This window comes from Miniopterus schreibersii (assembly GCF_964146895.1).
Source record: "Miniopterus schreibersii genome assembly, chromosome: 5".
Lineage (NCBI taxonomy): Eukaryota > Metazoa > Chordata > Mammalia > Chiroptera > Miniopteridae > Miniopterus > Miniopterus schreibersii.
Genome location: NC_138106.1, coordinates 50291622 through 50407059, shown reverse-complemented (window position 1 = coordinate 50407059; position 115438 = coordinate 50291622). Strand labels below are relative to the sequence as shown.

The following is a 115438-nucleotide window of genomic DNA, read 5'->3' as shown; positions in this document are numbered from 1 at the left end:
ACAGTCAGACAAGCCCAAATTAAGGGATATTCTACAAAATGTCAATGTCATGAAAGACAAGGAAAGATGAGGAACTGTTTCAGATTAAAGGGCACTAAGGAGTTTTGACATCTAAATCCCTGCTTTGGGAAGAAAAAAAAATGCTCCAAAGTTTTGAGACAACTGGCAATGAATATGTACAGTGTGGTAGATTAAAAATAGCCCTGAATTCTTTGACATTCCTCTCACTGAAAAATGGGGATATATTCCCCTTCTGTTTAAATCTGAGCTGGCCTGTGACTGCTGCGATGAATGAAGTCAAGTGGAAGTGAAGCTATGCCAGTTCTGAGCCTGACCTTTAAAAAGCCGCTTCTGCTTCCTCTTTCACTCTATTCTGTCAAAGCTGTCACAGGACAGGCCGGATTTAAAGGGGAAATATGTCCCCATTTCTTAGACAAGTGCCAAAGAATTCAAGGCTATTTTTAATCTACCACACTGTACATTCTCAATTCCAGTTGTCTCAATGGCATACTTTATAGCAATTCTTTTCCAATGTAAGACCACACATAAAGGAATGTCCTTAATCTCTATTATGGGCTGAATTGTATCTCCCAACCACCCGCATTCATATGTTGAGGTCCTAACTCCCAGTACTTCGGAATGTGACTCTAGTTGAAAATTGGGCCTTTAAAGAGGTATATGAGTTAAAAGAGTAGACCCTAATCCAAAAATGGCTGGTGTCTTTATAAAGAAAAGGAGATTAGGACACAGACAACACAGACAGAGGATGACCATGGGGGACGTAAAGAGAAGGTGGCCACTTGCAAACCAAGAATGGCCCCATAAGAAATCAAATCTGCTGACAACTTCATCTTGGACTTCTAGCCTCCAGAATCATGAAGGGCGGAAATCCCTCTGTTGTTTAAGCCACCCAGTCTGTGGTATTTTGTTATGTCGGCCTTAGCAAACTAATGCAGTCTCTTTTAATCTGAAATAGCTTATCTTCTCTTTTCTTTCATGACACTAACATTTTTGAAGTGTACAGGCCAGTTCTATAGAATATTTCTTACTTTGGGCTTGTCTGATTGTTTCCTCGTGATTAAATTCCAATTATGCATTTTGGGCAGAAATATGATAAAGGTGGTATTAAGGTCTCAGGATGTCATCTTATGTGGGATGTCAATTTGTATTATTGGTGATCTCAAGAATCACTTGTTCTTGGAACCCTGAGCCACCATGTAAGAAGCCCAGCTACCCTGACTGCCACGCTATGAGAAAGTCCATGCTAGTCATGTGGAAAAGCCAAGAGATGCCCAGCCACCTCCCAAATGTTCCAGTTCCCAATCACTCAGAGTCACCCCCAGCTGAGGCTTCAGATATCAGAGAAGAGACACCATGAGCCCTCCCCGCTGTGCCATACTTAATTCCTGGCCCACAGAATCATGAGACTTATTGTATTCAGTCTCTCAGTTTGGGGTCATTTGCTACATAGCAATAGATAAAGCAGACTGTATATTATATGATAATATTCTATCAATGTTAAATTTTTTGAATTTGATTGTTGTATTGCAGTTAATAGAAAAGTGATTTATTATTAAGAATTATTTAATGAAGTATTATGATGTTTGCAGTTTCTCCCAAAAGGTTAATTTAAAATGTGTGTGTGTGTGTGTGTGTGTGTGTGAGAGAGAGAGAGAGAGAGAGAGAGAGAGAGAGAGAGAGAGAGAGAGAGAGGGAAAATGTAGCAAAATGTTTACATTTGATGAATCTAGACAAAGTATATACAGGGGTTCCTTGAATAATTTTTACATGTTTTCTAAGCCTTGATATTTTTTTTAAGTTGAAATAAAAAAGAGAGAAAGGATTAAATCTCAAAGAGGAAAAATCAAGATGAAGTAACAAAGACCAAATGTACCATCCCATCTAAGGCATCTGAAAAAAAAAAAAGACAAAATATATAAAACAACAGTTTTCAAGATGTTCTATATCAGGCAACTAAGAACAGTGATCTCCAAGGAACAGGAGAAAAAGTAGGTGAGTCCTACAATTGCCCCAGCTTACTACTTGAGAGAGTTTCCAAGCCATGGCAGAGAGAGAGAGGAAATCCTGAGACAGAGCCTGGCTGACTCCCTAAGTTGAGAAGGCCAAGCCTAGATTCCAGGGAGACTAAAGCAGCTAGAGTTTACAGGACAGAATAACAGAAAGAAGACAGATGCACAGACACAGAATACTAGAGATCTGCAAAGAGTCCTCTCTCAGGTATTCATGGTCAATGCATGCATGTAAGGAAATTGTTCTAGACCAGGGAAAGAACCATCTATAAGGATTAGAGGGGAAGTTCCTGTCACTCATGCTGAACTTGTAATAGTGCTTATTTCCACCAACCAGACTGGAAAAAGTCATGATTCGCAAGGCATTGGGTAGAGTATTCAGGAAAGGCTTTCCTCGCTAGTAGAGAAAAATTAGCCCTCCAAGGAGTACTCCTCCATCTCTGCCTACCATATTGTAAAAACAAGACCCAAGAGAACTTAAGTGCCTCCCAGAATCAGTTCAAGAAGATTTATAGAGCTACAAAAATATCCAGCACCCAACAAGGTAAAGTTCACAATGTCTGGCATCCAAACAAAGGTTACCAGGTGTACAAAGAAGCAGGAAAACACAACTGACAAATAATCAGTCGAAAGTGGCCAGGAACTGACATAGATGTTACAAATAACAGAGAAGAACATTAAGACAGTTACTATAGTGGTATTACATATATTAAAATGTTAGAGACATGAAAGATGTAAAGAAAGACCCAAATTGAACTTTTAGAGATGAAAAATAAAATACATGATAGCAATAGCATATAGGTGAGAAGGGGATAAATGAAAGTATTCTATTATAAGGTTCTTACACTACACATGAAGTGGTATGATATCACTTTAAGGTAGACTGTGATAGATAAATATGTATACCATAAACTCTTAGCAATCGCTAAAACAAAATAAAAAATTATAGCTAGAAGCAAAAGAGATAAAATCAAATCAAAAAAGAAATTCAAGCCTTGGCTGCTATGGCTCAGTGGTTAGAACGTCAGCCCACACACCAAAGAGTCAAGGGTTTCATTCCCAGTCAAGGACACATACCTGGGTTGCAGGTTTGATCCCAGACTCTGGTTGGGGTATATTCAGGAGGCAACCAATCCATGTGTCTCTCTCACATTGAAGTTTCTGTCTCTCTCCCCCTCCCTCCATCCTTTCTGCTCTCTCTAAATCAATGGAAAAAATATCCTTGGGTGAAGATTAACAAACAAAAAGAAATTCATTTAGTCCAAAAGAACGTATAAAAGCAGGAAGTGGGGAAGCTAGAAAACAAATGGAAAACAAATAACAAGATTGGTCAAACCTAACCACGTTAATAATCACATTAAATGTAAGTGGTATAAACACCCTGATTACAAGGCAGAGATTGTCAGATTGCATAAAAAGCAAGACCCAACTATATGCTGCCTATAAAAAGTGCATTTTAAATATAAAATGATATAACAAATAGGTTAAAAGTGAAAAATGAAAATAGATATACCATATGAATACTAGTTTAAAAACAAAACAAAACAAGATTAGCTACTTTAAAATCAGAGTAACCTTGTCTGGCAGGCGTAGCTCAGTGGTTGAGCATCAACCCATGAACCTGGAGGTCACAGTTCAATTACCGGTCAGGGCACATGCCCGGGTTTCCGGCTCAGTCCCCAGTAGGGGGCTTGCAGGAGGCAACTGATAGTTGATGACTCTATTTCATCATTGATGTTTCTATCTCTCTCTCCCTCTCCCTTCCTCTCTCTAAAATCAAAAAAACGTATTTCTTAAAAAATCAGAGTAGCCTTGGCCAATGTGGCTGAGTTGGTTGGGCGTCATCCTGTGCACCAGGAGGCTGCTGGCTTGATTTCCAGGCAAGGGCACATGCCTGGGTTGCAGGCTCTTGATCCCTGAGGTGGGAGTGGGGGTGGGGAGTTGAAGGCAGCCGATTGATGTTGTGCTCTCACATAGGTATTTCTCTCTCTCTCTCTTCCCCCTTTCCCTTCCTCTCTCTCTAACAATCAATAAACTATTATTTTTTTTAAATTTGAGTAAATAATATGATTAGGAATAAAGAAGGTCATTTTAACATTATAAGGATAAAGGGGTCAATTCATCAAGAGGAAATAACAATCCTAACATTTATGAACCTAATAACAATATTTCAAAATACATAAAGGGAAAACTGGTAGAACTGCACAAGAAATAGATAAATTCACAATTATAGTCAGAGATTCCAACACTCCTCTCTCAATAATTGCTAGACCAAATATGAAAAAAAAAGCCAATAAGGATATATGATTTGAACAACACTGTTAACTATCTGACCTGATTGACGCTTATAGAACTCTCTACCCAATAACACATTTGTCTCTAGTGCACAGAGAAGTATTCTGGGTTATAGGACAAGACTCAATATAATTCAAAGGTGTCAAGTCACAACAAAGCATGTTCTCTGACCACAGAGGAATCAAATTAGAAATTAATAAACAAAAGATCCTTGGGAAATCCCCAAGTATTTGAAAACTAAACAACACTATTCTAAATAACTGGGAAATCGAAGAAGAAATCAAAAGAGAAATTGGAAAGTATTTTGAACTGCATAAAAATGAAAACATATCAGAATTTACAGTTCCAACTGCCTAGTGACGTTGCAGCCCAAGGCTTTACTCAGGTTTGTGGTGATGCTGGTGTAAACAAATCTACTGTGCTCCCAATCATAAAAGTACAGCGCAGCCCTGGTCTGTGTGGCTCTGTTGGTTGTAGCATCGACCCCTGTGCCGCAAGGTTTCTGGCTTGATTCCCGGTCAGGGCACATACCTAGTTGCAGATTCAATCCCCGGTTGGGGCACTTAAAGGAGGTGACCGATCGTGTTTCTCTCTTACATTGATGGTTCGCTTTCCCCTCCCTCACCCCCTCCCCTCTTCCCTCCTCTCTGAAAGCAATGAGCATATCCTCAGGTGAAGATTTAAAAAAAAATACAGCACATACAAGTATGTATGGTGCTTAATACTTGGTAATGATAATAAACGACTATGCTACCGGTTTATGTATTTACTATACTATGCTATACTATTTATTGTTATTTTAGAATGTACACTTTCTACTGATTAAACATGTTCACTGTAAAACAGTATCCATGTTACACTGGCGGCAACCTCATACATCTCTTGTTTACCATATCTCTTGATTGCAGCACTTCCTCTTGAGCGAGATTTAATCTCGTGTTTAGAAATTTAGTGTAGCCTAAGTGTACAATGTTTATAAAGCCTATAGTAGCGTACAGTGATATCCTAGGCCTTCACATTCATTCTGCACTCAGTCACCGACTCACCCAGAGCCACTCCCAGTCCTGCAAGCTCCGTTCGTGGTGGTACATAAACAGGTACTTGTACAAGTGTACCGTTTTTTATCTTTTTTTTATACCATATTTTACTGTACCTTTTTTTTGTTTAGATACACAGATACTTACTGTGTTATAACTGCCTTCAGTATTCAGTACAGTAACATGCTGTGCGGGCTCGTAGCCAAGGAGCAATAGGCTATACCACACGGCCGAGGTGCGCAGTGAGCTGCACCGTCTAGGCCGGTGTAAGTGCACTTCACAACGTCTGCACGGCGATGCTTCCTCAGAACACGTCCCCGCTGCCAACTGACGCATGACTTTAGATAAATCAAGAAACAGTGGCATATGCACAGCGTTTACAATTACAGCACTAACACCAAAAGAATTAAAGACAAACTCAGAAGGTGATTACCTTTGGGTGGTAAGACATGAGGGTGAGGGAGAAGTTTAAGGAATAAAGCGGGAATCTTTTTCCACTTAATTCCATTCTATACCTTTTGAATTTTTTAACCAAGTGCAGGTATTACTTTCGTAATAGGTATTCCTTATACAGTTTTATCCTTTGGTTTTGTTTAACTTTAGGTGTAAGGCATATGAGGAAAATATATCTATTTTTAAAGTTTTATGGTCTACACATTTATGTTTTCCAGATAAAGCTAAGCCACTTCCCACAGCCGGTCTCTGTACAGTCTTATTTTCCAAGGAAACACTAACCCACATCCAAAAATAACAGAGAGGCAATTTAAATCTTTACTGCAGTGCCATGAAAACATCAAAGGGGGATTCCACTCATAATACGTAGCAAAACCTCTTAAAATCTTCTGTCCCTGACCCTCTCTCAATATCTCACACATGACAGCAGCTCCCAGATGGCTGTCCTCCTTCTCTCCAAACTTCCACAAAGCACACCCCGCTCCACTCTCACTCCCCTTCCTGGGCCTATTGGCTTCTAAGTCTCTACCTGTCCAAATATAAATCAAGCCTCCCCTGATGTCCGTTTCATCCCTTCCCACAGGGGCTGTCTGCTTAGTCTGGGGAACTAGCATTATTGTCATGTTATTCCTAAAAGAAAATCAAATTCTAATTTCCAAAAACTCCACCCCAAACAAACGCTTGAGACATAACCTGCTGCAATTTAGTTACAAAGCTGGAAGTTTCTCTACTGCAAGCATCGTAACATAGAAGCCAAGTTTATTCATCATTGTATTTGCTGAGCCAAGGGCTTCACACATAGAATGATGTTTCACACACCAAATGCACATTGAACTGTTGAACTGTAATTTGGAATGCGGCTTTTATGGGAGAGACTGGGGAGAAGACAAGGAAAGAAACAATGGTTTGTTAAGTATCTGCTAGGGACACTATGCCTCTATGGTGGCGATATGTCTTTCTACCTTCTTTTCCCGATCAGTAATTCCCTGATGGGAGCAAGACAGCAGGTGTGCAGGAGTTCACGCAGTTTGAAAGAACCCTTCATGGGGTCCTATTATCCCTCGCTGTGTGTGAAAGCACACACATCACAAAGCATTCTAATACTCCTGAGACATATAAACTAGGACACTTTTACAAGCAGCGATGTGTCCAAGATATCGATGGGCCTTTAGGTGCTGAGGATGGGGGAGAAAGATTAAGAGCCATTGATGGAAACTGTGCATGCGTATGTGCATTGTATGTGCGTCTGTAATGCATACACATTCAAAGATGCCCACTAGATGGCAAACCCGCATCTCAAATGTTGATGATTACTGGGATACCCCTGCTGGGCATTTTAATAATTGAAGCCAAATTCCTGTCAGGCCAAGATATTATATACAGTTTAAGGAGTATGCAAATTAACTCTGTGATGATCATCTTACAAATAATTTCTAGGGATACAGGCTAAGCTTAGAGCTCCACAGTTTCTAAAATCGACTGTGACTTATTTTCCATGCAAGGCATAGTATTCATGCAGAAAAATTAAATTCTCTTACTAGCCCAATAGATTTTATACTCAGGCTTCAAATCAAATTCATTGTGGAACTAAAGAAGTGACAGGCCAGGATTTGACCCCAAGTAGTTTAACTCCAGAAGTTAGGCATTAAACAGGATGCATTTCTACCTCTCGCCTAGGGCGAGAAGGAGCGAGGGGAGATGCTAGTGTCCTTTCCCCTATTTTTGCAGCCTCCCCCCGACCCCACATCACTGCCAGACTTAGCTGACACTGCCCTGCTAAAAATTCTCCAGTGGCTCCCCACAAGAGGGTCAAGACTAGCACAAGCTAGATATGCCATCTATCTCTTCCACATCCAACACTTTCTCTTGCTTTCCATTCCTTGAACAAGTGCTGGGCTCACACAGCTCTGTGTCTCTAGAAATGCTCTCCTTTCTATTCTGAAAGTCTTCTCTCTTATTATCTGCAGGAGCAACTAGTTACTCTTCAAGTCTCCAGCATGGCCACCTCTCTAAGATGCCGTCTCTGACTTTGCCAGGCAATTGGGCACTCCGACTTCAATGCTCCCACCATGCTGTTTATCTCATGATATGGCAGTTGCCAGTGTTCCTGGCTCTCTTGCCACTAGAGGGAGCACTCCATGAGGGCATGGGGTGTGTCTTTCCAACTTAGTGTGTGTCTTTCCAACTTAGTGTCCTCAGCACCAAACCCAGTGTCTGACATGTTAGAGGTAAATCTGATTGACAGAATCAACGGATAAATGCTGAGTACAAATAGCCAGACTTTGCAGACTCTTAAAAATTCTAGCCTTCAGGTCCTGGGATATAGAAGGGATATAACTTCTACACTGAAGCCCTTGCAGAGGTGTGGGGAGAGATGGAGGAACAAGGGACCAGAGCCAGAGGACTCCTCTCAGAGCTGCTGCTGCAGTGACCCCACAGAGCTTCCTTTTTCTGGTGTTTCAAAACATTGAAGTATGTGAGAAGGAGTCCCCCCAACATCGCATAGCCCACCATCCTCTACAATCAGGCGAATCCCTAGCTGTTTTTATAATTTGACCTCCACTGGAGCTCTCTACTGAAATGAACATTCATTGTATAAAACTGCTTAATGCCAGTGGCAGCTACAGATACAGATATTTTCTAGGGGCTCTACCCAGAGACGACTTCTGAGATCGCTTAGACTGTTACTAATTTGATCATTAGACTAATAGGTTCCAGTGCAGCACTGAGGGCTAGCTCTGCTCCTTAAATATATTGGCTACTTCGTTGCCTAGGGCTGCCATAACAAAGTACCACAAACTGGGTGGCTTAACCAACAGAAATAAATTCTCTGGCAATCTTGGATCCTAGAAGTCAAGATCGAGGTGTTGACAGGGTTGGTTCCTTCTAAGGGTTGTGAGGAAGAATTTGTCCCATGCCTCTCTCCTAGCTTCTGGTGGTTTCCTGGAAATCCTTGGCATTCCTTCATTTATAGAAGCATCACTCCATCCTCTGCCTTCTCTTCTCACGGCATTCTCCCTGTGTGCAAATCTACTGAATTTCTGCCTTTTATAAGGACACTAGTATTATTGGATCAGGGACTTGACCTACTCCAGTTTGACCACATCTTAATCACATCACAACCAACCTATTTCCAAAGAAAGGTCACACTCAGAAGTGCTGGGCGGTTAAAACTTCCACAGTGAATTTAGGGGAAACACATTAAACTCATAACATTGGCCATATTTTCTAAAGCGAAAATCAGGACACATACTTGGCATCTGGTTTAACAATGGAGTAGAATGTTGAAATCAGGATCGTCTGGGAAATGTGGGGGTTTGGGGAGGATCATTTTTGAGAGTAAATCCAGGCATATACATGTTAATCTGAAAGGTTTTAAAACATCCCTAGGCAGATACCCAACTGAAGAGGTACTTCTAAATACCAAGAATTAGAGCAGAAACCTATGGCTGCTCTAAATACTCAGGTCCCAAGAAATCAGAGAGGACTTCCCATGAAATCAAATCAGTGTGAGGTGGATAGATATACCCACCTACACACACACACACACACATACACACACTCCTTATTTTGAAAAACTGAGCAAGTAAATGGGATTTGTATGCATTTGACTAGCTTCTTTAAGGATCAGTATGAAGAATTAAATATGTGTGTATTGAAAATTTTATAAAGCAGAATGATTCCTGAAGTAGGCATAAGATTTTTCAAAGGTAATTTTTATTACATCTGGTACCATGTCTTTATCGCCACCAACCCCCACAAACTTGAAACATATATCCAAAAGTGTGGCAGGAAAGTAAAAAGCTAAGAAAATTCCTGGGCCAGTGAAAATGGGAAACTGAGACAAAAAAATTAAACAAGGCAAAAGAGCTTGGGCAGCTTGTAGCCAGCTTGTGAATTGCAAGATCTTATCTACCCCAACCAAAGACACTTGAGAACAAATGGTTAATACCTGTTTCCCCTAACCAGAGTATACATATCTTAAATCACCCTGGCCTGGGAAAATAGAGAGCAAAAACCCAATTATTGCCATTTATGCCAGCTAAACCCAAAGACAAATATCACTTGGGGGATGTTAGAGCAGGAAAGGGGGAAAGGTGGAAAGAAGGGTGAGTTTTATCTCACCCACTAAATAAAGAAGTCAACCCTCTTAGGACTTGCCAAACAAGACGACCAAAGTATATATAAGCTGCAACAATGTAGAAGCGCACTTTGAAACCTAGTCTGCTACTTAAGAAATTCAGCAGGGAAACTTTGAAACTTATAGGGAGAAGGGTATAAAATTCCTTGAGCCCCACTAGGCAGTGTGCTCAGACTAGCTGAGTTGCCTGCTTGTACTTAATGCCAAGTGTATTTTAAATAAAATTGTTTGCTTTGCTTCAAGACACTGCCGCCTGTCACTCATCTGAAATCTTTGTGAGATTAACAAGAGTTGAGAAGGAGACAGCCCCACCCTCAGACTCAGGGGCTGTCTGGTAACAAAAGGTATAATGAAAAGCAACAGGAATATATTATCCAACTTAAAAATATTCACAATTTTAGGGGTATAATTATATATTAAGGGGCACATATCTACAACCTATTATAACTCTTGTTCTCAAACTAATTTCTGCATACTGAGTTTTTAAGATAAGAATAAAAATAGGTCTCAGGGAAACCAGAGATGTAAGAAAAGTGTGAACCCCAATCAGAACCGCTCGCCAAATAGCCCACCAAAGACAATGTAACTTCCCTGTTAAAAAACTGTTTTGCAAGAGGCAATCTTAGCCTGGCTGGCGTGGCTCAGTAGTTGAGCATTGACCTGTGATCCAGGAGATCGTGGTTTGATTCCAGGTTAGGGCACATGCCTGGGTTTTGGGCTTGATCTCCAACGGGGAGTGTGCAGGAGGCAGCCGATCAATGACTCTCTCATCATTGATGTTTCTATCTCTCCCTCTCCCGTCCTCTCTCTGAAATCAATTTTTTTTTTTTTTTTTTTTTGGAAAAAGAGGCAATCTTACCCTTTCTGAAAAGTTTCCTAAGTTCTAAGCACTTAAATATAAAGTAAATCATTCCAAACCAAGTCAGAACTAGGAATGATATAAATAAATAAATGAAAATAAAATAAGCTTAAAGTCTTATAAATGTGTTTTATATAGAACAAGGGACCAGGATGGGGAAATGGGTAAAAGACCCCCCAAAATTGAATAATGATGGAGGAAACAAAAGCATTGGTCAGTGAGAAAATTAAAATCATTCTCTTTTATGTACTGAGCTGGGATCTAGGTTCAGGTAAAGTGTAACACAGTGAAATGCTTGACCTTTCTGACTCTATCTTAAATCTAGCCTTCATTTCTCCAGTGGCCTTCAGGCCAGTAACTCCTGCTATAGATATACTAATTACTAGAATTCTGCTTGAGGCTTGAGATTTTGGCCAAGATTTATAGGCGCCTCAAGACTGGACTCAAATGAAGGGGGTTGGAGGGTGGGGACACAAAGAGATTTAGAGATTTCCTACTTTTGGGCTCTCCTATTGGTGCCTAGATGTCTACAGTTAGTTATCACACACCTCTTGCTCTGCCCATTCTCTCTTCCCTGGACATAAAAGAAGCCTGAATTCTGGTCTCTCTTAAGATGGATTTGAGGAAGCTCTAAGGTCCCCCCAATTTTCTCCAGTTTGCACCTTCTCTGTCAATAAACTTTTCCTTACCCCAAAATGACCTTTTGAATATTGGCTTCTTTTGAAATGTTGGGTGCACAAAACTTGAATTGGTAACAGAAGTGCGGGGCATTTTCCCTATCTTATTTAATCTTCACAACAACCCTACAAAGTAGGTATTTGCACTTTGATTTTACCAGGGTAAGTGAGGCTCAGAGAGGCTAAGTAATTTCTCCAACTAAGTCCATGGGGCAAGTAAATGGTAGAAGCAAACATTGAACCCAGGTCACCCTAAATCCAGTGTGTCCAAAGCTGGTGAGGGGTCTGTGGGGATATGAAGCTTTTCCATCTCAGGGCAGACTGAGTAGGAACAGCAGGCATGTTGAGGAAGGCTGGAGTGGGCGGAGAGGAGAGTGCGGAGGTAGATTACGGGGCATCAAGGCCTAACAACAACTGTGTATTGGGAAAACAATTTTGTTCAAGAGGGCTATTTATAGGGATGTTTTTCCTCAGTACTTCCCTCATCTCCTCCCTTTTGTGTTAAAAGGCGCCTGGCAGATTGGTAAAGGGTTACAGGCAATGCACAGGAAACCCTGGAACACAATGAACGGGGCGGGGACAGATCCCCACCCACCCAAGAAAGTCACTTGCTGCAGCATTCGGAGACCACGGGGCAGACAGCTGGAGCTCAGAACTGCCTCTCTGCTTCTTTTTAAAAAGGCAACATGCCCAAAGGGGTGATGAACAGAGTAAAGGCGGGAAGCAGAGGAGTAAGAAGCAGTGAAACAGAATAAACAAAACAACAAGATAATGGAAGTCAGTCAGCATCCAAGTCATCCCCTATCTGGAGGACTCCCGAATTCTATGAGGAATTCCAGTTTTTCTCCCCAAAGTCTCTGTTCAGCTTGGCAACACCAAAGACAGAGCAGGGAGTAAGAGGAGTGATACTAAGCCCAGCTGCTGAGAGGGCCCCAGGACCTGCTTCTAGGTCCTCAGGGCAGACTCAGCCAGGCCTCTGGGGGCTGCCACCTACAGGAACAGCCCTGGCATCCTTCCCCAGAGCCACTGAATAGAGGCCTCCAGACAATGGATCCAAGTTCAGACTTGAAGGCTTGGGCAGATTTGGATGTCAGTACAATAATGATTCAGAGGGCACTTGGCTCTCCCTCTGGCCTTGTGAAGTGTCTTCTCCGCATGTGACTCTAGGAAGGAAGCTCCCCGCTGCTATTTGGCAGCATCCAGGGCCCGAGGTGGATTGGGACAAGGGGGTCTTGTGCTGCCTGGTTCCTGTGCCGTTTCTGAAACACTGAAGACTCATTTAATGCTACCCTGTGCTATATGGGTCAAATGTCATCACATTTTTTAAAACGCTCTGCGGAACACAAACCATCTCCAAACCTCTTGTTTTTAAACAACATTCGGTGCAAAGGAATTAGAGTAAAACTAAAATATAAGCGAAGAGAGTGTATTTGTCAAATAATTTCAAACACTGTGGGGAGATGTTTTATCAAATCTCTAATCCCAACCTCTCAACTTCTCTCCAGTTCTGCATTTTACACCATCAAAGGGCATTTCCTCCTAAAAGCTCTGATACAGCCCTTGAAGTATAGAAAAGTATGTTTTACCTTTAAAAAATAGTGTTTACCCTTCCCAGCCCCAATCTTATAAACTCGGAGTGAACTTGGACTCTACTGTCTCTATATTAGTATTTAAATGAAAGTCTGAGTTAGCAGGAAGGGGCACTGATAAAGAAAGTTACTAAGACTTCGTTTTTTGTAACCAAGTCTTTTTCTTTCTTCCTACTCCTTCGCCTTCTGCCCTTTCTACTCCCAAATGCCCAGTTGATGTTGAAGCAACCGGGCCACATTCTCAGCTGGGGATATGAGGCTATAAATTCGTGTTTCCCAATGTTCCTTCCCCTCCCCTGAGTAATGCAGTTTTGCAACCCAAGGAACTGAACAGAAACTAAAATACACACCGCTTAAGAGAGAGAGAGACAGAAAAAGAGAGAATGTAATTTATAATAATAACTATGTCTGTTCTTCAATTTTTACGCTGGCAGTGAGACCCTCTAAGGCCCCCCTCCTCCTCCCGCATTCCTATCACGGCACCTGCTTGCTCTCAGATGCATATTTGGAAGCAAAACTGGCTTTCATGGTTGCAGAGGTGGTGGAGCAATGAAGGGTCCGCTGGCACGTTTCGGGATGCCCTGCTGGCACGTTTCGGGATGCCCCGCCAGCAGGCTGACCATTTTCCCGGCTTCTAGGACTGGGAGGCTGATTCTGGTTCTTGTTCCTTCTCTCCCATCAAGTTCACCTCTTCTCTACTCTGTTCTGTTTGATTAGAGGTTGGTAATGTGAACCTCTCCCAACCCCACCAAGAACGCTTATTCAACCTCATTTAGACACTTAGAGGCAACAATTTGCAGCATAACCTAAATCTGGGAAATGTGATAATGGAGTGTGCGATGAGCGACTTTCTAGAAGCCCTTTCACGCAAGCCATTCTCATTCCCTATTGGCTTAAGACCCTCATGGTGCTGGTGCTGGGTTGGGGGGACAGGGACAAAAGGCCTCGTTCATAGAGGAGTCTCACCCAGTATATTAGTCTGCTAGAGCTGCCATAACAAAATACCATAGACAGGGTGGCTTAAACAATAGAACTTTATTTTCTCACAGTTTTGGAGGCTGGAAGTCCAAGATCCAGGTGTCGGGAGGTTTGGTTGCTCCTGAGGCTTCTCTCCTGGCCTGGATGGTGGCCACCTTCTTGCTGTGTCTTGCCAGGGTCTTTTCTCTGTGGGACACATCCCTGGTGTTCCTCAGTGTCCTAATCTCCTCACCTGGGCACCAGATTGGATTAGGGCCCATTCTAATAGCCTCATTTTAACTCAGTCGCCTCTTTAAGGGTCTTATCTCAAAATACAGTCAGATTCTGAGGTACTGGGGGTTAGGGCTTCAACATATGAATGGGGAGGCAGAATTCATCCCATAACACTCAACAATCAGTGACAAACTAGCATCTTTAAACTGGAAGAAGGGGGAGAGGAAAGGGGGAGAGAAAATGTGCCCAGCAGGGAGATGAGCTAAATTCAGAACAGATTAATCACAGTCCATGGACAAGGAACTATATGCATATTTAATTAGGCACTAGAAGAGGAGACTACTCTAAAATTTCTGATTACTAACCTTATGGACAAACCGGGTAAAAGAAAAGGCTAGATCACAGGTGACATTAAAATCTCCCAATACTCACTCTGTTTTCTGTATCTATTTATTTAGTGCAGAGAAGATTGCGACCATCCTCTGTGAGTGAAGGAAGCAGAGGACACACTACGATAGGCCTTAAACAGCTGCAGGTAGGATAAATCACAGGCAATGACAGAACTCATTTGCATGAGCTCCACATGAGAGAAGTGCTTTTTAAACCATGATAATCTGACAGACCAGGCATGGCTCAGGGGTTGAACATGGATCCAGGAGATCGCGGTTCGATACCTGGTAAGGGCAGGTGCCCGGATTGTGGGCTCAATCCCCAGTGGGGAGCATGCAGGAGGCAGCCGATCAATGACTCTCTCATCATTGATGTTTCTGTCTCTCTCTCCTTCCCCCTTCCTCTCTCTGAAATCAATAAAAACACATTTTTTGAAAAGAAAAGAGAAAGGTTTGTTCAGTGGGCCCAGGCGTAATGGGTGCCTTGCCCAGTGCTCAGTGTTACCTCAACCCTGAACCCTAAATAACTTGAATCCAACTGATCGTGAAGCAGGGACCTAAAGGTCTCAGGCTGTTCCGGATTGAAAATTCCATGGTTGTCCTTTTGGGGACTCCTCAATAAAGCATAGAAGAATCTTGGGGCTGCGTCCAGGTTACTAGACTGCCCTGTTTTGTGACAACCTCCATCTGCTGGGTTTTTATGGCGATTAAGGGGATCTGGTACATAGCTAATGCTATACTGGGAAATGTTTTGAGAATTTCTTGTAAATGATTGTTTCCATACTTAACTGGTGAAAGACCAGTTTATTTACTGTGAGAAAGACCATTATTTAGTAAAAATTGTATGTAATTAAAAATTAATTCATATTTGAATAAAGTCTGTTGATTAGTTAATATTACTGTGGCAATATGAATTACCTAATTTTGATAATTGTAGTCTTGTTATTTATGATAATAATATTTGGGAATGCTGAGTGAAGGGTATATGAGAATTCTTAGAGTATTTTTTGCAAAATTTTTATAAGCTAAAATTACTTCAAAATAAAAAGTTAAAAGAATGTTTTTAAAGATTTTAAAAGGTAATTCACGAGGCTTGACAATTTATCCATAATTTGTGCCTTGGGGGCCTGGACCCAGAAAAAAGTACCCCTTCAGCCTCTCTCTTTTGCTGCCATAGTAATAAAATTCACTGTCAGTCAGATAAAATAACAAATATGAAAGCTTTTGCTACAGTAAACTCCTAAACAAATGTTAATGGTAATAATTATAGTCTCATGTGGAGATGTTTTTCTATAAATAAAGGGAGAAACAAGCCATTATCCTAAATACGCTACCAATGTTCTCCAAGTGGCTTACAAAATGCTTAGAAATTGCTATGCTGGCAGCAGGGAATCATCAAGAGTTTTGAGCAAAACAGGCACATAACAGCAGCAATACTGCAGGAAGCTTCCTCAGGCCTCTGGTACACAGGGTGGGTAAAGTGGGAAGAGACCAGACTCAGCGAACCCCATTAGGAGCTATTCTGACAACCGAGGAGTAAACAATCTCTCAGACTGGGCCTTGAAAGGAAGAAATCCAGAGAAGAAGCATTTTGAAGGACATGGATCTGGGAAGGACTAGCCTGGAGGTGGGGGCGGAAAGAGAGAAATGAGTCAGTGGTTACTTGAAGATGTCTCACCAAGATTGGGGTAATGTGGTGATGTCACCGAGAGACAGATGGAAAATGGAAGGAAGGAGACACCATACACAGAGTCTGGGCTTAAAACTCAAGTGGCTCCCGAGGCCAGGCAGGTGCAACAGGGGGCTGAGAGACTGGAAGACTCATCTCTCTGAAGAGGGTGCCTCCAAGGTGCTGACACGGCTTGGCATCAGCCGTCCTTGCCATGTGGGAATGCCCTTCCGGTGTTACCAGGTCTTGCATTTTTGCAAGAGAATCCAGAAATCCAGCTCTTCTGTGTGGAACCTCTTAACTCTTTAATGTTGGCAATTAATTTTTTTAAAAATTTAAAGCATGACGTGTGCCAAACCAAGCACGTCTGTGGGCCAGATTCTGCAGGCAGGCATCAACCGTGACCTCTGACAAAGATGTAAGGTCAAGGGTCGACGTTCATAAGCTCTCTTGGTGATACGCAGGGAGATAAGTGACTGTAAAGGTATCCAGTAACTAAAATACTACACACAAGGCTTTTTCCAGGAATCTGAGCTGTATGAATGTCCCTACCCTTCAAGTCTATATATGGATTTGACTTTATACAGGAAGTTTCATCGAAACCACAGATGGTTAAATCACAAGAATCTGAGTGCTTGCTGTGTGCTGAGTACACAGAAGTCAAGGAATTTCAAATCTAACCGGGGAAGAAAACAACATGAAAACTTGAGACAACTTACGAAACAACCTGGGAGACTGTTCTCCACGTGGTGCTACAATATCAGTCACCTTAAATCTTGGATACCCACCCCTGCCCCCATCATACCGCCTCCGGGCGGCCAGAAAGGCCGAAAGCCAAGCAGTAGTGCCTGTGTGTGAGTGAGTGAGTGTGAGTGTGTGTGTCTGTGTGAGTGTGTGAGTGAGTGAGTGTGAGTGTGTGTGTCTGTGTGAGTGTGAGTGTGTGTGTCTGTGTGAGTGTGTGAGTGTGTGTGTCTGTGTGAGTGTGTGAGTGTGTGTCTGTGAGTGTGTGAGGTGTGTGTGAGTGTGTGAGGAGCTGTGTGTGTGGGTGTGTGAGTGTGTGAGGTGTGTGTGAGTGTGTAAGGAGCTGTGTGTGTGAGGAGTTGTGTCTGTGTGAGTGTGAGTGTGTGTGTGTGAGCGTGTGAGTGAGTGTGAGTGTGTGTGTCTGTGTGAGTGTGAGTGTGTGTGTCTGTGAGTGTGTGAGGAGCTGTGTGTGTGTGTGTGTGTGTGTGTGTGAGGAGCTGTGTGTGTGTGTGAGGAGCTGTGTGTGTGTGTGAGGAGCTGTGTGTGTGTGAGGAGGTGTGTGTGTGTGTGTGAGTGTGTGAGGTGTGTGTGTGTGAGGAGCTGTGTGTGTGTGTGAGGTGTGTGTGTGTGTGTGAGGAGCTGTGTGTGTGTGTGTGTGTGAGGTGTGTGTGAGTGTGTGAGGAGCTGTGTGTGTGTGAGTGTGTGAGGTGTGTGTGAGTGTGTGAGGTGTGTGTGTGTGAGGAGGTGTGTGTGTGTGTGTGTGAGTGTGTGAGGTGTGTGTGAGTGTGTGAGGAGCTGTGTGTGTGTGTGTGAGAGGAGCTGTGTGTGTGTGTGTGTGTGTGTGTGTGTGTGTGTGTGTGAGTGAGTGTGTGAGGAGCTGTGCGCGTGTGCGCGCGCTTGAGTCTGTGACCCGATTTCTAATTTCCTGGGCAGCGGTCACCACGCCACAGCCGCTACCCCCGCCACGGGGCAGGGGCGCTGGCCGGGGTGGGGGTACCGGGCGCCCGGAGGGGAGTGAGAGTGGCCGGGGAACGGCGCCCCGTCCAGCTCCTCGGCTGCGTCTGCCGCGACTCCCTGAGGGTTTGTGTAGAAGGCGGCGCCGAGACAGGGGTGTCCGAGAGACGCGGCCAGGGCGGGTACACAAGGCAGGGCTTCCTCCAGTCCCACCTCGCCCCCTCCGTCCAGATGCCCGCGCCTCCCCCGCCCCTGCCCAGCGCCGCGGGGGCCTCCGGGGGCCGCGGCGGGGCGGCGGGTCCCCCTCGGAGCGCGGCGGTGCCCCCGAGCCGCCCGGCCGCCTCGGGAGTCGCGGCGCAGCCCCGCGAGCGGCGCGTCCTCTCCCCCCCGCGCGCTCCCCAACCCACCCACCTACTTCCTCCGCGCGGCGCTCGCACGGGCACGGAGCTGCCAAAAATTTCCACCCTCCGCCCCCCTCCCTCGCTAACTTCCTTCCAGCGTTTCCTGAGCTGGATGATCCTAGGATTTGTAAGACAGGAAAAGAAGGAAGGCGCGAGGGCGGGCGAGAGAGACAGGATGCTCGCCTCTCGTCCTACCGCAGCCGTCTGAGGGCGAGGCAGCGGGCGCCGCGCACGGGACCCCGCAGCCCGCGCCGTCTGCTCGGCCCCCGCGCCCCCCGCGCCCCCCGCGCTCGGGTCCGGCCCGGGGAGTCCGGAAAGGCGGAAAGCCGAGCTCGCCCTTCCTCCCCGCCGGAGGAAAACGCCCGAAGACACCGCGGGAGCCTGTGAAAGTCCCGGGGACTCCGAGCGAGGAAGTGACACTCCCAGAGCGCGCCGGCCCGCAGCCGCCAGCTCCGCACGGCCTCCGGCACCGCGGCCCTGGAGGAGCGCGCCCCGGACTGCAGGCTCCGCGCCGCGCCGCGGGGTCCGTGCGCGCTGCCCCGGGCCCGCGCTCCCCCGGACGCCCATGCGGCGCCCCCGAGCCGCGCTGCAGCCGCGGATCTAACCCCGGAGACCACCTTCGGCGCGCTGCCAGGCAGAGGGGAGGGGGGCACGGAGGGGCAACCTCTTTGGGACTAACTCATGAAGAACAAGGGTGCCAAGCAGAAGCTGAAACGAAAGGGAGCCACCAGTGCCTTTGGCTGTGACCTGACCGAGTATCTGGAAAGCTCAGGACAAGATGGTAATGTGCCTTCGCCTCTTTCCCGTCTTCTTTTTGTTTGAGGGAGAGATGGACTCTCCTGGGGGGTGTGAGATTCAGTTCACAAGTTAATGTATTCCAGGCCTGTGTGCTCACTTCACTTTTTTTTTTTTTTTTTTTTAAGAACAATATGATTCTTAAGGTGCCAGCGCTGCCACCCCCGACGGGCAGAGGTGGTGTCAGTCCTTCCGTTTGTCTCGCACAGCCGTTAATGGGCGGTGCTGCTCCTGTTTAACTGGGTGCTTTTGGGGTGGGGGTGGGAGCTGGGGCGGTCTTGATCGCAAACTTTGGCTGTCAGAGAGGAGGAATGCGGGCTGGGTGTGTGGGACGGTGATCAGTGGGCTTCTCTGAATGCACAGTTATGACCACCTTGGGTGTCCCTCCCGGGCTCTCCAATTTCATCGCTCACATCTTTTTTTATTAATGTGCTAGAAGGCAGGGGGTGCGGTGGATCCTGGCTGGGGGAGTGGTTGCACAAACATTTTCTGAATTTCTGAACTGATGCCAAATGTATAGTACCTCCCTCCCTCCCTTTCCCAGCCCCCCCGGACCCTTTACCTCCTCTTGGCTTTCAGATCAGCATTTGGTTTGTCAGACAAGGAGGGTGTGGTAAAAAAAGGTCAGAGGGCCTCAATTTTAGAATAGTTTAGGGCATGTTAAAGAAAAGCAGAGGGTCTCTGTTTTCAAGGTCAGATTGGGGGGCAAAAATAGAGGGTTATCTTGCAGAGTAGAGACAATTTAAACATTTGGTGGGGGAGGGGGAAAGAAAACAGTCTAAAACACAATAACAGCATTTGAGGTTAGAAGTTTTTAATCATAGGAAAGTTGGGGAAATTGAGCATTAAATGACTCCTTTTGTAAGGCTGACTGGCCCTGCATTTACCCGTGACAAAAAGGCCTTGTCTTCAGAAACTTCAGTGAGAGAGAAAATCGTCCACTACATGGGCTGTGTGTTTATCCACAGATACAACAAAAGTGGTAACTGAAGGGCTGCTTAACTGTGTGGAATAATTTTGCCTCCAGGAAAATAATCTCAAAAAACGATGTGATTAGCTCATATCAAATGTGCATCTCAAAAACAGTGCAAGGCTTTTGTTTCAGTTCCGTTTTCTTAGAGCCCGAGCACCACCTAGTAATTTGTAGTGATGTGATATTCCTGCGGTATTCTCGGCATTCTCGAGTTCAGAGCCTGCTTGTGTCACTGGGACAGATGGCTTAGTATTTTAGAGCTGGAGGGGGGACCATGGGTTTCAAAACTTCCTCTTTTGAAAGTGAGATGTAACTGAGTCAGTTCGTTTCATCCTTTCCAACAATCTGGAGAGGTGCATTGGACATCAAGCGGCTTGGACTGAGGTTTTTTTGAAGGTGTGAGAGTTCAAGTATACATCTTAACCACTACCCTCAGAAATTCAGGTTGAATGTTCCCTCCACCTGATTTTGCAGGGGGCTTCAGGTTACTGTCCAGGTACTCTGTCTGTGCTCCCAAGATGCCACCTTTCACAACATGGGTGGTATTTTGGGCACCTCCCTCCAAACTGTGAGAGTTGCAAGGGGATACTTGGCAGTCTTGCCCCCAGGGACCCCAGGGTTCTGTGAAGACGCCTCAAAGGCAGCTTTTCTTTCACTTGTTTTATATTCTGGAGTTCCATATATGTTTCATTTGGGGAAAAGGAAGAGCTTACTGCTTAAAGAAAAAGAAAAATTGAAAACCAGTCCCCAGTGTTCCCTGCCCTGGGAAAGGGGCGGGGGAGGGGGGAGAGAAAACCCAGAGAGGTAAACTGACCTGCCTAAGGTCACATAGTTAATCATGAAGGATGCAGAAGGCCCTGGCCTATCAGGCTCCTCTCCTCTCCCTGGCTTCCATGTCTAAGCTAACATTCTCCTCTAATGATTTTCCCCTCTCCCTAAATTGAAAACAGACAGCCATGCCACGGGATCAGCAAGCTTTTAAGACTGACTGACATACCTGAATAGAGAGCAGCTTTGAAATGAAAGGCAACTAACCTACTTCATGATCTACGCATCATTACTGCACCACATGGGAATTAGGCACACATAATAAATTACTTATGCAAATAAAAGTAATTAGGATTTCTTTTTTTCCCACATCTAAAACTAGTTAGGTACTTGTCTCGTATTTTTGTTACAGTGTAGCATCAAAGTCAATGCTAATGTTTTATCTAAAGCAATGTATCCTGCTTATGTGTTTTCTGAAACATGTATTGGTTGACAAACAATTAAATCCAAGGCCTGGACTCTGCCTCCAGGGAGGAAAAGCTGACCTGGGCACTGCCCCTTTGCCCACGACCTTGGAAGTTCAGCCCAGAATCCTGAGGATGACAAGTCCCCATGGGAACCAGGAGCCCAAAGGCTGGGGAAGACCTCAGAAAACTGACGTCATGGTTACTTAACCTTGGAGGGCAAGGGTACAGTGATGGACCTGGGTAGACACAGAGAAAAATGGATTCAGGTCTGGGTGTACAAGGCAGAAGGGAAGAATGGAGATGGAGGGAAACCAAGGGAGCCCCTGTGCTTGGACAGGAGGGAAAGCCCCGAGTTGGGACAGAGAACAAAGCTGGTGACAGCTAGCTGGGCTCAGGCCGTCTGAACATGGGGAAGCTGTACCCTTGAGGCTGAGCAGAGAGGATGAATGTCAACTACTTCCGTAATTTGCTGTTGGCTCAGCCCTGCTCCCTCCAGTTGGACAAATGTGACAGGGCAGGGTGTGTGGGTGACAAATAGGTGTTCGGCTTACAGCGGATGTTGCTCAGGGCCAGTTGTCATCCTTAATCTTTAGGAAGCTGATGAAAAACAGAAACCCTTTTCCTTAGAAAAACACACACACTCGAACTGTGTATACAGTTTCTGTGGGCATTCACATAGATGCCAAGTTCAGACCCTGCGGCTGATCGTCCGTAGCTGCACACAGGCCCAGTGTGAAGGACAGTGTCCCCCTTTTGCTTATTTAACCGCTTTTCTCCAGCCTGGTGAGAACACCCGAGAATGGCATGAAGTTGCTGCTGGCCAACTTGGCAGGAGCTTCCTTCACTTCCCCTCCAGCACAGTGGCTGCTGCCCCAACTGCCAGCGCTCCCCTGGGAACCAGATAACTTTCTCTTCCTGTCTGGGATAGAGGGAGAAGATCACCCCTTCCTCACCCGCTAATGCTGAAAAGAGTAGTTTTCCTTTTCATCTTCTTGACCATTGTATACGAAGGCCCTTGCTCACAGCTATGTAATGAAACCCACATCATTTTGTCTTCTGTGGTTGGGAGGCTGTGGGTGAAGTCTTGTGAGGCCACAAGCATCTCCTACCTCTGCCCTCTGACCCCAGTGCGCCGGGTCCTCCCGCAGTGCAGTGCCCGGAGATGCCAGGCCCAGTGAGCACGCATTGTCAGGAAAGCTCTCCTGCCTCCATGCTGACCCCACTCGGAGGGCTGAGGACTTCCTCAGCCTTGCAAACAATCTGTGTCATTTTACTCACACCCTGGTACCAAGTGATATTGCTCTGGCCCAGCGGTTCACCACGGTGGTGGCACATTAGAATCATGTGGGAATCCTAAAAAAATGTCCCCCTCTCAGACCAATTAACTCAGAATCTCTTGGTGCCCAGGCACCGGTATGTTTTACAAGCTAGATATTCTGAAATGCAGGCAGAGTTAAGAACTGCTGCTTGCAGTGCGGGGGGTTTACAGACCATTTTTGAAATGCACCCTCTGAATGTTTGATAAGAACTGTGAGCCTTTTTACTCCTGAAGATGTTTTTCTAGTTGTTATCAGATTGAAAAAGGGAAAAAAAGAAAAAATATGTATTTGTTTTGAGGGATGACAAAAAGTTCATAACAAATACATAAATACCCATTATAAGTATAATTTTAAGTTTGATGAACGATATCCCCTTTATTTCAGAGAGCAAGGATAAGGCAATGGGCACTTTGAGATGTAGATGTTCCTGAGGTTAACTCACTCTCTCACCTGGTTTATTCATTCATTTAAGGAATATGTACTAAGGCACCGTGCTAGGTACTGTGAGACAGAAAGAAACGTGCACCCCAGACGCAAATTTACAGCCTAAGGGATAGGAACAAACTTTCAGAGGCCAATTAAGCTTTGAAATTGGCTGTTGTGACTGAAGGAGAAAAATGTGAAAGCTTTTATCCACAATTAAACAGACGAGATACCCAAACATAAACAGTAGCAAAGTCTTAGCAAGGAAGGTAAATATTTTTCTGTTCAAGATAAGATTTAACAAATGCAGAACCAGGGCTGGGCATTCTCTCTGGCTTAGTTGTTTCCCTCCCAGAGTCTTGCTTGGCACATCATTATCACACCTTCCTGGCCAATGCTACATCTTTGAGTCCCAGCTGCTTTGGGGAACCTTCCCCGATCCTCCCAAGTCAGGTGCCCCCCACTAGGCGCTCCTGTGAGGAGTTCCAGAACCTCACTGCCTGGGATAGAATCCCAGCTGTGCCTGTCCTCAGCGGAGTGACCTTGGAGCAAATTAGTTACCCCCTCTGGGCCTCAGTTTCTCCATTTCTGAAATGGGGATAGGAAGTCTGATGTGACGATAAAATGAGTTAATATGGGCAGAGCACTAAGCAGAAGGCATGCATATAATAAGCTATGAAGGCAGCTTTTATTATCCTAACACCCTGGGCTTGCCGTAGCATAACCACTTACTACCCCTGCCTGACTGAATAGGAAAGGAGTAAATGATACCATCGGATGGGTTAATCAATCACCAAGAGGAAGCTGAATGGCTGCCCTTCTGAATGGAGAGGCCAGTTCCTGCAGAGCTTCCCCAGGGCCACTGGGAGTAGACGTTCAGTGTAAAATAGTGGAACAAAAAAATGTCAACCTGAAACTAAAGATCTGAGAAAGATATCCAGCCACTGCTGGACCCACAGAGATCTCAGCAAGAAGGCAAGGCCTAGGGGTGGAATTTGTGGAAACAGCACAGCAACCTTGTGGGCTTGAATTTAGAGGAGCATCCCCAAATCTGAGCTCCCAGGGTGAAGCCGGAAGAACCAGAAGAGGAGAATTAAGACTTTAAAGCCGAACTGTTACTTACTCTGTATAGTCTGGATATGACAAACAGCCCACACAGAGAACAGAAACAGCTACTTCCCCCGACCCACATCCCTCCCTCTTGCCCACTCTCTAGACCTCTGCCAAGAGCCCCTTGACCACAGGCACAGCCTCCCCCTTCCTCCACCCCTGCCCACCACCACTGGCAGCCACCCAAAAGCCTTCCCCTCAGGAGGCCCGGACGTTGGGGCTGCTAAGGAGCCCTACTCTCCTGTTGCCCCAGACCTGCCCTGGAGTCAAGGAGACTGTCTGCTGGGGCAGGAGAGAGCTGGAGGCCTGGCCTTCTGCTGGGGCAGAGGGACACATGTTGAGACTAGGAGGACATTCTCCCATAGACAGTGCTATAAGTGGTGGCTAGGCTGCCCGGTGCCACTAGAGCTGTAGTTTTTCATGCATTCTTTTTATTTTCCCCCCCTTTTCCATTCGACATCTTGGCAGAGGTCTGGAGAGTGGGAAACCTGCTCTGTGGGAGTGGAGAGGAGGGGAGAACACTTTCTGAATTTGAAAGCTGATTGACCAAGGAAGTTCTGAGGGACTTTCTGAGAACTGTTTGTCCCAGGGAATCACCTCGCTGCAGAAAGTTTCCTGGGACTTTGCAGCAGTGGGTGGGAGAAGGAGTCAGGGCCGAAAGATCCAGGACTCAGTTTGGGGATAAAAAGCGCCCCCCACCTGTTTTCCATTAGACATTGTAGCTAACTATTTTTGGAACAAGGTAGTGAAAGGCCCTCTGGTTGGCGCTACCTGGTGCTCATGCCCTCCAGATTGGCCAAGCTGAGCTGCCCGACAGCCCGGCCTCTGGGTCTCAGGACTCCACTTCCCTCTGCGTGGTGCCTTCTCACTGGCCCTGAGGCCTGGGAACATGGAGCTACTTGCTTTTTCTGTTTTGTTTTGTTTTGTTTTGTACTTCGTTTTGGTTTTGACTCATTGCCTCCCATGTATTTAAAAGCCAATGTGGCATTTTCCCACTTATCCCCACCCTTCAGATTAATTTCCTTTTTGCTAATAGGTGCCTGTCCCACCCAATTTTCTGAGCTATTTCTCTCTAAGCCCCAACACAAATGCCACGCTTGAGTTTAACTGGTCTTGATATTCCTCCCTCGAAGAGCTGGCCTCAAGTCTTTACTGAGGTGGGGCCACAGCCTGATGGGACTTCAGGAGTCCACATAGCACCCTGTGTTCCTCATATCTCCCCCCAGGATGCAATTTTAGCTGAGGCTACAATAAAGGACTCCTGGGTGAAACACTTTGACTGCAGTTCAGAGGAGAATAGACACTGGTACTAGATGTTTTTTCTAAGAGTAACTTTTAATAGCGAAAGGTAAGAACCTTAGGCTGCTGGATGGCTCAAGCGACAGGGAAGAAGAGACCCAAAGCCGAAGGCTGAGTTCCAAATCAGACCTGCTTGGTATTTTTATTAGCAGAGTTACTCTCTGCATTGATGGCTAACTATGTGCCACTTTATATACAAAAGTAGTACCTTTGAACATTGTAAAATTGGGCTATTTGTCAGCAGTTTACAAAGGAGGAAACTGAGATGGAAAAGATTAAATCACTTGCCAAGATTGTAGAGATAGGAAAGGCAGGATTTGAATCCGCATCTGTCTGACTCCCAAGGCCATGGTCTCAGGCATGAGCACAGTCTCCCAGAATAGCATGCTTCATAATTAGGCATTTACAGTTCTGTAGAAGAAGAAAAATCCTGCAAAAATAGCTTTTCCTCCCTTTGTTTTGTTCATCCCTGAGCTTAAATCATTAATAGAAATAATCACAACTCATATTTGCGTAGCATTCTACCCTCTGCAAGGTGCTTTTCATGCACGCACACCTACTCTCAACCTAGGAGCTTTCAAGTCCTGCCAGGCCCCACCTTTTCCTCCCAGGCCCCTCCCTGCCTGCCCACTGTCGCCACAACCCTCTTTCCCGCTTGGAGCACCTGCTGCTTTAGAGTCAGAGGCACCCGATTTGGTCTTCACTCTGCCCATTCTGTTTTCTAACTGGCTTTGCCTGTGCAAGTCGATGGTGAGCTCCGCTGAAGGCAGGCGGCATTCGGCAGCTCACACAGATTTGGTAGCTCACTGCGCCTCTCAGGGTGAGCCCCGTGGCCAGCAGCACGCAACAGTCGATTGATTGACCTAATTCCTGCTCAGGAAGCCACTGTTCAACCCCTTCTTGGAAGCTGGAGCCCAGAGACACCGCTGATGTGCTGAAATGTCAGAAACCTGAGATTGTTTAAGGTTCCCCTCAAAGTCGCACAGCTACTCCCTGATAGAAACTGAGTTCGACTTTGCACAGGATGCCCCAGAAACACTCCTTTTCCTAGTGCTTCACCAATCACTCCTTGGTATGAGCCACATTTTTGGCTAGTCCCCAGAACCAGCTGAGTTTCTGTGATTGTGTCTCAGGCACTCTTTGTTCTAGTGCAAGCTGGGCTGATGCATACCAGGCCCTAGAACCACACCTGTGGCCTGATGCTGGCCCAGGATGCCTTTGGGGACCCTCTCGCCACCAGCCCCAGAGAGAGGGGTGAATGCCACCTCCCAAAAGCAACATATACCAGCTCTTACTGTTACAGACACCAGAAAACAGTTTGACATATAAAGTAGGACTCTGGCAAACTATAAATAAATCTATAGCCTTCATGAAAGGCAGTTGAGCTAATGTGTGTAATTATGCATATTTCTTTTCCTAGCTCTTTTTATGTTTTATTCAGAAACCATCTTGTGTAGGCTTTCAATTCAATGGGACTCTAATGTGCTAGACACTGTTGCGTTACAAAGATGCTCTCAGCTTGCTCTCAGCCTGCTGGGCTCAGGGTTGTCAGATGGAAAAAGAACTGAAAGAAGAACAGGGAAGAATGAAATGAGGGTTCTGGCGGGTGTGCAAGCAGGGGATGTTGCCATGTGAGGCAGCGGGGGGGGGGGGGACCAGCAGACAGAGTGGGCTGTTTGTAAGGGGGGGGAATAAATAAAATGATAAACATCATCTGGCCATGAGGAATGACAGAGATATGGGAAGACAGGGTGGTTGGTTTCTGCAGACAGGAAACCACATGGTTTTGCCTGACACTTGTAATTGGTCACACCCTCATGCACAGGGGTGAGGGAAAGGGTGGAGATTTGACTTATAGTGGCCAGGGCTTGGTTAGGGGGACCCTGGTTGGGGTGACAAAAGCTGTCTTCAGTGGCAGAAGAGTGAACCTACCTTCAGGAAAAGGCAGAACAGCTGATCATAAGAGTGGCAATTGGCTTACCTGTCTGTGCCCTGCACAGGGGCAGGAGAATTGGGGATTCTGTTAATAAGATAAACCTTTAAAAAATGATGTTACGGGTGACCCTAATTATGTTTCTTGATTAAATCTAGCTGTATGGCATGAATGTGAAACCTTGGCCTCTCCCCACTGTCTAAGGAAAGTTCTGTCTTGTACCCCATTTTATACATGTAGACCAACTCAGGGAGTAAGGTAACTTGCCTAATGTCATCCAGCCAAGAAATGGGAGAAGCAGGACTCCAACAGTGTCTGTCTGACATTCAGTTTCCCTCCCGTGGCTTTGTCTCCTCTGGACGCAAGCCGCTGCAGCTCTGCTGGCAGTAAATCAGGGTCTGATAAGCACAGCTCTGCTTCACCATGCACTGCCAAGGTGATAAGTTCAGTAGGACTTAGTTAGACTTGATAAAACCTCTGGCAGGGGAGTTCCCATCCCATCCCCAGTTTTTCAAAGTAAAGCATTTAGGTTCCAAATGGCGGGATTCTAAACAGAGAGCGTGCCCTGTTGCCATAAGTAGGCCCTTCCACCACTTCTTTCCCATCTGTTTCCTGCATGCTGAGTATTATTGGGAAACAATGATGTCAACTCTTCCACATAAATCTACACCTCCCTGCTTACCCCTCCCATACAGTGCACATTTTTGTTCCTCTTTCTGGCTTTTGTCTTGCTGTTGTTCTGTTCTTTAAGGACTCATGCTCTTGGCGTCAATTGTTGGCTTTCTTTTTAATGAGCTTTAGCTATTTAAGCTGCATTGTGGCCTTCAAAGTGCACATGCTCTTTTGGGTCCATATTTGGAAAATCCTTTGTTGGCCTGGTGTTAATGGAGAGGGGCCATTTTGCTTTCAGAAAAAGCAAAGCGAGATGCAGGACTCTGAGTCAGGCTCAGAGCTGAGGACACAACCTGTTGGGGGCCCTGGGGGGCTGCTTTACAGCTATTTAGACCCTGGGCACAGATCCTGTAGCTGAAGGTCATGAAAATATACCCATCGAGCAATCTGGTTTCCCTCACCCCAAGCCTGACTTTCAAATGATACATGATTTTCTCAGTTCTTCTTTCTTTACTGTCCCTAAAGACAATTTGGTTTCCAAAAGGAAAGGATGGGGGCTGGGGGGTAACTCGTTGTGGGGAGAGTATGAACTTTAAATTCTGGACAGACCTTTCTCAGCCTCAGGCAGTGGTACTCAAACTTTAGTGGGCATAGAACAACTAAAAATGTAGTTCTTTTAAAATTTAATTTTAAAAATAGTAGTTACATTTAGTAAAGTGTACTCCTTAAATTCCATTTTAGACTCCTTGAAACAAAATAGATATCTAATAAAAGTTTCAGATGGGCATTTGCATAGGTCCTGTAGTACCTGGGTCTGTGGAGAACATGCGTGTGATTCCCCTGAGTGAGTTCTGCAGCTGCTGGGGCTGTGGGCTGCAGAGTGCATCTGCATATCCACATTCTGAGGTCTGTCCCTCCAAGATTCTGCTCTTGTAGTTATGGGGTGGGGCCCAGGAGCCCACATTTTTTAAGAGGAACTCCAGGAGTTTCTGATATCTTTGGCCTACTTTGAAAATCATTGAGTTAGCCCTTAGAAAGAAGCAATTGAGACCTCGTGATTTTAATTTTCTTCATTGTACTTTTTACATATATTGCCCAGATTTTCAACAGTGAGCATGTTTTTCTACTATTTAAATTGGGGGGAAAAATCTGTTAAAAGTATTAATGGGAGTGGGGTGTCTTGATTTATTGAATTTTCATAAAGCCCTTTTGTTTCAATCCCTATTTTTTAAAATCTTCATAAAGTCTGTTAGTTTGCTTTTCTTCCTTAATAGATGACTTTAGTGAAATCAATTTCCTCTCCTGTGAGAAACAGTGTAACAACATAGTTAGCATGGGGCTTTTCTGCTGATAGTCTTCCTTGGGTAAAGTCCTAGCTCTACCACATGCTGGCTTTGTGATCATGGACAAGCTACCAGACCTCTCTGTGCCTCAGTTTCCTCATCTATAAAGCAGGGGTTGTGATAATAATAATACCTATCGAACAGGGTCATTATGAGGATTAAATAAACTAGCACACTGCCTGGAATTTAGCAAACCTTCCATAAGTGTTAATTCCAGTTATTATTTCTTTAGTGACTGGAAATCTTATCCTGTTTCAGCTTCGTTACTCAGAATGTGGTTCCTGAGTTAATGCTAGAGATGTGAAGTGGAGAGAGCTGTGAACAAATATTCCAAGTTTCCCATATATCCCTAGGGGCTTCTTCTCATTTAAAAAATTCTTTTATATACACACAATTATTTATTTTCATTGGTTGAATGCATAAAATGCTAGTTTTAAGATTCTTATCCAAAAAAAAAAAGATTCTTATCGATTGGTAAATATTTCTGGGATGGGACTGTGGCAAACTTTCTAAATTTTACATTTTTTTTTTTAGTTATCAGAAAAAGAAAATAACCTAAAGACAAAACTGAAGGGAGAAAAAAAGGGTTATGGCAAAAGACTAGGATTATAGTGACAGCCATCCAAACTTGTAGTTTCCATCTGTATTTCAGGAGAGTTATAAATCTGTAAAACAAGCCTGTTTCCATCATTGATGGAACAATGCAGAGCCTGGGTTTTCTCTGGCCCATATGACAGTTCACATATGCCTCTTTCCATGCTCCACAACTGCATTTTGATGGTTGAATGAGGTAGATCTGGCTCAATCTTGGGCTGTATGAACAGAATCTTAGGTGGTAGAGCATAGGGATCGACGGGGTCACACTGCACTTCTCACGGGTTGAATCTGTTCCTTTCTCAGAGCTCCGTTTGAAGATGGAAGCTTGTACACAGACATATATTTAGGAAGATGATTGGGATGGTGAAGTTTAGAACATCATTACCCCTCGCCTCCAGCCACTATTACAGTTTCCTAAATTGTCTCCTTTTTTGAGTAGAAAGAAAATGAGCTCATTGAAATCTGAGACCATTCTCTGATCATATGTGTGTTAGGTGTCTGTAGGACAGGTTCCTTTCTGGAGGGTCTCAGGGAGAATCCATCTCCTTGCCTTTTCCAGCTTCTAAAGGCTGCCTCATTCCTTGGCTCACATCTCCTCATAACATCACTTTTGCTCCCTCTGCTCCATCCTCACCTGGTCTTTTCTCTGATCTCCTACCTCTCTCTTATAAAGACCCTGTGATTATATCAGATAATCCAACCGAATCTGCTCATCTCAAGATCCTTAGCTTGATTGCTAAGGATCTGCAAGAATCCTTTTAGCTTCTTAAGGCAACATTCACAAATTCCAGGAATAAGACATGGACCTCTTTGTGATGCTGTTACTCAGCATAACCACAATCTGTTCCCCGCACGGTGCACGGTTGGCTCAGTGGATATTAATAAGGTGAAGGGAGTAGGATGGTGATTTGGGGAGGGTAGAAAGAGATGGACATCAGCACTTTCCAAGCACTTACCATGTCCCAGGCGCGGGTCAGTTGAGACCCAGGGGTGCACAGGCAGGCCTGCCTGTCCCTGTGGGGGCTCACTCTCCCATGCAGGAGATGAACACATCCTCAACTGATTCTCACACAAACCGTGATAGGAAGTAGATGACATTAATTCTGACTCAGACGAGCTGGATCTTCTAAGAGGAAAGGAATCTGAGCCACCTCTGCCTGAAGGGAAGATATTCCAGACAGAGGAAATAATACGTAAGCAAAGGTGTTGAGTTGTAAAACAGGATGGCAGGACCAGAATTCTCGAAAGAACAACAAAGAAAACAAGGGTGAAGCATGAGCCACCTGCTTGCCCGGACTAGGTCTGTAGGGACGAATGCCTTATTCAATGACCATTTTAGGTTTTCAGGGGGAAAAAAGAGTGATGAAGACAAATGTGCCAGTTTAAATAACAGACTGATAAAAGAAGAAGAATCTCAAACCACATTTAAAGCTACTGTGTCCTTTCTGCTGTTTTTGCTGTAGCTGTGGAGAAAAAAATGTTACCCAGTCTAGGAATAAACTTCCTCCAGGTGGAGGGAGCATGAGGTGCCCCAAGCAGCTACAGACCAGAGTTTCCGAGTTTATTCCATCTATTTATAATCGTAGGACATTTCATTTCTCTCTGTCTTGTGGATGATAACCAGAGCGATGTTTAACATTTCATATCCAAGTTTTACTTGAGGTGAAAAATTTTGCAATATTTTTTCCCACCTGTCTGCGGGTCACACCGCTACTCTAGCCCCTCTCTTTCTCCCAGCTTTCTCTTCACCCTTGTCATTCCTCCAGTTTAAGAAACCACGAAGCACGTATCAGATCCATCGTTCATACTAATTCTACTCCCACGTGCTATGTCCCCTCAGACCAGCATCCTCCGGGAACCTCCTAGGTCCCCGTCTAGGAGGAGACCTCGGGGTCCCTTGGAAGTGGGCCTCCCAGTCCAGCGCCCGCCTCACCCCTGCCAGACTCCAGAACTCCAGAAACTAAAAATACTTCAGCCTCTGCTTCTCCTCTGGCAGGTGCTCAAACTGATTTTGTTTGTTGTGACTGAGAAGCCGAGGCCCAGGAGGGAGGAGACTAGCACAATGGTCAGCTGCTGCCCGAGGGGCTCCCCAGACTTGTGTTCCCTCTGGACAGTGGTCCTCTGCATTACCGTCACCAGAACAGCTCCTTTGGCCACGCTCTGCCACCCCTGGACTCCTGAGTGAGTGAGAGGAGTCATGACAAAATGCAGGACGAGATTTTAATGAGTAAACACCCACCACCATGAAAGTAAAGTTATAAAAGTAATTGTAAAAAAAAAAAAAATCAAACAATACAGAGATTTACAAAGTACAGAGGCCCTTCTCCGTCCTTGCGGCCCCATCCAGCAGAGAACAGTCCCATGGGCAGAACTCTATGGTGAGGGGACGTGCTCCACCCGCACTGTCCACCCGGGCCTCTGGCCACCCGCGGCTGTCAGCACCGGAATGTGGCCACGGCTACTGAGGCACTGAACTTGGAGTTTTAATGGACTTAACTTGACATATCCACATGTGGCTAATGGCTACGGTATTGAACAGCAGAGACCTTTTTTGTGTAGATACTAAAACCACTCACATCGAATGCTTTTCTTTGTTTTGTTCCCACAAAGATAAAGTTACAACATACATAGTTTCTGAAATGTGCTCTTTTAAATAACACGATATCTTGGAGAACGATTCTGTTTTGTAATTATCACTTGATCTCATTCTTTTTAATCACTGTATTGGGATTCTGCTGAATTTTATTTTTTAAATTAGGTATCACATCACCATGGTTCAAAATGTAAAAGATTCTAAAGGATATAACAGAAAGATCTCCCTTCTACCCCTATGTTTAACCTCCTGTTCCTCACCCCAGAAGCAACTAGTGTTAATTTTCTAAGCTTTTTGTAGAGAGTCTGTGCATATACAAGCAAATATATATATAACATCCCTTTATATAGAAATCTTACCCTTTTTACAAGTTCCTATAAGGAAGGCTTCTCTTCTCATCTAAATACTGATCAACTCTAGTATTTATTCAATATGTCATATGAGCCATGTATCATTTTCATTACCAACTTCTGTTATCTTTATTGAATATTAATACTGCTTCCCTTTGCTTATGATGAGGGTGGGCTTTGCTAGCCCACATGCTTCTAATTATACTTTAAACTGTTTTCCAGCTTTTCTGAGGGATGTTGGCTGGTCAGTCCATATTCTGTCAGCTGGAATCTAAGACCCAGGTTAAGGCTGAGGCTGGGCGCAGGGAACATTTAGAAGCTATTTGGTCCACACGCTGGCATATCCATGGCATCTTGATCACAATGCTCTGGTCATCTGAGCTCACAGATCTGGCACAGATCACAGAGACCCAGGATAAGTGGCAAAAGTTGATGAAACAGAGGTGGCAGTCTAAACAGGAAAAGTATCCTGAAGTTGAACATCTATATTGTTGTAGAAACTGTAGCCTGAATATATCTTAAAGTAGGATCAGAAATCAATTATGACCATAGATTTTTACAGTGGGCAGAGGAGAATGACTTAAAGAGATTTGTTACCAATGTCTCTTACTAAACCCTTCAATGGCTTCCCAAAACACTCAAGACAAAATCAACTCCATAAGTACCAACAAGGTTCACCAGCTTGTCACACTCAGACACCACCTCCCACCTGGTCATTTCCCGAGCCACACTATACTTCATCGTTCCTCAAAAGCACTGTGTTCTCTTGCGACCAAGTGTTTGTACATACTCCTCCCTCTGTGTATCTCTCTTTTTAGCTCCACTTCAGGTCTTGCCAACTCCAACCCATCTTTCAGGCCTCAGCTTGGATGTCTCATCCTCCAGGATACCTCCCTTGAGCCCTGTGAGGAAGGGCTAGGTACCCCTCCTATATGTTCCCATTCTACCCTGTACCTCCTCACTACTGCTTTTTTCACACTGAATTCACCAGTCTCACCCCCACCCTATTGCTGCCTCATTCTAGACTCTAGGTGACCCTGGGTCAACTCTGTGAGATGGGGAGCTGTGTCTCCTGCTTCATCATTTTATCACTGGTGCCTAGCATAATGCTCTTACATTGTGTGTTGAATAAATAGATGGATCCAGGGAAGGGCAATGCTGGTGGTGGAGTGAGGACAGAGGGGTGTATTCTGCATGAATAGTTGGCACATGTGTGCATCTGTCATGTGTCTGTGTGTATACTGTGGAGACTGTGGAGGCAAAGGAAGGATCCACTGGTGGAGCTTAGGGTTCAGTCTTCATTCAGCAAATAATTGTCATCTGGTGTTAGACAAATCATCCCACTCTCTAAATCTGTTTCCTCATCGAAAAGACAGGAATGAGAATTGGATAATATATGCAAAAGGACTTTTTAAATGGAAAACAATTACATAAATTATCCTGCAGTTCAGATACTTATGCTCAAGGAGGGCAGAATGGCCCCAAAGGCTGTGTTTACTGATTTGCTGTGAATTTAATGCCTACTTGTAGACATCACCAACCACCATACTGGAAGGAAATCAGGAGAGCTGTTCAGGAGAGTTGTTTCCCTAAGGTAACCCTACCACACACCCTGGTGCTTCCCCCAGCCCTGCCAGCCTCAACCACCCTCTACCAGCAAAGGTTCTTCAGGGCCTTTAAGAATGTCACGCAGGGGACTACCTGTTCGGGACCCTTCTTGCTGTGGCAGGAGCTTTTGTCTCTCCTTCAATAAACTTTTGCTTTCACTTAACAACAAAAAAAAGAATGTCATGCAGGTCCACAGCTGGGGCTCCCAAGGCCTCCCGTTTCACTCAGTGTCAGGAACATCCTGTGCCAAGGTAAACACAGTGATAAATGCATTAGAAGCTAATATGTCATGTTAGAGCTGAAAGAATCTTAGAAAATTGCTACCCAAATCTCTCATCTAACACACAGAGAACCCAGGGCCCTGGAGAGTAGAATAGTTTGCCTGAGAAGATGCAGTTGGCCAGGTGAGGTTTCTGGCTGCTTATTGGTGTTGGCCAGAAGCAATAGTTTCTCAGAACCATGCAGCAGCAGGGATCCTGAGAGGGGAGAAGAGGCTCAGATGATGGTGCCTTTAGGGCAGAAGGGAGATTCATAAGATGATGTCACAGCTTGAGAAAAATACCCTTTCTTGTACAGCTGCTTAAAAGGATGACATATTTATTGGCATAGAAAGATGTCCAACAATATTTAAGTTAAAAGTTACAAAACAGCATATACAGTATAAATCGAGTTTCATAACTAAATATGTAAGAAAAAGTCTGGAGGAATATACTCAAAACATTAACAGTGGCTTTCTCTGAATTATGCGTTTCTTTCTTCTGCATACTTTGCTGTGTTGCTGTGTCATCTGAAATTTTTTTAATGATGAACGTGTATAATGTTTACACTTTGAAAAGACGATAAGGCGTTTTCATTTTGTAAAAGCACACATATTCTCTAAACTATTCCAACTTTCTTTGCTCTGATTTTGTTTTCCTCTAACAACTTTCGTCATCTGCAACTTGGTGTCCTGAATGAAGCCCTCATCTGTACCGAGCTTAGACCCAATTGTGAATTCCTATTTTAAAAAAAGATGAAATTGCCACTTGACTTTACAAAGTTGTCCCCTCGGAACTTGATTGCAGAGAACAGATCACTCTCAGTTGAATGTGCCAAATTCAGGCTCTGATGCTGCCAAGGAAATGACAGAGAACCTGGCCTGTGATGTCTTCACAGAGGCCCAGCTTCCCCATGCACACACCCCTGAGGCCCTCTCTAACACATCAGCTGGACCCACAGTCTCTGTGGCCACTGCTTGGGGCTTGGGACAAAGCAGTCTCGGAAATCTTTGGCAGTGCATCCATGAACCTCTGAAATGGGCAGAGAAAGAGAGAGAGTGTGGGAGCTTGGGTTGGAATTTGTGCAAAAGCATGTCTGGCTGGCTGCTCTCTCCACCAGCTGACATTTGTAAGAGGCTTACACAATACCAACAGAGTGTGAGACAGATTTTATTTTGGTTTGTGAAAGTGAGGTCCAAGTTAATAGAAGGACAGAGATCCTGCCAAGATTGGGGGACGGGAAGGGGGAGTAACTAACCCTTAGGTGACGCTTTCACCGACTCCTTTCACCAAATCATCTCAATTGTCCTTCACAATCCTGTGAGTTAGATGAAGCAGGTAATTATTTCACCTGCTGTATAATGAGGACACTGATGTTCCCCAAGGACACAGAACTGGTAACACCAAATCTGTGGCCTTTACTTACTACTCACTAGGATGCACAATTTATGTACATAGCCTGCATGTTTACAGCTCTGGATTAGGGAACGAGAAGACCTATGTGCTTGTCATGTGACCGAGTGGGATTCCTTTTGCCTTTCTGAGCCTTAACTCCCTCATCTGTAAAATGGGGATAATATCATACCTGTCCAGCTTGCCTCATGGGGTGGAGGTCAGACAAGATAATGGACACAAAAATAGAGTGCTTTGAAAATACTGAAGTGGTAAAGGAATATCAAGTGTGATTAATTCCCTAGTGCGGTGCTGGGGAATATGTTTTTGAGAATACCTTTCTCTGAACAGAACTGTTATTTTAGGACTGGATAAGCTTAATACCCCCCACAACAATCCAGCAACCCCAGCCAGTTTCCTACAAACCAAGACCTTCTATTTTCACACTCCCTGGCCTGCTTTGGGTAGATTCTCAGCTTTCAAGATAAGTAATCGGGTCTACTGGAAGGAGAGGTGTCCAGACCAGCTGCCTCTTCTCATTGAAACCCCTGGATTGGAGCGGGCTTGAGTTAGGGGCTCTTCCTGAAATAGTTGTTTGGGGGCACATACTTTAATCCTGAGAAGTTGGGCGTGCCTGCTTAATTTGAACCATTCACATAACCTTACATCTGCACTCTGCTCTTCCCGTGGCAGGGACCACTAGAGAAGCCTAGACGGGGAGCTGGGCCCTACCCTGCTTAAACCAGAGCATTCTGCTTTCTTCACACCTATTTGTGTTATGTTTCAGGGTAAAATTTATCTGAACACAACACTTACTGCTTAAAAAAATAAGTTTGAAAACCACTGCTGCTTAAATCTGCAAATCAGCAAAACTTTTTGTCTGAGGGTCATGCACCCAGCCTGCCATTTCTCTCCCATCCCCTCCTGACCTCCTAATACCTTCCTGAGACCAGTTGCCTTAGGTCTGCCCTGGAACCTTTCCTCAGAACATTTCGGGCATTGTGTTGTGTTGTCTTGTGTTGTGTTGTGTTTGAAGATAAGACATTTCACAAAGAACCTGAAGACTATACATGCAAAGTCAGTTCCTTACCTCCCAAAAAGGTCAGCACCCATATGCAATGCAGTTTTATGTTTTATATGATATGTGAAGTTTCCCTTTTCAATGGAAGCAGTAAAGAAATAAGGCAGAGATGCAGGGCTGCCATTAATGCCACTTCCCTGATTTCTGTGACTAGCTTTTTGCCATTGTGGATAGAAATGGTTCTTATGTGAATATTAGCAACATAGAATAATTTCTGGCACTACCGATGCATCCCAATTAATGTGGGAGAAAAGGGAAGAAAGAAGAAAAGAGGGGGGGAAAGAAAGGAAGGAGGAGAGGAAGAAAGAATGCAATTGGAAGCTGGTGCCAAAAAGTACTTTACAGCTTTTGAAGCCAACAACCTAGGCAGAAGGACCGCCTTTGCGAAGGATGTTTTGTGTGGCATGGAGCAGGGAGCCTCGGTTTCCCTATCTGTAATGTAAGGATAAAAATATTTGCTTTATAGACTTCACAGGGGTGTTGTGAGGACCTGTTGAAATGGTGAATAGCAAAGGGTCTTACAGATTTAAGGCCACTGTTGTGCCTCCGGCTGAAGACTGTCCTCATTTTTCTCTCTCTTCTCTGAACAGATGGTTTGAGGGATTAGAGTCTTTCCCTCTTTCAATTTAATTTTGGAGCATTGAAACTAAACCCAGCTGTTTCTACAGAGTTTTCAGATGCTCGGTCTCAGTGGTTTTTCACTGGGTAAGATTGAGAACGTATATAAATTATGTCCATTGGAAGGAACTCTTGAATAACTCTTGTAATAAGAACAACTTAAAAACAGCACCAGTAACAGAGGGCTTGTACTCTAATCACTTTTTAAAAATATCTTCTAATAATATGAATTTTGCCTTAAATGTAACTGCCTCTCTGCGGATGCAGGGCAGCTTGATTTTTCTTGAACCTCCCATTATAAAAAATGAGGAGATACTTCACTTACTGATCAACTAATTTAGTCCAATTTTACAGAGCCTAAAGAAATGATAGTTTCCTCTTTTCTTGGTTAAGTTAGTAAATTTCCAAATGATAGAAACTATTTACATATTTTACTTGGACTTCCTAAGACAGCTAGAACCTTTTTTTCTTGCATACCCCTGATCGAATACTGCAGAATCACTCTCGCTTATCATTATTTTGACTTAAACATTCAAGTCTCTGTCTAAAAATTCAAACACTAAACTCAGCTAGTGTGGAATGTAGTAATAACTCAATAAACAAGTATTTCTGAGGAGACAAAATTGAGAAGTGGTGAAAACAAGCTAAACTACATTCCAGGACTAGATGGGCATCCCTCTCTTGGTCCAACGACCTGCCCCCCCCCCCCTTTTTTTTATATATACAGGTCACATTGCACCAAAAAAATGTCTTTTCAAAATAAGCAATGCTGCTGATCTAGTCTATCTTGGGACTCATTGTTAAAAATTCTTCCCTTCTACAGCCTTCTTTTGGGCAATACCAAACAAACATTAACAACTGTGGAACAGATGTTCTAACTGGAGGAGATTCCAAAGCCAGGCTCAAACATATCCCCCACCAGAACAAGACACCGACCACAGAGATTAATCTTCTGGTATGGGTGTTAGGAGATAAAAGCACCTTCTGGATTTCATCACATATTTTTATAAAACAGTCTCCAGAGGGTTGTGGGGTTTTTTTCCTTTTAAGGGTAGGGTCAGAAAGTTCTTCCCTTTTGTGAGCCCAAGTGTCATACAAATGCTTATGTTTGGTGTTTGGATTTTAGTCAAAGTAAACAGATATGCTTTCTGTTCTGCTATTGTAATTCTTTTTTGTTAATCCTCACCGAAAAATATTTTTTCCATTGATTTTTTAGAGAGAGTGGGGGGGAAAGAGAGAGAGAGAAACATCTGTGTAAGAGGGACACATCGATTGGTTGCTTCCCAAACCCACCCCGACCAGGGCCAGGGATCGAGCCTGCAACCAAGGTACGTGCCCTTGACTGGGAATTGAACCCACAACCCTTCAGTCCAAGGGCCTGTACTCTAACCACTGAGCCAAACCAGCTGGGGCTGCTATTGTAATTTTTAAATAAGTTGATTGCTCTGCCACCTTCTTTGATTTTGATGGAAGATATTAAGAAATCACTTCACACTGTAGCATACAACACTTTAAGAACATAGCATGCTGCATTCCATGACTGGCAGGAAACATCTGTGTAAGATGGCAAGCAAGACATTTCACACCTTCCATCTCAGCACCAGTACAGTCATACGCAACCCAAACATCATGCTCCCTGTCTTTTTTTAACCAATAAGTATTTGTAGAAATCCTAACATTGTCCTAGTGTCCAAACATCCTATCTCCTGGCTCCAGTAGTCTTGAAATTTACAAATCTGAAAAGAACCTTGAGTGGTTCTTCCTGCCCATCCCCCCTATAATCTATTCCAGTGATTGCAAAACAGAATGATGAGGTTGGGGAGACTGGAAGGTGATGATGTTGGGGAAACTAGAGTGTTGTTAGAAGAAGGCAGTGCATCCACAAAGGTCCAAGATCTAGCCCTCAACCTAGTGGATCCTCCACCTCATTTCCAGAGAAAGGTGTACAGCTTTCAATAGGTCGGGGAGGGAAAGGGGGAAAAAGTCCACACATGGTGAGACCAGCAAGAGAGGTGAGATCACCAAGGGATCTCCCAGTAAGGGGAAGAATCAGGAAGGGGAACTGGAACCACTCAAGAAATCCTTAAGCCCAGACAGAGGGCTTTCTGTGTGTGGTTTGGTAAATTCCACACCCACCACCCAGAGAATCTAGATTTTGATCCCAGAACAAGAGCTTTGCTTTCTACCATAACATAGGTTCTCAACATAGTTTATGTTCCACCAGTTATTTTCATACAATACCTAGTGTTAGAATTACCTGAAGGACGATGCTGTGTTCTTTATCCTACCAGACCCTCATGTAAGACTGGACAGTTCTCAAAGCAAAGGAAATCTGCTTTGTGTGTGTATTTTCTGCTGCTATGTAAGGGTCACCAGGAACGCACAGCACATAGACATGAAGCTTCCTTGATTTTCTCCCTTCCCTCCCTATAGAAGAGGAATGGGCCGAAGTAAGGGGCCACTTCATTCTTAGGCATTTTCCAAACCAAAATGAACATAATTGTGATCTGCTTGGGTTGAGATGCAAAATACTGGTATCAACAACCTTGGGCCAAACATAAACATGGTACGTAATTATGTTTATGAGCATAGTCTTTCGTTTGCCATTAAAAGTTTCATTCCAATATTCTTCCCTTCCACCTGTGAATCAGCATGTCCTTGCCAGTCAAGAATCAGCTACAATCTCACTATTTCCTTTTCGTGTATTCTAAGACTCAGTATTTATCCCTCCTTTGGCCCACTGAGACATGTCCTCCCCTTTCATTAATAATTTAGAGATATAAAAATTGCCTCATTTCCTTTAACTTCCACATACACTTTTAAATTATGAAAAATATTTCAGTTAATGGAAAAATTGCTCAAGTACATCTTACCTTCTTTCACCCAGGCCTGGTGACTTCCTGACCAATTTCATATATACATAATATATAAAATCATATATATAATATATAAAATCATAAAGTATAAATTATATGTAAAGTTTTTGAAACTTTGTTTTGAATAAATGTTTTAATATTTTAATTAATAATGCATGTTTATCCCTATTGTAGAGAAATTGGAAAATATATAAAAGTTTTAGAAAGAAAAAAGTGCTTTTGTTAATTCTACCACAAAAAGAGGTAATTTACTTCCAGGGTTTTTTATATTTCTACTTTCCACATAATTGTGACTATATATATGTATATATAATGTTGGATCTTGTTTTCTCACTTAACATTATAACCTAAGTCTTTACTCTAGATATCAACTCCTACATTTAATGTTATTTTAAGGCCCTGTAATAATTTATCATATAAATATACCAGTTTATTTACTCCTTACCATTATTGGACATTTAGATTGTAATTTTAATAGTATAAAGAAGGCCACCATGAATATTTTGAGGTATATGACTCTTTTGTATGTTATAATATTTCTCTGGAATAGATTCCTGGAATTAAAATTACGGGATTAAAAGGACGTGTTTTTTGGGGGGAGGGTGGTTGGGAGTGAAGGAACTCAAACTACACAAGAAAAACGGGGGGGTGGGGGGAAGGATAGTGGTTATTGATTCATTAACTAAACCTTGGCAAAGGCAAAGGGGTGGAAGTTGGCTTTAGGGAGCTGGGACCTGAGACTGGAATTTAACTTTCTGATTTGTCTTTGTCTCTGGAATGGGGTAAGAGCATTTATCTTACAGAGATAAATGCAAATAGAGAGAACGCAATTCAAGCGCCTTACCCACAGTGACAACCCTGCACCATTTCACGCCTTTTTTTTACAGCCAACATTTTGTTTCTGAACTTGCCTTGTCTGGTGGTTGAGCTTTTTACCCCTTTACTCGCCCTGGACCGTTTCTCAGTGTGTCCAGCTTGTGTTCCAAATGGGTCCGCCTGGGACCGCCCCCTGTGGCGTCCCGCAGACCCCCCCCCCCCGCATCCACCCGCACCCCCAGCCTTGATTCCACTCCCCCCTGCCTGCCCAGCCTCCCCCCGCGGTGCGGGAAGGCCAGCGTTGAAAACAAAGGCACCTGAGACGGGGAAACCCTGGTCCGGGAAGGACACGCTGCTCAGGGGGTGCTAGACCGGCTCCGCTGTCCTTTGCCCGGGGACCTGGGTTTGGGCGGCCGCTGCGTCAGTCTCCCCGTCGGGGATGGACCGGAGGCCGGGGCTCAGGCCAAACCCCGTCACTCTGCCCCCCCCCCGCCGTCCCCGCTCCCTCCCGCGGCCTCCCTCCCCGCAGGGCCGCGGAGTCCCCTCGGCCCGTGCGCTCCGGCCCCATCCCCTCGGGACGGCGGCCTCGGCTGCAGTAACGCCGGCCACGTCCTGTGTTCCCTCCCAAGGAAACCGCGGCGGCTCCTCCGAGCGCCTGGGCTCCCTCTCCCTCCTCCCTGCCCCCGGTTTCTGCTCCCCACCCCCACCGCACCCCCACCCCCACCCCACCGTCCGGAGGCCTCCGGAACCCGACACCCTGCGGCTGCGGGAAAGCCCTGCGCCCCCGCGCGCTCCCGCCGCTTCCCGGAACGGCTCGGGTGGGTGTGAGTCACCCACGGTCACCACAGGGCTCAGGTCACGCAACTTTCCCGGGAGCGGGGAAGCCCCGGGGGAGACCAGCGGTCCCCCCCCCGCCCCCGCAGTTGGAGTCGGTCAGCGACCTGGAGAGGGTGGGGGCCTCGCGCCCAGCAGGAACCCCAGGAGGGGGGCCCCTGGGCATCCGACCAGGGTTCTGTTTGTTTGTTTGTTAACCGCATCCAGGAAGAGGGAAAACCTGTCTGATAACAGGAAAGGAAGAAAGAGGGGATACATCAGAACTTATGGACATTGTTGCAATTGCCTGACGTGACATCTGTCAGTTGAAAGGGGGAAGCTTCTGGAAACACGGGCGGGGCTGGCACGAGGCCTGGCCTTGCCTCTGGGGTCGGGCCAGGCCCTCCTCTCAACAGCTGGATGGTCTTGGGCAGGTCCTCTGACCTGCAGGTTCTCAGGCAAAATGAGATTGTCTTTAGCAGAAAATGTTTGTGTATCAGTTTTGTGGCTCACATTCTAGCTTTCAAAGGAAAGGATTTCTTTCATCATAATGGTTTCCAACTATCCTGGCCGGAGTTCTTTTTTTTTTGTTCTCCCTCCTTGTAGCTTAGTCACATCCTAGTTTGTTCAGGCCATTGGTACTGTTTCCACTTTGCTCTTCGTTTTTTACCCTTCCCTCCAGGGACTGGGGAGGCGGGTCCCTAAGGAGACAAAGAGGTACACTCCTGAATGAAAAAGAAAATTTAGCACTAGGGACCCGTTGCCATTGTGAGCGGCCTTTCTCCAGATGTGTGTGGGGCTCCTGTCATTCCTGCTTTATAACCAGGGGATGAAGTTCCCTTCAGGTCCAACATGGGAGGACTCACATGTAATCCTTGGCAAAATTGTTGCCGTAGAGCTTGCCTCTCTTCTCCACCACCACCCCCTTTTAGAATATATCATCTTCCTTAGCACCCACCCACCTCTGGGACACTAAGCATTCCCAATTCCTTCAAGTCCTCCTACCTGTCTAGAACAGTGGCTCACAAATGCAGAGCCATAGGAAAAGTAGGGGTCATGTAATATATTTATCTGTATTATATAATCACAATTTTAAGATTCCAGCTGGCCTTTCTTGAAAAGAACAGTCTTTTATTCTGAGATTACGTTCTTTATAACTTTATTTATCTTGAACTGCCCGTTCTGTTATGAAATGATAATAGTTCTTGTTTGATTTTTCTCAAAAAAATAAAATTAGTAATCCTATGTGAATCTCCCAAAATCTTGTAAAATTGACTTATGAATTCCAAAAATCCTAGATATCATTGCTCTTTTCAACATCTGGTCCACATCAAGGTGCTAGAGCCTTCTTGTTGCCCCTCGCAGGGGCATTTGTATCTATTCAAAGAAATTGCCAGAAGGAGAAGTTGCAAAAATTCCTAAGGAGAGATGTGGGGAAAGTATATTTGGGCAGAGGCACCTTTCTACACTCTCTCAACATCTAGCACTTAGTCTAGGTAAAAGCAACGCAGTATCTGTTCTGACTTCCACTGGCATTTAGCATTTACCATGACGGACTTCTTTTAGTAAAACAGAGAACCTATTTTGAATAGCCAGAGTCTCTTGGTCTTTCAGTTTGCAGATCAGCAGAATGGCTAATGCAATCCTTTCCCTTAAAGGGTGAAAATTAGGTCATGTGGGTAAGCAATAAGTAGTACTCATTTTAATAGTGGCATAGTGTGGTCTTATATGGTACCATCTTAAGTTAAGCCTCATTGGTTAAAATTTATTGGACACTCCCAGGGTGTTTGGTGCTAATCAAAATACCTTCACATCAGAATCACTGCCTTCTGGGAACCATGGCGCATGGAGTTTGAGTTGTATCTACCTCGCAGCTATATAGACATTGCACAGACATATTCATCCCTTTCAGATGCTAAAATAAAATCTTGCTTGAAATTCTTGTTTAAATTTGGGACGTAGGGGAAAGGGATATTTTTCAGTTTGAAACAAATATCCCTGCCCGCTTTCATGCACATGAATGGCCCAGTATTTAAAAAAACACCTTCACATACGACCTCTGTTGACCTTCCCTAAGACCTTGTGATTCCATGAGGCTCACTGGACAGATGTTTGCTGTCCCCACTTTAAAGAGAAGGAATTTAAGTGGTTTGCCCAAGGCCACGCACCACAAGGCCACACTTCAGGGTGGGGAGCCTGCTCCCGGTCTGCTTGCTCGCTACTGTCGGTCTTCACTCCGTGACTGCCTCCAGGATGAGGCCAACTGCAGGATCCTAGGTCAGAGGACAAGGGTGCGGGGAAGCTCTTCTCTTGCTGCCATGTGCCTAAGAAAAAAATTATCTCAGGGGAAAAAGATGACTGGGCCTGAGGGCAGGCTGTCAGCTAGGGTAAAACGTGGGGAGGGGAATTTGAAGGAAGCAAGAGGAGATACCAGTAATTCTCAAACTTTGCTGCATATTAGAATCAAATGGGAAATTTCAAAAAGTCTGAATAGCCAGATCTCACTTCCTATTGATTAAATCAGAATCATTGAAGGTAGAACCAGGCACTGTATTGTTAAAGGCTTCCCAGGGTTTTACAGTGAACAGCACACTTGAAAACGTGTGGCTTAGAGCTCCACAAACTTCAGTGTGCTCATGACTCACCTGTGGCTCTTGTGCAGATGTGGGTTCTGATTCAGTACGTCAACAAGGGTGAGGCCTGCTCCTGTTTAGCTTCAGACGTAGGAATGACTGGATGGTCATGAAGAGCTCCATGAAGGAACACAAGTTTGGGCTGGGCTTGGAAGGTTGCCTAAGATCTAATGCTGAAGAAATATGGGAAGAGCACTCTGGCCTGCGTGGTGGACAGTCAGAGGCCTGGAGGTGGGAACATGCAAAGTGTATTTTGGTGGACAGTGGCTGGTCAATATAACTAAAGAAGAGAAGTTTTTATTGATCTGAGCTACACAATTTAGCACTTGGCGGTTGACTGCCTATTGTTTTGGGTGCAGATGTGTTCTTTCCTCTTCAAGATCCTATGTGCAGAGACCTGTGTTTTACTTCCTTTTGTCACACAGGATGCTGGCACTGGCAGGTGTTCAGAGCATGGCTGGAAGGATGCATTTGCACCTGCTGTTCCCTGGGCCTGGGATGTTCTTCTGATACTGACCCTGCTTACTTGCTTCCTTCTTTTAAGACTTTAACCTCAACTGTCACCTTCTTAGTGGTGCTCCCACTATTTAAATAAAATGTAAGGGGACTTGACCACCCTATTCAAATAGAAACATCCTCTTTCCCCCACCCCTCCTACTTCTTCCTGCTTTATTCTTCTCTTTCCTAAAAGTCACCATCTAATGTATATTTAGTTTATCTTGTATATACAGGGTGGGGCAAAAGTAGGTTTACAGTCATTCGTATGGAAAATAATACAATAATTAATAAACAAGAACACAAGGATAAACTCTGTGTTTTGCATACTCACAACTGCAAGGGTACTTTTGCCACACCCCGTTTTTACTTTTTTATCTTGCTTACAGTCTGTCTCCTCCATTAAAAGGTGGCACAAGAGCAGAGAATTTTGTGTTACTCACTGCTGTTTTCCAGTTCCTAGAGCAATATTGAACACTCCACAGATAGTTATCAAATGAATGAATGAACTGAATTGAATGTATATACATTGCTGCTGCCAACACAAGTAAATTCAACATTCAGGGGCAGGAGCAACCAAAAGAATCCACCTTGCTCCTGTTCCATTTTAGATGAGGAAATGATGACGGTATTTGGTCATTAGGTAGGAAAATTTGGAATAACATGTTCATAGACATAGATTGCCTTCCCCAATAGACAAGGGATTTGCTTTAAATGTCCTGTATTTGAAATCTAGGACAAATGTTTGGCTGATTAAAATGATCAAGTATCTAAAAAAAAAAAATTTCTTCAAGGAAACTTTATAAAACCATCAATGATTAACTTAATTTTGGAGTATTTTAAAATAGAATTGATTCAAGTGAAGGGAAAATGTAAAGTCCACCAGGTATAGCAGATTAAATGCAAGTGAGATATTAGGAAGGAGACAGAATCAGAGAGGACATTTAGGATGGTAAATTTTTACTAGTGAATCTTAAGATTTGGAGGTTGGAAGGGACTTAAAAGGTTGTGGAGTCCTGATGCTTGACTCTCCTCTATCACATGAACACCAGGTCCTGTTTCTATTTGTGTATCTCCAGTGATGGGAAACTCACTACCTCACAAAGCAGGCTATTCTATCTGTGAGCAGTTCCACATATTGGAAAGCCCTTCCTTCTGTTAAGCAGTTAGCTATATCTTTATACTCATTTTATAAGTATATAGAACTGTTCGTTACCGTCATAGTGGAGAATTTCATTCTTCTTCTGGACAACATTTCAAACTTTAAAGGTACCTATTCTATCCCTTCTCCTCCCCATCTACCCCAACTCGTACAAGTCTCTAGATACTCCAGCTCTTCTCAAGCCAAATGACCTCAGTTCCTCAGTTTTTCTGCATAGGACATTGTTTAGAGTCCACTTGCCCTCAAGGTCAGACTCTCCTGAGCATGGCCCAGTTTGCTTGTGCCCCTCTTACATTGTGTTCCCAAGAACGGGACATGATATTCCAGGTGTTGACTGAGGAGTTCAGAGTGGTATTCTCCCTCTTTCTGGACACTGTGCACCTGGTAATGCAACCAGAGATGTTTCAGTGTCCTTGTCAACCGCATTGTACTGTGAACGCAGTGTGATTCCTGTCGGTGTAACCAGCAGGACAACGAGCAGTGTCCTTGGAGATGAAAACTGATACTCAAAATTAAATGGATATTGCAGTAAAAAATTATAAAATATTTAAAAGTTGAATGCAGTGTTTGTTTACTACTTTTTCCTCTGTATTTATTATTATAAAAATACAAGCTTTGGGGTCAGACCGACCTAGGTTTGAAAGCTACCTCTGCCCCTTCCTACTTGTGTAGCCTTAACCACTGAACCTCTGTGTTCTCATTTGTGAAAGCAGTTTATAATACCTTTTTCAGGATTGTTGGGAAGAGGAAATGAAATCATGTAAGTAGGCGTCTGGCATATAACAGATGCTTTAAATGATAGTTTCTGGAAAAATAATAATTATTATTATTCCAAGAAACATCTACTGGACAATTAAATTGTCCAGTGATGGGACGTCACGGCATGATCATGTAGCCACCTCATGTACCTCAGAAAGAATCTAAAAATCCTAAGAACCATATGATTTCACTCATATATGGGATATAAAACTGAAACTCGTGGACATAAACAGCAGTGTGGTGGTTGCCAGAGGAAAGGGGCTGAGGAGAAGCCACCTAATATATGGTGACAGGAGAAGATTTGACTTTGGATGGTAGACATACACTGTAATATACAGATCTTGTAACATAGAAACCCACACCTGAAACCTATATGATCATATTATCCAATGTCACCCCAAAACATTTAATTTAAAAAAAAATAAAAATTAAATTAATAATAAACCAGTACCTTAAAAAATGAATAAAGTAAAAATCCTATAGGAAGGAAGTCTGTCTGAGAATATAAGTGAGTCCAGTGTGCAGAGCCCCAAAGGCTACCCTGAGCTAGAGACTTTGGAGATCCCTGCCATTTCATTGCCTTTTACATCATGGTGGCAGATGGCCACCAAGCTCATCTTTCTCTACTACTTATGCTATGGAGCACACAATCTGCATCGAGTCACCTGGGGTGATCTGATGGTATCATTGCAGGACCAGAAACACATGCACATGCCAAGTACAGGCCCCTGTCTTCCTGTGTGAAATCTTTGTAGTCTGTGTGAGTGAGAGCCACTAAAAGGAATCATTCAAGAGGCATGAAAGGGGAGCTAGAAAACCTGGAGAGCTTATTACAGTGGATCTGGCCTGGCTTGCCTCCTTTCCTTACAGGCCTGCAGCAGCTCTGTTCCCTCTTTCCAGTTCTTTTCCCTGCTTCATTGCCAGGCCCAGAACCCAGCAATCCACACCCTCCTTCTAAAGAGTCTCCAGTGACAAACAAAGGCCCCTCACAGACCTTCCCACTCCATCCAGCCGTAGCCAAGGTTACGGTGGGGAACTTGGAAACAAGACTTGGCCCTCAGACAGAGGATGCCCTGCGCGCCGGCTCACAGAGCTCGCGCTCATTCCACAGTGGCCAGTGAAAGGACGGACTGTTCTGTGACTGAACCAGAGAGTATTGAGAGGCCACGTCTGTAGCATCCCCACCGCAGTGTTAGCCAAGCAAGCTTCATTGTGTAGGTCCTCACTGGTCCTAAGAAAACGGTAAATGGAGATCCTGTCTGGGTAGACAGAGGCGCTGATGAAGTTGCAGTGAAGAGAAATGAGGCTGTGTCTGAGCAAAGCGGCATTTCCACTATCATCGGCAGCTCAGCCAGTTGCTTCATAAAACCAACTGATGTGGTAGATATTTCCAGTCAATTGACTGATTGTTTGCACCCATCTCATCGCCCCAGTTAGTATGTGGTCAGAGCCTCCAGGAAAAGGGCAGACCGGGCTCAAAAGGCAAGAGCTACGGGGAAATAGAGGAGATGGGGTTTGTGTATTTTCCCATTTGCCTCTCCGTTTCCTTAGTGGATTGAAACAGCAGTTACAGAGACCCAGGGCTGACTGGGGTAAGGCGTGGCATGGCTATTTCTGCTTTTCGCAAGCAGGGCGATGGCAGCGCTCAGCCTGCTGGTTCACAGGCATGACCCGTCATCTTGCATTCCATGCCAGCGGCATGACTGTGCTGGGACCCAGTGTGAGCATCCCATGTCCGTGTTGTGGCTGCCAAAAAAATGGGGCAGGGTGTGCCTTCCTTTGCTGGGATAAAAACCAAGCTCCTGGCCCCCAGGGGCTTCACCAGGCTTTAGAACTGTTTGGTGGTTTACAGTATGGCTATTTTCTTTCCACCATCACCTAGTAAACTCCAGTCTTAGAATCGGGAAACCTGGGTTCTAGGCCTAACTTTCTGACATCCTTAAAGCAATTCACCACCCCTCTTGGAATCCCGGCTTCCTGATCTGTCCAGCGAGGAAGGAGATGGTCTAGATGTGTCGGTCAGAAAGGGCATCTCAGGTTCTGTGGAGAGAGGCCTTGCCTCTTTCTCTTTATCTTTAACCCCGAAGCACTCAGCAGAAGCCATTACTAAAGGAGCTTTGACGTGCTTTTAAATAGACGCTTGTGTATACATGCCAAGTATAGAAACAGACCTATGCTCTCTGTGTGCAATATATTTATAAAGTGCACGCCTTTGAAAGCCTCGAAAATAATCCCTGCTGTCAGGCTCTTGCCTCATATGGCACTTTAAGGCTGCTCCGCTTATCAATGGCTCCTTCAGATTCGCCACACTGCACATTCCTCAGGAGGTGGCAGGGCTGGTGGTGGGAGTGAGGTTGTTTATAATTTTTCAGATTAAAATGTCATTGGGTGCTCCTCTGAAACTGCTGACATGTTTCAAATGTCCGCTTCTGATGGTCTGCCCTTGGTCAAATGAGTACACAGGGTGCTTGGCTGGGACCTTAGGATCCCCAAATCTCCTTTAGCCCCAGGGCCCCCGGGCTGAAAAATTGACCATTGTTTGAGCACTGAATCACATTTCTGTTGTGCTCTATGATTGAGAAGAGAGAAATAATGTAATTTCCACGGTTGTATTTGGAGGGGAAAGTGGATTAAATCGGCCTTTTAACCAGTTTCCTTCTGTGTGTGTGCATGGTATGTCTGCACAGATATGTTCTAAACTTCAGAACAATTTGAGACAAAAGCATACAAATGGAAGGGGTTAAGGAAAGTCATCTTTAGACTTAAAAATATACTTTAACTTTCGAAGAGCTAACAAATAGGACTCTGATTACAGGTTGGATTTTGAGGATGGGAGCAGGAGTCAGGGAAGGTATGTATACAATGCCTGGCAACTTTAGTAAATATTCATTAATTCTAGACTGGAGTGAAACTGGTCAACAGCATTCTGAATCTGATGAAAGGAAAACCGCTTTAACAGCCACTATTTCCTCCGACTTTTAATACGTCTTCAGGCATAATCACCTTGACCAACCATTTTTAAGAAATTGAGATTTATAAAATGTGGTTTAATAAGAAACAGAAAAATTATACCAGGTTTTTAAAACAGGGCTCTGTTAAGGGTCAGTTGACTCAGAAGGGATCTTACAGGGCAGCTAATCTCAGCCCAGCCCAGGGCAGGAATCTGGCCCCAGGTTGCCTGAGGGTGACATTCCTGTCTGAGAAGAGCACCACCTGATTCAGAGTCCTTCCTGTGGCGCCAAGTGGCTCTGTCATTTCTATCTGATTTGCTTTCTAGAGCTGCAAGGAATATGTCTTCACCCACATCTGCATGAAACCATTCAACCTTTTGGAAACAGTTCTGCTTTTGCCCTGAAACTTCTCTTTTCCGGGCTAACCCCCCAGCTCCTTCAAACAGTCTCCAAAGGAGGTAGTGTTCCGGCCCTCTCGCTGCTTCTTCAGCCTCCTCTGGATTCCCTGTATTTTAAGATGAGTTTCCACAAGCTGCACCCAGAGCTCCAAATGAGGTCTAACGAAAGCAGAATGCACAGGGAACACACACACACACACACACACACACTCTCTCTCTCTCTCTCTCTCTCTCTCTCTCTCACATAATGCCAGACCCTCTGCCTCTATTCACGAGGCCTGGGCTGGGTTAGCTTTTTGTCAGCCCTGTCTCAAGGTTCACTCACATTCCTTAGTTGTAACAATTGCCATCGTGTCTGTCCCCAGCTTCCTGGCAGTGGGAGGCAGAGGCCAAGGTGCTTTCCTAGCGACAATGAGAAACCCCATGTACTAGTCCCCTGCTCTGGGCCGAGCACTGTACCTGAAGTGTGGCAGATGTTAATTCAATCATTATAGCAACTTGACCTTCCTTTCGTAGGTGAGAGCCCAGAGGCTCGGTGAGGCTGAATCACCAGCCGAAAGTCCTAGAGAAGCAGTAAGGGCCGGCTTGGACAGGAGCCCGAGCTCGGCAGATTCCAGAGCCCACGCTCTCTCTGTAACACTGTGCTGCCTTGAGCCAAGGTGCTGCTTGTTCCATCTGGTGGAAACACAGCCCACCTCAACATTCTGGTTCGAATCAGGAGATTCGAAAATCGTTGGAAAAAATGATTGTCCTTCCTTCTTCAAAGGGGAACTCTGAGTTTCCGTTCTTATTGATATTCTGGTATGGGGCTATCACCCAACCTTTTGGGGAGGTATTTATGTTTTTTAACTGTCAGATGTTTCTGGAAGGAGGTGAGGTTAGCAGCTCCACTAACATATTCAAGGAGTGTGTCAAGGAGTGTTTCTTTAGTGTTTAAAGTTGTCTTGATTTTAAAATATTAGAATTTGTTTGTTACATTTACCCCAGCTATATTATTTTTTAAGTATAATGTTCTTTGTTATTTTTCTGAGTTTCTCTCTTAATACAAATGATCAATGTTTGTTTTAGAAAATACTGCCACTTTATTATTTTCTTGGAACTTTCTGTCACCTAGCTTATATTTGTATAGCTCTCCACAGTCTGTGACGCTGGCATATTTGTCCTTTGTTCACCTTCGCAACAATTATTATCATCATTGACATTGAGGATGAGCTCAGGGAGGTGAAGGCACTTATCTCAAGATTCAGAGTTACATCACTTGTCTTTCTCCGGAAGGCCTGGGGCAAAGGAGGTGGTGGTGGGGGCGGTAGAAAGGGTCAATGGGGGAAAAAAAAGGACATCTGCAATACTTTCAAAAATAAAGATACATTTTTTAAAGAAAGATTCAGAGTTACAAAGAAGCAGACTAGGAGAGAACCTGGTTCTGACTCCCACTCCATTATTCCATTCCTGTCCCCAGTGTGCCTCTTTATTAATAGGCCTTTCCATCATTACACCTCATTTATGAGAAGCGTTTTACGATAGTCACTTCGTGAGAGGTTAAGTAAGCACTCAGGTAAAACTGAAATAAGCTGCCGAGTCTGGTATAGAACGTGACAAATCGACACGGCAGATAGAGGAAACATTGCCTTGGGAGGTTTCAGTGGCACTGCCCACATTATGCTTGGTCCTTGTTATCACCAGCGGTCTTCTCAGAGTCACTGATCAACCCCGGCACACGTGCAGCATCATGGAGGGTACAACCCGGGTGTGTCCTAGACAGTGCCCCAGCCCCTTTGAAGACGAGGAAGGATGGAGCCAGATACCTTGGGCGACTGCTCCCCGGCACCTCCTCCTATGCAAAGAAGCCCATCGCCCTTCTGGCACCTTGCTGGCCTCCCTCACTGGTGCCCCTGACAGGAGGCTCACCCTCACCTGCTCTTTGGCTTGCCATCTAGGCCCCCTCTCCAGCCCGTGGCCTGGCTCCTGCCCTGTGGCCTGGCTCTTTGGCAGGGCTCCTGGATGACCAGACACTTGCTTGACTGTTGGTTCCTGTGGCTGGGCTCCCTAATCCCAGCAAGCTCTCTTCCTGGCTTCAGACCCTCAACAGAACCCAGACTCTGCCTCTGGAAACATGCAAACAGTAGCTCTAAGCTCCCTGGTGAGATGTTTTTGACAAAGGATGACTTTCCTATAATTAGAGAGCTTCGTCCTTGGGGCTGTGCAATCCCCTAAGTTACAATTCGTGGGCCCTGCCAGCCAACCATCTGCAGGTTGGGTGATCATATAATTTATCGTCCATATTGAGGCACCTTAAAAGTGGAAGGGGGTGCTATTAATAATTTCACCTGTACAATAGGATAAACAAGGGCCATCCCTAGCCAATGGGGATACAGTGGTACCTCGGTTTTCAAATGTAATCCGTTCCAGAAGATTGCTCGTGTTCTGAAACGTTCGAAACCCGAGGGATCAACAGCCTCAGGGTCTTGCACTCAGCATAAGCCGTGTGGAATGTTCTACTTCTGAGGCATGTTCGAAAACCGAAGCATTTCCGTCCGGGTTTACGGCGCTCATAACCCAAAATGCTCGTCATCGGAGACGTTGGAAACCCGAGGTCCCGCTGCATATTCCAAGTTGTAGTCAGCCTGACTCTGCACTTGGAACAGCATCGCTCATTGCTCCAGACGGACTGTGCGCCAGGCACCGCGCCACGCACCTTGCAAGCCGGCCTTGTTCCTTTCCTCTTACAAAGTTCCTATACGTATAATGGTGCCCTTGTTTTGCAGAGGAGGAAACTGAAGCTCAAACAAGTTAGATAATTTGCTTAAGGTTACATTTAATAGTGGCAGGCCCAAAGCAGACTCCAAAACCACGGTTTTAATTCTCTTGGGTCCTGACCAGTATAATAATGGAATTAAGCGCGGCCGGGTGTGGCTCAGCGGTTGAGCGTCGACCTAGGATCCAGGCGATCCGGGTTCGATTCCCGGTCAGGGCACATGCCCGGTTTGCGGGCTCGATCAGTGACTCTCTCATCATTGATGTTTCTCTCTCTCTCTCTCCCTCTCCTTTCCTCTCTCTGAAATCAATAAAGATATATTAAAATAATAATAATAATAATGGAATTAATAAGAATAAAATCTTTGGTGGAGAGACGATGGAGACAGCCCCCAAACTAAAAATGAGTTACATTCCAGAGGAGCACTTGTACATTGGTGACTTGGAATTTGAAATGCATTTTCCCACGGCAAAAAAAAGTCTAAAATGGTGGTTAGGTTCTAAGGCCAACCAACGAAAGTCTATGCAGACTGTAATTTCTTTGTGGTCTATTCCTCTGTGTAATACTGAACTGGGATAGGAAGCAGGAACCGTAGGTTTATAGCATAGTTCTTTCATTTATTGGCTGTGTGACTTGGGGAAAGTTACTTAACTTGTCTGTGCTCAGTTTTGTCATCAAAATTGTGAAAATGTTTAGCTTCTAAAAAATTATAAGAATCATCGGAGATAATATACATAAAAGTTCTTTAGAAACAGCACTTGTAATACTGTAGGTACTGACCACCATTGATGATATTGGCAGAAGGCAACTCAGGTTTCCAAGAACCCTAGCCCTGACCCTCAAAGTGGAGATAAAAACCTCCCCAGGCCATTTGGGGTGGTGGGAGGATGGGTAACCAGACCAGGGCAGGACTGGGAACCCCAAAATGTGCCCTCCTCAGGTGGAGCTGGTGGCAGTGGAAGTGAGGAGAAGAGGGATATAAGAGGAGAAACGTGGAGGGAGGAGAGCACACAGAGGATAAGGAATGGTCCAGAGTCATGAATACCTGGATATATCAAGAATGATTGAGAAGGGGAAGTTTGGGAAGTTGGAAGAAGAAGATACACCTGGGCCTGGGTCTGGAGTAGAAAGCCATTGAGACTCCCAAACAAGAGCTTTATGGAGGAGGGCTTGCCATACATTATCTCGGGAGTATTATGCAGGATGAATGGGGACAACAGAAGACCATAATCCAAAGGTGTGTTATGCCCTGGCCAGTGTGGCTCAGTTGGTTGAGCATCACCCATGCACTGAGAGGTCGCTGGTTCAATTCCCAGTCAAGGCATGACCCGGTGTGGGCTTGGTCCCCAGTGTGGGGGAGGAGGTGCAGGAGGCAGTGGATCAATGTTTCTCTCTCATCAATGTCTCTCTCTCTCTCTCCCGTCCACTCTCTCTAAAAACCAATTTAAAAAAAAAAAAAAACGTTAAAAAAAAGTGTGTTATAAGGTTGGTCAAGTAATTCAGACACGAGTTATTGACATTCTGATTTGGGTGGTAGTTACAGGAAAGAAGGAACAAATAAAAAAGATCTTATTAACTCAACATAGGAAAGATGTCACTTTCCCCTAAATTTACCTATAGGGTTAATGCAATTCCTATCAAAATCCCAGCCAGGTTTTTCTGTAGACATAGCTTATTCCAAAATTTAGATGGAAAGGTGCAAGCCCTTAAATAGCTAGAGCAATCCTGAGAAAGAAGAAGAAAATGTAGCAGGCCTTAATAGTGCATTTTAAATGTAAAATGCACTATTAAGGCCTGCTGCAGTATGAACTCAGCCTGGCGTTGGCAAAGGAATAGGCACAGTCCAATGGGACAGAAGAGAGAGCACAGTAATAGCCCACACGAATATACCCAAGTGATTTTTGACAAAGGTGTAAAAGCACTGCCATGGAAGGATAGCCTTTTCAAAAATGGTGCTGGAACAGTTGCATATCCACAGGCCAAAACCTGAACCTCCACCTAAACCTTCTCAAAAGTGAACTCAATAGATCATGGACTTAAATGTAAAATGCAAAATTATAAACCTTTTTGAAAAAAATTTAAAGAAAATCTTTGGGATCTGGTCCTAGGCACTGAGTTCTAAGACTTGACACCAAAAGTATGATTTGTAAAAGCAAAAAATAATAAATTGGACCTCATCAAAATTAAAACCTTTTCTCTGCCAAAGACCCTGGTTAAGAAATTAAAAGATAAGCTACAGAGGGGGAGAAAATGTTTGCTAACCATATCTGACAAAGGGCTAGTATATAGAATGTTTAAAGAACTTTTAAACCTTAGCAGTAAAAAAACTCAAACAATCCAATTAGGAAATGGGCCAAAAACATGAGCAGATATTTCACTGCAGAGGACATATAGATAGATAAACACAAGAAAAGATGTTCACCGTCATTAGCCACTAGGGAAATGCATATTAAAGTTGCAATGAGATGCATGTCATGAAGTCATTTCTAATTTTGCTGAGCCACACATTTATGGCACACATTGAGGCTCTGTAGAAATTAAATAATTTAGCCAGCAAATGAGCTTAGTCCACTCCAGGGGCCATCTCGTAAGGAGACTTGTTCTCATTTTATCGTATAAATTAAGTTCTCTAATGATATTTCCAAAATTGAAGATCCACATAGGTCTCCAGAGGCATCACTCACAAATGCCATATATAATTCCAGAAGGAATTAGTGACTTTAGATAGTAATTAGGTAGAGGAGTAGCTCTAGTGTCTATGAAAATTGACACTGTTTGACCCCATCAGCAGTCGAATAGCAGCAGCTATGTGGGGTGGACAGAGCCTGGGCTACTTATCAGCTGTGTGATGTGACAAGGAACCTCTTTCTTTGAGACTTAGTTTCCCCCTCTGGAAATGAGAATGATAATTCTTACCTTGCAGGGTGTCGTGAGGATCAGATCAAAACCCACAGATGTGAGGTACCCAGCCTCGTTCTCACTGTGGGTGTGGATGTTGTTTCTGCACACAGGCCAAGGCTGCATTCTCTAGGAGGAATTCAAGTGGCTTTTTTTCTAGAGCAGTTTAATTTTGTTAGCCATACGGCCAAGGATATCTGAGATAATCCCACGTGTATTATTCTGCCTTGCTTTCTTCTTAAGTATGCTAATGCTTGTCCAAGTATGTATCTCGATTGAAAAACCCATCACTTTAACAACCAGAAATATGAACACAAGGCATTCCTGCTACCTCTCAGGGGTCTCCCAGATGTCCTCTCACTTTCTGACTCGAGACTTAGGAGTTCTGGGCACTCCTGGAATGTTGATCTAAACCATGCCAGACCCTGCATAGCACAGCTTGTACCCAGCCTGGTCCTCACCACGTCTTTCTTAAGATGGTGATTATTTTACTTTTTCATATTTATTGTCACATTCCTGAGAGTAAATCCCGCTATGTTTCACAGCCTGATGTCCTGTGACCCAGTGTGTGTGTGTGTGTGTGTGTGTGTGTGTAACAGAATGTGTACTATGACTGTATGTTTTAAAAAAGCATTTCTAGTCTAGGCCAGCAGCTTCAAGGATTTTTCTGTTAATAAGCCCTCATCTTTACCTAGCTCTAGCAGTGCTCTGCTAAAAACAGACTGAGGTCATTCATGTGTAAATGGAAACACACCAAAAAAAAATTAGTACCAAATGTACATCAAGATCAAAAGAAAAACAAATTTCTCAATGGAATACTCAGAGCTATGCAGAGACCATTGGTTACTGATGGTTTACATAAAATTGAAGGTCAGAGCATGTTTCAGTCAAGTTCTTAAAAAAGCAGGGACCAGCCATAGGCTATGATTTGAGAATCCCACAAGAATAATTTCCCAAAAAGCCAGCTGAATCCTGAATTACACAGGGAATATGCCCCCCCAAACACCATATTAAATGCAAATTATAACTGGGAGCATCGAGACCTATGGAAGACCTCAGGGTCTTCAACCAAAACAATTTCATTGAAAACAAAATACACAAAATATTGTAATGAAATTAGTAGCCGTGAAATATTTGATCACAAATTATTCTTGAATGAATTTTCAAAATAAAAAATATATAGATACCTCATGACAAATCATTCTGTTGATGAACATTGTCCAGTGAGTCTAGAAAGGTAAATGTGGCTCCTCGGGTCTAGAAACATCCATCTATACATCCAATCATGCATTCGTTCAGGAAATTGTTATGGAGCACCTAGAAGGTGCCAGGGAGAATTCTGAAAAAGGAGCAGAGTAGTAGGCCAGTTAAGGGTGGGATATGGAGTCAGAGAGACTCCCCTGAAATACTGGCTCCACCACTTGCAAAGTGAATTATGTTCAGCAAGGGAGTAAACCTCTCTCACCCCAGTTTCTCATCTCTAAAATGAGAATAGTTACACTTGGCTTGCAGAGATGAATGGATTGAATGCAGTATTATGTATGAGATACTTAACCCAATGCCTGGCAGGCAATAAATGTTCTAAGGAAAGTGGAGGAGCAGGAGGAGGTGGTACTCCAAAAACTTAGACCCCCTAAACTGAAAGATTGCCTGGTCTTGCTCCATCATTTTTTAAAAGAGACCTACAAAAGGACCCCCACCCATCCACACACTCATACAACCAAAAATGTACTCGGTAGCCAAGGAGAAGGGCCACCAGGAGGTGGGAATGTGCAGAGCCAGGCTTAGAAGACAAATCCATGAGAAAAGAAACCTTGATTAGATATCAAGACTGAGTTCATCCTGCCCTCCCTTTTCTCCCAGAGGGGAGAAATAGCTTCCCCTTATCTCTGCAGGGAGAGGAGTTCATGGACGCTTCTGGAAATCCACATGCCTCGGACCCGATGAGGACTCTGGCTCCCGACACATTCACACCTTCTGCTGCCCCACCCCTTTCTCAGCTCCTTCTCCTGTTGGGGGCAGCTAACTCCTGAGAGGTGTCCCATGGATAGGCCTAGAGTTGGCCAATAGGGCAAACAGGAGTCAGGGGAGACTTTGGCTGTGGCTTTGTATGAGGCCTAAAGGGGACACTGCTGTGGAGCATGGGGCAGCAAAGAATGGGAGTGGACTCAGAACTAAAGTTGCCATATCTAGCAAGTGAAAATACAAGACACCCTACTAAATTTGAATTTCAGGTAAACAACAAATCATGTTTTAATATATGTTCTGTGCAATATTGAGAACACGCTTACGCTAATAATTATTTGTCGTTTATCTGAAATTCACATTTAACTGGGTGTTCTGTATTTTCCCTGGCAAGTCTACTCAGAAAGGAAGTAAGGACATCTTTGTTTCCCAGGGCTTCTGTCTGGGACCAGGTAGGAAGCAGCACCTCTGGGGAGTCCACCGTCTGCCATTCTGCACGTTCATGCTACTGTGGCCCAGTGCCCTTGAGTAGACATCAAGTCAGAATCTCCATTGCACAGGGCATGGTGCTGGGTGCTAGGAATTCAGAGAGGAGTAAAATAGTCCTGACATAGGGACCCACTTACTCTACAGGGGCAAAGTCCAATGGGACAGTAATCACAATAAAATAACAATAGCAATGGTCAGTGCTTATGGGGAGTTTATTGAGACATTGTTCCAAGTACTTCGTGGATTATTTTATTTAAATCTCACAACTACCCTATGAGGTAGATTTTATTATTAACTCAAGTTTATAAATAAAGAAACTGAACATTATAAGTAAGGCAACCATATAATTTTTTATCCAAATTGGGAAACATTTTTAAGTGAAAGGGATTACTATCCATAATTATACAGAATAACAGGCGTAACTGGAAGTGACCCAGGGCAACAGGACTATGGCATCAACTTGTAGGAGACATGACCAGGTCTCGCAGATAGGAAGTGGCAGTGGGAGGATTTGAACCCGGGCAGAATGGCTCCAGAACTTGTCCCCTTAACCAGGAACAGTAGAGGAGGAGTTTAATTTAGGTGAATTCCCTCCCAGTAAACTCAGATCCCTCAAGATCGGGCCTCTTATTTTCTTTCCATTCTGGCCTTGGCACTTACCACCCGGCACCCATGCATATAGTGGGTGCCCAAAAGAATCCTTAATGGACAAATGAACCTGGGAAGCCTTTATGGAGAGGGTGGGACACGAGCACCGTGTGAGTAACGGGGAGGACTAGGGCAGGGGCCCCCTCTGCTCGTTCCTTGATCTGTCTCTCTTCCCAGATGTTTGAGGAAAGGTCAGTGAGAGAAGGCCATCAAGGGAGCTAAACAAGCAGTTCCAAACCAGAATGTTGGGACATGAACAAGGTGAAGTCTGCACTCAAGGTGAAGTCATGAAGGCTCTGTCAGCCCTTGCCCACCTCTCTTATGTGAACACCTAGGTACCACTTGCCTATGCTCAGTCTGTCTCAGATCCCCTGGGTTGAGCATGGGTCACTTCACCTGGGCCCTGACAGGTCAGCTGCCCTCCACTGGGTTCTGTGTCATCAGGGCTGCTTGGTCCCCTGTGTAGAGCTGATAGTCCCACTAAGTCCTCGGATCTCCTAGGCCAGCTCAGGCCTGCTTTCCTCTGTGTTCCCACCCCCTCCCCCAGGCACTCTGAGAGCACCCTCGGAGCCTCCACTTCTCTCTCTCTTAGGGAATTTAAGCCTGGAACAATCCATTGCAAGCCTACACCCTCTTTAAACAGGAATCATGAGGTCTTTAAAACAATAAACAAACCCCTCCTCCTTGCTGAGGATCAGCTACTCGCTTTTTAAGAAGAGAAAGCAAATTTGTAGAGGTGGGGAGATGGCCTCTGGCAGCTGACTCCTTTTCCTTTCCCTCCAGAGGGATATCATTAAACCCAACTGACTCCTGCCTGACAGCTGTAGAGTGAACAAGAAAGGGCTCTTCCTGACATTTTTGTTCTACCCACAATTTAACTGCATGTAATTGAACTAACTAAACTGTAAGCTGAGGTCATGGGCAGTGTCTTCTAAGTATAAGATACTTCTTTGAAGCCCAAAAGTCTGGCACTGGATTTTACATGTGGAGAGCCAATAAACATACTTAATTCAGTTTGACTGCTCAGGGTGCACCTAAATTTAAATACCCTAAATTACTTCTGACATCAAAGGGTTAGCTAATCTGGGAGCAGAGAGAGGCCTAGCAGTCATTTATACCGTGATCCTCAAAATTGGGAAGAAAAGAAATCCTAATCAATTTCAACAGCCCTGTCCCCTCTCCTCAGTCTCCCTCCAACTCCAGGGCTTTACCACTGGTTGCTGGTGACCTTGGTTAAGTCCCAAAACTTCCTGCAGCCTCAGTTTTCTGGCACTGAATCAAGCAGGTTCAACAGGTAATCTTAAGGCCTCTTCTAACCCTGACAGTTCCGAAATTCCAGGATTCTGGTTGACCAGCCAGTGGAGAGGAGGAATAGAGTATAGAGGAGATGCTTGGGAGTGAGGGTGACGTGGCTGGGAAGAAGAAAATAAATATGAAGTGGGGAAGGCAAAAAGCACTGGAGACAAAGGTGTCCTGTGAGTCTAATCTGGTCCTTGCCAAGAAAGACAATGTCATCTTGCCGTGTCCTACATGGGTCCAGTTGATGTCCATGCATCTGGCCCCACCTTTCCTTTCTCACATTTGTCCATGTGTACGCTCTGCCTTGCTCCAGGTGCTGTTGGAGGCACAGGATGGTTCCTAGACTACAAGCTGAGGCCACGGGAGGTATCTTATAAACTAAGACAGATATAGCTCCACATGGAGTTTGCAGTATAATATGTTTAAAAACACAAAAACAAAACCCACTCAGTTAAATATGAATTGTGTGCCAGTTGTTCTAAGACTGTAGAACAAGTACTCCCTCCTTTCGGGGGTCAGGGATGGCTTTCCAGAGGAAGTGACTGGAGGTGAGTCACACAGTGCCTGAAGGTCTCTGCCTTTAGTCTCTCCCAACTATAATTGATCCTGGCAGACCTTTGAAAACACTGATTTCTTGTCATCATTTCCTTCATGGAAACCTTGCAGTGGCCTCTTTATGTGCAAGCTTGAGTAGAGACTCAGTGTTCATTTGGAGCCTCCTCTAGACTGTTGCTCACAGGGTGGACTGTTGGCCTCTGGTGTCCAGAGCTCCCCAGAGGCATCCCTGTCCCTTCCATGTACCCAAGAAAAGAGCTCAGAACCTGGGCCTTACCATTAAAAAGCTGCCCATTCCTGCCCTACCCTTGGGTCGGATCTGACTGCTGATATTTTCTTTTTAATTTTATTTTTCAATGACAGTTTACATTCAGTGTCATGTTGTATTAGTTTCAGGTATACAGCGTAGTGGTTAGACAGTCATATACATTGCAAAGTTTCCGCCATGATATTTCTAGTACCCAACCGACACCTTAAGACTGCTGACATTTTCTTTTGCAAACAGCAGAAAATTCCAATTCTGAAGCTGTTTAGGAAAGGGCGAGGAGAATAAAAGTTAGAAATTAAAGAGATCTGTTCGATATCTAGCTCCTCTAACTCTAGAATTCAATATGTCTGAGTGATAAACAAGCATTTTCTTTACCAGTTTTCTACATCCTTTATATAGTTATTTATGACTTTATCATCCCCTAGGGAGGTGCCCGGAAATTTGACAGTAACCCTTTGTGCCATCCCTATCACTGAGCCTTAATCCTAAGTGTATCCACTGAAATTGCTTGTGAAGATGGCACTGAGAGCAAGGGTGTAACAGCGTTGTGAACTATGGAGCGAGCAGGTTCCGGTGACTGCAGTGGCTGCCTCTGAATGAATGCTGGCTCTTTGTAGGAGATATTTCAGAGAATACTAAGTAATTTTTGAGCTGCAACACCTCAGGATAAAAACTTGAATATTATCATCCTTTGCTGCTTTAACAAACCACAGATTGCTACTAAGTTTTGCCTGATTTTACCGAAGGATAAATACATCAATTACCTGCAAAGGTAAAGGAGCATATCTTTTTGTTGGGATGTGTCCCAGATTCCGAGAGAAAGTTGGGGATGGGAGTGTAGGGGGGTATTAGTCTCCAAATACACAACATTATAACCCATAACTATGTTCCCTGGGGATGCAAAACCGAAACTCATAAAAATTAGGCTATCTTGATTTGCATCATAAAATAGTGTCCAGAATTCTCAACAACACAGCAGAGCTTTGTGTCCTGTTTTTGGCGATTTATCTTACTTGAGGTTACAGGAAAGGCTTTAGAGAGGACTGACTTCTCGTGGCTGGGTTCTGAAGGCCAAAGAAGGGGTGGTGGGATGCATTTCAGTCAGAAGAAGGGGAGTGCATATGGTGGGGGGGTGGTCTTCAGGGAACAGTGAGGGATCTGATGGGACTAGAGAGGTAGTGTTGGGGGAGAATCACAGAGAACCCAGCCTGCTCTGCTATGGACTGTGGTCTTCACTGGAGACACAGATCTGCATTTTTGAAAGCTCACTTGGCAGCCATCGGGGAGACAGATCGAGGGGGCTCCTAGTCCTAAACGTCCCAGCAATGTCACTGCTCTGCCACCTCCCTGACTCCTTCATGTTCAACTCCTCCATGTTCAGCTCCTTCCAAATTCTTTCAACAAACTTTTTAGAGAAGATCACTTTCAGAGTTTCTCCAGGGGTAGCCCTAGAATTTACAGGGAAATCTCCTGGTGTCTGCACTTTTCTTAAGCCTATTGAGAGCCTATTTCACCCACCAAGGTATGAGAACCTGAAGGAGGCTGGTTTCCAGGCATGCCTCCCGCCTCCATTTCACCCATGGGGAAGGGTCATCTCTCTAAGCCCTGGGACCCATTGCTAACTTCTGTGGATGTAGACGCATTGCCATAATGCATAAACACCGAAGGGGTCGCAAGTGCTAACAGAGGGGGATGGGATTTGGTGGGGTTTTTTTCTTTTGCACATCTGTATCTTAAGATTTTTGTATTTGCAGTACTTGTATAAGAAAAAAGTTACGTAAAATAAAGTTAATGAGCATCCAGTATTTGCAAGCGCTGAACAAGCTCATGGAAGAAATGAGGTGCCCCAAAAGGGTTACATGCAGCAGGGAAGTGCCGTTGTTTTCGGCAGGAAAGAGAGGCCTTGTAACAACAGGAAGCTCCGGGAGGCCGGGTACCCAGGCTTCCAAGCAAAGCGGCCTGGAAACAATGGCTGCCTGTGGCTCGGGAATATTGGGCAGGAAATGAAAGGGTGCTGGGAGGGGGTGTGCAGGGAGGAGCTGATAAGCACTACCTGGCCCTGCCTCACATAGACTTGGTGAGCCACCGATGGGTGTTTTTTCTAAATGCTCATCTTTCATCAGCAAAATTGATTTTTAAAAACAAAACAAAACAGAAATGAAAAAGACCCCATGGTGCCACAGGTCTGGAACTCGTTAGGAAGCGGAGCCTCCTGGGAAGCCAGAAGGTACAGTAAGCACGAGGAGGTAGTTCTCGCTCTCGGGGCACAGACCTATCAGTCAGGAGGACCTTCAGATGAACTCGGCACCATTTAAAGCCAAGTCCCTGGAGGACTCCAGCTGCCATAATAATAAAAATAGCGTGGAGGTTAGCAGGAGTCCAGCCATACCAAAGGAGATGTGTATAAACTTTCTGAGATTGAGGTCTGTACTTATTTAACACAAATTTCCATTCAGATGGGTGGAGCGAGTTGGGGAGTCATTAATAGTACAAGTGAGCAAAACAAAACTAACAAACAAAAAATAATGCTACTGTTTTGCTCTAGAGAACCGAGATCTAAACCAGAACCAGTCGGAGTGAGGACCTGAGCATTGCAGGAGGAAGTCAGGCCCACTCTCCTCATTTCTAGCCCAGCCTCTCTTCCCCACTTTCATCCGGGTGGTTCACCAGTCATTGGATGTTAGATCTGAAGGAACATTAGCCAGCACCTGTCCCAGCACCCGCTCCTAGGAGAGAGGAAGCTCTGAGGCTGGGAGGGGGCTAGTTCGTGCTGGAAGACGCACAGCTGGTGCTTGTTGCTTTAACGGACATGTACACAGTACCTCGTACCTGTGAGATGCCTGGGAGATTTGAGAACAGTTACTCTCCCCAAAGGTCTGAAATCTAGTACTTTGGCGGTCAGGACCAGAACCCAGGTTCCTTAATTTTTTTGTCTGAAGGTCTTCTCCCTCATCAGGCTGCTCTTAGACTTGAAATCACCTCTGCTTTCTGCTGCTTGCTGGTCTTCGCCAGGCCTGGTGTGCACCTGTTTCCCTAGTGTGGAGGTTATGCTTATAAAATGTACTGGAAAGTGCGTGAACTTGGGGTTCAGACAGACTCGGAATTGCACCCCAGTGAGGCCTTGGACAAGTCATCCAACCGCACCAAATCTTAGTTTTCCATCTACAAAATAGGAATAGTCATTCCCACATGTCAGAGTCATGAGAATTAAATGAAATGATTGTTAAGCTTGGGACATCACATAGCATTTGGTTAGTACGTCCCATGGCCACCCACTAGGCATGCAAAAAAAAAAAAAAATGTGGCCGGGATACCTCAGACGAGGAAAAACTTACATTGTCCTCATTCTTAAGATGATTGGTGTTAGTGAAGCATAGAATTTAAGAAGCAGGTTTATTTTCCCTGTCAGTCTCTCATTAACCTACTCAGCTCCCGCCCCGTCTCCAGAGGCACTGTCTCTGGGGGCATAGTGGTCATCCTCTCTGCCCATCAGCGAGGAAGAGCCTCCGCCCATGCCATCCCACAGAGCAGTTGGCAAGGAAGAGAGGGGCTGCTATCCAGGAAATAAAATCTGGATCTAGTGCTTCAAGCTGACTGTGGTCTTCACACAGTTAAATTGAGGACGTAAATGATTTGTTGGCAATGAAAAGGAAATCGCTGCTCGAAAATGGGGCCTGGGAGTCTGCTGCGGGATGACTGAGAGATCTTCCCATCATTCATGAGCAGCCCCAAGGAGTGAGTGATGTCTGCCTCACAAATCCCCTGAGGACAAGGCCAGACGGTAGGAAGGATGAGCCCAGAAAAGTCTTTATACAATGATGCAAAGCCTAGCAGCCTACGCTTTCAGCAACGGGACTAGGTCCTTCTGCGCGGCTCCAGTGTACAAAGTGAACAGGGCGGCTCTAAGCCCAAGGCCACGTGGGGCTCCCGGGAGGTTTGTTTTCTAAGTTTGGAGTTTCATCACACCCCACCCTTCTTCTCTACTCAGCACCGCCCTTCCTCGAGGCCACAATCGCCTCCCTCCCCGGAGTGCCTGTGACAATGCCCCCTAGGCTGTTTCCAATAGCTCATTAACTCGCTGATGACTTGTGGTCCCACATATTTCTCCACCCTCAGCCAGCCTCTTGGCGTCAGAAAGGCACTACTTTTCTGCACCTTACTTTTTCTTTTTGCAGTGATAAGTTTGTGGTAAGACTTTTCCTTTATATTATCCCCTCTTCCCTGCCCACCTTTCCCAAAGGACTATTCCATTAAAGGGAAGAACCCGGGGTTAGCCTTGATGGGCAGCTAAAGGTCTAGCCCTAGAACTGCCTGGATCGGACATGATTCTACAGGCAATGGGGAGCCACTGACTGTTTTGGAGTAAGGGGGCTTTTTCATCAAAGTAGTGTTTTAGAAAGATTTGTCTGGCATTGGAGATCAAGATAAAATGAAATCTTCTTAGAACAAACTCTTCCCTTCCCCCAGACTGGTTCAGTCAGCATTCCTAGAATTCGCCGCATTATTTCTTGCTTTCTCTCCTTGTTTACACCGTTCCCTGCGTTGTGTCCACCAGAATGTGGGTGACATTTACTAAGTGCTTTATTATATGCCAGGTGCTTAACCAAGAGTTGTGCATGTATTGTAGTATGTATTGCACCTCCCTGGAGCATAGCATATCACATCATAGCATCTCAAATCACCCCCAGGAACCCCTGTTGGAGTTCCTATTGCATCACCTTGATTCGTCCCTTTTCCCCCCTTTATCTCACAGCATTGTGAGCCCTTCGGGGTGAGGGTCCTGCCTCAGCACTGTCTACTGGGACCCCTGTACAGTTGACTCTATAAATGCACAGTTTCCTGTTCTTGTTCAACACCAAAAAGTCCTGCCTGACCTCCCCTACCATATGTAGTCTTTCTGGAAGAACTTCTATCACATTTTTAGTGCCTCTCCAGGGCCCTTCACATATTTTACTTGATATTTTCATACTGGACCAGTTACTTAATACCACTGAGCTTCACTTTCCTCCTTTATAGAGACGGGGTAAATACTTCCCTCATAAGGTGGTGTGAGGATCACATTAGGTACAAATAGTGGATGAAAGTGTGGCACTTGGGGATCAGCACGTAACAGGGGCACAGTAATTGTCTTTCCCTTCTATGCTTTTGAGGACAAAGATCTTATTTGCCTTTTTGTTCCTTGGGCTAGATAGGCCTTCAGTGCATCTGCTTTGGTAGAAGGAGAATCTTTGTCATTGGGAAGGAGTGGGGGCATTGATAGCAGAGACCTAGGGGCAGAGCTAGGATGAGTCAGGGTATGGACCAAAGGGAGGACCTGGTCACTTCTACAAGAAAGAGCTGATGAACTTGGCATCTGAGACCCTGAATGTGAGGAGAGCAGGGGACTCCAGGACACAATCTGCCATCAGAAGCCTTGCCCAGCAGCAAAACAGAGCTAGTCCTTGTCCACACCAGGCCAGCAGGTTAGGCAAATACTTCTATTTAACAAGGACTAATTACTTCAACAGGGTCATTGGAAAGGACTTAAACAAACATTAAAAAATTGTGTCACTGACTTCAGAAAGCCCTTTAGCTTTTTAAATGAAACTTGTTTCTCAAAAACCTATCTATTTCTCAAAAAAAATGATTTGTACCACATCTCATTACCAAAAATAAATAAATAAATCAGAAAAGCAAAATTAAAAATATAGAAAAGCAAAAATCATGTATTTTCTACCACCTAGAGGTAGCTCTATTAATATTTCACTGGGTATCATTTTTTATCATTCAAGATATTGGAAAGGGTGGAGTAAAACAAAGACAATGACTATGTACTTTTATATTTTTGTATCTTTTTCATTTTTTAATCTAAATTTTTTTCTAGTTTTATTGAGATATAATTGACATACATCTGTGTAAGTTTAAGGTGTACAGAATAATGGTTTGACTTATATATATTGTGAAATGATTACCACGATAAGTTTAGTTAGCACCCATCATCTCATTTAGATACAATAAAAAGAGAAAACAAAATAATTTTTAAAAATCTGTTTTCCTTGTGATGAGACTCTTAGACTTAACAACTTTCACATATATCATACAGCAGATTGAACTAGAGTCCTCATGCTGTGCATTATATCTCTAGTACTTATTTATCCTGTAACTGGAAGTTGTGCATTTTGACCACCTTTCTCCAACTCTCCCCACCCCACCTTCTTCCTCTGGTAACCACAAAACCACAAGTCTGACCTCTTTTTCTATGAGTTTGGGGTTTTTGTTTGTTTGTTTGTTGTAGATTTTACATATATATGAGATCATATGGTACTTGTCTTTCTCTGTCTGACTTATTTCACTTCGCATAATGTTGTCAAGGTCCATCCATATTGTCCCAAATGGCAGAATTTTCTTATTTTTTAATGGTATTATATGCCACAACTTCTTTATCTCTCCATCTGTGGATGGATACTTGGGTTGTTTCCATGGTTGGCTGTTGTAAATAATGCTGCTAAAGAACAGGGGAGAGGGGATGGGGGGAGCGGTCCAGATATCTTTTCAAGTTAGTGTTTTTATTTCCTTTGGATATATTCCCAGAAGTGGAATTGCTGGATCATATGGTAGTTCTATTTTTAATTTTTGAGAATCCTCCATACCATTTTCCATAGTGGCTGCACCAGTTTATAATCCCACCAACAGTGCACGAGAGTTCCCTTTTCTCCACATTCACTCCAGCAATTGTTCTCTCTTGTCTTTTTTTTTTTTTTTTTATCATGACCATTCTAACAGGCCTGACGTGATACCTCATTGTGGAACTGGGGCAGATTAGCAGACATTACTTCTCGGGGGGACTCAGAGAAATTATTTGACTACTTGCCTTGAAGAGAGTAGGAATTGAGGAAAGAAGTGCCCCACAGTATTTATAAGTATAAAATGTCTTCTAGTTGTACCAGGTTGGATCAAATGAGACAAAGGACTTTAAAGTGTTTTGTAAATGGTAAAGCATAAATCAAAAGCAAGATTGCCTTTTCCATCAGAAAACACCTCAACATTTATTTTGTGCTCAGATGAAAATTTAATGTTTAAAATTGCTGATCCGGGAAAAACAAAACTAAACAAAAATGAGACTTAGAGAATTATCAATAAAACAATTCAAAAGTTATAATATTATATAATAATCAGCAACTGTGTGTACCTCTGTAGGAGGAGGCTTCAAGTTCTTTGGGTCCATGATAAATCCCACAGAACTAGCTCTGTGACTCCAGCCCCAACATCACTCTCATGCCGAATGGACAATGGAAGCTTTCTTTCCAGCTATAACTACTCAGCTATTTTGTATCAAGCTTCTGCCCTGTCCAGAATCCTGGGTGTCTCCAATTTGGTTGAATCTCAGGGACAGTCGTCAAAAGAATTCTGAGACTTGACTAAACTCTTAGTAGCTCCTGCAACACCACCCACCAATATCACCTTTAGACCCCTGCTGCCCTGGGTGTGGGTCGCAGATTGGCAGTATCTCTAATCACCTGGGAATTTGTTAAAAATGCAAATTTATGACATCCCCCTCTCCATTGGAATTTGTATGTTCACCAAATCCTAGTAACCTGTATGCACATTAAAGGATGAGTAGCTCTGGTCTAAACTAGCGGGTCCTCAACCTTGTTGTGCATCAGAATCACCTGGAGGCAGCCTCGGCTGTTGGACCTGATCTGGAGGCCACAGCCTGAGAACCACTGCTCTGGGCTCCACGGCTGGATGACTCACGGAGACTGAGTGGATCCTTCCCCTTTTACTGAGTGGGATAGAGAATTCCTACACCTTCCAACCCAGCCTGGGACGAGACTCCAGGAAAGCTAACACTTCTCAGAGACCGCGACCAGGGCCTCTCCCCTCGGGTTGTTTTAATACTGCCTCCTGTTTAAACAGAGCCGTGGACGAGAGGTTCTAGGGCCTCTGTACCAAAGCCAGAGTAAATGTATGGCAGAGGCTCTATCCGGGAATGTGTTTTGCCCACCTTTAAAGCAAACAGAGCCTGGGGTGCTGTGGCGGAGAGCTGTGGGAATGGGAGGTCCCTATCTGAGAACAGGACACAGGACGGGGCAAGTTGGTGACCCTGCACCACCCCTTTCATGGAGGGTTCTTTATAAAGGCCCTTCGAGACCAAGGCTTTTTTCTTCCAGGCCTCCTTGGGAATGCTCAGGGCTCTTAAGTCCACTTGTGCCCTGCACGGCACAGCAACCACATACCCCAGTACAGAAGCACACTGTGAGCACGCCCGGGCCACGCCCCGCTCCAAAATCCACACGCTTTTGGATCTGCTGCTTCTGTGTTATGAAGATTCACCTAGCTGCAGAGGAAGGAAATCTCAGGCAAGCAAAATTACCTTCAAATAGAAACATTTAACCAAACGAGGACACAGGAGCCATTGTGAATAGTACAGCTGAGTGTTGACCGGTAAAAGTTTGGTCAGCTCTACCCAAGTTGCCCATTGGCTGGGAGGAGGCAAACTGTTTTCACCCAGATTGTCTCACGGATTATAAACTTACATCACAGATAAGCTTCAAGTAGAAATAATAACTTCCATTGTAGAATGTTTATTTTGTGCTAAATGTTTACAGGTATTACTTTAATCCTAGCTATGAGGATAAGATCAGTTCTCCTCATTTTACAGATATGGAAACTGAGGAACAGAATCCTTACATATTTTGTCCAAAGTTACAAATGCAGTTTGGCATCCAAACCTGGGCTCTCAACTGTAGACCACATGCAGCAGGTTCCAAAACAACTGCTTGGTGTGGTGGGGAAAGAGTCAACCATTATTGGGCACAACAGGATTTTTTTTAAAAAAGCAAAACTTTTGCCATAGCCGGATTGGCTCAGTGGTTAGAGCGTTGGCCTGAGGACTGAAGGGTCTCGGGTTCGATTCTGGTCAAGGGCACGTACCTCGGTTCGATCCCCAGTCCTGGTCGGGGGGCATTTGGGAGGCAACCAATCAATGTGTCTCTCTGACATTGATGTTTCTCACTCTCTCTCCCTTCCACTTTCTCTCTGAAAAGCAATGGAAAAAATATCTTTGGGTGAAAATTAAAAAATAAATAAATAATAAAAATACAAAACTTTTTTTAAGCATTGGAACTTTGCTTGCTTGCTTATTTATTCATTGGCATGAGGGTAGGAGACAAAAATCTAGCTAGGAACCCTGTTTTATGAAACAGATCAAAGTATAGCTCTTCCTGGTGAAGCCAGGCAGAGACCCTGCACCCCTGTCCACTCTCACACCCCCTCCTCCACCACACCCACTCCCACCCCGTATTCACTCCCAGGGAGCAGTTCCACCTCTGTGGGCTCTGGCCTCAGTATTTCCAAGCCCAACTCTACTCCCAGCCCTCTTCCCTCCTGAGAGAACTAAGAAGCTTCTCCCCAGTTCCAGTCCTGAGGGACAGAGGCAAAGCATGCCACATGTCCTGGAGGGGAACGGTCCTGGGAACACATCACCTTTGAGAGATGAGCCGAATAAGTGTGATGAATTTTACTGAGCACCTAGAATTATAGTTAGTAGTTGAAGGAGATGGTGGGGGAGTAGTTTAGAAAGTATCATGATAGTGAATCCAGGAAGAATGTTGGGTCTGAACGTCTGGTGTCTACCTGTGTACAGGTGCAGTCCGGCTTGGAACTGCGTGCAGGCCCAATCGTGTGCATTAAGCATTAATGGTTGGCATTTGCCTAATCTGAGGCATGAATGGATTGGGTATGTTTTGGGGGAATGGGCACAGTGCTATCTCAAGTACTAGTTCAAGGAGTTCCCACACCATCTCTGTGCCTGAAAATGTTAGTGCCCGAAGCTTGGGTAGTTCCATACCAAGCCACCATCCACAGCACTCTCAGGGAAGGACCTCAGGTAGCTCTGCCCAAGGACCAAAGTGGCAAGTGACTTGCCATTCTCTCCATGCCATCAAGAAGGCCATGGCTGCCATTCTGGGCCACTGAGCTAGCTGGGCTGATCGGGGTCAGCCCCAAGGAGAGAACAGCATAGCCAGATTCTTCTACACAAGCACTGAATGTCTAGAGTGGCAGGAATTCAAGAGGCCATGTTGGTCCCTTTTATGTGGTCCATTCAATCAATGACTAGATTGAATGGACAGCATTTGGTGAGTGGGGGGATTCACCTTAAAAAAAAACACTAAAAAAATCACTTTAAACTTAAATCACCTTTAACATTCTGGCAGATATTCTTCCAGTCTTTTTTCTTTTGCAATTTTTCTTTTACATAGCTGTGTAAATTGATTTTGAGTTTTGTTTTTCTTTTCCCTACCTGTATCATGAGCATTTCTTCATGTGTTCACTACTTTTCATAAGCAGCAAGTAATCTTGAGTGAAGTAAGTAAATTTACCTGCACCTTGGTTTCTTCTTGTGTCGAAATAAGCCAGTGGTTCTCCAATTTTATTGCACCATAGTCACCTGGAAGGCTTTTTAATACACAGATTGTGGGGCTCCACATCCAGAATTTCTGATTCCGTGCATCTGGAGTGGGGCCTGGGAATTTGCATTCCCAGTAAGTTCCCAGGAGATGCTGATGCTGCTGGTCGGGAAACCACCAGGGAGAACCAGTGAAATGAGGAGATTGAGTTGTGGGATTTCCCAGGTTACCACTGGTTTCAAAATTTAAGTGTTTTATAGTTTTCAATTTAAAAAAAAAAAATCCAAGTCTTAAAATACATGAGTTTTCTGAGCTTTAACAAAACCCCATGTTTTTTAAAAATATAAAAGAACATCATCTACCATTTACAAGTAATTGTTTCCACTTGTAGCTCACATGTGTTCCATACCTAGTTCTCTTTGAAGTTACCTGGATTTTTAAAAGGATATCTTTGAAGAACAGTCAGGCTTATATCTAATACTTTATTGTTTTTTCTTTGCCCTTACATAGTTCCATATGTACTGAAGAGCTGTGCAGAATTTATAGAGACTCATGGCATTGTGGATGGAATTTATCGGCTTTCGGGAGTCACCTCAAACATACAACGGCTACGGTAAGCTAAAACAATAGCCCCCAACAGAATTCCCTCATAATTCTCTCTCTGTCCGTATTTCTGTCCGCAGGTATTGGGAGTATTAAGAACCTAAGGGAGTGAGGGAAGGGTGGAGGGGCAGAAGACCAAGTGCTGATGTCTTTAGAAGCCTGTTCTTAATCTAATCAGGAAGTTCTAGTCTGATGTAATTCTTTCCAACCAAAGCTCCTGAGGGCTTTTAATCTATTTCTTTGTCTTATACTAGATTTACCCTTGTTGGGTGGATTCGATTGAACTCAAACGATTTTAATTACGAGCTAGGGAAATCTGATTTATTATTATTCACTTGCTTACCCAAAGCTCAGTTAGATCCCATTACATAGTGTTCAGAACTTGGAGATGGATGAGTTTTTCTGTTGGCACACACTCAACCTTTGAAATTTCATCTGCTCAAGAACTCAGGAGTCTGTATGAAAGTGTGTTTCTCTAATTGATGCTGGTATTTTAAAAATTATTGATAGATGAATAATTTCCAATTCTATGGGTTTATCCTAAGCAATTCTAAAATTTATCCTTGAATTTTTTGGAAGACATTTTTATCACTTTGAATTCAGAGTACAATAACCTTCACACTAAACACAGATATGTGTGCATGTATTTTATACATATTACCTATAAAATAAAGGAAGTATATACACACTATATAGAGAGCATACAGGGTAGGTTTACAATTATTATATGAAAAGTAATACAATAATTAATAAATAATACAAGAATAAACTGTGTTTTGCATACTCACAACTATAAATCTACTTTTGCCCCATGTACAAAGCATGTACACTATATTATATATACATATACATATGTATATATACTATTCTGTGACTAAAACAATGGGTTATGTACTTTAACATGAAAAAGAACATATTTTATTAGGTGTTATTTTTATGTATTTATTATATGTTTTTAGTTATAAATTAGACTTTTAAAACAATAAAAACATTCTTGTGACAAGATTATTATGTAAAATTTAATAGATTGTGCAAGTAATTCAATTTTTGCCTTCTTCCTCCTATTTGGTTTTCTGCCCCTCTTCAAATCTCAATTATAATAAAATGATACTAAAGGAACAAAACATCCTTTTTACTCCTGGAGAAGTGATAGCTGTTAAAAACAAAAAACAAAACTGCTTTATTGCAACCATAGATTTTAACAAATCTATGTGAGTACATAATTTCACTAATTAGTATGAAATTTTTAGAGTTTCAGCAGCAAATACTTTTGAATGGCTTACTCTTAGCCCTAAAATATACAACACAGTAGTTGATATCATGGAAGGACACTTAGGCCAATTATTTTTCACTTGAGGACTGACCTTAGCCTCACAAGGGACATTTTTGGCTAACTAAGTGAATAAGTTTTAGATTGTTCTTGTTCTGCCCTCTTAGAAAAACACATGCCTATGAATTTACAAGGCCATTGGCTTTCTTTTCAAGTCTCCACTCATTTTCTTTTGGGTTCTGACAGCCTCAGGGATTTCCCTGCCCCTGTTGAAGGGGCAGAAGCAGACTGCAGGAGGATGGGTGAGCTGATTTGAAACGCTGGCTCTGGGAGTCCCGTTGACTTTGTCACAACTTGGTTGACCAAGTGAATAATCTCAAGAAGTCTAACTTTTCTTCTGTAGCAAAGCTCTAATTTGTCACTTTTTAAACAGAGTTTTCATGGTAAGCATATACTGAGTTAGGGTATTCATATGACCTCATTAGGAAATGTTTTTTAATTAGAAACGAGGCTTGGAAGCCAATGATGTTCCCAAACACCCCAGTATAGGTTGTTTAAGAAGATAATTATTAGCTCTTCCATCCTGTGGGAATCACTATCAGACAGCCTAGAAGGTTCCATCTAGCATCAAAGAGATCACTGATTAAAGTTCTCAAACCTTGGGTTTGAGTCTCCAGATAAAACAAGTTTGTTGACATGAGTATATAAGTGATAACGATCTGACTCACCCTGGTTTTGGTCTCTCCTCCAAGAAAGAGGATTTTATTTAGAACAATATTTTGGAAAAACTGAAATCTCAACAGGCTTTTTTTGGCAAATTGTTTTCATATTTCCCCCACTGTTCACAACTGAGACTGTGAACATAATGCCATGAGAAATCCATTTGTAAGTGGGCATTATGTCCTTCTAATTACAGCTGCTCTGGCAGGGAAGATACAGACCTGAAGTGGAAGTCTTCCTATAGCTGCCTTGTGCCTGAAATAGAAGGTCTTTTTGTATCAGGGTCAAACATATAGTCAGATCAGCAGTTTAGGGTCTTTTTTACCCTTAATCAGCCAAACAACTGCTGACATGGAACACATGTTCCCAAGATTGTTATGTCTCTGTCTGTGTTGTTTCAGGCAAGAGTTTGGCTCAGATCAATGTCCAGATCTGACAAGGGAAGTGTACCTCCAGGACATCCACTGTGTGGGCTCACTTTGCAAGCTCTACTTTAGGGAGCTGCCCAACCCCCTCCTGACTTATGAGCTCTATGAGAAATTCACGGTAAGTGTTTGGATTTCCATTATGGTTACTGGGTGGGATGCATGGATGGGCCAAGGAGGGTTTCAGCACTAAAATAACAATAATAATACTCACCAGATGGATGGCATTATCTTAGCGTGGTGATGGACATAGGATGGTATAGTGAGGAAAGCAGGGTAATGGGACTGTTCGCTAAATTTTTCCTTCCTTAAATTTTCAGAATCATGTTTGTTTGTTTTAAGAGCTGGGTTAAATTTTCTCCAGGTTTATTTAACCAAGTGTATCTCATTGCTTAGGGAGGAAACTAAGAACCAGAGAAGTGAACTGACTGGCTCAAGGTCACACAGCAGGACAGGAACCTGAAACTAGATGCTATACCCACTGCTAGTTCAATTTTATCAAGCTATTCTTTCTGTGTTTCTTTTGGGGGTTGGGCAAAGAGGTAAGCGAGTAGAGAAGGGAGAGAGAACAAATAGAAGTCAAGAGAGAGGTTAGAAAGCTGGAAAGAGAAAAGAATCTTGGAAAAGCAGCCAAGAGGGAGTGCTGGATAGACTGGTGAGTTGAGTTGGTGGAGAATGGATGGGCAAGAGCAGAACATCTAAACAGCAGCTGTATGGTCCCCAAATAGGGCACCCATAGTAAAAGGAGAAAGGAGGATGAGTGCTTAAAGGATACCTGTAGAGAGAGCATTTAAAATAGGGCTTGAACATTTGCTGCAGGGGTGAAGGTAGAGAGTTGGGTCTAACCAAGGTTGAGGTTCAGCCAGCAATAGTGGGGTGAGGAAGATGAGGGTGTATGCAAAGGAGTGATTGAAAGAATTGACCATGGAATTTTGTCTGAATTAGAAAGGAAATGAGGGCATAAAGCAGGTGTATGACAGTGAAAAAGTAGATCAATGGATTATTCATCCCAGTGAGGTCAATAGACTGTTGGAATGGGTGGTCAGAGGGGATGTTTGAAATGAAGGTTATGGGAGAATTGCGAGTATCGGTAGGGACCAGACATAGGTTCTAACCATAGAGAGGAATCTCTCTCCTGGCTCCTGTAATAAACTTATTTTGAGCACATAAAAGGTTCTTCAATTTGAGATGATCTAGGAATGAGTAAATGCTTTTTTAAAATTGGGCTTCGGCCATTAAAATATATTTAAGAGTTTTTAATGGCAGAGGGAAACACTCATAGTGGTAATTGGAAAAATATATACACAATTGTATATTAAGACATTATTAAAAAGAAAGATGGTGCGAGATTAATAACCATTCATTTCAGTGATGGGGTTATAGATAGTTTTCCCTGCTTCTTTCAAAATCATATCCACTAAAAATATGTTATATTTTTTAATGAAAAAGAAAATTAGGCCAAAACCCACAAAAAAACTTGGGCGTAAATATTGACCACTAGAGACGCCAACATATACCAGCTGATGTGGAAGTACCAGTGGTTAGGGGACCTTGAGATCTAAGCAGAAGGCAAATGAGCCTCCACTCTTGAGTGGCTAAGTCATAAATAACAGTAGGCTCTGTCCATCGGACCACAGATGAGTCTTTCCCAGGAACCAGGAGGAAAGGTTGTGGGCCTGATGTAAGTCTGCCAGATTATAATCACCATCACCATATATGAGTGTTTCCTCATTTTAAAAATAATCATACTCAATAAAAGACAATTTTGAAAATGGAGGAAGGTAGGAAGACACCCTTGCTCTCTCCTCTTAAAAACCAAAGACAACTGCAATTAACATATGGGTATTTCCTTCACTTTTTTAACTCTTTGCACAGTGTTTTTCCCATGTTTTGTTTTTCCAAATCAAAATAAAACTTTATTGCAAAAATTAAAGCAATACAGAAAAGTATAAAGGAGAAAGTATAAATTACCTGAAATCCCACACCCAGGCATATCTGCTATTAACATTTTAGGAGACATCCTTATAGATCTCTCTCTCTCTCTCTCTCAACACTGGGTATTTTCAATTTGTTAAATTATCTGCCAATTTGAATCAACCAAAAATATATCTTGTTGTTGTTTTAATTAATACATAAGGCTTTATTGTTTGTTTTCTACATTTTAATCCTCTTAACCGGTACAATAGTATCACCCTTGAATATGATAGAATATCATCATGTTCAAGAACTGAATGAATCTAACTTATTTTAACTAAATTTCATTCTATGATAGTTGAGGGTAGATAAGAATTTTTGTTTGGAAATTTCAGAAATAAAGTTTCTTCTTAGATCTTGTTTATAGACTCAGAACAAAACCCATTTATCTCTCCCCTTCTGTTCCCTGACACTGCTAATCATTCTGTTCTCCCACAGACACAGAAAAATACCAAAGCAATATTATTGTCACTTGTCATCAAATTTTAAGGAAATCTAATGTTATATTTAAACAGTTTATTGACACTAAGAAATAAAATAAGAATGTTTCGTGACAACTGACTTCTACATAGGTAGAACCTAGTGAAGTTAATTATGTTGAAGAATTTATCATTTAATAGAGTTCTTTGATCACAGTAATGAATTAGAATATAAGCAAACCTTCTTCAGAGTCATGGAAACAGCTCTATTACTTTGTCACACATTTGTATAATGATTTATTGAAACCCACTTGCACAGCTAAAATAAAATAATGTTTCAATGGAATAATAGAATTAGAAAAATATTAATGGAAAAATAATAATAGCTGCCATTTATTGAGTGCTTACTATGTGATAAACTTGTTACAAATATTATTTAATTAAATATTCAAAATAACTCCATGAAGTGGGTTTTATTGTCTCTTTTATGATAAGTAAATTGAGGCTCAGAGAGACTCTTGCCTAGGGTTGTATAGCTAGTAAACAGAAGTACAGATCTAACATTCTTAGAACTACCACATTATTTTAAAATAGAGTTAAAAGCTCTTAAGTATGCTCATGTATTAAATAACTTAATATACTATAAACAAAGCATGCTAAACTAACAAAGGAACGTTCAGTAGAGTTAGGCAAATTGGACAACTGTGGTGAGACTGGCTTTTTAATAGTTTTCTATTGGAAGTGTAAATTGTCTGGGCATCCAGAAAGTCACTTGAAATTAGTCAAGAAGTCCTAAAATGCTCATATTTTTTAATACAAAACTCTATTTCTAAGATTCCATTGTAATATAATAATACATGGACAAAAAAATGATTTATGAGTATTTTATTGTAATATTATTTATAATATCAAAATTTTGGGCATATCTATGTGTCTAACAATAAGGGATGGGTTAAATAAATGACAATAAACCTATTGTTTTCAATTCTGTGTACCTGTGAAAAGTTACATTTCTGAAGCTTATTTAATGGCCATAATACAAAGTTAAATGGAAAAAGTAGTATATGGAACTAAACAGGAAATGATGCCAGTGTTCATATTTGGTGCTGGGAAACCTGGGCAGATTGCTCTCTTATGCTTCACCTGTGAACAAGTTAATAGTGGTTATATCTGGGTAGCAGGATAGGAGGTGATTTTTTTCCTCTTCATATTTCTTATTTTAGTTTTGGGTACACGTGTTAGTTAAATGTGGCTACTGTAACAAATTACCACAAACTTGGTGGCTTAAACAACAGAAATTTAGTCTCACATTTTGAGAATCCAGAGTCAGAAATCAGTTTCACTAGGCTGAAATTAAGGTGTCAAAGGGGCTGTGCTTCTTCCAGAGGCTCTAGGGGGAAACCTGTTTCCTGCCTCTTCCAGCTCTGGTGGCTGCTGGTATTCCTTGGCTTGTGGCTGCATCACTCCCATCTCTGCCTCCATGATCATATTCCCTTTTCCTCTTCTGTCTGTGTCAAATCTTCTTCTTCCTTTCTCTTATAAAAATACCTGTGACTGCATTTAAACTCAGCAACACTAGTGTTCCCCACAATGGAGGTATGGTCCTCAGGTAGTACTATCCTGGAAGTGTGGCTCAAATGTGGCTGTGTGGCCGTGTGACATTTTCTTTCTTTTTTTCCTTTTTTTTTTAAAAAAATAATAATTTATTGATGAGGGGAGGGAGGAGAGAGAGAGAGAAACATAGATTTGTTGGTCAGTTTTTGTATGTGCCCTGACCAGGCATCAAACCTGAAACCTTGGCATATTTGGATGAGATTCTAATTAACTGAGCTCCCTGGCTAGGGCCTACTTGGCATTTTCAAATGCAAAGCAAAATGTGGACTCATTCACTTATTTCATTCATCAAATGTCTGTTGGGCACCTACTATGTACACTGTGTATGACAGGCACACCTCTAGATGCTGGGGATTTCATGGTGAGCAAGACAGATAAAATCTCTGCTCTTGTAAACCTACATTTTAATGAAGGAGGTAGATGATAAACAGATTTAAAGCATAGCTTTGTAAGTTTTACTGGTTCAAGGTCCATGCACCCAATGCTTCAAAAGGCCAATATTTCAAGATGTCAGAGTTTGAAATAAGGAAAGGCATATTGATCCAGAAGGCACCACATTCAGTAAGATTGGGGAGAGGGGGGACTTAGAGCTTCCCTAAATCCATCTTAAGAGAGCTCAAAATTCAGGCTTCTTTTATGTTCAGGGAAGAGAGAATGGGCAGGGCAAGAGGTGTGTGATGATGACAAACCCCAGACATCTAGGCTCCAAATCTCTAAATCTCTTTTTTACCTTCATACCCTCATTAGAAAGCCCAGTCTTTGAGGCTTCTGCATATCTTGGCCAAAATATCAAGCCTTAAGCAGAATTCTTCAATAATTAGCATATCTATAGCAGGAGCTATTCCCTGAAGGCCACGGGAGAAATGCAGACTAGAATTAAGATAGAGTCAAAGAGAGCAAGCACTTCACTCTTACAAATAAGGAGAACTGTTGATAAATACGATGAGGAAAATTAATGCAGGTAAGGAGAAAGAATGATGGGGACTGCTATTTTTGGTAGGATAATCAAAGCTCTCTCTATAAGGTGATATTTGAACTGAGGCAAGGGTGAAGCGAGGGAACAAACTGTGCAACTGTTTGGGGGAAGAGGGTGTCACGAAGAACCAGCAGGAGCAAAGGCCCTAGTGGAGGACTTGCTCGAGCTTGCTGGCGGGAATATGTGGAGGCCAGTGTGGCTGTCGGGGAGCAAGCAAGGAGGAAAAGCCGGGACACAGGGAGTTTGCAGGTGGCCCGACCCTGCAGCCCTGCTTGCCTCCGTGGTGTGACAAGGATGGATGAGCAACACGGCTGCCTGGAAGGACACGCGGTGGTTGCCTCTGGAGACTGAGGTCAGCAGTTGGAAGGAAGACTGACTTTCTTCTGTGTATTCCTTCCGAGGCTCTGCATTTTCAAAATTATGTGTATGAGTTACTTTTTTATCTAATTTCTTAAAGTAATTTAAAATAAAAATTGTAATTTTTACATAAGTAATACAAAATCAAAGGCAAAGGCTGAGTTGCGGCTGGGGTACAGTTGAAAGGAAGAACCACAGTTGTTTGTCCACCCTGCTGGCAGGGCTGCCTGGGGGAAAAATAAGTTTGCAGTGACCGGACTGTTCCAAGAGAGAAGCAGGGACTAGAGAGCTTCTGAATAGGTCTGGGGTGTGATGGGGAGGGGCTGTGAATAATGAAATAAACGCCAGGCCCAAATGGGAGCTGCGGGCATCAGGGGTGAGCCCGCCCTGCCTCTTAGAGAACAAAGATGACTAATGGCTTCCTAAAATATTAAAGGAACTTTCCATGTGGTCTGTTAAATTCATCTACACCTTTATTCCCCAGATACATTTTTAGAAAGGGGTGTGTGTGTGTGTGTGTGTGTGTGTGTGTGTGTGTGTGTGTGTGCAAGGTTTGCCAAGCTCATCCTAGCTTTGCAAGGAGAGGAAGAGGCCTCCCACCCCTCCCCCTTTGCGGGATAGAATGTGGGAGGGGTCCACAGGGCATTCCGTGCCCCTCCTTCCCCTTCTCCTCTCTCTTCGCTCCCTTTATGAAGCTCTCCCTTGGCAGCCAGGGTCCTCCCCACAAATCTGTTTTCTCAGTGACCACTCCCTGGAAGAAAGCAGAGGCGTCAGGGTGCTTACTCCTGGCCCCATTCTTGCCCTCACCCTCTACATCCCACATGTCTGAAAAAGTGAGGATTGAGGCAGAGAATCGCCTATGGGGCTCTATTCTCAGGCTTGCAAATGCACCAGAAGCTTGGGACACCTGTGACTGTGACCCCCCTTTCCACTTTTCTCCCCACTTACGGTTAGGAAAAAAAATATCAAGTTTCCCCATGTAGAGAATTTTGATTGTCTTTAAAAAATGGTAAGCTTCTGTATATGTATTTTACTTCAGTTAAACAAAAAAGGCAAAAAAATAATAATAATAACCTTACTCGATAAAGCCCTGGCATGGAGGGAAATGGAGCATAGTCAGTCATTCAAGTCTGGAGGGAATGCCTGTGTGCCAGGCAGGGACTCATCACTTCCTGGCACTTACAGAGCTTACGTCTAGCAAGGGAGACAGACAATAAACAGTAAACCTATCAAATAAGCACATTATATAATATATGTAATGGTGCTGAGTGCTGTGGGGAAAAAGTGGAGACAAGTGAGGGGGGTTGGGAGGGCAGCTGGGGCAGTGCCTTGGAGTTCTCTCTGGTTATAACGTAACAGACACAGCAAGTGTGGCCTCGCTAGGGCCTGGCAAACAGAAGGTGCCCCATGAAGTTAATTTCCTTCCACTTCCTGCGCCTAAAAATTCTCATAACTGTAAGTTTGAACTTCACCCTTTATACACAGCAAGCAGATGGCAGCTACATTCTGAACAGAGGTGAACTACATAAGAAAACCACATCACAGTTAGGATCTTATCTTGGTGGTATTGCAGGGGCACTACCTACCAAATTAAAGAATATATTTTATGATTATACTTTTCATTATAAAGGGGTGGGCAAAAGGAGATTTACAGTTATGAGTACACGGAAAGCAAAATTTATTCTTGTATTATATACTTTTCCATACGAAAAGCTGTAAACATACTTTTGCCAACCCCGTATATAAATATAAAGCAAGTTTCCAGCACTGGGAGACAATACAAGACTGTGTAAGTCGTATATGCCTATGGATTCAGGGTCATAAGGATTGAAATGAGCTCAGGAGCTCCTTTTAAAGTCTTCTTTGGTCTGGGTGAGGTGACATGGGTTATATGCATATGAAAGCACTCATGGAGCTGTAGCTTAAGACTTGTACATTTTTAATATATGTAAATTATACCTCAAAAATAAAAGAAAGTTGTGATCGCTATTGACCTTGAATTTAGATACTGCCCCCATGCTGGCAGTTCTCCAGCACTCAACCGTGTACTGGGAGGGGGCCCTTGAGCCTGGGCACAAGCAGGGCAGTTCTCGTACAGGGATGCAGGGGAATCTGCCCAGGGGCACCTGCATTGTGGGCAAGCCACAGACAAGCCTGTGGTCATACTGCCTTTACTGATGTCCCTGTCTTAAGGGCCCTGGGCTGGGGTGGGACAAGGGAGGGGACACAAAATACCCACAGGAAACAGAGAGCCAGTCTTGGCAAGGCCACTGGGTCTCAGGGACAAAGCTCTTATCTGGCTGAGAAGGCACATCTTCCCTGCTTCCCAGCATCTACAACCAGCAGCCGCTGAGCAGCAGCAAGGCCATGGAACAGTCCCAGGCTAGACGGGAAGTGGTTATTTGCACCCAAGAGGACAGTTGGCTGAGTGAACACGGAGCCACCCTGTCATCTCCAGCTCACCCTGTCTCCCTCTGTCTCCAGCTCTTTCTCTCTCCCAGAGTCTCTGTGACTCTTTCTGCCACACAAGACACATTCAAGATTCTACACCTTCTTTACCAGATGCCTAATCCCCATCTGAGGGGCACGGAGACCCGAATGACCCACAGGTCTCCGTGGGTGCAATGTTAGATGCTTCACATCAGGAACCCTCAGAGATTTCAGTTGTTTCTTTCCGTTGTGCCCCTGCAAGAATGAGCTCTAAGTATGGTCGGATGCTGCAGCTCCAGAAGCCTAGATAAAACCAGCAGACACAGGCGTGTGTCCGCCTTCTCAGGCACTCACTGGGTGCTTCATGTTCTTCTCTGCAGGAGGCAGTGTCGCGTTGCCCAGAAGAAGGCCAACTGGCCCGAATCCAAAATGTTATCCAGGAGCTTCCCCCATCCCATTATAGGTAAGAATCCTTAGTGAAAGAGGGTCTCTGCCTGTCAGTGTGGTATAATACCACAGACACAGACTGGAGTCATAAAAGGGAACAAATTCAGTGGAGAGTGGCTTTCCTGGGGCATTTTGAGGTGGGGGAACAGGTCACTTTTATCAGTGCGCTGGTGTCTGACTAGGGACATTGATGGGAAGAGGCAGCCCATGTCCCAGCTACTTGCAGGATACCCCTCAAAGTCCCACCTTGATTCTGATCTCACAAGAATGTCCTCACAGTAATATCCTATGTTCTTAACCCAGATCCATAGAGTAACCAAATCTATGGAAGCCAAAATGGTTTTAAAACAGGCTCTGACTGTAGCTCTTGAGCATTTGGCTGACTGATCTCTCTAGTTGAGCATCAGTACCATCCCTTACATCATCCCATTCTTTCATTTCATTCTCACAAATTAGCCTCTATTCTTACGATCTTTCCCAGTGTTCCCTAAGCCTGCCCATCTATTACCATGGGCAGATTTTAATGTGGTATAAGAAAGAACTTTCTAGCAATAATAGATGTTTTTCATCCAAGACCACACCCCTTCCCCACCCTGGGCTAACATGCCAAGGGCCAAGAAAATTACTTCTATCAATCTTGATATCTTTGTGATATTCCTCCAAAATTCATGAGATAGAAATATTTATTTAGTTTCTCAAATCCAAACTTAGAAATTATCTCCAGACTTCAAACAGGCACTAAAGTTTTTTTACTTTGTCTAAAAACAAAACAAAACAATGAATCGTTACAGGACCTTGGAATACCTGATTCGACACCTGGCCCACATCGCCTCCTTCAGCAGCAAGACCAACATGCACGCCAGGAACCTGGCCCTGGTGTGGGCGCCAAACCTCCTCAGGTAACCACCACACCCTCACCTTCTCACCACCTCAGTGGACTCAAAGCAGCCCACTGACTAAAATAAAGACTGGGTTCTTCAAAATTGAAGCCCCTTGAAGACAAACCTGTAGCTAAGTGATTTTATGTAGCACATATGAATTAAAAGTGATTTTAGTCTGGCCGGCATGGCTCAGCGGTTGAGCATCGACCTATGAACCAGGAGGTCACGGTTAGATTCCTTGTGGGGGCAACATGCCAGGGTTTCGGGCTTGATCCCCTGTGGGGGGGTGCAGGAGGCAGCCGATGAATGACTCTCTCATCATTGATGTTTCTGTCTCTCTCCCCCTCTCCCTTCCTCTCTCTGAAATCAGTTTTTATAAAACAACATTAAAAGTGATTTTAAAAGCTTAAGTTCTTTGCCTGCTAACCAGGAAACTCTGGGTTCCAAAGGCATTCTCTGGCTACCACCAGGGTGTGACTAAAGTAATGGGTCTGTATGTTACAATTTCTTGAAAAGACCTTTCTTGTCTCCGTGACTCATTGGCTTTTGTTGCTTTTGGTGGGGTCACAGCTGGCTATAACCTGAATCAGCTGCTTCATGTGACTTCAAAAACGATGAGCTGCCCCATAGAACAATTGGGTGGGGGTGGAAGGAGATCTGATAAAAAAATCAATTCCCATATATTCACTAATAGAGTCTTGCAGTATATAATTCCTGGTAATTGTTGGAGATTTGTCCAGAGTGTTGGGCTTCACAGCCTTTGGAGAGTCCCTTTTATTGATCTTAGGAGTTAAAATACTCTATAGATTAACAAACTATATACATTGAAGAGATGGGGCTTGTACAAAAGGCCCACTGGCTCCCTCTTACTGCTCTAGGACTGACTCACCAAACTGAATGTGTTTCTTCCACGATTTAGGTCCAAAGAAATTGAAGCCACTGGTTGCAGTGGAGATGCAGCCTTCCTCGCTGTCCGGGTCCAGCAGGTGGTGATTGAGTTCATATTGAATCATGTGAATCAAATCTTCAACAGTGGCGCACCTGGGTCACTGGAGGATGATGGTAATGGCTCCTCCTGGCACACACCCCACCAGCCCATGCTCCTTTCTTGCCTTAGTCATGGGGCCCAAGAATAAGTTAGGGTGGCCTTGGTTCTAGCTCTGAGTGTTGGTGCTGTGTGTGTGCTGATTACCATGTATGCGTCAGTGTCTGGGGATCGTGCATATAAACATCTGTATGTGTGCAGCAAAGATGTGGTGTGTTTGCAGGTGGCTTTAGCATATTTCTGATCGGCTGCATGCTTGGACTATCCTGTGAATGTGGCATAGTAAACTGTAATAGTGCTTTATTGGTTTTAGTAAGTTCTTAAACTCTTCAAGTTATTATCTAGAGGCACTGGCAGCATTCCCCTCTTTAACTATTGGATTTTGTCCTTACTTTTGGTAAAATAAAGAGCTTCTCAAAGAAAAGCTAAAGGAGCTCATTACCACCAAACCAGTATTGCAAGAAATGTAAAAGGGTCTTCTTTAAGAAGAAGAAAGAAAAAAAAGAGGAACATAGTTATAAAGAATAAAATGGCAATAAATATGTACCTATCAATAATCACTTTAAATGTAAATGGCTTAAATGCTCCAATCAAAAGACACAGGATAGCTGAATGGATAAGAAAACAAGACCCAAACATATGGTGTCTACAACAAGCCCACTTCAGAATGAAAGATACACATAGACTAAAAGTAAAGGGATAGAAAAAGATATTTCATGCAAATGGAAATGAAAAAGAAAAAAAAAACAGGGGTAGCAATAGTTATATCTGACAAAATAGACTTTAAAACAAAGGCTATAACAAGAAATAAAGAAGGACATTACATGATAAAAGGATCAATCCAACAATAGGATATAACCCTTGTAAACATTTATGCACCCAACATAGGAGCACCTAAATATATAAAGCAAATCTTGATGGACATAAAGGGAGAGGTTTATGGTAATACAGCCATAGTGGGGGATTTGAACACCCCATTGACATCAATGGGTAGATCTTCCAGAAAAAAAATCAACAAGGAAACAGCAGCCTTAAATGACATGCTAGACCAGATGGATTTAATTGATATTTACAGAACATTTCACCCCAAAGCAGCAGAATATATGTTCTTTTCAGGAGCACATGGAACATTTTCCAGGATAGACCACATGTTAAGACACGAAACAAGTCTCAATATATTTTAACATTGAAATTGTATCAAGCGTCTTCTCTGACCTCAATGGTATGAAACTAGGAATCAATTACAAGAAAAAAACTGAAAAACACAAACACATGGAGGCTAAATAACATGTCACTAAACAATAAATGGGTTAACATGAGATCAGGGAAGAAACCAAAAGTTACCTTGAGACAAACAAAAATGAACACATAACAATTTAAAATCTGTGGGACACAGCAAAAGCAGTCCTAAGGAGGAACACAAGCCTACCACAAGAAGCAGGAAAAATCTCAAACGATCTAACCTTACACTTAAAGGAACTAGCAAAAGAACAACAAACAAAACCCAAAGTGAGAAGGAAGAAAATAATAAAGATCAGAGTGGAAATAACTGGCATAGAGACTACAATACGAAAGACTGATGAAACCAAGAGCTGCTTTGGTTCTTTGAAAAGATAAACAAGATTGACAAACCTGAACCAGACTCATCAAGAAACAAAGAGAAAGGACCCAAATAAATAAAATCAGAAACAAAAGAGGAGAAGTAACAACTGACACCACAGAAATGCAAAGGATTGCAAGAAAATATTACAAACAGCTATATGCCAACAAATTGGACAATCTGGATGAAATGGATAATTCCTAGAAACATACAATCTTCCAAAACTGAATCGAGAAGAATTAGAAAATCTAAACAGACTGATTACAACTAAAGGAGTTGAAGAGGTAATCAAAAAACTCCCAGCAAACAAAAGCCCGGGACCGGATGGCTTCACAGGTGAATTTTACCAAACATTCAAAAAAGAATTAACAGCTATTCTTCTCATACTATTCCAAAAACAAAATTCAAGAATAGGGAAGACACCCAAGCTCATTTTACAAGGCCAGCATTATTTTCATTCCAAAACCAGATAAAGACACTACAAAGAAAGAAAATTATAAGCTAATATCCCCGATGAACATAGATGCTAAAATCCTCAATGAAATATTAGCAAACTGGATCCAGCAATACATTTAAAAGATCATGCACCATGATCAAGTGGGGATTTATGCCTGGGATGCAAGGCTAGTACAATATTTGCAAATCAGTAAACATGATATACCACATAAGCAAAATGAAGGACAAAAACCACACGATCGTATCAATGATGCAGAAAAGCATTTGACAAAATCCAGCACCTGTTTCTGATAAAAACTCTCAGCAAAGTGGGAATAGATGAAATATACTTCAACATAATAAGGCCATATGTGACAGACCCACAGCTAACATTACATTCAATGGGGAAAAAACTAAAATTGTTTCCCTTAAGGTCATGAACAAGACAAAGATGTCCATCCACTTTCACCACATTATGTTTATCCATCCATCCATCAGCTGATGGATATTTGGGTTGTTTCTATTCTTTTTTTTTTTTTTTTTATAAGTAATGCTGCTATGAACATTCATGCACAATTTTTTTTTTTTTAAAATATATCTTTATTGGTTTCACAGAGGAAGGGAGAGGGAAAGAGAGAGATAGAAACATCAGTGATGAGAGAGTCATTGCTCGGCTGCCTCCTGCATGCCCCGGACTGAGGATCAAGCCCGCAACCCGGGCATGTGCCCTGACCAGGAATCGAATCCCGATCGCCTGGATCCTAGGCTGATGCTCAATCACTGAACCACGCTCTGCCGGGCCTCACACACAAATTTTTGTGTGAACATATGTTTTCAGTTCTCTTGGTTATATACGTAGGAGAGGCTGACATTTCTTTTATCTTTATTTAACTCCCCCATTATAGATGTATTATTTATTGTAAGCTATATAAATCCTTTTTGAAAGTAAATGAGAAATAATACGTATTCATTCATCCTTCCTTTTGAGTCAACCAGTAATTTATTGTGGACTTGTTCTATGCCAAGAACTACTGCAAGCACTCCACATACATCATCTCATTGACTTATCACAACCACCATCATAAAGTTATCGACCTTATTTTATACATGAAAAACCGGAGAAGCCCGAAAGCTTAGTAACTCTCCAAAGGCACAAGGCTAGTAACTGGTCGGACTGAACACTGAACCTGAGATCTTCCCGTCATGCTCTTTTCTTAACTTTATGCTGCCTCTGTGAGGAAAAAAATAGGAAAATAGATGAATAAACCACTGTGGTTTATTTATCATTAATGACTTTTGGGCAGTGTTCTTCTAGACAGAAAATCCATGACTGTTCATATTAAGGTTGTTCCTAATTCTAACCTGGAAATGCCTGTTCTTTTGGTGATCATTGCCTTAATCATCTTTTGTCCTGCATATTGAAATCCAATTTACTTTTTAAAAAATTTATCTTTATTGTCGAAAGTATTACTGATGTCCCTTTTCCCCCCATTGACCCCCTCCACCCCACATCTGCCACACCCCCAGGCTTCCCCATACCATTGTCTGTGTCCATAGGTTATGCATATATGAATCTAAGTCCTTTGATTAATCTCTCCCCACCCACTCCCCCACCCCGGCCTTCTCTCTGAGATTCCTTGATTGCCTCCAATACTTATTATTCATTGTATTCCATTCTATTGTCATAGAATCCAATACCTTTAATTGATAAATGAGAGCAGAGAGGCCAGAGAGATTGTGCTATATCCAAGAAACATTTTCTATTATATATAATACTAATACCATGGTAAATATGTATAATTTACAAATATATGCATATATATATAATGGGAGCATACATTCAAAAATTTTACTGTGTATCTTTGTAGATCACTGGGTCAGTGGGCAAAGATAAGAGGGGGAGTGGGTAGAGGTCCTTGTAGGTCATGCTCAGGGCTTGGTTTGTTCTCAGTGCCATGGAAAGCATTGGAGGATTTTAAGCAGGGAGGGCAGGATCTGAGCATTCTGGCTGCCATGTGAAGGAGAGACTGAAAGGCAGCAAGGCTGGCAGCAGGGAGGCCAGTTAAGGAGCTATGGCAGGTATCAGGTGGGAAATCATGGTGGCCTGGACTGGCATGTTAGCAGGAATGGAGAAAAGTGGCTGGATTCCTGATATATTTCGGGGGTTGAGTTACGGGACTTGATTATAGGCTGGATGTGGGGGGAGGAGGTGCATTAGAGGAAGGAATGAATGAAAAAATAGCTACTACAGGCTTTGGTGTATGCAACTGGGTGACCCATGGTGCCATTTACCAATTTGAAGAAGGTGGGAGGAGGGACTGGTCTCGAGGTGAGGAGCAGAAATCCTGAGCCCTGCTATGAAATGTAGAGTTGGAGATGCCTATTAATCCTCGAGGCAGAGCTGATGTGTAGGCTGAGGATAGTGGAGTCGAGAAGCAGGGGAGAGGCGGGTGCTAAACCCAGGTGTCCTGACCCTGCTGTGTATGCTCCTCCACTGGTTCAGCTGTTCCCACAGGGATTACATTTTTTAAATAAATAAATAACAAAATAATGATATAGAATCTACAAATATTGAGAGTAAATTAAATTTAGTTTAACCTCCTTTGGATTAAGTAGGAAAACTGAGCTAAAGTCAAAAACATTGCTGAAAAGTTTTGAGGATCATGGATTTACTTGATTGACTGAATGAAGGCCATGCTTCCCTCCCTGGGAACACCCCAGTGTCACATCCTGTCTCCATTTCCTACAAGGCCCTTTTTTAGTGGTTTTATTTCCCTCCACTTAGGGAGGGTCATGCTCCACAAAGAGAAATAGTACTATCAAGGTGCTTTCTGAACATGAGGTGAGTCCTATACAAAAAATGATTTCTTAGTCTTGGTTGGCCCAAATTATCTTTTTTGTTTTTTCTTTTAATTCTCACCTGTGGATATGTTTTAGAGAGAGAAAGGGAGGAGGGGAGAGAGAGAAAAAGAGAAAGGTTATACATGCCCCAATAGGGGATCGAACCACAAGCTTTTGGTGTACCGGACAACGCTCCAACCAACTGAGCCACTTGGCTAGGGCGATCCAAGTTATCTTGGAATCTCTTCACAGCTTCCAAAGTTTCAGAAAACTGGCAAAGTTGCCAAAAGACTAAATAGAGGCAAACTCAGGCCTCTTGTTTTTCCTTAGATCAGGGTTTCTCAGCCTAGGGACTACTGACACTTAGTGCTGGTTAGTTCTCGTGAGGCACTGTCCTGTGCGTCATGGGATGTTTAGCAGCATCCTCGGCCTCTACCCACTGGTGCCAGTAGCACTCCCACATATACTCATGACGACCAAAAATGTCTCCAGACATTGACAGATGTCCCTGACTGGAAGGAGGGGGTGCAAAATTACCCCAAGTTGAGGACCACTGACTTGGAGAAAAGAGATTACCCTGGACTCCACTGATCTGTCATCACCTCTAGTTCTAAAAATAAAACCAAAACAAACAAGCTATAGAAGGAAAGGATTAGCTTGCAAATACAGAAGCTGACAGGGTAGTGAGTAAATAGCCTCTTATCTTTTAGAGAATAGTGTAAGCTATTAAAAATCTTTTTACTGTAGAGATATAAGCCTAGGTGATCTAGGGGAAATGTAGGCTCCAACCTTAAATTGCCAGGGAGCCCTTGTTTTCCAGCTGCAGAGAGAAGGGGAAATCTCCTGCCTTAAGCTAGCTGAGTGAGGCTACCTCCCACCTGGCCAGAGCACTGGGCAGTTTCCAGGGTTAAAGACCCACGGCTGTTACCTTGGCCCATAGTGAGTGCTCAATACATGTTTGTCATATGAATGAATGAATGGTCCCTCTTTAAAAAACACAGTTAGTGCAGTTTACCTCCTGAAGGCCATGTGTGCCCTCTGGCTAGTCTGGCGAGGTGGATTGTCAGTTTCCTGTATGCAGAATCTGCCCCAGACCCCACCAGGTCCAAGAGGAGTCCCCTGTGAGGAGGTCACGAAGGGAGGAGCTGTGGATGGGGAATCTGGCTGGACCAGTGCACAAAGGCCTCCTCCCAGGAGTCTATGAGCTCTTCTCTTCTCTGTACAGAAAACCAGCCCATCATGAAGAGCCTGACCTTGCCAGCCCTCCCCCTGCCCATGAAGCTGGTGAGCCTGGAGGAGGCTCAGGCCCGGAGCCTGGCTATTAACCATCCTGCTCGGAAGGAAAGGAGGGAGAACAGCCTGCCTGAGATCGTCCCTCCCATGGGCACCCTCTTCCATACTGTCCTTGAGTTACCAGACAACAAGTGAGTGGCATTCTTTGCAATTCTGGGAGATGACTGGGTAGAGGGGGACAGAGGAGGAAGAAACATAGTCTCAGGGCCATGAGGGCAGCATGGGGAGGGTGCAGTCTGGGTTGGGGTGTAAGGAAACATTTCATAAGAGAACGGAGCTGTCTCCACACCTCTTCTCGCCAGTGGTCGGTGCCTGCACTCACTGCCCCAAAGTTATCAAGGCCCCGATCTCCCGCCAGAGACCCCAACACCATGATGGAGGTGGGGCTCATAGGTGTCAAGCGTCATGAATAACATCCCTTACACTTTAGTTTAGACGAAACAGGATTGACATTTTCAAAAGGGAGTTTGAAAGGAAAAAAAAGCACTTCCTGCCCCCATTCTTCACCTCCACAGAACGTTACAAAGGCATCGAGATGAATGGAGGGCAAGTTGACAAATAGTGCCACTCTAGACTGGGAGGCCTGGGCACGCAGCACTTGGAGATGCCGTCTCTGGCTCCCATTCCTCCTCTCAGGCCTGCCAGAGCCCTCCTTCTCCCCAAACACACCAAACATCACTTTAAATCCTAGGATATTTTCTTTCCTCATTTCTCCCACTCATTTCCCCTGTTGCAACCCTGGTCTTCGCACATCCCTCTGCTCCCCTCGCCCCCGCGGCCACTGTAAGGAGGAGGCAGCAGATGAAACAGGAGTCTCTCCTCGGCAGACTGTCGGTGGAGGGGCTGAAGGCCATCTTTTCATTGGAGAGTGTCATCCTCACTGGCCAATATGAAAACAGACGCCTCAGACCTCTTGCCAGCGCCCTCCCCAAGGCGGCAGGACTGTTTCCCTCTGGTGAGGGGGAAGGAGCCCTAGCCATTGCCCAACTGTAGGGGGCGCCTGTCCCGATGTATGCCGCGGGAATGGGACACCTGCAACTCATGTGGTGAGAACCCCTCCATTTCCTGGAGTGCATGGATGGTGCTCTCCCAAGACTGAGCCCCTCTGCTCTTCCCCCTAAATCCCTGGAGAATGAGACTGCCAGGAAGAAGCTGCCTCAGAAGGACCATCAAGTGCATTTTCTCTGTGCCTTCAGCCACACCTAAGGGGTGCCGTACCCCAATTTATCCCACCCTGTCAAATCCACCCCAAGGCCAAGTGCTTGAATAAACCAGGCCAGATCCAAAGAAACGCCCCCAGCACTGCAGATCTCTCTCTCTGATTGGATGCTAAAAAACATGTTGGGCTGGAGATCTGGGGGCTCTATGAGAAGCCTGTGGAGAAAGGGTTCCCTGTGGAGCCACAAGTTGCAGGGTTTCATCCTGGAACTGGATGAAGTCTGAATGCTGGGCTGAGCCAGAGCAGGGCATGGCATCTGTGGTGACCCCTGGTGGTGACCTCTGGCAGCGCCAGGCTCCTGGGATCCAGTCCAGCGCTCTCATTTCCAGCCGCCTACCGAAGCAGCCTGGTGCCAGGCATCAGGGAAATGAGAGACACACTAACTACCCTGGGCATTTCCCTGCAGTGACCACGGACTACACCCAGCGGCAGGTCTTCATCTTTTCCAAAATGCTTTCTCACACACACCCTTTGTAGTCCATGAAAGTCTTCACTAGCCCTTTTCTCACCTGTGGATGTGACAGCAGCCTGGCCCACAGTGCAGGGAACATAACAGGACTGAGGTCTGTGGTGTTTAGTGTTTACTCCTGTAAAAAATAAGAACCTTTGAAAACCCAGGACTAAAGTGCTTACCAGAAGTCCTCCCAGAATTCCCAGAACTGCGTGGTTGCTTGTGACCTTTGAGTCTCCCATCAGTCCTCACCTCTGTTTGCCACACCACTGCCTTTAATGGCATGCCTTTGCCCGTTCCTCTGGGAAATGGGTCCTTTGTTCTGACTCATGAAAGCCTAGCTTGGTTATCTAGGGCATCCCCAAACAGGGTGAGTCAGGCTCAACTTGGATTTTAGAGAGGAATTTCCTGAAATGTCAGAGCCATTCATAACTAGAACATGTTTGGGGTGTTCCTTCTCAAGTTAAAAGCCCCACTGAAATGACCAGTTACCAAACTAACCCCTTATGGCTTGGCTCTTTTAGAAGAAAGCTCTCCAGTAAATCAAAGAAGTGGAAATCAATATTTAATCTGGGACGTTCTGGATCGGACTCAAAGTCAAAGCTGAGTAGAAACGGGAGCGTGTTTGTGAGAGGACAGAGGCTCTCAGGTAAGAATCAACAGCAGTTGTGTTTATGAGATATTTTACCCCCTAATTCTGCTCTCTCAGTCTTTGGTTTGATCACATTAAACACACTAGCCCTGAAAGAGAAATTTATACATTAACTAGAGAGTCTTTCTCTGTGTGTATCTTTAAAGATAATTTTAGATTTACAAAAAAGTTGCAAAAATAGTACACAGAGAACCCATATACTCTTCACGCAGCTTTCCCAAATTTTAACATACTACATAATCGTAATAAATGATCAAAGTCAGATAAAGCAAATATATGGCAAAATGTCAGCCCTTGGTACCAACCAATCTTTAATAATAAAGATTTTATTATTAAAAATAAGAATATTTTTAAGGACATTCCTCAGTCCGGGTGATAATTGTATGCCAGGGACGATAAAGCACAGATGTTTGAAATATTCACTTTTGCCTATTGGAGTAATGAGGGTGTCACAGGGTATAGCAATTACAGTGGTTAAGGTTGTAAATAATAGCAGATCCAACTCAACTGGCTTATGCAATGAAGGAATTTATAGGGACACTCAGATGCAGGGAAGGTTTCAGGGGTCGCCCTGTCTCCATCTCTATGTTTCCTCAGCTGTGCCCATGTCTGTGCATCAGCTTCATTCCCAAACTGGCTTCCTTTGCTGTGACAAGTGGCTGTAGTATTTCTGGGCTTTGACTGTCACTATGTCCAGAAGGAGACAGGTCATCATTTCAGGTCACTTGTTCTAAGCAGGGACCCTGTTTTACCAGAATCCCCCATCCTGCTCCCCCCATCTCAGTCATAGTCACTGAGCCACATGGATCCATCCCTATGGCCAAGGGAGTGCCCTGTGCAGATTGGCTTGGGCCTGGGTTCCTGAACCAGTCACCGGGTGAGGAGTGAACTTACAGCCAGATGTACCTAAGAAGGGCAAGGACTCTGTGAGAAGGGGAAGAGAAATGGATTCTGGGTAGGCATCTACAATATGCAGCATATAGGGAAACATATCCTTCACAAACAACCCGGGAAAGATAGTCCAGGTGAAGAGGGCAGGTTGCCACAAGTATGGTAGATCAGATACAAATCAGAAATTAGGATTCTCAAAGAAGAATTTAAGGGGAGGAGTATCTGGCAAGAAACTCCTTATCTATAATAAGAGATTTGCTTAAGCACATCAAAGAGAGAAATTCAGTTACAGAATTGGTAATTTGATGAAAGAGGTTCACCAAGTAATGAAAAGTCAAAAACAACAGAACAGAACAACAAGCAAAAATAAATTAAATGATTTGCCTCGATGTTGACTTAGGGAGATGTCCACCCCTGTGTGGTTTCCAAAAGAAAGAAGCCCAAGGTGGATCAAATGGTGGTAAACTCAAAGAATGCACAGCATGTTCCTGGCCAGGGCTTCTCAGCATGGCTGCACCTCTGAATCGCCCACGGGGTGGTTCACGCCCACAGCAGCTTTGCCTCAGGAGGTCTGTGGTGAAGTCAGAGCACTGGTCATTTTTAACAAGCTCCCCAGGTGATTCTGATATGCAGCCAGGGCTGGAACTGCTGGATTAATATCTCAAAAACAAACTACTCAGCCCTGCTGGGCCTGGCTCAGCACTTAAGCATGGACCTAGGATCCAGGAGATGGCAGTTCAATTCCAGGTCAGGGCACATGCCCGGGTTGCAGGCTCGATCCCCAGTAGGGGGCGTACAGGAGGCAGCCAATCAATGACTCTCTCATCATTGATGTTTCTATCTCTCTCTCTCTCTCTCTCTCTCTGAAATCAATAAAGATATATTTTTAAAAAAAAGAGGGACAAAGCCTAAATTGAGTTAAGGCTAACTCTGAGTGCTTCTTCTAGAATCTAGAACCATCTCCCTGCTTCCCTTTTATTGCTGAACCCTGGTCTATCCTGAATAACAACAATAACAATAGTTACTTTTTATCAAGCATTTACCCTATTCTAGGTCAGTGCAACCTACTTATTTTATAGGCATTACTCATTTAATCCTCACAGCAGTCCAATTTCTCCTCCTTTTACATGTGAGAAAACTGAAGGTTAGAAAAGGTAAACTACTTATCTGATGTCACAGGGCCCAAAAGTGGCAGAGTTGAGATTCAAAGCCAGGTCCATCTGAATTCAACTTCCCTTAAAGCCATGAGTTCTGGGGCTCCCACTCAGCTTCCAAACCGCCCTCTTTCCCCTCCTAGCAAACTTGACCTAGAAGGAACTACCTTCCAGTTAATTCACCTCCCTGAAAAGAGATGATATCTGTGAAAGTGCCTAGTCCTGTGCCTGGAATAAGTTTTTACTTATTTAAGCTGTACTCTTCCCAAAACCTGCTTAGGTGGCTTAGGGAGATTACATAGAGTCCACCAGGCACATAGTAGGTGCTCAAAAAAGGTTTGTTTGGTTGGTATCTGGCTCCAGGGTGAGGTTGGTGAGTGAGATCTCAAGGAGCAGAGCTGCCCATGGGAGAAAGGTGACCAGTTGCCCTGGGCCCTCTCCCCTGTTGTAACAAATTCCTGAGTGCTGAGAGATGTGGCTATAGCCAAGACTCCTGCTCTCTGGCCTGCCAGACAGGAGGGGCTGCCTGGGGCCTCAGGGTTCTACCCCATAGATGAATCTTTGAATCCTTGTTGCACAATAACATTGGACTCAGGACTTCTCATTTGCTAATAGCTAGTATTTGACAAAATTATAATTTGTCTTTATCTGTATAATGTTAATAAAACTTTGATCTGCAGATGCCCTGTTTTTATAAAGTCATTCCCAATCAAAAAGTAGGAACATCTGGGGTGGGGTGGGGGGATGTTTTCCAAAAGGGAAAAATTATAAATACTTGGAAAATTGTGCTAAAGAAAGTTTTCTTGTGTGCTGACAGCTGACCTATTGTTCTGAACGCTTCCTCTTACTATGCATTCAACAGGGATATTTTTTTCTTTTGTCTCTAGTGGAAAAAGCTACTATCCGACCAGCTAAAAGCATGGACTCGCTGTGCTCAGTTCCCGTGGAAGGTGAGATTTTACAGTTGTATTTGGAACTGGGGGCAGTACAGCTGGGAGACGAGTTGCCACACCAGACTTGCCTTCGTAAGCTACTGGGCCCGCTCGTCTCCAGTCACAGTTATGCACAATTCCCCAGGCCAAATCCCTCCCTGGCTTTTTCTGAACTCAAGGAGTTCACAAAGACCTTGCATTAACCGGCCCCTCTCCCCCCACTCCACTGCAGGGCGAGGCCTAAAAGGGCCACCCTCTTTCTCCAGCCTTCCTCTAACCACAGGTGGGGACAACAGCTGCTTTACGTTCACACGTGAACCAGGTAGAAGGGCAACTCCTGAAAACCATGGCAAGAGCCAGGCACTGATTTATACCTCAGAAGTTTGTGCCTCAATGCTTACGTGTCCTGAATTTGCGTGTTTCCATAGACGTTAGCTTCACCGTACTTGTCAAGTCATGATTTTGTGTTGGTAGATTCATTCATTCATCAATAAACATTGATAGGCACCCGCCTGGCATGTAGCTGGCCATCCCTGTTGGAGTAGATGTGTGCACAGTGGGGCGGACTTGCCTGTAGCTCTCTGTCGCTGAGCAGACCCCGCACTGCTGCAAGTTACAAAGCACAGGGCTTCTCTAGCAGTAGACTAAACTCCCCATATTCACCCCATGGCTTTCCAATCCCTTTCATAGAAAACATTTTGCTCTGTGATAAATGAAACAATCTGAAATAACAGAAAATCTTTAGAACAACTTTTAAAAATAATTCTTAACTTGTAAAATATTCAGTGAACTCTTTTTACACTAACTCGATACTTCTTTCATTTTCTCACCTTTACATTCATCTGTTTGCTTTGGTTTTGAAACCTCTTGAGGCAGTTCTTGCCAAGTTTTACAGAATTTAACATTTCGAAATCCAGGTCAGCACTTTCATAGGCCCTGGGCAGGTTATCCAGCATCTCGAGTCTGTTTCCTCGGGTGTTAGAGAGAATGACTCTCCCCTGCAGCGCGGTCGTGAGAATTTTACACCTAAGGTTGCATGTCCAGCAGAGCCCTTGGTACCTAGGTGGGAATTATTTGCCAGATTTCCAGCAACTCACTTGTCATCTCCCAGCTGCTTTATTTCCCAGACAGATTTTTTCCTTCTTTGTCTTCACTTCTCAGTCCGTCATGAACTGACTCCTCACAACTGGGCTGTGTAAGGCTGAGTTCATCTGCACTTCTAGTTTCTCAGCCTCGGAATCAGCAGAAGGAAGCCTGGGAACGGCGAGGAAGGTCTAGCTGAGAACAGCATTTGTTTCCGTGCCTGGAAATCAAACCCGGTTGGGTCCATCTGGCAGAGGAGGCTTAACACAATAAGTTTTAAAGTAAAATAAGATTCTGTTATTTTGCCCTTTTCGTCTCGATTTGAGCAAACATCATCCTGTCACCTCCGATCCATCTGTGTGTTTTCTCATGATCGACGTTTCATGCCTGGCAGACAACCGCTCTGTTCAGCAGTCTTAGCAGTGGCCTTCTTTTGGAAACGGCTCTACCTGCAAAGTTGATAATAGATACATGTGACACAACAGCCAGTGGCCCTACAGGGCATCAGAGCAGAACAGGCACATGAGAAGATGCTTCCTATCTTGTCAACCAGGTGTTATGAACCTGCCTCTGTCGGGGTGGCTGTGCCCTCCGTAGAATGCTCTGCCTTTCCGAGAGTCAGGTGTTGTGTGCCTTCTCGACAGGAAGGCCGTGCCGTTGTGTGTGTGCCGGGCTGCTGATCGTGTGTTTATCTGCTTCTTTACTAGGGAAAGAAACCAAAGGCAATTTCAATCGAACAGTCACCACCGGTGGGTTTTTCATTCCAGCATCGAAAATGCATGTGACCAGCACTGGCAGCTCCTGTGACCTCACCAAGCAGGAGGGTGACTGGGGCCAGGAGGGGATGCCAGCGGGGGCCGAGGGGGGCTTTGACATGAGCAGTGACCGAAGCCAACTCCAGGGCGCTCAGGCCCGGCCCCCACCTGAGCAGCTGAAGGTGTTCCGGCCCATCGAGGACCCCGAGAGTGAGCAGACAGCCCCGAAGATGCTGGCTATGTTCTACACCTCGAGCGACAGCCCCAGCAAGTCTGTCTTCACCAGCAGCCTCTTCCAGATGGAGCCCTCGCCCCGGCACCAGCGCAAGGCCCTGAACATCTCTGAGCCCTTCGCCGTGTCCGTGCCCCTCCGTGTATCAGCTGTCATCAGCACCAACAGCACCCCCTGCAGAACACCCCCAAAGGAGCTGCAGTCTCTTTCCAGCCTGGAAGAGTTTTCTTTCCAGGGGTCAGAGAGTGGAGGTTGGCCTGAAGAGGAGAAGCCCCCAGGAGCTGAGACTTCTACAGGTAAAGCAGGGGAAAGAGGCTATCTTTCCACTGCAAGAGATTAAAAACCAGACTTAAATTTGCTTCAGTAGAGTTTGCAAGACAATGTAGCAAAGTGGATAGGACTGGGGACTCTGAGCCAGACCACCTGTCAAGTAGCTGTCAGTCACAATCACAATTTATCTTTGCAGCTTTCAGTAAATAACAGGTTTCTTGTGACCTTAGGCAACAAGCTTGACTTCTCAGGGTCTGAATCTACTTATGTATGGCGTGAAAGGTTGGATTAACCAGGGTTTCTCAATCTCAGCATTACTGACTTTTGGGGCTGGGTAATTTTTTTATTGGGGGGACTGTCCAATGCTTTGTAGAATATTTAACAGCATCTGTGGCTTCTACCCACTAGATGCCAGTAACCACTCCCACCACCCACTTGTGACAACCAAAACTGTCTCTAGACATTGTCAAATGTCCCCTGGGGAGGAGAGGAGCAAAATGATCTCCAGTTGAGAACCACTGGACTAGACGGTTTTCCATCCCTGATAGTCTGTGACTCTGGGATCTGAGCACAGGACATTGCTGGGAGGAAAGGGTAGAAAATGTAAGAGAGCAGTGAGCTGGGAGGATCCCCTCCATCCTTGTGAAACAGGACTAGTCTAGGTCAGTGACTGTGCTGGGAACAGCCTCTCTTAAAAGGAGTTGTCAGTCTCTTTCAGCTGATAAGTCTCATCTTCATTGCAGCGTCTGTGTCTAAGAAGGTGGCTCCTGAGGATGCCAAGCCAGGACCAGAAGCAGCGAGAACAGTGGAATGCAGCAAAGGCCCTTCCCAGGACCCAGGAGCCCAACTGGAGAAGAAAACCTCGGAAATCTCCCTGAGCCGTCAACATTCAAGTGAATTGGAGAAGAGGCCTGATCCAGAGAAGGTGGTGGAGGAGGGGCGAGAGGCTAGCCAGGTGGAGCCCAGTGCTCTGCAGCAGAGCCCCATGGCCAGAGCAGAAGCAGTGTTTCTCCATGAGATGGTAAGGTGGACCCACTGTCTGGTCCAAACAATGGAGTCCTCTTTTTCCCAAGGGCTCTTAGTACAGCTTAAAGTAGAATTTTTTTATTTTTATTTTTTGAAGAACCAGTTTCTGCCAAAGGGATTTTAGGAGACAACCTTCTAATCAGATCTTGGTACTTTTTTCAGAGTAATAGGGAAGTAACCATCCAGCTCAGGTTCCCCAGGACAGACTCAACTCTAAGTATTTCTGACCTGAAGTTGCCATAAGCCAGTAATATGCCCTTAGGTTGTAATGACTTTCAGTCCCAGAAGTAGCACAAAATCTGCTTGTCATACCCTGGTCTCAAAGGTGATGACCGTTCATGGAGCCAGCTCTCTCCTTCCAGACATCCTGGATGGACAGTGTCTATGTTTGTTAAACCTTCTGTAATATTTCCAGAATCCATTGCTTCCTCCTGTGGCTTCTAGAGAAGTTAAAACATGATAGCAGAGCTCACTAAACCTCTTCTACTTTTTAGAGGTGGAATTTTCCAAGGTGTTTTGGGGTGTCCTTGCATAAGATGAAGGTGTGAGGAGGTTTTCCACAGAGGCGCCCTGCATTTGGGATGCTGCTCTGTGACCTGGAGGAGTGTGTCAAAGGGAGATGGGCAGCTCTTCTCCTTAACTTGCTTCCAGGGTCTTGGTTTGCAGGACATGCACAAAGACCCATGTGCTAGAAGTTAGGGCAGCACAGGGACACCACAGTGGCCTCAGGAGGCTGAACAAGGTTCCTGTAAGATGTGTTTGCATTTGTAGAAGAAGAGCACAGAGATTATTATAGTGATTAAATTCTGGGAGAGATCAATTATGAATGGCATTTGCTTTAAGAAAGTGATAAAGGTAGCACTGGAAGGAGAACCAGGTTGAGTTCATGGGAACGAGTAAAAGCTCCAGTGCATTCATTCATTTAAACTCATGCATTAGACATCTACTTAGTGCCAGGCACTCTGCCGAGCACTTGGGATCACTGCAGTGTACAGGACGGTCACTGTCCCTGTCTTCTTGGAGCTGACAGCTTAGTAGGTGAAAGGTCACCAAAGAAGTAATTTTTAAGGTGACATGGAAATATGGAGTTTTGTGGGAGCATATAACAGGAGGACCCAACCTAGTCAGAGGGAAGAGAAGGGTCACAAGGTCAGGGAAGGCTTCTCTGAGGAACAGAGATTGAGACTGAGAACTTCGCTAGAAGAGCAGAGTGAGAGGCAGAACAGAAAGAGAAAGACTCCCGGGCAGAGAGAGTAAGAAGTGCCGTGAATGTGGGGTGGGAAAGAGTGTGGAAGATTTAGGGAAGGGGAACCAGGCCAGAGAAGGTGAGGCTCAGGGGGAAGCAGGGGCTGGGGCAGGCAGGGCTGCTTGGAAGGATTTAGAGATTAACCTAAGGGCAATGGAAACTTTTCTGATTGGTTGGGAATGTTATCTTTAAAGGTCATGCTTTTCTGTGAGGAGAATGGCTTGGAAAAAAGGGCAGAGAGGAGGGGGATGCCAGTTAGGGGGCTAGTGTGTGCAGAGCAGGTGTGATGAGGTGGTGGCTTGGACTGGGGCGGGGCACTGGGGATAGAGATGGAAGGGTTCAGGAGCTATTCAGAAGGCAGAGTGAGCAGGACTTGGTGAAGGACTGGCTGAGAGTCAAGGACACCTCATGGGTTTCTGATCGGAGCAAACGGGTGCACTGTGGTTCACTTACTGAGATGGCACAGAGTGGGGTGCAGGGGGGCTTAGATGTTCATTTGCTTATCTAAATGTATCGATTCTTAGCAAAGGATCACTTAATGTAGGTGCTGAGGAAAAGGAAGAGATGAATAAAAGGCTGCCCCTGCCCGGGAGGGGGGCACAGTCTAGTAAGTGAAATAGAAACGTAGACAAATAAATGCAGTACAGTAGAATCGGGTCACAGAAAACATTCATGCCTTCTGACCGAGGAGCCCAGTCCTGGGGAGCTATTTGAAAGAAACAGCTCAAAAGAAAACAGCGAACCCATTTCGATTCAGCAGACCCTTTCCTTGGTGACTGTTCCTGTAGACCAGGCACCACCTGGCCTGGAGGAATCAAATACAAATGATCACGCTCCCTGACCTCAAGGAGCGCACATTCCGTTAGGAAAGGTGAAACAAGCACCAAACACACCGTGATAGGAAGCGACACGTGGTTAGAGCCCGGTGAGAAGTGATATCAGGTCGGCAGCTGGTCAGACTTCTCAGAAAGGCCCGAACCCCCACAGGATGGAGATGCCTCCCGGATGCCTCTCCTTGGAACAGCATCAGGCCTTGAGACAAGAAATGAAAGGAACTGACCGTTGTTCCCCAGGGCTGACCAGGCCTCCCTTCACCCCTTTCGTGTCTGAGCCTGGGTTTTGTGTAGGGAAAGGGAGGAGTCAGACAAAGAGAAGCTGGACTTGAGGAGAGAACAAGGGACAGTAAAGCAGATGGGGGAGGAGGCACCCACCACATTCACAGTGGTTATCTTGGAGAGTAGGAATATATTTTGCTATTTCTTTCTGGTAATCTGTGTTCAACTTTTTTCCATGTGAAATATGTATTTCTTTGATAACAAGGAGAAAGAGCTATATGTATTTAGTTGCACAGCAGGTTTCAGGGCAAGAGTTCACATTTTCATTGCACTGGGAGACTCTCATTCTTGTGTGCCATTCAGGGAACCTGAGGTTAAATGAGACCAGGCGTTTTGTTTGTTTCATAAGGCACCAGCGCACAGGATTACACACTTATGTTCCAATGAAGACACAGCTGGCTTTCAACCCTGGTCCGCCCCGGTGTGATTTAGGAAAATTGTTTAATCTATTTGAACATAAGTCTCGCCATCTCTAAAGTAGAAGTAATTATAGTGGTAGTTATCTCTACCACTAGAGATAGTGGTTGATGGGAAAGTTAAACAAGAAAATACAGTTAAAGTACAGTTGGCCCTCGGTATCCCCAGGGTGATTAGTTCCAGGACCCCCTTGGATACCCAAATCAGGTATGCGCAAGTCCCTTATGGGAAATGGCACAGTACTTGTATACAACGTATACACAGTACTTTAAATCATCTACAGATTTAAATACCTAATACAATGTAAATGTTATGCAAATAGTTACTATACTGTATTGTTTAGGAAATAGTGACTAAAAAAAGTCTGTACATGTTCAGTACAGATATCATAGGCCTAACTACATGGTACATGGTACATGGTACAGATATCATAGGCCTAACTACAAGGTAACATTCCCCCCTCAATATTTCCGATCTGGAGTTGGTTGAACCTGTATATGTGCAGGTGCCACACCCCAGATCCGGAGGGCCTTTATGTTACAGCACATGTTAAGCACTGAATAAACATCCGGTTATTAGTGCTGTATCCTTCATTTGCTGAGATAGCACAGCTCAGTCCCTTCACTCTCCTGGTGGACGGTGAGGACGGCAGCCCCGAGACTCCTTGGCTTTAAAATAATCTGTTTCTTGGTGTTTTTCAGGATGAAGATGATCTGGCCAGCACCCTGATTTGGCCTGAGATTCAACAGGAGCTGAAAATCATTGAATCTGAGGAGGAGCTGTCCTCGTTGCCACCACCTGCTCTAAAGAACAGCCCAACTCAGCCCATTCTGGAGTCAAATCCAAGGCCTTTTGCTCCCCCTGAGCCTCCCGGGAGCTTGCCTTGTGTCTCCACCTCAGCTCCAGTCTCCACCCCTCTGGAGGAGTGGACTAGGGATCCAGCCAAACAGAGCACACACGGGGCTCCCACAGCAGCCAATAGAGAAAAGCCAGAGACAACCAGCAGCCAACATAGATCTGAGGCTGAGAAGGGCCAGCGCCCAGACCCCACCAGCCTGGCTCCTCTGGAAATCATTCCACTTGAAAAGGCTTCTTCACAAGCAAGGGTGGAGGTGAGAGGCCCAGGGAACCTGTCTCCTGGGACCCCACCTGCTCCACCGCCTCCAACACCTCTGGAGGAGGCACCTCGAGTCCAGCTATTGAAAGAGGGCCCTGAGAAGGAAGATTCATCAAAGAATTTGAGGACAAATCCATATACAGACCAGCTGAAGTCCAAAGGCAGTCCTGGGACCCCCAGTCTTTGTCAGGGAGACAAGGCCTCTCCAGGACAAAGCGAGAAGCTAAAGTCAAAGAATGCTGCTCCTGATGGGAAAGGTTCTGGTTTTCCAAACCCAACAAGGGAAGTTGAGCTCTCCCCACAAGGAGAGGGGCATGTAGCCCATTCAGTACAGGAGCCCTCAGACTGTGATGAAGATGACACTGTGACAGACATTGCCCAGCATGGCCTGGAGATGGTGGAGCCCTGGGAGGAGCCCCAGTGGGTGACAAGTCCCCTTCATTCCCCCACCCTGAAAAATGTGCAGGAGGCCCAGGCGCAGGGCGCTCAGGGCCACCGATTGGAGAAGAGACTTTCCCACAGGCCCAGCCTTCGTCAGAGCCATTCCCTAGACAGCAAAACCACGGCTCAGAGCCAGTGGACTCTCGAAGGTCCCTCCTCCAGCAGCTGTGCTAATCTGGAAGCTGAGAGGAACCCCGACCCTCTGCAGCCCCTGGCGCCCAGGAGAGAGATTACTGGAAGGGATGAGAAAGCCCTGAGATCCTTCAGAGAGTTCTCTGGCTTGAAAGGGACAGAGGCTCTCCCCAGCCAGAAGGGGCCAGGTGGTTTGCAGCCCAAAACAGCAGAAACCAGCCCTGTCGGCCCAGCAGAAAGAAAGGAATTAGGGACACACCTAGGGCACTGCAGCCCTCAGATTGAGCAAGGCAGTGTGCCTAGCCCAGAGAGCAGCAAGGAGAGTTCACCTCATGTGCAGGAAAGCATCTCACCTGGAGAGCATCCCCCCAAGTTACAGCCGAAGAGCACTGAGTGTGGGCCCCCCAAAGGGAAGAACAGGCCTTCTTCCCTGAACTTGGACTCGGCCACTCCCATCACTGACCTCTTCCGGTTGGAGAATGTGGCCTCGTTTGGTTCCCCTGGAATGCAGCTCCCTGAGCCAGAAGACCCGGCGGTCACATGGATGACCTCATCTCACTGTAGAGTAGACCCCTGGAGGGTTGACTCGCAGGACTCTCAGGACCTGGCCATTGTGGCTCACGCCCTGACAGGCCGCCGGAACTCAGCTCCCGTGAGCGTGTCGGCCGTGAGAACCTCCTTCATGGTGAAAATGTGCCAGGCCAGGGCGGTGCCCGTCATCCCCCCCAAGATTCAGTACACGCAGATCCCACAGCCGCTGCCCTCTCAGGGCCCAGCGGAGGGGGGGGCTCAGCCTCCGGACAGGAGCCAAGAGGCGCCCAGCCCCACGGGCGGGACCTCTCGGAAACCTGCCGACGGCGACTCTCTCCCCCCCTTGGAAAGCCCCAAGGAAGAGAAACCGAAGCAGGGCGCAGGAGCCGCGGAGTCCTTGCCGCTGGACGCCACTGCACCCCGCAAGTGTGAGGGACCCGGCCTGTCCCCGGAACCGGCTGTGGCTAACCTGCTGGCCTCCCAGGATGCGGTCGTGCAATGCAGAAAGCGCACGTCAGAGACAGAGCCATCTGGGGACAACCTTCTTTCTTCAAAAATAGAGCGGCCGTCCGGGGGTGCTAAGCCGCCGCACAGGTCCAGGCCGGGGAGACCTCAGAGCCTGGTCTTGTTCAGCCCCCCTTTCCCCGTCATGGACCACCCGCCTCCTCCTTCCACAGGGCCGGACCCCAGGGTCCTGCTGTCCCCCATCAGAAGTCCCGCCCAGACCGTTTCCCCTGGCCTACTTTGCGGGGAGTTGGCAGAAAACACGTGGGTCACACCAGAAGGGGTCACGCTTAGGAACAAAATGACCATTCCTAAGAATGGCCAGAGACTAGAAACCTCAACCAGCTGTTTTTACCAGCCCCAGCGGAGATCGGTCATTCTGGACGGAAGAAGCGGGAGGCAGATAGAATGACTTCAGATCATCTGCTGGTGTCTGGAAAAAAAAAAAAAAGCCACGATTCATCTGGAACTTATTACAGGGCCAGCTTGCCGTTAGTCCAGACGCAGGCTACCCAAGTTTGGGCTTATTCTGGCCTCTTCTTCTCTTCCTTCAGCCTTTTGACCATTTATTAATTAGCCCATTAGTCAGAGGAGAAAGGTCAAGGGAAGGACCAAGTGATGAAATCTAGATAAGTCTGCATGAGCAGGTGGGGAAGGTGAGGTAAGGGAGCGGGGGAAATGCTCGCTCCAGCGACACCTGGGGCTTGCCTGTGAGTCGCATTACTGCCCCACCGCCCTTGCCTACAGCCGTGGCTCGCTGGATGGGATAATGACTTTTGAAAGAAAGAGAGATCCTTTGTCTTGAAAAATGCTGTTACTGAGGTTTGAAGACCTCCTCTTTATTTCATGCTTTTTAATGCTTTGTAAACGTGAACTCTCCAGAATAGAAGCAGATTTGAAAAAGCAAACTAACGTACACTTAGATCTCCCAGTGGGTGAATTTACTCTGGGAGTAAATTTCCCTGGAATTCCTGCTGACCAGCCCAAGATGGCTCCATATGCCAGCGTAGAAAACCAGAATCCGCACTCAAGAGCCAACTCTGAGACTGGCACAGTCTAAGAAGACTTTCTGGCCCTCGCTTTTATTAATTTGGGACTCCAACTGCCACTATCCTGACCTCTGATTTGTTAATCCAGTAGGAGGGCAGGGTGGGGGCTGAGCTGAGGGTTACCTCGATGAAATGTGCCGTGTCTTCATTCAGGTATGCAATAGTGAGTCATCCGCTTGCATTCCAACATCACAGTCCCCAAACAGGATGTCACCTTAGAGAAAAGCCTCACACGTAGACAAAACTACACTCCAAGTGGAATGTGTTTAAATGGTGAGGCATTGGCAGAAAACACCTCTAGCTCAGCTTCTCTCTCCTTACACACTAGGCTGGGGCAGGAGTGCAGGAGATAAGGCAGAGAGCCCTAGGAGGGGTGGGAGAAGAGCCCTACCTAGCAAGGCAGCCGTCCCACCACTTGATGGCAGCTGCCCTTCTGAAAATGTATTTCATTTTAGCCAGTGGATGCCTTCCTTTCTCCCTCTCCCTTCATTGCCGAAGAACAGCTGTGAGGCACCCTTCCACAATCCCCCTCATCCGTCACCCACCCCAGGCACTCAAACTGGCCCTTCTCCTGTCTATATAAAAACAGAAGCAATAAACCAACCTGATTTTATGTCAGTTATTTAGAACTTCAAATGGTTCTTTCCCTTTCAGCTGGAGAGAGGAAGAAGAACCAATATAACCTGCTGGCAGATTTTTGGTGCTCCCCCCAAAAAGGGCTTCACAGGAGCCCTTCTCAAGGGCAAACCCATCAGGGTATCAGCACTTTCAAACCTTCTAAGACAACTACCTTGTTTGAGAAACAAGAAAAATAGGCCTACTTTTCGCCCTGTGCACCTCCTCTCAGGTTCAAGTCTGGCTGAACTCTGTCCAGAAGCTCAGTCATTGCAGAAATTTCTCTAAGGGCCAGCAGTACCTCTGAGCAGACCTCACATCCCAGGCTGGTGCTGGGCTGGGTGGGAGATGAGCTAAAGTTACCTCCTCCAGTGAGAAACTGGAAGCTGGTGCCCTGCAACAGATACGTGTTCCTCTCTCCTTTCTTCCCCGATAAGCCCTACAGACAGTTTGGAAACCTGTCCTATACCTTCTAAGCCGATGTCTGTAGCAGGGGTAAGTGTCTGTAGCAGGGCAGGCCAGCTGCTGAGTCCTGCTTCCAGAGGCACTGAGACGAGCGAGCCGCGGGAACAGTCAGTAGGCCTTTGGTCAGTGTCGTTGCATTCTCAGACCAACAGCCAGTGAGATGTCACCCCTAAGAGAAGTCGTAGGGTATGGCATTCCCTCCCCACCCCCACTCCAGGGAAGCAACGTGAAGAAATATAGTGGTGACAGATGAGAAAGGCCATGTTCAGGAGATTTGAAAAGTACATTCCTGCCTTATCAGAAAATGTGGGCGGATAGATAGGCTTTCTGTCCATCTCAGTGCACTGTGGCATCCTCGCCTTGATAAAGACCGTGTTCCAGGGAGAATGCCAGAGAGGGAAGGATCTGCACTTTGCCTCACCAGAAGGACTCTGAGCCGAGTAATGAAACATTTCAACTGCTTTGTGATTATTTTACATTTTTATCTGTAACATTTAGAGACTATATTTTTATTTGGGCATAGGCTAAGAAGCCACTATTTACATGTTCACAAGTGAGTTCAACTTAGGGCACCCACGTTGATTTATTAAGTGACTGCCCTGTTCCCGAGACTGACATCTTTCGTTTGTAGGGTCATCTTCATGAGCATGTGAGTTATGGGGTTGTCATCATGAGGCACAATGACAGCTGTCTGGAGATATTTCCTACGCCGAGCTTCCCTAGCCAGTCAATCCAGGAGGCCTTGGAAGCTGCCTCACTTCTCAGTGGCCCGCCGCTGAAGCCTGGACTTCTCCTCTGGCTATCACCCAGCTTGTCCACTGTCAGAACATGCTCAGAAACTTCCTGTGGGCTGGGGCTAGCCTGGCGCTGAGGAAATTCCATTCCGATGCAAAGAAAACTTATTATATATAACTCCTGAAATTGTCCCTCAAAATGCCCTGAGATTACCTACCTGGTCGGTCACCCACTTGGGACTGAAAAGTGAACCCCCTGAGAATGGCTGGTTGGGAATCAGATCCCGTCCCGGGGACAGGAGAGGGGCTGATAGGTTTAGGAGGTTCTAGAGAGGGCTGCAGAACCAGATGCTCAAAGGGCTGCTTCAACTGTCAGTCCTCTAAGTGGGGGTGGCTGATTTTAAATGTTGAATTTGAAGTGTTTTCTTTCAGTGTTAATGGTTGCTTAAGAAGAGAATAACCTATATTTATTTGCAAAATGGCCTTCCTAGGCCAGCTTTTTTTTTTTCTCCTGAAATGGGCTAGGTAGAGGGAATTGGTTTTTATTTTCTGCTTCACATGGAATATGAAGAGACCTGACCAAGAACCCCATTAAGACACTATTAGCCTAAAATTCAAAACATTGATTATGTCAAAATTCTGGATTCTGGGGAAATAAAAAACATAAACATTGTTCCCCTCAACAGATAATTTTTATCAAGAGCTTAGTATTATTGCGCTGGGTATTTTAGAACTCTTAAATCCTTGAAGAGTCTAATGAAAAAGGGGAGAGGAATGGTAGCAAATGAAACAGCCTATAGACAGACAGCCAGGAGCAAGATTTAAAACCATTAAGTTACCAAATGAAAGCGGAAGGGGGGAATGTAGCAACTAGCATCTTTTAGTAGGATTGTTAGTAGTGTTCAAGTCACCTACTGACTGTCATCAAATCAAACACAGTTGCAAATCCAATAGAAAGTACTAGGCTGAGAATTTTGCTTTGATCATTAAAAGAATTAGAGAGTAGAAACTAAGAATAAATAGTCCTGAGGTTTTGTGTGGTTTTAACTGGTTGGGTTGTGAAGTCCTGTTGGATCTCTGTAGATATGCAAGGTAATACCAGTGTTCCATACTCCTTGAGAGTGATTTTAGGGACTTCTGTCATCACAAAATGGGTTAACTCCTGTTGACGGTGAAGGAATAGGTCCAAGATAACACATGATAATCACATTTGACTAAAGTTGGGTAGGACAGTCATTTGTCTGCATAGGCCGTGGGTTCCTGCCTGAAGAGGTGCTGGAGAGCAGAAGATTCATTTATCTGGGATTGGAAATGGAAGAGGCTCAGAGAAGGTCCAATTCCCACCGGGATTGATTAGAGCTAGATTCTACCACACCTGTCCTATCTGATGACAATATGAATCTTGGGGTTAAGTGTTGCCAGGAGGATGATTTTAGGCACTTCCAGCAGGAAGTTCAGCTCAAAATGTGGAGTAACAAAGAAAGTCCTTTGTCAACACCTTTTCTAGAGAAGTCAGGACAGAGAAGAGGGAGCGAGCACCTTTCCAGGCATGAAGAGGAATGGGAGCCGGTAGAAAGGTACTTGCCTGAGATCAGTGTCAGTCCAGATAGGATAAAATTGGGGAACAGCAATGATTGATTAGCACACAGTAGGTAACTTAGTAGCCTTGAGGTTCATGAGCAATGCAGGGATCACTTCTCTACGAGGATGAAGGACGTAACTAAATATAAGAAACCCGTGAAGTACACAGCCATGCGTTTTACTGGATGAATCACAATGCTTTGCAATAACTTAATGCCATAGTACTTCCTGGCTTATAATTCTGCAAGGTAAAGCACTTTCTCAAAGGAGTCTATTAGAAAGCCACGTGATTTCAGCTGTTTGTTGAGCTTGACGAATATGTTTCCAAAGATATAATCAAAATGTTTTTCTATTAATTAAAAAAGTATAAATATTAAACCTATCCATAGAGACATTTAAGTGTAATTAAAACAGATTGTTATGCTTTTAAAAATGTACTCTAATAAATGATATAAAATGTAATGCTTATGATGGCACTGTGAACTAGAGGAGGACATGGGGTCATCAAAACTGGTGACAGGAAAAGGGTATTATGTGCATCAGGCTCAGTGTTCTAGTTCTGGTTGATGTTTTTTTATTACTTCAAGGTTTGGTTTCACAGCAAAAGTCCTGATGATTTGTTCTCATTTTAGCTCTTAGTAATTGTCAAACACTTGCAACCTCACTCTCTTACAGTTGCAATCACACGTCACCCAAGGTCCCAGTATAAATCAGTGGATATTGTAGTGAAAAATCAGAAGAGAAGAAAAACTACGGCTTCTCAAAACCCCACAGCTCAGGAAGTTTGGGTCCAACTACACCGAACTCACTTTTCTTTTTATCATTTGAATCCATCAGGGGGAGACTCTTTTTTTCATTTGAGTGATTATTTTAATGATGCTCTGGGGGTAAAAAAGCCGAAGTTTGTAATCTTGGCATATATTATCACAAAAAAGGGGCCGGGGGGTGCTCAAAATGTCGAAATGAGACCCGTAGGAAAACAGTTACGCAACCCAGGCTCCCAAGCTGGTGGTATTTACAGGGAAGGGTATCATAGCCAAGGGGATACAAATACGAGCATTCGGGTAACAATATTCCATTTAGAGCATCACACTTCCCGCCTGCTCCTGGCAGCTTCGCTGCTGCCCTGCCTCTCTCCTGCGCACTCCCCGCCCCTCTTCCGTTTCTCTCCGGCCGGCACGGCCCCGCAGGGCTGCCCTCACCCATCTTCCCCACAGCTGTCCCTCAGCCCTTCTCTCCTTACAGCCTCTTCGCTGAGAGCGGCCCCCACTTCCTGGATTCGGGAAAACCTGACACTCCCCTGAGGACACTTCTTTCCCTGAACAAAAGGCTGCGCATTTTTCCCAGGTTACAGTCTACGCAGAGCTGAGGTGTTCTCCCGTTCCCCGCTTCTGCACCGTTGTGTCTCTCCATCCCATACAAAAATCTTTTCACCGAAATGAATGGTAGCCAGCTATTTTCACTTGTACCATTCTTCGTGGCCACGATGTAGTCGATGTCCCAGATTTCCAAGGGTTTGGCACCAGGCCCCCCCGTTTCCCCTCGACGCCATGTCCCACCATCATTCTGGGTGAGGTCAGTGGTCCTGAGGAAAACCCACCCGACGCCTTTGCCACAATTGCTAACAGCTCCTACTTCTACTCAGTGTTGGCCATTTCTTCCGCGGCGACAGGTCAGGCTGTTTCACAACCCAGAAGGCTGCGGCCCTATGCCCCTGTTCCATTCTCAGGACTTCTCTTATCCTAGCCATTTCCCTTTACCTGCTCAAGATTACTAACGCCTGGCCCACCCTACTCTTTCTGACAGACAGTCGTCCCCCCCCCCCCCCAGACTGCCTTCCCTGGCCTTTTCAGACGCCAAGGTGCATCATCTCGACTATTCCCACCAGCACCGTTCACTCTCTTGACTAGTCCTTTGGCCTTGCCTGCTTGGCAAACCTCCAAACTAGAACCAGGACCCTTACCACCCATCTTTTCTTTTACTGTGTCTTTTGAGTTAGACCACAGATGATCATAAAACCATGGTAGGAGAGCCTTTGGAAATTTATGGTTTACCACCTCAGCAGTGGCCTCATTCCCAAAACTCGCACACGCTATTCCACTATTCCAACCCCCTCCTACCTGCCCCCCCCCCCAAATTGATGCTTATTTCACCACACGTTTGCACTATCGGACGTCTCTCCCACCTCCCACCGCCACTTCCCCTTACCCGCGTGTGCCCCTAGCCTCTCTTCCAGCTCAGAGGACGCACTAGTGCCCTTCCCAAGGGTTCCAAAGACCCCTTCTTTCCAATCACTACTTCATTCCAGTTCTCCACTCTGGACCAACTGCAGCCTGACCTCCACTCCCATTGCTCCATTAGAATTTCTCTTGCTCAGGTCACCAACGATTGAGTAATCAAATCCAGCAGTCAGTCCTCTCTTGTATTTGATACCGCTGATCATTCCTTTTCTCAAAACTCCAGTTCACCTCTGGGACCTCCACGTTTAGTCGTGTTCATGCGAAAGCTCCCTCCTCCTGTTGTTCACCAGAACCCTACTCTTCCCCCTTCCCTTCCCTCCCCATGCATTTGCCCTTCACCATGTTATTCGTGCCCATGGCTTTTCCCATCACCCATACAGCAGTGACACCCCACCTCCTGCTTTCTCCTGCATGGACTTTTTAAACAGTTGGCTAACGGGTCTCTCTGCTGTTCTCACTGGCATCCCCCCGTTTTCCAGACCTATCCTACATATTGCTGCCAGTTGTCTAACAGAAGATAGTGGTTCTCTTCAAGACCTAGAGACTGTCTTACAACAGACTTGGGGGCTCCACCGAGAGTTTTCTGACTCAGAAGGTTTGGGGTAGGGCTCAGAATTTTTCATTTCTAACAAGTTCCTGGTTAGATGCTGCTGCTGCTGCTGCTGTTACTCTTTGAGAACCCTTTGGGTCATAATTCATCTTAAAAATCTTTCATTAGCTGTCTTCTGGCTACAGAAGTTCCCAGACCTGTCTGCTTAAAAATTACTTGTGAAAGGTGCCTATTAATGGGATTCACCCTCAAGATTTTGACTCAGTAGGTCTGATGCAGTATCCAAGGATCACCCCTTTGAGAACCTGTGACCTAGAGTTTAGTAAAAATCCAAACCCCTTAACATGGAATTCAAGTCCTTCTGTAATCTATTCCTCACCTAGCTCTCCAGCATTATTGAACCAGTTACTGAAAAACCTAGTACGAATCCATGCCTTGATTTTTTGGTATATCCTGTTCCCACTGCGTGAACCCCACCTCCCCCACCCATGTGGCAAGCATCCAGTCTTCCTCCAGAATGCACCTTGTACTACTGCAAAGAAGCCTTCCACGCGACTGCTCACCCCCTTTCTGCCTCACCTCAGTATCTTGTATATACTTCCTTTACTGAACACCTTTGTGTTACAACTGACTTGCCTGCTTTCGATTCATGAACTCTGAACATCACTGTCTCTGGCACCCACGGTGTCTGGCACAGTTACTCAGTAAATAGAAATGGGGGACAGGGTGGTGGGGATTGACAGGGAGCAAAGGGAAAGCAGCTTAGGGAATACATGGAACCAGAGAAAACAGAACACTGAGGAACATTTCCACCACGCTCATGCCTGTGAACTACCCTGTCCTACTCTGACACACTTACCCACCTTAAGCCACCCAGATAACTGGTCAAGCACCTTCTTTTCCAGTATCCCAAGTTCATCCAATTGATCCTTTGCTATACCATTTTTTCCACACACCATTTAATTTCCCAACATATAAACAATTACGAAAAAAGGCGCTTTAATGGATATGTAGCTCCTATCACTAAGCAAAGACAGTGTCCTTTCTTTCACATGATCTGTAACAGGACAAAGGTAACTAGTAATTTCTTTCCCCCACTTGAATGTGGCACCTACAAAGGACAGCTGAAATGAGTAGGAGCATGAACTGAAGGGTTTTATCTCTCTGATGCTGTCCTATCTGGAAGGAGAGGGGAGCACTTTGCAACTTCATTAGCCAAACTTTTTCTTTCTTCCTTACACTCTCTCATTTGTTTAGCCAACCTGGCACCTGGTTCTCCTGTGCTACTCCTTTAGGATATAGCCAAGGCAGGTCAAACCTCGAGGGGAAATCGTGTCAGCTTATACGACTAGTCTATTATCTCTGATCAGTTATCTGGGCTACTTTTCAATGAAAGAACCAACTTGGGGCCACTTTGATGAGACATCTTTGTGCTCAGGCCACCTGTTTTGCTTTTAGCTATCAAGTAATCTCATCAAAATGTTTGCTAGTTAAAAGCAGCAGATCTTCTAGACCCTAAGGGAAGATGATAAAGATGGCAGGCTTTCCCACTCTCCCCACACCAAGAACCACCATATTTAGGCCGAACCACTTTACAAAAAACCACACTGGTTACCTTACTATTTCTCCAATATACCAAAATTGTTCCCACCTCAGGGCATGGTCCTTGCTGTTACTGTGACATGTAATTCTCCCCAAAGCTATTACATGGCTCAGTCTTGCTTCATATGGTTATTGCTCAAAAATCTTCTCAAAGATGCGGTCTAGCAATGCCATTCCTCACTCTTTCTATTTCCTTGCCCTGAGTTATTTTCTCCTTACCACACTTACTACTACTACTGCCAGGAGATGTTATAAATGTATCTATGGCACAGTGAGGTAGGGTTTTGCAGTTCTCATTCACTGCTATATTCCCCAATGCCTAATATAGCACCTGGTGACCAATACAGATTTTTTGAATGGCTGAATAGACTCAGACCGAATGCCAAATAGTTTCAACTTTTAAAAAACGTACATGCATCCAAATATTTAAGGGGAAAATTGTTAAACATAGCAGTCGCCTTGGGCAGCTGTACACACACCTACCCCTCACAATGCTGCCTTTGCTGAAAACCTGTTGGGAATTCTTCCGCAAGGATTGTTTTCAGAGCCAGTTTATGAATTACATGATTGGTCTTTTTTCTTCACAAGTCATATTGTTTCATCAGCTTCACAGTGTGAAAAAGCCAACCAAGCACAGAAATATATAATGTGCTCAGGCTCTCAAGACAAGGCCTTAGAAGTGTAGATGGCTGGTGATACCATGGACTGAGGGTGAATGCTCACCAGCCTGAGGTTCCGGGAGTGAAATTAAACACACATTTAGGGCACAGGTCAAATTACTGGAAGACAAAGAGGTAATTTTTATAATTTACTTCCACTCCTAACTCCAAATATGCCGCTGTGGGCGGGCCGCTGCTAAACTGTGCCCACGACTGTTTAGCAGAGGACACGCCCATCCTCCCAGGTACTCGGCATTTCCAACCTACCCACACTGCAGCCCACACGGCACTTGCACTCATCTTTTCCCACTGA

At 44.7% G+C, this 115438-nt stretch overlaps 1 protein-coding gene across 1 annotated transcript; it reads left to right on the top strand.

Annotated features, from left to right (window-relative positions):
* The first annotated feature begins 19021 nt into the window (after positions 1 to 19021).
* Positions 19022 to 107290, top strand: ARHGAP31 (Rho GTPase activating protein 31). The gene is made up of 12 exons (XM_081139198.1): positions 19022 to 19207; positions 72643 to 72745; positions 75127 to 75271; positions 83301 to 83383; positions 84159 to 84266; positions 85168 to 85310; positions 91395 to 91593; positions 93657 to 93781; positions 96717 to 96779; positions 98552 to 99127; positions 99845 to 100122; positions 103607 to 107290. The coding sequence occupies exons 1-12, from the start codon at positions 19108 to 19110 to the stop codon at positions 106040 to 106042; spliced, it is 4359 nt and encodes a 1452-aa protein (XP_080995324.1). The 5' UTR covers positions 19022 to 19107; the 3' UTR covers positions 106043 to 107290.
* Positions 107291 to 115438: the final 8148 nt, after the last annotated feature.

Excerpts from the sequence above, each read along its gene's own strand:
- ARHGAP31 (XM_081139198.1), top strand. The coding sequence starts at position 19,108 with ATGAAGAACAAGGGTGCCAAGCAGAAGCTGAAACGAAAGGGAGCCACC. Across the intron at positions 19,208-72,642 it reads GGAAAGCTCAGGACAAGATG|TTCCATATGTACTGAAGAGC; the intron begins GTAATGTGCCTT and ends GCCCTTACATAG. Across the intron at positions 96,780-98,551 it reads GTGCTCAGTTCCCGTGGAAG|GGAAAGAAACCAAAGGCAAT; the intron begins GTGAGATTTTAC and ends CTTCTTTACTAG.